This window comes from Stegodyphus dumicola, chromosome 7 (assembly GCF_044657685.1).
Source record: "Stegodyphus dumicola isolate Sdum_Otavi_A_Nest chromosome 7, ASM4465768v1".
NCBI classification, from domain to species: Eukaryota; Metazoa; Arthropoda; class Arachnida; order Araneae; family Eresidae; genus Stegodyphus; species Stegodyphus dumicola.
In genome coordinates this window covers 74,764,714-74,869,067 of record NC_140774.1, presented here as the reverse complement: position 1 = coordinate 74,869,067, position 104,354 = coordinate 74,764,714, and the positions used below count along the sequence as shown (strand labels likewise).

At 34.1% G+C, this 104,354-nt stretch overlaps 2 protein-coding genes across 3 annotated transcripts; both read left to right on the top strand.

Moving 5' to 3' along the window:
- Positions 1-52,038: 52,038 nt before the first annotated feature.
- LOC118190194 (protein GVQW3-like) lies at positions 52,039-52,446 on the top strand. Its single transcript, XM_035360870.2, has one exon. The coding sequence runs from the start codon at positions 52,039-52,041 to the stop codon at positions 52,444-52,446; it is 408 nt and encodes a 135-aa protein (XP_035216761.2).
- A 3,237-nt stretch (positions 52,447-55,683) lies between these two features.
- On the top strand, positions 55,684-99,801 carry fwe (calcium channel flower). Of its 2 annotated transcripts, none has more exons than XM_035360872.2 (5): positions 55,684-55,966; positions 68,983-69,055; positions 71,560-71,685; positions 76,650-76,757; positions 78,004-78,669. In XM_035360872.2, the coding sequence occupies exons 1-5, from the start codon at positions 55,855-55,857 to the stop codon at positions 78,116-78,118; spliced, it is 534 nt and encodes a 177-aa protein (XP_035216763.1). In that variant the 5' UTR covers positions 55,684-55,854; the 3' UTR covers positions 78,119-78,669. The 2 variants fall into 2 exon arrangements, with proteins under 2 accessions (XP_035216763.1, XP_035216762.1); XM_035360871.2 differs by lacking the exon at positions 78,004-78,669 and adding an exon at positions 95,682-99,801 and having other exon boundaries at positions 55,689-55,966.
- The last annotated feature ends 4,553 nt before the right edge of the window (positions 99,802-104,354 follow it).

The window sequence follows — 104,354 nt, the reverse complement described above, 5'->3', positions numbered from 1 at the left end:
TCGGATAAATCTCGGAGTGTTCAATTTTACCAAAATTATTAAATGTAATAAGGTCATCAATATATCTGTAGGTGAGTTTGTAGTAATTTAACTCTTGTGGTTGTAGATTTTTTTGGAAGTAAAATTCTTTGATAAATAAAAAGATATTACAGATCGAGGTGCTGGAATGTAAGCCCATTGGCAATCATCTGACTTGTTTAAAAAGTTGATTTTGAAACTTGATGTAGTTATGAAAAAGTGTGCATTTTAGGTAGGTTTTCCATTTGACAAGAGTCATGATATTGAGTATATTAGGGAAAAGTTTTGGTAGATCAAGTAGACTGGTATAGATTTCTTCTAGAGGAAGTGAGGTATATAAGTTTTCAAAATCATAGCAGTTAATGTTTTGGATGTTAATGGTATGAATGGTATTAATGACAGGAGTGTTATTATGAATGATCCAGCAATAGTTATGATTAGTGTTACAATCATTGAAAATAAATTTACAGATTTTATTAAGTTGAATTGAAAAATAATAGTCTATATTTTTCTTGTAATTATTAGTTCCATTAGCTATAAATCTAAATTTTAATGGTGTTTTATGGAATTTGGGAATCGCATAAAGATTAGTAAATCTGTTGTAGTTTGCATTGAAAGTAATATTGAGTTTCTTATGAAAAGTTTTAATCCTGTTTATTATAGATGTTTCTGTAAGGTTGGCTAATTGATAAGTAGTTGCGTTGAGAAGTTCTTTATGAATAATTTCAGCGTAGAATTGTTTTCATATAATGCTAAAGTTATTAGTAGCTTTATCTATTTTTGTTATAGTAAAAAGCTGTTTTAATTTATTAATATCTGATGTAAGTTGCGACCAATTCAGTGTACTTTTAAATTTGAGGTGACTGATTTCGGTGGATATGCGTTGAAGAATTTTAGCTTTCCATTTTAAGAAGGTATCTATGGGTAAATTCAGTTTATAGCTTGCTTTAACTATAAATTCGTTGATGTTGTTTTCGAAAGTCTTGTAACAGTAATTTGTAGTCATGTTTCTGACTGGTCTAAATTTTGTACCATAACTCATTAGTGTTTTTAGTTGATGGTTTTGTATGATATTCAGGTCGCCAGTAATTATGTGCTGGTGATGAGAATCTACGTAATTGCTGTAAATTGGTGTCTTACAATGTCATTCTGCAGTTTCATCTATTTCATGGTGGTTAGTAAGCAAGTTGCTTAAGGTCCTTTGATATTTAAATGCAATCATTGGTATTGTGTCAACTGCGGGGAAGTAATCTTTACAATCTCTGATGATTCTTGAGAAATGAATATTGTCAAACTGCGGATGCAGAAAATTGACTAAAATAAATTTTGCGTTGAGTGAGTCTATTAGAGAGTCTGAAAAGACTAAAATCAAGAATCATGTCTTTAATGATTTGTATGTCGTCGTAGCTTTCTTGAATGAATTTTTTAGTTTGATAAGGAATTTATTAGTACAGGAGTGTAACCAGTTGAGAAGTTTCTTGGGAAAGCAGTCTGGGTCAAAAAAACATTTCAATTGTTTTTTCAATGCAAGTGTATCCAAAGTGGATAAAAATCTCGCATTATTTTTTATTTTGCTTCCTCTTTTTCCTCTCTGCGTTTTGATGCTGTAGAGCTTAATATACTTAAATTTAATAAAGAACAAAACCTAATTTCCAACATTTCATTTATTGAGATAATCTATTAGACATACATAACGGCAATATTTAAAAAAAACTTGAATTACACAGTGTTTGGAAGAATAGATACCAAACGACAAGTAATAAAACTGCAATTTGCAATCAATAAAAAAATATTTTGTGTTTTTCAATACTACACAATTAAGTACGCATTAATTATAGATTACGTTTACGGTGCCACTTTGGTAGACGGTTGCACAGATCTTGGCGAGTAATACGACTTATGGTAAACCCATTGCTGGATAAGTTATTTATGGTAACCGATACTTTGTTGTCATTTTATTAAAAAAATCTGATGTATACACCCCATGACTTCCTCGTACGGAATATTAAATTATACGCATTTTTTCTTGCATTTCATTTAAACTTATTAGATTGAATTAAACCTACTTCGCCGACACCGCATAAACCACAATAGAATAAATGCATTCTTTAAAATTCACTTTGTTTACCATAGCGACACTCTGGCGCTAGGTTCAATTAACAATATTATATTTTGTTCATATTATAATCTGAATCGTAAATTTAAAGTCTGGCCTCTACTACAAAGAGTAATCACCAGTAGATATCTTGGCTCTTGGGCTCTTACTTTATTTTTTTTTCAATCAAAGGCACGCTGTCTTGTGTGCCGCGTCCTGGGGACGAAAAAACTAAGAAACACTGGTGGCAGGTCAGGAAAATCATTCCTTCGTGAAAGTTCAAGCATTTAAACAAAGATGCTGAAATTAGTCCATTTAAGCAATAATGCCTTCGTAAATACATGAGTAGGTGCGGCTGAAGTCTTACACACAGTTAGCAGCTGCGTGAGCGTGCATAGAGCAGGAGAAACAAGTACATCGTAAAGTCACATGACATAGAGTCAAATTCAGATTGATCCTTGCTTTAAGCAGAGCGGTTATGATGATGAGACGTAAAAAGCTGATATCTAAAATACATGTAATTTTTAAAAAAATTAGCTGAGATTATTCTAACTGAACTTCAGAGAGTAAGTAATTTCCACGTTCGTAAATATTTAAATTACACAGTTCAATGGCTTTGCAAAATCAAAGTCCGTTGAAGAAGTACGAAAAGCACATTTTAAAATAACACCAAACTTGGCTATACACAAAAACGGTGCACAGTTCGCTTTGTCAAGATGATTAATAAAAATCACTAAGTCCTTGGTGAAAAACACTAAACACAAACTAGACAAAAAGTGAGTAAATAAGATACGAAAAAAATAAGAAATATTTACATTATGTACATCACTACCACCGTGGGTTGTGGTGGATTGAACGTGGGCGTTTTACAACACTCTCCTAAGTGGGATCGTAGGTCGTAAGATTTCCTATGGCAGAGTATGGAGAATTTTGCATACTTGTGAAAAAATTGTGTGCTGTGGTCAGAATCTGTTCCTGAATTGGTAGAATTTTTAACTCTTCGTAGAGCTGCGAGTTTCTTATGAACCAGGGAGCGTTTGTAATAGATCGAAGTATCTTGTTTTGCAACACATTCATCTTCTGTCTGTCTGTTTTCGTTGCTATAGCCCAGGCCGGTACGGCATACCATAAAACTGGGCGAATTAAGGTGATATAAAGTGTTCTTTTAATCTTTAAATCCAATTTAGAATTTCGTCCTAATAACGGGTAGATGGCCATGAATGCTGCGTTAGCTTTATTGGTCGCGTAAGTCACATGATCATGAAAAGAGAGAGTTCTATCAATATGTACTCCAAGATATTTGTAAGAAATTACAACAGAAATTGGGATATTATAAATTTTTACGTCAATATTAAGCGGGAGCAATTTTTTATACCGTCTGAAAATCACTATGTTACACTTAGAAGGGTTCACTTTAATCTTCCATAACTTGCACCATGCATCTATTTCATTAATTTGGTACTTCAGCTTGTCTACAGCATTTTGAGAGTTCAGGGAGTTAGTTAAAACCACGGTGTCATCAGCATACTTTAAAACAGTTGAAGGGAAAGGCTGAGGAATGTCATTGACAAAAATGCAAAATAATTTTGGCGAAAGTACGCTTCCCTGTGGGACGCCTTTGTACATTACTTTCTTGCTGCAGAAAGAATCACCGCATCTAACTTGAAACGTTCTTCTTTTGAGAAATGAAATAATCCGTTTTAGAAAGCTATTAGGAAGTATGCAGTTTAAAAGCTTGTACACAAGTCCTGCATGCCACACTCGATCGAAAGCTTTTTCGAAATCGAGGTAGCATGCAGCGACTGCGGTCTTTTTCTGGAAATTTAGAGCAATATATTCTATTAAGTTTAGGATTTGGTGTGTGGTACAATGGCCTCTCCTAAATCCAAATTGGTTTTCGTCAATAATTTTCAATCTTTCAAGGTGAGTAGTCAAACGGTCATTTAAAATTCTCTCGAAAACTTTTCCTATTGCCGGGAGTAAACTAATCGGTCTGTAGCTTGTGACTTCATGGGGGTTTTATCCTGGTTTTAGTATCGTAATTATAATTGAATGCTTCCATTGCTGAGGGAAATGTGTGAGTCGAATGCATGCGTTAAATATGTTACAAAGTAACACAATACAGTTTCTTGGAAGTGCTTGCAGAGCCTCATTGTCTATGTGGTCGTACCCTCTTGCCTTCCGTTTTTTGAGTTTTTTAATAATGCTTTGAACTTCGTTTGGAGAAGTGAATTTAATGAAGTTAGAATTATGCCGGGATTTAATATTAACTATTTCTTGCTTAACTTCTTCCTCGTGTTCAGAATTTTCTTCTTCGTGTTTATTGAAAACTTTACTTAAGTTGCTTGCTAGAACTTCTGCTATGTCGGATTCTGAGTAGAATGTGTGACCCATGTAGTCGATCGGATGCAGATGTTGCGCTCGGGTATTTCGGAGGGATCTTGCGATTTACCAAACTACATTTGGTTCTAAATCCATGTTTTCAAGGAGGGTATCCCAACTTCTGGATCTATAGTTAATAATTTCTTGTTTAATCTTTCTTGAAAGATAATTAAAGTGTGTTTTATCTCTTGGGTTTCTTGTCATTTGCCAAATTTTTCTTCTGTTATTTCGCTGATTTATTAGATTTAAAATGTGCTCCGGAAGGTTTTTGCTATCATTTCTCTTACTGGTGAAGGTAGCGTTTTTAATGGCGTCTTGAATCTTGGTATTAAGATCATGAACTGCGTTTTCTAATTCAGCGCAATCATTTATTAAGATTCTGCAGGGAATGCTAGTCATGTGATTTTTGAAAATTTGCCAATTAACTTTTTGTTGGATTTTTTCCAGTGGTGGATAGAATCCATAAAAGTAAAAAAGAACGGGTTTATGATCAGAACAGGGGCGTAGCTAGAGGGGGGCAAGAGGGGGCATCTGTCCCCGGGCGCAGAATCCAAAGGGCGCCAAACTGATGTTACGACATTTTCGAATTAAATGTTTTCCATCCTTGGCAAGCAGTAGGGGGCGCGAAATCTTCAGTTGTCCCTGGGCGCTGAAAACCTGGGCTACGACTCTGGCTGAGAAGCTAAATCATCTTTGACTTCCAGATAAGGTGTTGCTGAAATGTTTTTCATGATAGTAATATCAAGAACTTCTCTGCTGCCGTTGTGGTGATATCTCGTAGGAATATCTGGAGCAAGTATTCTAATATTGTTCCTTTGGGCGTAATCGCTAAGAATTTGGCCATTTCTATTAATGTTTCTGCTGTTCCAAATGTAGTGTTTCGCATTTAAGTCGCCCGCTACTAAGGTGGGAAAATTAAAGTTTGTAATTTTATCTAAGTCCTGTGCTCTGAGTGCATTATTTGGAGGGTTTCATATTATAACTCAGAATGCACAAAATTTATATCATTTAAAGAATTATCTAATCGTTGCCACATGTTCTATTCAAATACTATAATAAAGCTAGAACGAAGTATAAAAGAAATTAAGCAAAAAAAAAAAAAAAAAAAAAACAGTTTTTCACAGACGATTGAGTATTTCTCATTCAATTAATTCAGTTTTCACTTCGCGACAATCCAATAATACATAAAAACTCAAAATATCTGTATTAAAAATTACGAAGTAAATCTTAAACGATTATTTCCTCGAAAAAATTCCAGAAAGGATTAAGCATGATTTAAATAATAAATGAAGGCGTTATCTTTGTTGTTGCAAAGCTAAGTTTCTCTAGATTGCCAACAAATCCGCTACTCATCTGTTTCAAATGTAAACAAGAGCAATGGCCGCCATCAAATTAGGCTTAGCGGCACTTAAACAATTTTAAAATTGTTGATAATTCTAAAAATATTGCATACAGATTTACTAAAGGCATAAAACACTTAACCGGGAGATAAAAACAACATAATTCAATCATTTTTAAAGCAAAAAATGTACAATTTACAAACGTATAAGAGTAAAGAAACTGAGATCACTGAGCCGGGTAACAGAGTGGATATATATATAAATATATTTATATACGTTTGGTGCGGCCGATTGCAATCAAAATAAGAGGTGCACATCTACATGTTATAGCAGTCCTATATACAAATTTCAACGTTCTGAGGCTACTCGTTTTTGAGGTATGCGAGATACGTACGTACGCACGTACATACGTTCGTACAGACGCCACGAAAAATTCTCTTCAGAATTCATTTTAAAGCAGTTTTATAATTTTTTTTGAGGAAAAGAGTGTTTTATTCTGTCCTTACGTACATATATCACGGAAATACATCGTTAAATTGCATTTGAAAGAGGTCAAAATGGGATATTTTCGTTGAAATATGCTGCCTGAACCTTTTCGCGATTACAATACTTCCTTTTTACTTCGTACAAGGAAGTAAAAATAAGCATTTAACACGTTATAAGAGAATCCGTGTATCAAAATATTGAACCACTGGAGCCAGTGAAGATTGGAAAACCACAATATAATTTTAATCACCGGAAAGTCATAAAACACCAAAACAGAACACTATTTAACTGTACAGACGATGTTAGCACGTTGCAAGCAGATATTCACAAACAAAATAAACAGAAATTCACCATTACCATGAAGATATCTTCTCAATTCAAAATAAACTGCCATCATTATATTTTTGTACATCGTTCTCTTTCTGTATTGAAGCTAACCAGCATTTAATTCCGACGGTGAATTGCAAAACCGTTCAGAAAACATTCCTGAAAATAAGGAGTCTGAAATTTATCTCGCAGATAACTAACGTGTTTGAATTTGGCAGCTAGCCAAAGCGCGCAAGCCTCGAGCTCAGATTTTCGTTTCCGTCATATATTGGACAGCCGTTAAACATATCGTCTTTTAACATTGGCCGTTTTCTCGGAATTCTTAAAATCGCCCAATTTTTATCTGTGAAATACATCTTCACGCAGTCATATCTTCGCGCAAACTTTATTTTTTGCACTGTATGCGGTAAAATGTTTCATAATTATGTCAGTATATTAATCCAAATAAATTCATCCTTACTTCAAAAGTAATAAATAGAGTCGTATTTCAGCAGTAAAATAATTGCTAACATGTGATCTGCATTGATTTCGGAACTATGATTTTTTAAATATATAAAATGCATAACTTAATAACTTACTTTATAGATTAGTTTCATTTTTTAATATTTTGCTATAATATTTATAAAAAATATTTTAAGTATTAATTATTTTAACAATAATTTAGCACGTATTTTTAGTACTAATTAAGTTAAATAATTCAAGTATTTATATTAAATTTATATTTCATCAGATGAATCTACCTTAGATTAATATATTTAGATGAAATAAAGTAATGAAACATTGCAAAATAAATCGTATGCTAACTTCAGATTCTTGAAAAAGCAGATTTAGTCTCTTTTCATTCTAAAAATAATGCTGATGGACTAAAAAAAATGCTGAAACGACCACGTCTAAAAGCGGTCATATCATGACATTTCAGCGACGTTGACAAATTGCCAATATGCAACGGCAAACATTTTGCGTCTTCGCAATGTTGTAAAGACGTCGTAAAAGTTATCACGACCACTTTGCAACGTCATTACGACGTTGCCGTGCTACTTGGGATACATTAATGTAAGCCTGTTTTTCTCAGAAATTCCTCCATAGTAATTAGAAATATATCTTTCGTTAGGGACATAGATCTTGCATGCTTTAACTCCATCAATTTGTAGGATTTTATACATTAGTAATCTTAAAATAATTCATACCATGATATTATTCGTAACAGGAAAGTCTAGACAAGATTTACAGCATTGGTCGATACTCCTCAGAGTAGAACTCAAGAACACTGTCTGGAAATGAAAACCGAATTTATATGCAAACTGACACCAACTTTAATAAGTAGTACATAGGTTAATACTTATTAGTCTGGTTTATCTATGTATCAAGTGTATTGAGTAAGTGCATTTTTTTTTTTTTTTTTTTAAATTCTCTTTGCATTTTCAGGAATTGTATTAGTATACTGCTCTGTTTTCAGAATTTAGATTTATAAATATGGTCTGAACTGCCGACACAGGGTTTGGCAGTTAATGGATATACTTTGTGAAAATGGTTAAAAATCCTGTTTGGTTCATATTCATAGGAAGGAAATATCTCCATGGCATACTACTACTAGATTTGATAAGACCCTAAGCTATTTGAGATATGGGGCCCTTTATTAATCTGTTATATTTTAATACTAGTTATACTGTATTTTTATTTTTTGGGAAGCACCCAAGAAAATGGGGGCCCTAAGCTATGGCTTGTGTAGCTCATACGTAAACCCGGCCCTGACTACTTGTGTAGATGTTAAAATGCAGCCTCAATTAGTGCTAAATTTGATTTGTAGTGATATTAAAATATTTAGTCCAGGAAAACTGACCGCTAGGGAACAAATGTAATACATCGGTAAAATTCATCTTTGTGTCTATATATTCATACTGCGGATTTCTAGCACATCAATATTTATGATCAAAAGAGAGAAGAAATTTTTTTTATCAGTATTAGAAAAACTGAACAAAGTACTTCAATGCTTGACATTTACGGTGATCATAAAATCTTAATTGCTACAAGGACCAGTAGGCAAGTATCTTTGCATATTGTCTAGATTTCACAGCCGTGTAACCAGGGGGCATCCTCCTGCTTCACCACTACCTATACTTAAAAAAAAAGTGCTAATTAATGTTCAATAGGGTAAGACTTAAGTTTTTAAAATATTGCTTTCCAACTTCCCAAAAAATTCATGTGTTTAACAAAGAATGAACGGGAAGTCTATAATTTTCCATTTAGAAGTAGGGTTCACCAGCGGCCGAGCGGTAAAGTCGCTGAACACTGGTAGTTTGGTTCGAGGTTCGAATCCCGCGAACGGGCTGGCTGCATGGGCGTTTTCCCCATGTGTAACGTTTTCCCCATGTGTAACGTGTATACGAGCCAGTTTCCCTTAGAAAGTCCTCCACGAAAGGCATCCGTCCCCTTAGGCAGATAGCCCTAGTGTGCTTTCCCATAATTAAATACACCACACCACTCCATTTAGAAGTAAGCTTAGGAGAAGCTATCCTTCCTCAGCAAACAAGCGGAGGGAAAATACTTCGAAGGTTAGGTGACACTTTCAAGTCCGTAAACCTTTTGTTCTTTTACAGTTTTGAATAGCCCTTCGCATCCGGTCCTACTTTCCTTCTAGTTATCAAGCTTAGTAATAGCTCTAAAGAAGAAAATGCCCTTTTGTTTCGGACCAAGCATAATGTTAAAAAAAAAAAAAAAACAATAAATAAAAAAAGAAAACAAAAAATAAGCTGGGGTATTTAATTTTGAGATTTGCTACTTATTATCTTAATATTACGCAGAAGAGGGAAGGAAACACAGTAAAATAATTTTCAGTGATTATTTTGTATATTAATTTCAAATTTCAGTTAAGTCAATAAATATAGCAAAAATATTGTGGAATTTGTGGGAATAGTGTAGAGAGCATGTCAACTTCGATCAATGCATTTTATTTTCATAATCATCTAGCAATTTAAATTATAGTTATTTAAAATTATTTAATCGGGTAGTTGTTAAATATGCAGATAGTTCATTCACTGCCAAGTAATTTATTAGCTCAGAAGGGCTTTTAATTTCGTTTTGGCATTTTACGTTCATTCAGTATAAACAGCGAATCACTTTTAAATTATTGCCACCAAATAATACAGCCCTGTATTATAGTTAAATTGAATGAAGAAGAACCTGCATAAATGTATGCATATTTATCGCATTGTTGAACAATAATACCTAGAGCCATCAAATTTTGAATCACGTACGTCTTCACCTGAATATGGGCATCTGGAAGCCCAAATTTAGAATTTATTATCTATCTAATATTTTGTAAAGCATTTATGACTTTTTGATTAAGAAACAACGATTTCAAAGCGAGCAATGACAATACTGCACGGAATAAATAAAAAATAAATAAATAAATAACAAAAAATAATGAAAATAAAATATAAATAAATAAAAAAAAACTTCAGCGTGCGAGAATATGTATCGGAAATTCTAAAGATATGCTCTTTTTAATGTACTTTGTGGTATTGCTGTTGAATTGAATTTTATGGTTCAAGTGCGAAGAACATTATATTTAATAAATAAAGGTAACACACAAACAAAACGTTAAAAAAATAAACGTCTTTTAGGGCATAATATAAAATCTGAAAGCCTTCAGATTTTATATTATGCCTAAGGGATTTGAATGTATGTATGTTTTTCGCACTGTGAAAAAACAACAGCACCTAAAGACATCTAATTTTGAACAACGTAGTCCTTCACTCGAATACGGCCCTCTGAAAGCCCAAATTTGGTGTTTAGAATTTGTTTTATTATCTATTTCATATTTTGTAAAGCGTTAACTGATTTTTGATTTACAAACTCATCGATTTCAAGGCGAGCAATGGCAACACTGTACGAAAAAAACATTTCTATTTCCAGCGTGCGAGACTGTGTATCGGAAACTCTATAGATATGTTCTTTTTAATTTATTTTGCGGTATAGCTGTTGAATTGAATTTTATGGTTTAAGCTCTAAGAGCATAATAATTAATAAATAAAGGTAACGCACAGAACGTTAAAAAAACGCCACTTTAGGCATAATATAAAATCTGAAAGCTTTCAGGTATATTTATTTTGTGTGCGTCTGTGTTTGGGACAAATAATCAGATTAAAAGGAAGTATAAAACAAGAGAATTTTTATTGAATGAAAAAATTACATAGTGTTACCAGTGTTAGTTCGACATAGGGTTAGAATATCAGAGAACAAACTTTTATGGTTTTCCTTGTGTATAAGATAAATACAACCAGTTTCCCTTGGAAAGTCATCCGCAAAAGAGATGGCATCCCTTCCCTATGTATGTCTATGGCAAGGCATCTATTTCCATAGACAGATAGTTTTAAGTTGCTTGAAAAGATTTTCAAAGGCCGACAAAGGTGGCCAGATAGTCGTCATGGATAAAAACACTTACATCGATGGTGTCAGTAAACTCTTAAACGAAGGATCACATAATCCGATCCCTAAAGACGCTTCACCTTCGGACCTGTCAAAAAACTAAACTGCGATCAAAACTTCACAAATCATTTCAAGCAACTTAAAACATTTGCTTATCCCATCTGTTGCGAATTGTGCCAGATTATATGCTCTTCCCAAAATTCATAAAAGTGGTATTTCTTTCCGCCCTATTGTATCAAATTTAAGTACTGCCTCGTATCCATTAGCTAAATACGAGTATTTAGTTCTAGATTCGTATTTAGTTTCTAGATTTTCAACTCTATTACACAATAACATTTACACCATAAAAAATTCAATAGAGTTTGTAGAAAAGGTTAAAACCATTTCTCCTAGAAATTTACTCATGGTTTCTTTTGATGTAAAATCATTATTCACCAATGTTCTAGTGGAGGGTGCATTAAGATGTCTAGAAACCAGACTTCGCGAATTTCCTTTCTCTTGCATCGAAACTGATGAGCTAATTTCTCTCACTTAACTCTGTTTCAAACAAACACATTTTGTTTTCCAAAATAAATATTGCAAGCAAACTGAGTGATTAGCCATGGGAAGCCCCCTCAGTCCCATCCTGGCTGATATCTACATGCATTATTATGAATCAAAATTGTTTGAAACTTTAAAATTCCCGGTATGGTTCAGCTACGTAGACGATACTTTTACCCTGTTTGAAGGTAATAAAGATGATTTAAATAAAGTTTTTTCAACAATGAATTCTATTAATCCTGCTATTCAGTTCAATTTTGAACTTGAGACTTGCAATTCTCTTCCGTTTCTCGACATTCTGGTCACACGTAACACATTCAACCTCAATACTACGGTTTACCGTAAACTTTCATCGGTTTGCCTTCCACCACACTTCAAATCATGTCATCCGACTAAACAAAAGTTAGCTTCATTTTATTCCTATGTTTCCGTGCTTTTCAAGTTTGCTCCTCCAAACTATCCCTTGATGATGATCTAAATTATTTGAAAGTAATAGCTATTGACAGGGGCTTTTCATCCAACATTATTAAACAAGCAGTTAAAAAATTCTCATCTCAACACACTAAAAGGCACACTCTTGTTTTAGGAGATTATAAAAATTCTGTTGTCATTCCCTTCTTTCCATCAATTAGCTATAAAGTTGCACATATTTTGCAGAAATTTAACTTTCGGGTCGTTTATTCTCCCATCAATAAAATTACGAGTTCCATACTCAAGGACCCCATCCCGGATATGAGGATTCCTTGCCAGTGTGGTTTAATTTATATTGGCCAAACTAAGAGAGCCTTAAAATTTCGCGTCAAGGAACATGAGGCATATGTTAGAAAAAAGGAAACACAGAAGTCTTCTGTTGCTCAACATTGTTGGTCCAAAAATCACACTTTCAATTTTTCTGCTGCTAAAATTATTCAAAAAACATCTTCCATTGGAGAACTGGAATTTCTAGAGGCATTTCACATTCAAAAAAATCTTTGTGTTCTAGTTAACAATCAGAATTCCAATCCATCTTTACCTTCGGCTTTTAAGGAAATTATGTTTTAGTTCTGGTTTTATCAACAGATGGCGACGCTTGCTTACTCTTGCCCAGGCCTTTCTTATTTTATCTAATCATTGTATCCTATCTCGTTCATTTGCGGTTTTGCAGCTGAGGATGGTGGTTCGGTAAAACCATCGAAACCAGTCTTGTGAAAATTTGATTTTTGTTGTTTGACTTCTGAATTAGTGTTTGTTCGGCGTGTTATTGTGTCTTAATTACTAAAATATAAATAGAACTCAATGCACTAATTAAAAAACTGAACTGAGATGTTTTAATCCAGCTTTTATAAACTTTTTAATGAAGCACAAGAACATTCTGGTAATTTTTATTTCTCAAATTTTCTGGAAAGCAAAAGCAATTACAAGACATCTACTTATTAAATGTTAAATACGCGTGCTTCTGTATTTCTACTTTTTCAGCGTAGCTTTCTGTTAAAACTCGTCGCGTTCGTTGACTAGTCGTGCGCTGCATTGCATTGGGAAATAAAACAATTTGAATTCTACTAAAAATTGCTAAATAAATACAAAATCCGTAACACTGCTCCTTTCTAAGGACTGCACGTCCCGGGCAGTACATTCCCTGGACGGGAAGCCAAACTTTTAACCAAGTCAAAAATGCAATAAGTAACCTAAAATAAATCTACTAAATTCAAATCGAATCAAATACAAAGTTAGAAGCAGAAAGTGCCATGGTCTTATACCATTTACTTTATATACACTACGTACTATAGCCATAGTGAGGAGCTAACCTGTCGTATTGAACGGCTTTAGGCTTAGAGTTTGTTGACTTACGGATCCGAACCGCGACGTCGTTCAACATGTTCAGCCTGTCGTTCAGCCTGTAAGGACCATCCCAAGGTGACTGTAATTTCTGACAGAGTCCTTTCCGTCAAGTCGGATTCCACAACCACACCTTGTCTCCTTCGTTGAATCGATGTCGAGTAGCCAAAGCCTGACTAAGGCAGGGGCAGTTGCCCCGTGCCCCTAATCGAATAGAAAGTTTATTATTATAAAAATTTAAATATCTCCAAAAGTTCGCCTGTTTATTAGTGAAGCAGAGGGGCCCCAAACACGTTTTTGCGCCGGCCCCAGTTAGGCTAAGTCGGGTCCTGCCAGTAGCTCTCGTGCCGTATCTGGCCTTCATTTCCATCACCAAGTTGACTCCCTCCCGTGCAGAGTTGCTCATCATTTTAAACCAGGCCTGAAAATCTTGGACGTATTCCTCAGGCGATGAAGGCGCATCCGGAGGGCGACCAAACAAGTGATCACATAGAAAACGAGGGTCATGACAGATGAGCATCTGGGATGGAGAATAGCCGGTAGTCTAGTGTTTTTTTTCGACCCTAGTAGGATTTTGGCAAGGAGGTTAGAATAGAAGGAGGGAAGGTTCAACTCAAACGGTGAAGCTTGGCGGCCATCTTCCTGTTATCACCGTGACTTGTGCAAGGAAGTCTGTCATTGCAACATTTTTTTCTTTTCTTTTTGAAGCATGTCAGCTTGTGTTGTATATTAATGCACAAATAGATTCTCGAAAAAAATTCCGGGCATTATTTTTCACACGTAAGTATTAATTTTCTTTTTTTATGTAATATGACAACTATGTCAAAAATATCACAATGTCATGTGGTTTTCTTTCCAGATGTGAAAAAAAAGGACTTAAAATAGGTTATTTAATATAACTATAATCAAAATATATTGAATACAATTTAATGTTTCTGTTTATAGCTGGTATCTTCGTTCCTTAAGATACAATGCTATATGGTAGGATTTAGATTGTATAATTTGAACGTTTTAGTTAATTCGTTTTATAACTTTCATGAAAAGTAAGAAATCAATTGTTACTATTTTTATTAATTGTAAAGGTGTTAAATAAAGCAATGCTTTTCTTTATATATTAATTATTATTCATTTTTTTAAGTTAAGATAAACTGTTCTGTTGTTAAAAATTTTTTGCATAAACTTACAAATTTCTGGGCAGTATAGTGATAAAATTAAGTAAAATATTTACACAATTGAACATGTGAAAAGATGTATCCAAAAACTTATATCGGAGTATTTCTGTAATTCAACTTAATTAAAGGCAGTTTCTTTGAGATTAATAAATATGAAATGCGCATAAACTGAAATCAATGAATTCACATAAATCTGTTTTATTTTATTAAGATTTATTTTCTAACCTAAGCAAATTCGTGAAATATGCAGAAACATCATTTTTTAAAGGCTTTAATGTTATGCTCATGCATTTAGATTTCGAACTATTTCTTAATAATTTGCTGTACATAGTAAATTATGGATATCATCTTTATTACTTTAAAACAAAAATTCAACAATAGCGAGGGATTTCATTATAAATTTAACATATTTTTACTGGAAAATAAATGCACGAAATAGCTTAGAAACACGTACATGTCACTGCCGTAATGCAATGTTTTGAAGTCACAAACATGGACGCCGCTTGTTCGGCGGAGTTTCATTCCCCGATAGTGGAGGAAACTGCGAACCCTCCCTCCTTCTATTCTAACCTCCTTGGATTTTGGCACCTGAGCAGTTACAGTTACAGCTAACACACAATTGCATTATTTCAATTTATATATAAATTACGAGCTATCTATTTATTAAATGCGCATGCTCCTGTATTTTTACTTTTCTAGCGTAGCTTTCTCTTAAAACTTGCCACATGCTGCATTACACAGGGAAATAAAACAATTTTAATTTCAATTCTCCTAAAAATAGCTAACTAAATACAAAACCCATAACATTGCCCCCTTCCAAAATACTGCATGTCCTGGGAAGTACAATCTCTTTACAGGAAGCCAAACTTAACAACTAAAGCATCAATGCAATAACAAACATTACATTACAATAATGAATACATAAACAATAATCGCAAAAGTAACTTAAAACAAATCAAATACTACTAAATACAAATCAAATACTATCAAATTTAGAAACAAAAAGGACCATGGTCTTACACTCTTTACATTATATACACTATGTACTATGGTCATCGTAAGGAGATAACGTAAGGAACGAATTTAGGCATCGAGTTCGCTGACTTGCGGATCCGAACCACGACGTCGTGCAGCCTGCTTAAGACAGAGTCCTTTCCGTCGAGTCATATTCCATAACCACATCTTGTCTCCTTCATTGAATTGATGTCCTGTAGCTCTGGTGTCATATCAGGCCTTCATCTTCTCCATCGCCATGCTGATTCGCTTTCGTGCAAAATTGTGCATCACTTCAAACCGGGCCTGGAGATCTTGGATGTATTCCTCAGGCAATGAACGTGCATCCAGAGGGCGACTAAACAAGAGATCACAAGGCAGACGAAAGTCACGACTGAAGAGCATATGAGATGGGGAATATCCGGTAGACTCGTGTTCTCACCGACTCTACAATGATTTACGCAGCTTCCTGGGCAAGGTTTTCTAGACATGATGTCGGCGATTCCAGGTGAGGATCCCTTCAGATAACGGGTAGCTGTGTCCTCTGATGCTGAAAGCAGTTTGTTGTTTTTGAAGTCTAAGGAAAACGTGTATATCCTTGAAAAGCCCAATCTGAGTATGCAAGGATCTGTAATATCTGCCGCATATGCCATCTGATAATATGCGACACCTCCAAACGTGATGTGCATGTTTAACTTCCCATATATGTCGATCTTATCACCAGACGCAGTGTGCAGGGTAACACAGAATGGCGTCCAAATGAGTTTTTCTTTAAATCGTTGAGATAAATCTTTCCGAATGATGGTAACATTAGCTCCTGTGTCAATGATCATATTGCAAGGAACTTCATTGATTGTCCATTACTGTTTCCACTCCCTGTAGAAATCTTGAGCACTTTAAAACAGTTCGTTTTCTCACTATCGTTCAAACTCCTCTTCGCGATATGATCATTAATTTGTTTCCTGTGTCGTTGCTGGGAAATGGTTTTATTTTCCATACCCTGGGGTGTTCTGCAGTTCCTTCGTATGTAGTCTTCAGCTCCGCAGTTCCAACACTTTGGTTTCGGGTCACTCCTTTGGATACCATGGCATTTAACTGTCTTTTTAATTCGTTTGTCTTATTTTCCGTGATCTGAGGTGTTTTGCAGTTCCTTCGTATGTGGTCTTCAACACTACATTTCCATCACTTGAGAGTCAATTTCTTCTCACTCCTACTCCGTAGCAAAGCATTGACTTGTTTTGATAAATCATCTAAACGAGCCCTCAATTGATCCACTGGCTCGCGAACTTGCACAGCTCTGACTAGTTGGCAGTCTCTACGTGTTGCTTGTTGGGCTGCCTGGAATTTCATGGCATACACCAGAGTACTTTTCAAATCCTTGACATCCGCCATTCGCAGTACTTTCTGTATTTCAGGATCCCGGATGCCGTCGTTGAAATATTGCAATGACAGGATTTCCCTTGTTTCTGTCGGGTAGTCTGAGAAGGCGAGGTGGGACAGCCTTTCAACATCCCTGGCGAGCTTCTGGAGTGTTTCGATGGACTTGGACTTCTGTTGACGGGATTTTAATTGAAGCCTGCTGCAGTCTTATAAGCACTTCTGGCCAAAGCGCACCTCCAATGCACCGGATAGAGTTTCGAAATCTACCTTCGTTTTTCTGGGAGAGTTTGAAGGATATCTGCTGCATCTGCTCTCCAAGGAGAGGCGTTATGACAGGCCTTAGCTTGGGAATGCCATCCGTTTGCTTCTACCACTATTGAAAATTGCGTCTTATAAACCTGCCAAGTGGTCATCTTGTCATACGTAGATAGCTTCAGTGAGGGACGAGCAGGCATGGGTAAGAATTTTAAAACCATCGGAATTGCTCCCTGCCGTCGCTACGAATTTGTTTAAAGTATTAACTTCCTTAGAACTACGAATTTGCTTAAAGTATTAACTTTCTAACTGCAGAAACCCTGTTATCAATTTGTTGTTCCACAGCAGAACACTCTCTTCTATTTGTTCTTTCACAGAAGAAACTCTATAATCGATTTGTTGTTCGACGGCAGAAACTCTGTCTTCTGTATGATTCTTGACAGAAGAAAATTCCTCTTCAATTTGTACAACTTTATTTTCAAGCATGTCTATTCTGCTTTCCATAGACTAAAATTTGTTTTCTATTATACAGGTAATCTCTTCTTTAACTGATTCTTGACTAGCTTCCATCTTTTCTTGAAACACTTTCATTTCCTCTTTGACGGATTCTCGGCCAGCCTTCATCTCTTCTTTGAATGAAGCAAAGGCTGCAATCAGCTGTCTTAACTTCTCCTCCATCACTCTATCAGGGTCAATGTTCCTTCTTACCTTCTTCGGGAACATACAAGGACCTGACTCGGAACAGAGAGCTTACTAAAGCTATGTTCACTAATTGTGGTAAGTAGACAGGATACACATGAAGGGTATACAAAACCCTTTATTTTTCTCTATATACAATAACTTCCGTACTTCGAAATACACTGACCCGCTACTTGGGGTCTAACGTAAAAGTATAAAAATAAAACTAAACTCTAATTTAACTTTAGAATAATAAACGTGGAAGATTGGCCTTATATTAACAGGAAGCGTATGTAGTACAGAGACTGTGAACACTACAATACGTTTAAATTTATCAAGAGGATTAAAACCTCTGGCCTGGAAGGCAAACAGCAACTGCGTAACTTCTAAGGTAAGCGGCCTGCTTTGACTCACTGCTTCCTCTCTCTCGCTTGGCAAAAAGCCACAACTTAAATACTTGGCGTTCGCCAGACAAACTTTGCATAAAAACCTTAACGCTTATTCTGGCCGGAAGTAGAAAATAAGAAGTGATAGTAAAGATTTAAAATAAAATAAACGTTAGTAAAACTTAAGATCCTTACATGCTTCCCGCCAGAGTTAATTAGTTTGAAACTGAGGTCTAAAACGACCTTGTTGAAAACTTTTAGCTCTAGAATCTAACGCGAGGCCAATCTTTTACAAATATTTTTCGCTAGAAACTAGAAATTTAAAAGAAAGAAATTTTTGTTTTACAATAGCAGCTCCCAGGATACACACTTTTTTTCATCTGTACTGCATCTAAACAGGAGCTTTTATTCAATTCTGGTTCTTTCCAGAGATCTGGAAGGAAAACTAGTTTAATGAAATGTTACACAATGAAATGGCAAGTAACATATACAATTATACTTCTCTTAACATTCTTATTTCATTCATGACTATTTTAATTATCTCTCCCCGTGCTCTCTGACATGTGTTGTAAAAGAACACCAAACACGAATGTGTTTCTGTCTACGTGTTCCACACTTCCTCCTACAATCAAAACACTAACGTGTTAAAATTCAACATAACAAGACCTCTTAACACACCCTAATTTCAACTCTAAACCCTGAGGTACTATTCTGAAAGTGTCTAACTCTAAAGTGTAGCGTCAGAGAGCCTAACTACATCATTCAACCTTTAACACATATTCTCCATGATTTAGTCTTTTTGCAGTCACACGAATAAAAAAATTTTAACATTCACTTTTACCATATCACGGTATTTCTTAACATTTAAAATAACAGTTCACATTGTATATAAGAACATATCAACATGCTGTTAATTTTACACATTTGAAAACATACATTAGTAGTACATTGTTAACTTCTATTCTTTTCAAAGCAAGTGCCAATTCTTTCTACATTGAAATAATACATTTCAAAAAGTTATAACGTTGCGCGCCTCCAACTTGCACGCAACCAAGAGGTGACTGTGAAAGCTTGTATAAAAGATAGAGCCTTGTGAAGGGTTTCAGTCCCTTTTTATTCAACGTAATAAATTACAATTGCGTCCTCTTGACGCTTACAGACTGTGCCAACTTGGCAGTCAAATAAAAATAATAACCTGAAAAGAAAGTAAAGACAAGATTCTAACTACGAGGCTCTCTAAAATAACTAACTCACCGTGTTTTACAATACTGCTGCTAATTCAGCAGACTTGAAGCTCACTGGAACGATTACCACTACTTCCCGCCAAGCACATAGGCCGCAACGCGGGGTTCTTCAATTCTCGCTAACTACCTCCGCGCTCGTTAAGTAAGAATATCACATCGATCTTGAATCTTGGATCATATCTTTACTGCTGGCTTTAGCTACTAGGAGCTCTTACCAGTATATTATCATTTTACCATAGGCCATAAAGTTAAAAATTTAAGAGGTGTATTTAAAATACACCGCGCCCGAAGGCGAGATCAATAAATGAGAGAACTCATAAAATAAGTTTTGCTAAGTTGCATATCATGGCATAGCATGGGTGATTATATACGTAAATGGTGGCGAGAAGCGAAATGAAATTCTAAGCTTCTGCGTGAGTCAAGAAGAGCAGGAGCACGTGATCAGCGTCCGGCATTTAGATTGGTCGAGGAGTCAGAGTTCGAAAAATGAAGTTTTTGTAGTTTTTGGCAATAAATAAAGTTCGAACATAGTAAAAGCAACGTCTATTTGTGAATTTAAGAGTCTTATGTCTTTTGAAACACTTGAAAATCTTCTAAACTTGCGATATAATCATTAAATGAATAGGAAACTGTAAAAGGTGAAAATGAGGTCATGTAGCTCACTAGGGCTAATGAGTGAGAGTAAGCACTTGGTGTTACCACGAACTTTGATTTTAAAACACACGATACGAAATATTAAAAATAAAAAGTAAACATCTTGGTTAAATAAGTAGTAAAACGAAGAATTCATCGATGAAAAATAAAGTCCTAATTTTGCAAAGTTCATCTTTCTTGAATAGTAACTGCAAAGGAATAGTTTTTTTTTTTTTTTTTTTTTTTTTTTTTTTTTTTTTTTTATACATTATATACACTACCACCACTTAGAATTGTGGTGGATCGTTCGAGGTCTTTTCACTACGTTCTCAATAGTAGGGTCATAGTCTGTAAGCGATTTAATAGCTTCATAGGGAGAATTTCTCATATCTTCAAAGAAGTTGTGTGCAGAAATTAGGATTTGGTCGTGAATTGGATTGATATCCAGGTCTTTGTGAATTTGAGAATTTCGCACGAACCAGGGTGCGTTCACTATGCTACGTAAGATTTTGTTTTGGAGTACATTTAATTTTTGTCTGTCTATTTTTCGGGCAGTAGCCCAGGCTGGAACTGCATAGAGGATTATTGGTCGAATAAGTGAGATATAGATATTTTTCTTGGTACGGAGGCTTAACTTAGAGTTTCTTCCAATTAATGAGTAGAGAGCAATGAAAGCAGCGTTAGCCTTATTTGTAACATATTGAATATGATCTTTGAAATTTAGGGTTTTGTCAATATAGACACCTAAATATTTATAGGAGTTGGCAACAGGAATATCTTGGTTATTGAGTCGGATATTTATATTCACTGGGATATTTTTTCTGCATCTGCGAAAGAGAACTACGCAGCATTTATCAGTATTTAGTTTGATTTTCCAGTCTTGACAAAATTTGTTAATAATGTTGACTTGGAGCTGAAGTTTCTCTAAAGCATTATTTGGACTTCGTGAACTGGTGAGGATGACTGTGTCGTCGGCATATTTGAGTATATTAGAATGAAAAGGTAGAGGCATATCATTTATGAATATTGTAAAAAGCTTCGGTCCTAAAACACTGCCTTGAGCTACTCCACTGTAAATCACTTTTTTTGAAGAGATTGCTTCACCACAGCGCACTTGAAAAGTACGATGTTTAAAATAAGAATGCATAAGCTTAATAAAGCTGTTTGGTAAAAGGAAGTTAGATAGCTTATGAAGTAAGCCAGCATGCCACACTCGATCGAAAGCTTTTTCGAAATCGAGGAAGCATGCCGCTACTCCGTTCTTTTTTGTAAATTCTTGGGCAATAAATTCAACTAAATTTAATATTTGATGTGTGGTATTGTGGCCTTTGCGGAATCCAAATTGATGCTTGTCTATTAGATTAAGGCGTTCTAGATGATTGGTGAGCCGAGCACTAAGTACTCGTTCGAAAACTTTTCCAAGCGCTGGCAGAAGACTGATGGGTCTGTAATTATTTGCTAGCTTTGGATCTTTTCCTGGTTTCGGGATCGTAACAATGATCGAATGTTTCCACTGCGATGGAAAGTAGCTGAGTCTAATACAAGCATTAAAAATATTTGTAATTAAGACTATGCATCTTCTAGGTAAAGCTTGCAACGCTTCATTAGAAATCATGTCATATCCTTTAGCTTTGCGCTTCTTTAATTTTTTAATAATTTGCTGAACTTCGTTTGGAGATGCAGGCATAAAAAAATTAATGCTGGGACTGTTGAGGATGCTATTGACAGAGTAATTAATATCTTTTTCGTGATCAGAATTTTTATTTTCATGTTGTTTAAAAATGTTTTCTAATTCTTTTGCATGAATTTCAGCTATGGAGTCTTCGGAGTGGTGAATTTTGCCCATGTGATACAGGGGGTGAATTTGATTGGGTGAAAGATTTCTGAGTGATTTAGCTACTTTCCAAACAGAGTTTGGGTAAAGATCCATGTTTTCTAGGAAATTATCCCACGAATTTGATCGATGGGTGGCGATGTCTTCTTTTATTTTTCTGTTTAAATAATTAATATGACGTTTTTCAGTAGGATTGTGAGTAATATGCCATCTTTTTCTAAGTCTATTTCTTTCTTGTATAAGGGATTTAATTTCTTCTGGGATGTCATAGGGATTTTTATTCTTGACTGTATAGGTAGCATTATTGATAGCGTTTTGAATTTTGGAGTTTAATCTGGTGATTTCCAGCTCAATATCGCAGTCGTAACGAAGTGTGGCTCTGCTGTTAACAGAATTTAGCTGTTCGGTAACCATATACCAATTAACTTTTGTATGAGCTTTAGGGAGAGGGGGATAAAATCCATAGAAGTTGAAGACTATAGGGAGATGGTCAGACGAAAGTTCTGGGAGAACATCAAGATTAGGAATATTAGGAAGGTTTTTCATCAAAACTATATCTAAAATATCCCCTAGTCCGTTGTGCGTATAGTGCGTTGGGTGATTGGGAGCAATGAGATTGATGTTACTATTGTGGATGAAGTTGCTTAAATTTTCTCCATTTCTATTTGTGACTCTACAGTTCCAAGAGGAATGTTTAGCATTTAAATCACCTGCTATTAAGGTGGGGTAGTTATTTTCAGTAAGTAGTTTCAGATTATTGAGATCAAGAGTGCTGGAGGGGGGATTGTATACGGAGATAAAAAGAAAAGGTTCTCTAAAACCACTATAGATAAGTACTGCAGCATTTTCTATAGTACAAGCGGGATTTAAATCATATTTGGCTGTTTTGATATGGTTTTTAATGAGAATTGCGTTTCCTCCCCCTCTATTATGTCTTCTGTCTTTTCTGTAGATGCGGTAGCCTTGTATTTTAAATTTGTCGCAAGAGCGGAGATGGGTTTCATTTACTAGCATAACATCAATGTTATGTCTAGTAAGAAAATTTGAAATTTCCACTTGTTGGTATCTGATGCCGTTTGCATTATAGTAACAAATCTTTAAGAAGCTATTTGTAGCTGAGATAAAATTTATTTGACTATGAGTTTGATTAAAATTCATAGTTTAGATTTGAGAAATATTCGAAGGCCGCCATACCGACCTCTAGTTTGTCTAATATTGTTTTTGCTGTTTTAAATTTCTGAAAGAATTCTTTAACTTGAGTGAATTGGATTTTTATCCAGTCAAAAAAGCTAAGTGGGTTTGAGTTTGTGTCTTCTGTTTTACTAGTGTTTTCATTTTCCTTGGAAGTATTCCATGCATTTTTTGGTTTGTTCTCAGGGAGTGAAGGAAAATCTTTTTTGTTAAATTTAAATTGTTCTTTTTTCTTTTCTTCTTTGAAAGCTTTAGATTCTTCGATTTGCTTCTGAACATTATAAGGATGTTTACTGCAACCTTTGAAGGAAGAAACATGATTTTGCCCACAGAGGGCACAGACAGGGAGTTTGTTGTCATTTTTTGTTTGTTTACAAGTGAATGTTTCATGAGGCTCTGCACATTTTAAACAGCGAGGTTTATAGTGACATTTGTCCCGTGTGTGCCCGTACCTTTGGCACTTATGGCACTGCACGGGTCCAGGGCGAGCTTTAAAAGGCTCGATGAAGACATCCAGACCTCTGAGTTCCTTTAGATCATATATTCTTTTACCTTCTTTATTTCTAGTACATTCTGCTATAAAAACAGGAAGATGAACTTTCTTTCCTTCAATAGTGTGAATTACTTGTCGAATTTTTTGAATTGGGATACCTTCTTGGGCAATTTCGTTTTTGATTAGTTCCATATTAGCTGTTTTTGGAAGTTTTTTAATTATTGCCTTGATAGGCTTTTCACTGTTGAGTTTATAAGTATGAAAAGGAATAAGTAGTTTAGTTAGGTATTCAGTAACTGTGCGGTAGTGGTCTGAGTCATAAACTCTTATGGTCAGTGTACCTCCCCTTAGGTTTCCACGATATTTTTTTATATTTAATTGCTCTTCAAAATCTTCTTTCATCTTATCCCAATCCCCCGTGAAGTCTGCTAAGACTATAGGGGGAATGTGTCCTGCTTTTTTGTTGGGTGTAATAAATTCACCTTCCTCTGCTTCCATATTGTCTTCAGGGTTTAGTTCCTCGAATTTATTTTTTTGAGCTGGTTCTTCAATTTCGGAATTTGATAGAGTTCTTTTATGAGTTTTTCTAGGGGTTATGTATCCTTCTTTATCTATTGTGGTTTTCTTTTTGATTCTAGATTTTTGACTAGCAGTAATATCAGATTGATTTGTTTCCTCTGTTGGATTATTTAGGGTTTCTTTTTGTTTCATTTCATTAATGTATAATTCTAAGATTTGTATATCCTTTTCCATAGCATTGACGTGGGCTAAGTGAACTTCAGTCGCATTTTTTGGATTAAATGAATTTTGATAAGCATGAAACTCAGAAAGCATAAGTTGCTTAAGTTTTTCTAAGTTATCGCAGGTAACTTCCAGATTTCTGTGATCACACACAGATTTGATACGGTTTTCAATCGCCTCCTTGTCCATGATATGCATGAATCCTAACTTTTAACCTAATGGCGAAAAGAATAAAGAAAACATACTTATCGTGAACATCAAGAAGAGACGACAGCAACTCAGGATCAGCTTCAGTAGTGAGAGCAATGTCGTTTTCCCTTACTTCACAAAATCGCAAGAAAAGCAACGCCGTAGACAGAAAGAACAATTTCTTTAATCAACAGCAACACCTCATGCCAGCACTACCAAATCGAAAGTAGGGTCTCCTATCACATCGAACTCGTTTCCTTCTATTTAAATCATAATACTTCCGCTGATAATTTGAATGCTTGCGCGTTCTACTCAAATTTACATATTCTGGCATTGGCAGTTCCAGGGGAAAGTAAGGCTTGACAGGAAAGATAGTTTAAACTTAAAATAAATGTTAGTTAAAATAAATATAAACCCTACATTTGCCGCTGCCAGAATTTGGAAAACTTGGAAGCAGGTCCTACAAATGACCTGTTGTAAGTTTATCTAATTCTGAACTAACTGGCGAGAACCTCGTTTACACACACACAAAAAAAAAAAAAAAAAAAATCTTATGTAACAATTATATACTAAAATTCTGTTGCTCGTTACAAAGCTTTCTTCTTACAGCAACTTTTCCTGGACTTCATCAATCAATCTTGGTCTTTCCTTCCAGCATCTGGAAGGAATAAGTATCAGTATCTTTCTACATACATTATAATTTACACTTTCTTGACACAATAAATTTTTGTTTTTAAACGATTCGTTTTTCTTAGTTATTGCTTACTTCACATTCATTCAATTTTTCAAGCATTAATTTAACTTTACCCTGGCTCTCCACCGTGTGTGGTGTCAAACGGGAATATTCGTGTTTTAGTCTTACAACACTTCCCCTAACCACCATGATTTGTTAGAATTCAACGACAAAATAGACACACCTTACTCGACATTCTACAACTCAATGAGCTACTTTAATAGTCTTAAAAATTCAAATGTAGGTGGAGAACCCTACAAAACACATTCATTCTAACTTCCCCCTCATTCATCTTTAAACATGCAGGCTTTCGCTCTAAAGCATGACTTTACAGTTTAATACTTAAATTTTGACTTCATTGCTTTTAAGCATTCACTTTTAGCATCTACAATTTTATGCTTCTAGACTAAATTCTACTTTTACATAACCTTCAAGGATTTACGTACATTTACAAAATTTTAATACATATGATTTTTACAATTTACCATAAAATGAATAAGAGAAAATAAATTTTTACTTTACTCATTCTTCGCCAAGCTGGCGGCACTGAAAGTAAAATTCTTATTAATACAAGAATACGAAGTTATTTTTATCTCCGGCCAAATTTTGGCTTTAACATAACAGAATTAGTCTTTCGACCAACAGAAACTGCTTGTTTTTAGCTTTTACACTTAAAGAAAATAATACTTTTGCCTTAGCTAAATAAAGTAAAACAAAACTAAGTCTCACCCGAGACATATTGACTTTCGTCAAAACATAGAACTTCGTACTTATGCATAACATTTCGGAACAAAAGAGAAAAAAAATTTATAGAAGGTTTTAACTTATCTTTGAGTTTTCGATGCTTGAAACTCCGTCATCCGTTTTTGGCAAAATTGATCCCAAGTTAGAGGTTTCATGGATGTCAATCTTCTCCTTATTGATCTCCGAGTGTCGTCCACGTTGCTTTTTCTTTTGCGTCCTCTACATGCTGGCCTCTTGACGGAGTAATCGTCTGGTTGTTGGCCTTTCCGTTTTTGCCTGGGACGGCTGGTCTTGACGTCCTCCGGTCTGGAGTCCTTCTTGAATTTCTTCTGTTCCTCGTATTTTTGTGCCTCCTGTTGGCGTTTCAGTTTCCGGAACGGCGGCCTTGCTGGCACCTGACTCTGTGGCCGTGTGCGCGTTCTCCTTGATGTGTAATTTCTCCTGCTATCCTTTGTAGGTGGTGTTTTTCTCTTTACCCGGTTCATCTGTATTTGTGTTTTTCTTAAACGCCGGAGTTTGAAAATCATTTTTTCTTTTTGATACCGACGTCCGGGTTGTAGAAGTGCTAGGTCTCTCTTCAGTTCTCTGTTTCTTGGGTGGTGGAATAGTTGTTGTAGTCTCTGATTCTTCTACTTCGTTTAGACTTGAGTCCTGCAAGAAACTTTTAAGGATTTCAAAATCATTTGGATTATAGTATTTTTTCACCTGGTCGGGACTTGCTTTACAGATTTCCCCTCTCTCGTTTTTAAGATATAAGACTACTCCTTTGATTTCCTGAATTACATAGGGGCCTTCAAACTTTGCAGCTAGCTTTGCCATAAAATTGTCTGGGGCACTTGATAAAGAAAATTTCCGCTTCAATACTTTATCCCCAACTTTAAAATCTGCTTCACGGCGTTTTCTATCATAATATAACTTTTGTCTATTTCTTGCCGTATCCGAGGTTTTAAGTGCCTGATCAATCAACTTTTGCACGTCTTGTTGTTTAAACTCCTGCTCTCTTTGTTGCACAAAGAATAATTTATCTAAAGGCGTAAATAACTTTCTGCCTAAAAATAATTCTGCTGGAGTTTTTCCCGTAATATCATGATGTGCCGTTTTTAAAGCATAAGCTAATTCATTTATGTAGCCATCCCAGCGCTTGTGATGTGTGCTCACGTAACTGCGAATTATTTTTACTATGTTTTTATTAACTCTTTCTGCTATGTTAGCCTGTGGTCTATACGGAACCATTTTGATATGGCGTATGCCAAGTCCATTGCATATGTTTTCAAATATTTGACTAATGAATTGTTTTCCGTTATCGCTAATGACTTTTATCGGTGCACCGTATTTTAAAATGTATCTGTGTAAGAATGCATCTGCGACTGTTTTGGCTGACGCGCGTTTAAGTGGAACAATTTCTATCCATTTTGAAAAACGATCTACTATTACTAAAAGAAAACGATTTTTATTTAACTCGCTCTGGGGGAAGGGACCAAGGAGATCTATGCCTAAAATTTCATTCGGAAATGTAGCGCGAATGCTATTTAAGTACCCGGCCGGGCTGTAATTAATATCATTTATTAACTGACATTGATTGCAGGACCTGACATACGCCGTTACTATTTTGTATAATTGCGGGAAATATAACGCCTCGCGTACCCTTTTTATAGTCTTTCTGACACCGAGGTGGCCCGCTGTTTTTTCTTCGTGCAACTCCTTCAAAATGCTTAATCGAAGCGAGGCTGGGATGACTGGCTTATACTCAAGATTTTCGTTTGTTGTTTTCGTATAGAATAATAAATTATCTATTATTTCATAGTTTTTTGCTCTATTTCTTATCGCATCGATATCTGTATGCTCAAAGCTTTCGGGGTCTTTCAAATAAGCATAGATATTTCCAAATTCAGGATCAGCTTTCAGTTCAGTAATAACCGTATCTCTAAAATCTAAAATTTTTGAAGTCAACACAGCGCATTTAAGTTCATTTCCTTCATCGTCCAGTTTTATACGAGAAAGTGCGTCAGCTACATTGTTTTCCTTACCCGGTTTATATTTATTGTGATATTATATTCTTGGAGTTTTAAAGCCCATCTTATTAACCTGGGCGTTAGGTTTTTTCCCGAGTAAAGTCTACCAACAGCCGCATGATCCGAAAAGACTGTTACTGGCGATTTGCCGAAATAAACTCGAAATTTGTGTACAGCCATTACTACGGCTAATGTTTCTCTTTCTGTAGCTGTATAATTCCTTTGTGTCTGATTCAATGTTTTACTAAAAAATGCCAGCGGATGGTTATTTTGCATAAGAACTGCGCCCACCGCATAGTCTGACGCATCTGCTGCAATTTCCAGGTTTTCGTCCCCCTCAGGGAATTTTAAAACAGGTGTATTAATAAGCGCTTCTTTTAATCTTTCAAAAGCTGTGTTAGCTTCCGCTGTCCACGTAAATTTACTCTTTTTTCTTTTGATTACTAAGAGTGGTTCAACAATATTAGCGAAATCTTTTATGAAAGATCGATAGTAAGAACATAATCCAAGGAAAGACGAAAGTTTCTTGGCGGTGTTGGGCGGTGGGAAATTCTTAATAGCTTTTATTTTTGAATCTTGCTTTTCTATACCCTTTTGCGAAATTTTATAACCGAGATATTTAAGTTCTTTAGTTGCGAACTTGCATTTTGAGGCGTTAATTGTAAGACCGGCCTCTTTTAATAATTTAAAAACTTGTTCGAGGTCATTAATGTGTTGTTCCAACGTACTACTCGTTATAATTATATCATCTAGATAAATTAAAGTTGATTTTCCTAGGACAGGCTTTAGAACAATGTCCATAGCTCTCTGGAATGTTGATGGGGCCCCACACAACCCAAAGGGTATGCGTAAAAATGCATAAGTGCCCGATTTTGTTATAAACGCGGTTTTATGTATATCTTCGGGTCTCATAGCTATTTGATAGTAGCCAGACGTTAAGTCCAAAGTAGACATATATCTTGTCGATTTGATCTGTCTAATGATCTCGTCTATAACCGGCAAAGGGTAAACTGGAAATTTTGTAATACTATTTAGTTTTCTGTAATCAATAGCAAACCTCCAAACCCTTTTATCCGAAGGAGGAAACTCGTTCTTTTTCCTACATAGTACGACTGGACTCGCGTACTCACTATTTATGGGCGTTATTATTTTATTCTTTAACATCTCCTGAATATGTTCTTCGATGATTAAGTCTTTTTGTTTATCATAACGATACGGTTTAGTCCTACAAGGTTTTTTGGCATTTAACTGAATCTTGTGAGTCACGATTTGGCAGTTTCCTGGTTTTTCTGAAAACAAATGAGAAAAATTACTCACCACTTGCTGTATTGCTTTACTTTCCTGGTCATTCAGATGGCTAAGGTCCAATTCAGGTGTCTCCACAGGTTCCACCACCCTCTGGTCCATCTCCAACACCACGGAACTATCTTGAAAATTTAATTTGGCCCTCGCGGCCCTTAAAAAGGCCATACCTAAAATAAGAGAGTGTTGTAGGTCTTTCACCACAAAAATTAATACTTTGAGATTTTCCTCTTTTACCTGTACGTTTAATGATACTTTCCCGATGCAGTGACATGTTTTTCCTTGCGCCGCTATAATTTCCGTATTTCTGGTTTTAAATAGTCGTATCCTATAAAAATTCTTTTTGAAGAACTTTTCACTCATAAAATTTCCTTCTGCTCCTGTATCGATGAGGGCTTCTACTGGTACATCGCCAACCAGGACTTGTATAATTGGTAGCTGTGAGTTTTTTACGATGACCGTGTTTAAATGTCTATTTGAGGGTTTTTTTTAAACTTCCGGGGTCTGGACCCTCCCTTTCACAGGCCCCTCTAGTCGTTTAAAGCTTTCCTTTCAATCTGTGTCTTCTGGGTACGCGGATGTTTATTTTCAAATTTTCTTTTTGGGCCTTGACCTTCGAGTTTCGATGCGTTAGCTTGATAGTTCTTTCCCCCATACGAGCGATTTCCATTTCTGGTTTCCTCCTTCCTTCGGGTACTTTGCGAATATGTTTCTTCTCTCGCTCTTTCCGCTATTCTGAGATTTTGAAACTTCACCGCCAATTCGAAAAGTTCCTGCAATGTGCTTGGGTTTCTAATTTCAAAGTAGTCTTGGACAGCGGGTAACAATCTTGGTAATATTATTTCAATTATCTCCGCATCGGGTTTTTTTCCATACAGCATATCCGTTAGCTTGATTTTTCGTAAAATAAAGTCCGTCAATTCTGCTGTATCCCGTTGATAGAAACTATATAGTTCGGCTTCCAGCCGTGCGCGATCTTTCACTATGGGGAAGGCCTTTACTAACGATTTTTTGAAATTTTCAAATGTATACGTCGGGCTTCCAAATTCACCTAGAAGAAATTTGCCTATATTTTTCCACCATAGCGCGGCCTGTCCTCTTAGTGCTGATGCGGCGATGGCAACTTTTTGTCTTTCAGGCACCGGGTAGAGCTGAAAGTGGTTTTCTAGACCTTCTAAAAATACCGACACCGAATTTTTTCCGTCGAAATAGACGTTTGGCTTGATTGACGCTCTCAAAGTCTGGACCAGGTATCCAAATCCTTCTAACTGACTTGTCGTTTCTTGGTGTTGTCCAGCGGCTTCCATCCAATTTTCGGCCATTTCAGTTCGATAATTGTTCGGGCGCCAATATAACGTTGCGCGCCTCCAACTTGCACGCAACCAAGAGGTGACTGTGAAAGCTTGTATAAAAGATAGAGCCTTGTGAAGGGTTTCAGTCCCTTTTTATTCAACGTAATAAATTACAATTGCGTCCTCTTGACGCTTACAGACTGTGCCAACTTGGCAGTCAAATAAAAATAATAACCTGAAAAGAAAGTAAAGACAAGATTCTAACTACGAGGCTCTCTAAAATAACTAACTCACCGTGTTTTACAATACTGCTGCTAATTCAGCAGACTTGAAGCTCACTGGAACGATTACCACTACTTCCCGCCAAGCACATAGGCCGCAACGCGGGGTTCTTCAATTCTCGCTACCTACCTCCGCGCTCGCTAAGTAAGAATATCACATCGAACTCGTTTCCTTCTATTTAAATCATAATACTTCCTCTGATAATTTGAATGCTTGCGCGTTCTACTCAAATTTACATATTCTGGCACTGGCAGTTCCAGGGGAAAGTAAGGCTTGACAGGAAAGATAGTTTAAACTTAAAATAAATGTTAGTTAAAATAAATATAAACCCTACAAAGTCTTTCAGACTAAAACTTCTCTCTTGCTAGAATGTTTTAAATAAAATTTATACAATAACTTTTTTTTCAATATTTAAGTCTTTACACAACGCTATTATACATCAGCTTTAGTTTTACGCGCGAGTAATTTAAAAACATAATACGAAAATCGGTAACAACTCATTTCTCGCCCTTTTGGCGATAAAGGTAGACCTCGCATTAGGTAAAACTTCTTGAAATCTGCCACTTGGAGTAAGAATGAAAGATTAACTTAAGTTTGCAAAGTAACATAAAATTTTACTTATCTTTGTGATATTCGGACATCCTTTTCTGGGCCCAGTCTTTAAAGGTATTGCAGATAGTAGTTTGATTTATCCTCCTTCTTGTACGGGCTCGCCCTTCAGTGCTTTCCTCTGGAAGCTTCCTTTTTTCACCAGTTCGGCCACCCTTGAATACCTTCTTTTTCTCCTCTGCTTGTGGTCTTGGCCGTTTGATGGCAGCTGGTCTTGGCGGAACCGGGAAACTTCTTTCGTGTTCTTGCTTGGACCTCGTTGCTGGCCGTTCAAATTTTCCTTGTACTTTTTCCTCCGCCGCTGATGGCCCTTCCGCAGTTCGGCTACATTTACTGCGGAGAGTCCTGTCGGATGAGTCGATCTTCCGTTTTAGAGCCGGGTTATAGTTGTCGTCATTTCTCCTGGTTCTCTTCACATAAGTCGTCCTTCTCCCTTCTTCATTCTGGGGGTGTTCGTGAACTCTCTTTTCTGGACGGTGGAACGGCTTCTTTTTCTTGCTACCTTCAATTTTTCCGCGGGGCAATTTTCTTTTCACTTGCTCCTGCCTCTTATTGCTTGCCCTTGTACTTGTCGTTGTTCCACCTCTGGAGTTTGTGCCTGCCGTGCCTGCCGTGCCGGATCCTGCAAAAGATCTTTGAATATTTGCATTTTATTACGATCATAATATGGTTTTATTTGATCAATGTTTGCGGAGCATGTCTCACCATTCCTGGCTTTTAACAGCACTACAGCGTGAGTTATTTTTTCTATGACATATGGTCCTTCAAATCGTGGAAAAAATTTGGCGGTTTTATCTTCTGGTGCTGAAGAAAGTGAATGCTTAATTCTTAATACTTCATCTCCTACTTTATAAGTTACTCCCCGTCGTTTCAAGTCGTAATAAAGTTTTTGTTTTCTCTGTGCTACTTCAGTATTCTTTTTTGCTTCTTTAATTAATTTTTCTATATCACCCATTTTAAATTCTGGGGCTCTTTGTTGCACATAAAATAATTTATCTAACGGCGTTATAATCTTTCTGCCTAAAAATAACTCAGCAGGAGTTTTGCCCGTTGTATCATGTTTTGCGGTCCTAAGGGCGAAAGCAAATTCATTGACATAGTTATCCCAGCTTTTATGAAAATTTTTAACATAACTACGGATAATTTTCACTATATTTCTATTGACCCGTTCCGCTATATCTGATTGCGGCCGATACGGGACCATTTTTAAATGACGTATGCCCAGTTTTTGGCACATGTCTTCAAATATATTACTTACAAATTGAGGATCATTATCCGATATAACTTTTAGGGGCGCCCCGTATTTTAAAATATATTTATTTAAAATAGAATCAGTAACTAATTTCGCGGAGACTCGTTTTAAGGGAACAATTTCGGTCCACTTACTAAAATGATCAACCATAACAAGGAGATACTGACTTTTATTTAACTGACTTTTTGGGAAAGGGCCCAATAAATCGATGCTAATTATTTCATTTGGAAATTCGGATTTAATACTATTTAGAAACCCGGCCGGGCGGAAATTAATATAATTAACTGCTTGACATGTTGGACAGGACTGGACATACGCCCTTGTTAACTTTTGCAGTTCAGGAAAGTAGACTGCCTCGCGTACGCGTTGGATAGTTTTTCGAATACCAGCATGAGAAGCTAAAGGGCTGTCATGGAGCTTCTGCAGGATATTTAATCTAAAACTAGCTGGGATAACAGGTCGAAATTCGTTGTTGGAATTCGTAGTTTTAGTATAGAATAACAGAAAATCTATTAGTTCGTAATGGGCCGCCCTATTTCTTATCGCCACAATATCTTGGTGGCTAAAATTTTCAGGATCCTTCAAATACTCATAAATGTTTCCAAACTCAGGATCCTTACCCAGTTCGGTTATTACAGTTTCTCGGGAATTTATTGTACATGCTGTAAGCATTGCCACCTTTACGGTATTGCCTTGTTCGTCTATTTTAATTCTTGATAGGGCATCTGCTACGATATTTTCCTTTCCAGGGGTATGCTTGATTACCAGATTATATTCTTGCAGCTTGAGTGCCCATCTTATTAACCTTGGGGATAAATTTTTCCCTGAGTACAATCTAGTTACCGCCGCATAATCAGAGTACACTGTTATCGGCGCCTTTCCAAAATAGACTCGAACTTTTGCACTGCTAACAGAACTGCAAGTGCCTCTCTCTCGGTCGCGGAATAGTTTCTTTGTGTTTGATTTAAAGTTCGGCTAAAAAATGCCACGGGCTGCTGATTTTGCGAAAATACCGCTCCTACCGCATAATCCGAAGCATCCGCTGAAATTTCTAAATTTTCATCCTTTTCAGGAAATTTCAACACAGGGGCTTGCGTTAATACTTGTTTTAATTTTTCGAAAGCACTATTGGCTTCGGCCGTCCACGAGAATCTTGCCTTTTTCCTTTTTAATTTTAACAATGGCTCAGCGATAGCCGCAAAATCTTTTATAAAGGACCTATAATATGAACAAAGTCCTAGAAAAGAAGAGAGCTTCTTTGCCGTGTTTGGAGTCGGATACTTTTGTACAGCGATTATTTTTGATTCATCTGTCTCGATCCCTTTTTGAGATATTTTGTAACCTAAATATTTTAATTCAGGGGCTGCAAATTTGCACTTTTCGACATTAACTTTTAGACCGACCTCATTTAATAAAGAAAACACCTGTCTTAAATCCTGTACATGTTGGTCGAGATTATCACTAGTAATAATGATATCGTCTAAATAGATAAATGTGGACTTTCCAAGAACAGGTGTTAACACAATGTCCATGCATCGCTGAAATGTTGCCGGTGCCCCTGAAAGGCCAAACGGCATACGCAAAAATGCATAAGTGCCAGACTTGGTTATAAAAGCAGTCTTAGGCACGTCCTCAGGCCTCATCCCTATTTGAAAATAACCAGTCGTTAAGTCTAAAGTCGTCATAAATTTGGTTGATTTTATGTTCCTTAGAATTTCTTCTATAATCGGTAACGGATATACCGGATATTTAGTTATGGAGTTTAATTTACGGTAATCAATATCGAATCTCCATCTTTTTGGATGCGTCAAAGGATAGTCATTATTTTTCTTACATAAAACCACCGGGCTAGCATAACTACTTGAGATGGGCGTTATGATCTTTTTACGTAGCATATCGGTAATATGCCATTCTATAATTTTTTCCTTATTCTTATCATACCGGTATGGTTTTTGACGAACTGGCATTGCATCTCCGGTGTCAATACTATGGTTAGTAACCTGAGTAAATCCTGGAATATCACTAAATAACGAAGCAAATTCACTTACCACTTGTCGGATTCTTCCTTGCTCGTCATTAGGGAGGTGGTCAACTTTTAACATCGGCGGTTCAGCGTTTTCTGTACGAACTGGTTTCATTGTCAGCTTAAGGGACGCTTCATTAAAATCCAGCGTAGCTTGTGCTTCTGAAAGAAAATCTATTCCTAAAATTAAATGTGCTTGCAGATTCTTTACTATAAAAAACATCACCTTTACTTGTTCGTCCTTGATACGTATATACAAAGGTACTTTACCTACGCACTTACATTTTTCTCCTTGCGCTGCTAACACTGTCGTATTATCCGCATTTTATATGCGGTATTTGCGAAAATACTTCCTAAAAAATTCTTCTGCCACACAGGAACACTGCGTGCCGGTATCCAGGAGTGCAGTGGCTGGGATATTATTCACCAAGACTTCAATCTTCGGAAGAGTCAAATTTTTCACCATTACTGTATTTAACTTGTAGGAAGAGGGGTTTTCGTGGCCTTCGGATTTCCGCAGCCTCTCGTCATCAGAAATCCGTTTTAGTTTAAATTATTTTTCCTTTCCGTGCTTTCCTTCTTTTTCCACTGGCCTTGCGACTTTTTTCCTGGGTTGCTATTGAACTGTCGACGTTCGCCGGCTGTTTTTGAATGCTCGGGTTTCCTTGCCCACTGATTCGCTTTTTCTCCGTAGCCGTGTGCTTGAGTTTGCTGTAGTCTTGGCGTACCAAATTGGTTTCGCTGTTGATATTGGCGTCTTCTTTCGACGTCCGCCGTTCTTCTACTTTCAAACTGGATTGCTAGCTCAAATAACTTTTCCAGTGTAGTCGGATTTCTTAATTCAATAAAGTCTTGCACTTGGGGCAGTAACCTCGGCAAAATCACTTCAATTATTTCAGGATCCGGACGGTTTCCATACAAGAGTTTGAAAACGTGAATTTTTCTTAAAATAAAGCTCGAGAGGTTTTCGATTCTTTGTTGATATATACTAAAAAGTTCCGTTTCTAATTTCGCACGATCCCTTACAACAGGGAAGGCTTTTAGTAGGGCAGTCTTGAAATTCTCGTAAGTATAGGTGGGACTTCCTGCTTGACCCAAGAGACTTCTGCCTATACATTTGAACCAGTTAAGCGCTTGGCCCCTCAAAGCACTGGTAGCTAAGGTAACTTTTTGAAACTCGTGCACGGGGTAGAGCATGAAGTGGTCATCCAATTTTTCCAAAAAACTGGTTACCGGTGCGTTTCCATTAAATGTTGCTTCTGGTTTCATCGAAGCGCGCATGGTCTGAACGATGTAACCAAATCCTTCCAGGGCGGCAGCTGGCATTTCTGGATTCTGAGCCGTTTCTGCAGGCAGCACAGGTTCTTCTTGAAACTCGGCAATGGTTATTCTTCTTCGTTGGGCGCCACTATCAGGGTCAATGTTCCTTCTTACCTTCTTCGGGAACATACAAGGACCTGACTCGGAATAGAGAGCTTACTAAAGCTATGTTCACTAATTGTGGTAAGTAGACAGGATACACATGAAGGGTATACAAAACCCTTTATTTTTCTCTATATACAATAACTTCCGTACTTCGAAATACACTGACCCGCTACTTGGGGTCTAACGTAAAATTATAAAAATAAAACTAAACTCTAATTTAACTTTAGAATAATAAACGTGGAAGATTGGCCTTATATTAACAGGAAGCGTATGTAGTACAGAGACTGTGAACACTACAATACGTTTAAATTTATCAAGAGGATTAAAACCTCTGGCCTGGAAGGCAAACAGCAACTGCGTAACTTCTAAGGTAAGCGGCCTGCTTTGACTCACTGCTTCCTCTCTCTCGCTTGGCAAAAAGCCACAACTTAAATACTTGGCGTTCGCCAGACAAACTTTGCATAAAAACCTTAACGCTTATAATTCTGGCCGGAAGTAGAAAATAAGAAGTGATAGTAAAGATTTAAAATAAAATAAACGTTAGTAAAACTTAAGATCCTTACAACTCTTGTTATTGGCATTCAGATCTCACTCCTGACACCAAAAAGTGTTGCTTGCATTCGGGTTCGTAATGGATTTAATGCACAAGTCGATGAAAATTTAAAAAAATTTATTCTTATCCCAAGAAATAAAACAAAATGCTGAAATTTCCTCAGAGATATTCGTACCATATCGCAATATCTCGCAGTAGTTATATTTTGAACTACTAAAATATAAATAGAACTCGATTTAAAACACAGAAAAAGCTAATCAGATCTCACCGCGAATTCGCTACAATCAATAACAGCACCAAGTAAACAATTGAACTGCTATCTTTTAATCCAGCTTTTATAAGCTTTTTAATCATGCACGGGAACATCCTGGTAATTTTAATTTCTCGAATTTTCTGGAAAGCAAAAGCAATTACGAGATATCTATTTATTAAATGTTAAATGCACGTGCTCCTGTATTTTTACTTTTTCGGCGTAGCTTTCTCTTAAAACTCGTCGCGCGCAACATTGCATGGGGAAATAAAAGACTTTTAATTTCAGTTCTACTAAAAATAGCTAAATAAATGCAAAAACGGTAACAGTATTAATAAGAGAAAGTTATTATCAGGCTTAGTTGCGAAGGAAAGGTATATAGAAAAAGGGCAGTTTCGTATTTCAGAGGAGAGTAAAAAAGAACTTCGGGCATTTTATACGAGTTCAAAAGGCCATGACGAAAAGATGGGACAAAATAAAATTAAAATAAATGGCCTAAATGTAATAGAAGCAAAAAAAGGGGCCTATAGAGAGAAAAGGAAAAAAAGTAGAAAATTTCCTAAAATACGATTGTGTCCATGAGTGTAGACCCTTATTAGTTCCCAAAGTGGTCCAGGTGGACCCCCGAGGGTCCACGGGAGACCGACGGAGAGTAAGAACTTATGAATCGTGGAACAAGGTTGGACAACAGGTGCTGTAATACGCCGAACACTAGTGCTGTCAACGGTTTGCGATCTGTCTTCCTCCACTTGCGTCGCTTCATCATCGACTACCTGTGCTGCAACACACTTTCCTCCGCTTCCTGGCTGGATCCCCAATGTTCCCGTTGGCATATTTCACAAGTGCACATCAGCGCAGCCACTGAGGGAGGGGTTTCGAAAATGGACCAATGAGCTGCTATTGCTCTTGTGACGCTAAATCTTCGTGCATGTGAGCGTATATTGTTCACGTTTTAATCTGCATTTGTTTCGCAGTTATAAATATATGACGTAATAGTAGAAATCTTGTAATGCTTTCATTTTCTGAGTTTAATTAATCGCTGACATTTCACTTTCAAGATTTTTATCACGCATTAATATTTGGATTGTTGTTCACGGCATATTATGTGGATTAAGAGAATTTAAGATTATATAATTTTATAATTGAGATGGGAATGACTGAAAGTGTTACAATGAATCTAGTGTTTTCTTATTTCAGTGCTTGCATTCTTTTGATTTTTAAAGTGTGAGATTCAGAATACATATGATCTGATTATATTCATTGTTAAAATTAAAGTTATATGTGAATAAATTGAATATACTCGTTGTAAATAAGATAAATTCACTCTGCTTGATGAGTATTTCTTGTGTAGACAGTACATGTGTAACAGTTATTAAATGTGAAATTTAACACTCTAAATGTATACGAATGCAAATTAGTAAATTTCACTTTGAATAAAATTCTGCATTGGTTATTATTATAGAACATTTTTTCATATAGACTGCAATAAAAAGAGCTGACTTCTATTTACATATATAATTGGTGTAAATATATTTCTGATATGCATAGTTTTATGTAACGATTGCATTTGCGTTCAGATGTTTGTTACATATTTCTTTCTTTATCTTATTTGCGACTTATTAAGTAATATTTCACATCGATATTTTTGCGAAGTATCCAACATGTGTCTGTATTCTTCATAATTGCCTATATTTGATCTAACTTCGCTATGAAAAGTTTAAGAAGCAATCGACGATGCTTTAATCATTTTTTACAGAAAATTGCGTGACAGAGTATTTTCAACTATCTTGCTTAAATCTTAAAGCACAGGAAAGGTCAAGTGACATGAGAGAAATATTACTGGATGCTCATTGGTCCATCCTAGAAGCCACTCCCTCGGTGGCTACACAGATGTGCACTTGTGAAATATGCTTCCCGTTGTTTCAAATTTTCTAATCATGTTTGTTAGTTCTTGACTAGTGAGTAGTCCTTTTCGTAACCGCTTGAAAGACCGAAATTTCCGCAAAGCTTCGGTAGCAGTCTCCGTTTTGGTAAAAAATTTCACCAGTAAAGCATGTTCCTGGAGAGTCAACGTCATCTATCTTCCTTTACTTGCAAACTAGTATGACTGTTCGCCTCTCGCATTTTTATAGGGTTGCTGCGCGCGCACAGGATCTGTATGGTTACGACATTTGCATATGACAATAGTTTATATTGCACAACGCCATCTAGTTGTGGTTTTTGAAACTCATTGTGTTTTCCCCTCTATAAAATCCCCATCATTTCGTTCTGTTATTACCCAATTTCATGCAATTCTGCTGCATAGTTTTTGGCTACAGAATGCTCGTAAATTTCAAGTTTAATTATGGACACCCTGTATATTAAAACCCGGAATGGTACCACATTTGGACCCACTGCTGCAGGAAATCCTGCATGGATCTGAGGCACCGAAGCTAGCGGCCGCAGTCGTACGAAGCTTTGGAAAGGCGTGATCGTGGAATTGTGTTTTAAATCATATCTTCTTCTCACTGCTAATCCGTAGACACAGAAACAACACAACTCGACGACGAAGATCGTATTATATTCTCGAGGGTCAAGATGGAGAAACATCTTTGTACTTGACTTCTGGTAAGCAATCTAGGGGAAGACGAAAGAAGAACAGTATAGTAGGAGGTGTGGGAGGAAGTGAGAAGAGAATGTGGTCAAACTGAGATCATTATTCGTTAAGTGGCGTTCGACCCGAAGGCTTTTACCACTACATGTTTATCAATCCTCTAAGGACCTGTAAAAGTTCGTTAAATTCCATAAAAATGGAAGAGTCCTGTGCACTTGTAATAAAAGTGCAAAGTCTTCAGTAGTGAAGAAGTTGATCAGGGGGTACGCCATATATCGGCCACAGATGAAGTCTTCGTTGGATAAGCAATAATAGCAACTAATAATTTTGGCATATCTTTTCGCAATGGCATATCTTTTACACATTATCGTAGATTTGACACAGTATCGTTTAGTAAAAATAGAAAATAATATATACAAGTCCCAGAAATTTTTCTGCTTTCGTCTGAGGCGAAAGTACCTGTATCTTAATACTCAAAGGGAAGTAGACTGTCACGTGATATACGAATTTAATGATGATAAAGTCAGCAGCCTTGGTGCCAGCAAGTCCATAGTCAGATGAAAATGATGATAAAGAGGAAACAAAATCTAGACTAAATAGTTGAAAATAGTAAAATATATACAAGAACTACCGTCTAACATTATGATGTATAGTTCTGGGCCGTTTATGAATCTGGTCAAAGTCGGCCTGAAATATCCGAGGAGGTTGGAATAGAAGGAGGGAAGGTTTAACTCAAAGGGTGAAGCTTAGCGGCCGTGTTACTACTATCGCTGTGACTTGTGCAAGGAAGTCTATAATTGTAAAGATTTTTTTTTTGAAGCATATCAGTTTGTGTTGAATATGGATGCACAAATAGATTTTCGAAAAAGATTCCTGGGATTACTTTTCACTTGTAAGTATTGATTTTCTTTTTTTATGTAATTTGATAAATATGTTAAAAAATATCACAATGTCACGTTGTTTTCTTTCCAGATGTGAAATAAAAGGACTTAATAATAATCAAAATATGTTAAATTTAGGTAATTCGTTTTATAATTTTAATTAAAACTAAGAAATTAATTGTTACTATGTTTATGAATTGTAAAGGTGTTAAAAAAGTAATGCTTTTCTTTATGTATTAATTATTACTCATTTCTAAGTTTTGTAAACTGTTACGAATATAATTTGTGCATTTGATCAAGATAAACTGTTCTGTTGTTAAATTTTTTTGCATAAAATTACAAATTTCTGGGCAGTGTAAAGATAAAAGTAAGTAAAGTGTTTAAACAATTGAACATGTGGAAAGACGTAAGTTTTGTAAACTGTTACGAATATAATTTGTGCATTTGATCAAGATAAACATTTCTGTTGTTAAAATTTTTTTGCATAAAATTACAAATTTCTGGGCAGTGTAGAGATAAAAGTAAGTAAAGTGTTTAAACAATTGAACATGTGGAAAGATGTATCCAAAAATTTATAGAGGTATATTTCTGTAATTCAGCTTAATTCAAGGCAATTTCTTTCAGGTTCATAAATATGAAACGCGCATAAACTGAAATCATTGACTTCACATAAATCTGTTTTATTTTATTAATATTTATTTTCTTGTTGTTATAAGGTTGTTGGTTGTGAAAAGAATATATTTAAAACTTTCATTAAAAAAAATTCAACTTGTGACTATTTTTTTAGATAATTATCTGCTATTAATTTCAGATTAAATTGGTTCTAAATGATTTTAAATTATCTTTAATAAATTATGATAATATTGTGAATAAATCAGAAATATCACTTCTTAAAGAAAAAATTGGAAAGTACACACAACAGGTTGCTAATAAAACCTAGACAAATTCTTGAATTATTCAGAAACATCATTGTTTCTGAATAATTCAACACTTACTTACACTTACCGAACTATTTCTTAATGATTTTCTGTAAATTACGGATATCATCTTTATAACTTTAAAACAAAAAACTAACAATAACGAAGCATTTCATTATAAATTTAACATATTTTTACTGGAAAATACATGCACGGAACAGCTTAGAAACACGTATATTTCACTGCCGTATTGCAATGTTTTGAAGTTACAAACATGGACGCAGCTTGTTCGGTGGAGCTTTATTCCCCGATAGTAGATGAAACGGTGCGAATAGCTAAGAGGCTATTCACACCGCCTACGTTCGCGCATGAGCTCAATCAGCCCAGGTACCAGCATTTTACGCCGATTTAATAATTATCAATTACAAAGACGAGGTCAATCTATATACATGATAATGTACAGGAAATCATTAGATAAAATAGGGATTTAATAATGGTTCTAATTGCAAGCGAGGACGTGTAACTAGTTAAAAATCTTTAATGTACAGTACAAAGTCTGTAATCCGGTCGTCCATAATCCGAAATGATCTATAATCCGGACCTCAAAGCTACAAACTTTATGCGCATGGGTAAACGCATAATGCGTTTACGCATGCGCGTTTAATGTATAACGGATGATATAAGCTAGGCTAAAATTATCTAATGCATTTCAGTTACTGTTACAGATTGCGCTGTTCCTTAATCTTCTAATTGGAAACTGGCTTATTATTTTTTGCAGACTGTTAGAACAATTTTATAAAAATTAAGCTTGAACTTTCGATTATGTCAAAAAGAGTTTTCAATTCTTGAGCTGCCAAAGTATCTACAAAGCGAAAGCATGCTTCGATGTCCATTAAACAGAAAGTGGAATTTCTGCAAAAAATGGATAAAGGCCTATCCGTCTCAAAATTATGCGAGAAGTATGGCATTGGAAGCTTTGCCTTTGATATCCTCCACTCCTAACGGAGTGTATACGGGATGTTTGCTTACGCGTCAAAATAAACTATCACGCTACCAGTGTATCATGGACTCTAAGAGACTACTAAAATATTCTAAAGTATTTATTTTCTGAAAAGTTGTTTGGAACTTCAAAAATATCGCTCATGTATATAACACGCCATTCTTCTTTAATTAACCTAATTACACAAACAAATATTCTGTAAATTCTACAAATTGTTTTGTTGCCACTTCCTAGAAACTAAACTAACAATAATTATTAGTTACCAAACGACATAAGTAAAAAAATTAATTAAAGCACGCATAAAATACAAACTACATTCATGTGAAATCCAACTTAGGAGCCTTAGTCAGAGGGGTAACGCTGTTTCTCTCTTGGGTGTGAAGAGTGTCTGAGAGTGGTAATTAGGCTATTATTATGGGACTGTACTGCGTGAAAGAAGCGCAGTCTAAGAAAAGTTATACTCTTGTATAGGCTCTATTTGTAGGTCTCTGTGAATGTAAGTGTTTGGAATATACCACGGAGCATTGATAATTTCTCGCAAGAATTTGTTTTGTAGTACTTATAGTACTTTTAAATAGATTTTAGCTGCATGCCGCCAGATCGCAGCTGTGTGAAGGAGGGCTGGGCAGAGCATGGAGAGATATAAAATTAATTTGTTTGTTGTAGATAAGCTGCTTGTTCTACCAAGGTTGGCACATATTAGCTGAGGTGATTTAAAATTTTGTGCTACTGAACGGAAGTGGGTTCTAAAGGTATGTTTTTGATCCAGCGTGACTCCAAGAGATTTGATTTCTTTAATAGAGTCTATTTCGTCATCAAGTATTTCAGGAGGTGGAGTGTAATAGTTCATGTTTCCCTTTCGGAAAATTATTGCTTTGGTTTTATCAGTGTTTATTTTAATCCTTCATAAGATGATCCATTTTTGCACTTTTATGAGATAGTTTTGGACTTGGTTTCTTGGGCCGATTACACAACAACTCCGAGTTCAGGTGTATTCGAAGCATAAAAATTTGAAGCGCCACCTATCGGTAACTACAATCGCTCAATGATAAAGCGCTACAATCTAAAAATCGACAAAATTGAAGGCAAAATGGAAGGAGAAAACCATGTAATAAAAACCTTTACATCAGACGACTATCGTAAGGTTCAGAGCAAACTTGAAAAAGCGGAAATTCCTTTCCATACTTTCTTAATTAACTCCGACAAAAGTATTCGTCTTATTATCAAAGGACTAACCACAGATCTCAGCGCTGATGAGGTTAAAGAAGAAATTGTAGCCCAGCAAGTTCCAATCAAAAAATACAGACAACTTCAACGCATCTGCGATAGAGCTATCCAAACATTACCTGTATAATATATTGAAGTACCTAAAACACCGGAAGGAAAAAAGATATACGAACTACGCACAATTATGGACATGCGTTTCAGGCTTGTACCCTACAAATCGAGACAAGGGCCTACACAGTGCTTCAACTGTCGGCGCTATGGTTATACACAAAGTGCCTGCCATAACCCGGCACGCTGTGTTCGGTGTACTGGCACTCACAAATCTACTCAACGCCCTAACAGACTTGCTATCAACTATACGCCTAAATGTATTTTGTGCCTTGGCCCGCACGCAGCCAACAGTGAATATTGTCCTCAACGACCTGAGAAAACTAATAATTATCCCAATCCACCAAAAATGAACTTTAAAACCTCAGAAAATTACTTCTCTGCTATAACTCCGACTTCTAACTCAAATAATAGTCACTCAGAAACTTCCATTACTAAAATGCAATCAGGAAAAAGTAACACTCAAGCCAACAATCAATCATATGCTTCGGCCACTATCAGCAAGAATTTTACAAAGTCCAAAGCCCCTGCTGTCAATAATAATGTTAAACCCAGATCTATAGAAGAATTCCTGGTATTCATAACCGACCTATTTAAGATCTATCAACGATATAACCAAACGGAAGCAATGGAGGATCGACTAAGTATGGCTCTAGAAACCTAAAGATATTTTCCCAATACAACAATGTATAGAACATCCAGTACTAGAAATAATTACAATTTGAAACATATCAACTATCACAAGTTTATGTTTTACAACTGTAATGGGATCAAAAGACAATCTACAGAAATTAAGGATTACATCAACAATCATAGCATCGATATAGTACTGCTCAATGAGACTCATCTTAGAACCACTGACTCATTTAAAATGGCTAATTTTGACTGTTTTCATTTCAATAGAACTACAAATAGAAGAGGCGGCACAGCTATCCTAACGAAGAGATACCTTAAATGCATAGAATATCCTTTACCCAGGTTTCAACAGTATTGAGGCCTGCGCCTGTATCTTCATAGGTAAAAATGTCGACTTTCTTCTCATTTCAGTGTACAAACCTCCCTCCACTCCTCTTGATGTCTAAGATCTAGAAACAATCCGTAAATTAAACTATCCTACAATAATAGCAGGAGACCTCAACTGTAAACACCGCAATTGGCACTCGCTCAGCAACAATAATGATGGAATTCAACTAAATACCTAATTCTCCCCCACAATATAGCTGTCCATTCACCCAATGAGCCTACAAGAATACTTACCATCACATATGGATCTCCTGATGTCTTGGACATACTCATTACCATGAATATACAACAAACACCTTATTTATACGTCAATAATGACTTGTCCTCTGATCACTTGTCTGTGCATTTCACCATGTATGACCTTAAACATGGACTACCTCCTCTCAATGCAAGAATAAACTGAGAAAATTTTAGAAAACTAATTGAAGAAAACACCTCTGCAACCCCCCCCTTAAGAAGTAGAGAAGAAGTTAATATTGCCATCCACAACTTTAATGTGCTCATCCACTCTGCCATAGATAACTCCAAATCTGCAATTAATGATGAAAAATTCACTCTTCCTGCCTACATACGTCGGAAAATTAACCATAAAAATAGACTACGAAAAATTTATCAACGCACACAGAGCGCAGATGATAAATCTGCATATAATGCAGCCCATAGAGACCTGAAAAGTACCATTAAGGATTTCCGTGATGAGAACTGGCAAAAATTTGTTCTGAACCTCACACACACAGATCATTCTGCATGGAAATTGGCAAAAGCCCTGCAATACAATCCTAGAAACATAGGCCCAATAAAGAAAGATAACATCCTCATAAACTCAAAAATGAAGACATCACAGAAGTCTTCGCTGATAATTATGAAAGCCAATTTAAAGAAAATCCATCTCTTCATTCCGTACATCAAGCAGAAGAATCCATTCCTCGGCAAGTAAAGAAATTTTTTCAAGCACATCAATTTGCTGCAAATAGTCCTACCTCCCCTAGAGAAATCTCAAATATTATCCAAAATCTTAACCCAAGAAAATCAGCCGGATATGATGAAATTACTAATAAATCACTAAAAAGTCTACCCAAAAAAAGGCATAGTGCTTTTAACAAACATCATTAATGCTTGCCTGCGCCTTTGCATTTCCCCTGAGAAGTAGAAACACGCAATTATAATAGTCATAAAAAAGCCTGGAAAACCCAGACAAGATATAAACAGCTATCGATTCATTAGTCTATTACCAGTTACCGCAAAAATACTTGAAAAAATCATCCTGCATCGTCTCTCTTCATTCACTAATAGCAACAATATCATCAAACCGCATCAGTTTCGATTCAGAGCCGGTTTCTCCACTACACATCAAATTGTCAGACTAATAGAATATATTGGAGAATGCTTCAATAAAAAAGAAACTGTGGCAGGCCTCTTTCTCGACATTGAGAAAGCTTTCGATAAGGTGTGGCATGATGCCCTCCTTATCAAGCTTATCGATCACAAAATTCCTCCTGAGATTATACTAATAATAGCTGATTTCCTGAAGAATAGAACCTTTCAAACGAAAATTAATGATCATCTTTCTACCATCAGAAAAATCAGTGCTAATCAGTACTGGCACACCGCAGAGAGCAATTCTTTCACCTTCGCTTTTTAATTACTTTATCAACGATCTACCAATTATGGACTGTGCACTCACTGCATGTTATGCAGACGACACAGCCGTTTTATGCAAATCTATGAATTCCCACATGACCTTAATTAAATTGCAAGAATCCACGGACAAATTAATAAGCTGGTTTACAAAATGGAAAATAAAAATCAATACTGAAAAATCAACAGTCGTTCTTTTTAGCAAAAAAACTCTCAGAAGAAATTTCGAGGCTATCAAAATCAATAACGACATCATTAGAAGAGAAGCTCATGGTAAATATCTAGGAGTTTTCCTTGATAAGAAATTAACCTTCCGTCAACATACAGATTACGTGAAAGAGAAAGCTCGAAAAGCATTTATGGCGCTTTATCCTCTATTAGGGAGAGAATCGCAACTCCAATATGCTATCAAAAGAATCATTTATTTACAATCCATTCGTCCAATAGTTCTATATGCAGTTCCAGCTTGGGCTGCTACCGCCAATACCCACAGATCCAAATTACAAAGCCAACAAAATATTCACTTACGAATTATGTCAGACTCTCAATACTTCGTCAGGAACACCGTCATAAGAAAAAGTTTCAAGATTAACACCATCAACGAAGAAATTATCAAATTATCTAAACATTTTCACTCCAAATGTGATAATCATCAGCACAATATCATTAGATATCAAGGAAATTACGATCACCGCATTAACCAGCCCTTCAAACGTCGTAGGACAATTTTCTATAATAATAATTGGAAGTAATCAAACATCTATGTACGCATTTGTATATATTTACTCAAGAAATTTCGTTATTTATCCTGTTATCTATCCCAGAAGATCAAGTTTAATTAGAACTCGTAACGTGTTGTAAATAATCTTTGCTAAATCTTTTAAACTCAAATTGCTAATATTTATGCCATAGGTTCAAGTTTTATTGAAATCGTATCGTATTGTAAATAATCTTTGCTCAAGTTACTCAGAATGTGTTTTCGTCAGATGACTATTGGACATCATAGCAATGATCAAGGCTAAGTCCCGCCCACAATTATTATTTTTTTTTTCATTAACTCTACTTCATCTTTTTTTAAAATTTTGGTATTTTTCCATGAACTTTGAACATTTATCTTACGAAAAATACAAAAACTTCATTACTCGGACAATTTTTAATGACATTGGAAGTCATTATTCTTCACTTGACTACTCTGCATGTTCAATCAAACAGAATGCACTAGGTGTTGTATATGATCTCGCTAAGTCTCGCCGTCATCTATTGCTTCGCCAAGGAAGACGTACAAATTGTACTGTTTAAGATTTTCACTAAGACTGCCCAGTAGATAGGGATATTAATTTTTCGAGTAAAGGCCGATAGGCCGAATACTTCGGTCAGCGCTAAATCCCCGAACGCGCAGAGAGGTCACGTGATCGTCGCTTAATGCGTAAGCCGACGTCACAGCGAAGCTCCGCCCAGCATCAACAACTTCGTTTGATGTAAACATGGTTGGCAACTTTGATTCGGAAATCTGAAATAAGTCTTTGTGGATATCTGTGAATATGTATGTTTGAACGATTTCGAGCATTATACAACTGAATGGCTTGGTTATGTTTCTCCGTATAAGAAAACGAAAGAATAAATAGTGATCATTTTTTAGATTGGTCTTATATAGAAAATGTAGTACACGTAAAATAAAATCTTCAGTAAGATATTCTAGTACTATCAGATATTTTTAATCTTATTTTTACATGATACGATTGCTTTGTCAAGTTCACTGATTAAGCTAAACTTATCAAAACTAGTCAAATTTAGTCTATAAATTTCTCTTTCAAAGAATATTCAGAATAAAACTGGGATTATGGTAACCTCACAGTAAGATTAATAATTTAACTCACAATGGAACTGCGTTTGAATAAAAAATATATATATATAAACAGTTATCTGTTATTTTGTAACCAGACTTTAAAAATAGATTTAAGTTTTTGAAAATGCCAACCAACTGCATTTCCGTATATTTGCTATTTTTTTCTCATGTCACATCATTCATCAATCATGGGCAAACTTGTGAATAAAATTTATATAGTTGCTGCTAAAACATCTGTGTGTTTTATTGGATTTATGATGCTTGCATAATAACAGATATTTGTTATGCCACCATTCATACTTGTGGATAAATATTCAACTCTCATAAAACAGTTTATAATGATATCAAACAACTAGAAACTGAATTTCTTTGCTCCAGGCAAACTGGGATTTGTGTTTCCTCGCTTTCAAAATCAATTTAGTTTTATCCAAAATCTAGGTTCCAATTTTTTTTAACCTAATTTTAAATAATTTCCTTGCCAATTCAATAAAATTAAAAAAAAAAAAAAAAAAAAAAGTAGACAATTTCTATTCTCTGACTTCGCAAATCCAACAGATACATAAATCAGAAATTGGGAAAAAAAAAAAAAAAAAAAAAAAAAAAAGACAGTTTTTTTATTACAAGCTGAAATGCTGAAATTAGTTGCATTTGAGTAATAATTTTATATGACGCAATTAAAATATAAAATGAGCAAAATTTCAGGCACATATCTTGTAATACTATTTCTATAATTATCATATTTTTCAAACAAGGAGCTCACATGTGTTAAAAAAAATTCTGCATAATGTTCCTATTAAAAAGTTTATGTTAATTTTTTCTCTAATAAGTATGTTTTTAAAATGTTTGTGTACTTTTATCATGCTTTACAAGTGAAACTGAAAAAAATTAATAAATATCAGATTTTATGTGTGGCACTCAACACACTTTTGTTCTGCAGTGTTGCCTCTGCTATAATTTTATGAAGCACTGCATTTCTGAATATTCAAAAAAATGAATATCAATTGTATAGGCTGCTTCTTTACGAAAGACAAACTAAATGCAGATTCTGCCAAATTGGGAAATAATAGGTAGCAGTGCTAGGAATGCGTTTTTTTCTACATATATCAACCATTCAACTTACTTTCTTTGATTCCAGCATTCATCTTTACTACCTATATTTCTGTCACTGAACTTGATTTAATATTAAACTATTATTTTAATTCTCAGGTATGCGTACATGGAATTAGTTTCATTAGTTAAAAAGATTATTAGTAAGTAAGATACTTGCAATGGTATATTGCTAAAAATATATATAAGCATGCAGGAAAAGAATTGTTTTAAAGGACATAAATTATATCTTAACAGACTAATCAACATAATCAACAAACCAATCAATAATATAACTTGCTATTTCAGTATTTTCAGCAACAATACATTTTCATATCTTTCTTTTTAATTTTTCAAAGCTGCAAAACAGAAAATAAATCCACGACTGTTTCAAAATTTAAATACTCAATAAATAAAAGTGTGGAGAACAAAATATTATTTTAATAATGAATATTTATAAGGAATAATATTTAACATTTATAAGAACTGTTCAAATAAACCATCACTAACAGCAACACATGCATCGCAACCACAATGAGGTAACTTGCATTTACTTTGAAAGATGGCCGGCATGTACTTCTACAGCAATGGTGCTAATTTGATGCCAAGGTCGGACTAGGTTTTAAAAATTTATAGTTAACTATCACAAATTCTGCAAAATCGTGTTTTGTGGTATATAAAAAATTTTGTACATGCCAAACAGATCTCCTTTTGTGATCTAGTTTTGGCTAGCCTGTATCAAATAATATAACAAAACAGTTTGCATCATACAGGCAATCAGTCTCTTTAAAATTTGTTGCACTATGCATGAATTATCTTCTCCGTAAATACTTCTGTTTGATAGTTCATAACGTAGAGTAAACTTGGAAAGATTTGTTATGTACTGCTAAGTAACTTTTGCTGTATTTAATATTACTATTACATTAGTGTTTATAGAGCATAAACTCTGAAGGGAAATATGATACCTCGTGTTTTAAAAAAATTATTCTGTACTATTAACGCAACTGGTACAGTCTATAAACAAGTTATTCTTTTCTATAAAAATTACAATTTTAAGTTTTTAAATTATTGAATATAGTTCTGTTTGGATCATAATTATACTTACAAATTAACACCGCATTATTTAGATTATAACAAAGGACTGAACAGCCACTTGCCTAAGAGGAACAATGCCCTTGTGGAATACTTTTTATAAGATAAGTTCCTCGCTTCTATGTTATACATGGAAAAATACCACAAAACTCTCATACAATCAATCTATTTACTAGGATTTGAAACTGGGTTGAACTAACAACACTCCTCAGTTTTACTAATTGCCTATTGTGAACCATTTCCATTGCAGGAAAATATTGTTAATACACATTAAATATGGGTCCCACTAGTCACTGAGAAGTTATGACCACTGAACACTGGTAGTTCAACCCAGGTTTGAACACACTCAAATGATCTAGCTGCATGGTTGTTTTTCTCCGTGTGTAACATGAATATGAGCTAGTTTCCCTTAGAAAGTTCTCCACAAAGGTATCCCTGTCCTTAGGCATGTAGCCCTTGTGTACTTGTGCCATATTAAAATAACCTAACCTTAAATTTGAATGCAATTTTCACAGTTATGGTAAATCACACATTTTAAGGTATTTTTAAAAAATTTCTTGAACTATAGAGAAAATTACTCATTATCTGTAATATGTGTTATTGATCGTTTCGTATTCCTAGACATCCATACCCTGTAAGGTCATTAGGCATTTAACTGTAATAACTCATTTGCATCATTGGAAAGAAGCATTATATCTATTGCAACGATTCATCCACTACCACTTGTTTTTCTATATTCTCCTTTTTCTATATAACATACATATACGTTTAAGTTTTTGTGCTTTTGTTCTCACCATATACACAGTCATCTGTTTTCAGGTAAGGAAACAACTGAGAATATTATAAACTTGCTATTAAAATTCTAAAAACAAAAAGAAGAAAGAGGTGCATGATGTCTTTAAAACAAGGCACATTAGAGTCTATGCATGCATAAGGCTAAATATGAGATTTTGCCGAAAACAATCAAAACTGCACTATGCTGTCCACCACTAGGCTAAAATATAAAAATTCCCATTGGAAGGATCACAATCTGCAGTCATGCTACTGAAAAACCATCTGGGAAAATGCTATAATTTTTGGTGACATCATGGGTTGCCACTTAATGCTTCTTGGCGACATGGTTCGTTGCTTCATCAATATATTCTCATGGCTTATGGGTGGAGGTGTACGAAAATAAATCAACTGGCAAAATATTAGGTACTGTTCTATTATCGGGACCGAATTAACAAATGTATGCATGTGCACATATATGCGTATGTGTATACACGTACATTCGTACTTACATATATGAACACATACATGGATACATATCTACATTTCTGAATTAGGTCCTGATAAAGAAACAGTGCCAAATATTATACAGAAATACGTAGGTTGATCCAAAAAAAAGTTTACAAGCAGAAGCATTTGAAACGTAATAATTGTGGAGCGAATATTTCCACCAAGGGTGGTTGACACATGGCGCTAGTTGTCCTACAGCGGTTCTACGAGTAAGTAGCGTCAGTACGCAGACACTTAAGAGCGACAGTAATGGCACGACGTCTAGAAAAGTGGTCTCGCATAGAGGTGCGAGCCGTAATTCGATTCTTATGGGCAAAGAATGTGGCCGCATCTGAAATTCACAGACAAATCGTTGAGGTATACGGGGACAAAGCAATGAGTAGACAACAGTTAGTGAAATGGTGTCGTTCTTATCAAGCGGGCAGGGAGCGTGTGGAAAACCGCAATATGGAAGCGAGCAGCCGTCCAAGTTCTTCAAGGACGGATATCAGCACAGCACGTGTTGAAGAAATCAACCAAAGGGATCGACGAGTAACCGTGCGTGAGACTGCCTCAGAGTTAGACCTGAGTTATGGTAACGTTCAGCGCATCGCAACCGACGAGTTGCGATATTCCAAAGTTTGTGCCTGCTGGGTTCCTCGTGCGTTGTCCGTTTAGCATAAGGACACTCGAATGATGTGCAGCCTCACATTTCTTCAGCGATACCATTCAGACGGCCAACACTTCATTGATTGCATCGTTACCGGTGATGAAACATGGCTTCATCACTTCACCCCCACATCCAAAAGAGCCACGATGGAGTGGAAACACGCTGGATCACCGACGAGGAAGAAGTTTAAGGTCACACCCTCTGCCGGTAAAGTGATGGCAACCGTTTTCTGGGATACGACTGGTGTTGTCCTAATCGAGTATTTGGAGCGTGGCCATACCATTAAGGCCGATCGTTATAGTGCCACCTTAACGAAATTACGAAAAGCCATCCGACGCAAACGGCCTGGATTACTGAGCAAAGACATCATTCTTCTGCATGACAATGCCTGGCCCCATACAGCTCGCCAGACTCAGGAATTGCTGCAAAGGTTCAAGTGGGAGGCCTGGAATCACCCCCCATACAGCCCCGATTTGGCTCCAAGTGACTATTTCATTTTTCCGGCGTTGAAGCGATACTTATCCGGAACACGGTTCACCTCAGACGATGTAGTGAAAACAGCTTCCGAGAAATGGCTCAATGAGCAGGGCCCTGATTATTACCAAGACGGGATAAACAAGTTCGTCGAACGTTCTGACAAATGCCTAAACAGGTTTGGCGACTATGTGGAAAAGTGAAGGCCAGATGTATCTCTTGATTCTCATTTGTATCTTGTTTCTATTGTTAATAAATACTTTTTCATTTGCCTTGTAAACTTTTTTTTTTGGATCACCCCTCGTAGATAAATTATGTGTTTAATAGACAATACAGTGGCTATTAAAATAATGCCCTTATCAACCAGTTAAATATCCTTTACCAACTTCAACACAGCCTCTTTCTGCTCAAGCATTTATAGATTTAGAAATTTCCTCTGAGGAGACATCAGTAAATTTTCAAGTCCAAGTGTGATGTGTTATGAAATTAACTAAAACATACGTAATACAGAGTAATGACACATTTCTGTATTTTAAAAATAAATTAAAAGACATTCATAATTGGAGGACATCAAAATTAAAACATATTGATATGGCAACGAAATGAACTGAAATATAAACAGAACCTTAGTTTTAAAAATGTTACGATACTTCTTTAGTATTGCAGCTTCCATTTTTTTTAAACATCAAGCTGGCTTCAGAATTATTGCCAACTTCATGTCTCATGTACACTTTGTTACTGCCCTGCTTCCTCAATTGCTTTTAATATGGCATAAGAAGCATTCCAAGGTCTCAAAGATTTTTGCTCTATTAACTCTGCAAAGTAAGATTCATGATGATAGTGAAATGTGCCTCTTCAATTTTTATTCCATCACTTAGCGAAGCTCCACAGTCTTTCTATATTTTACATATGAGCAGCTGTTGTTAGATCAAGGAAATGAAATTTATTGTCCACAGAAAAATATCTGTAAGCTGGTATTTACCAGTTCTTGTCTTTTATATTCTCAGCAGAAGTTTGAATAAATTGTCACTCCCTCTTGCAGATGGTCGACAACTTTTGGCATGAGTGTCGATGTCTCTCTATTTAGAAACTGAGTGAGAAAGAATTTTTCAATTTTTTGGCATAACTTGTCATTTATACAGCATTATGGAAGAATCATGCCAGTTTTGTTTTTTGCTGTATAAATAGATTTTCTGCTATGTTCAAAATTTTTTCAGGGCCACCTATTCACATATTTGGTTGGCGGATCATATGCAGAGAATACATCTCTCTCGTAAAAATGTTTCAGTGAATAGTCACACTTTTGTAGTGTTTCTTTCATTTTATGCTGTTACAAATAGTATTCTGAAACCACTAAACCAGCTGTTAAAACATATATTTTTCTTTCATTAGCAAATTTTCAAGCTGCACCTCTAAATGCTTTCACTGATGTGAAATTTTATTGAATGTCCATTTTTGCATATTCGAATGTGATGTAAAATATGTGCATTTCTTGAAAGAAAGATATGGCAAGCATCTTCCCCACTTCTCAGTAAATTAAGAATTTTAAGATTAAAATATAAATAAAATTCATTAACATATAGAATACTGAGAGCTTTACTTGTGATAAGAGAATTCTGAGTGATTATGAATTATTAACATTTGCATGGGAAGAAATATGATCACATGGTCTCCTCGAAGCTCTTCTCATTATAAGCAAACTGTAAATCATCATTGTTGGGGCTGCCAGATGTTTCAGAATAGTTTAGATTGGCGATTCATCAAAAATCTTGACAACTTTAAAACACAGGATCCATAATAATAAGGAAGAAAGAATATCACATTCTTACAAAAGCTTGGTTTAATTTATTTGATTATAGCGCATAAGGGCTATCAACCTAAAACGATGGATGTCTTTGTGAAGGACTTTCTGGGGGAAACTGGCTCGTATCTACACTAGAAAAGCCTGGAATCCATCTTTGAAGTCATTTTTAAGCCTTAAATTGATATTAGCTTTCTATGAAAATACCTTGGCAGCTTCACAAGGGCTCATTCATATTAAAATTTGAGTGTATTTCACACGATAAAAATTTTTATTTAAATTTAGTGTGGGTGCAATATACTTTTCAAAACTATTCAGAACAAACTTATATAGTACACATTAAAAATTCTGAACATGCAAAACCTAAAACAAAATCTTCCAGTAGATCTTTTGTTTAAATATATTACATGACAGTTTTTCCATCCAAAGATTATGTAAATAATTTATGTTTAAAACAGGTTCCTTTCAGATATACAATAAAATAATACAAGTTGTCACATTTATTACAAAATGTTCGTAAATTTAAATTAATTAATTATTCATTTGAATAATATACAGAGAAACAAATATTAATTTTTTTCTAATACAATGATGAAATTAAAGCACAAAACACCAATTATTAGATGAAATGTACTGGAAATCTTAATAGAATCAATTTAAAACTGAAATCTCATATGTTTCTCAATGATTTAAAATAAACACAAGAGTATATTGAAAAGATATGCATGTTAAAATGTTAATATTTGGTATGTATTTAGTTAGCATCTGTAGTATTTTCAGAAAAATTTTCTCTGCTTCTGAAATTCATATTGCACAAGCATGTTTCAATTTATGCGCAGAAATTTACTGACCGTAAGGGGCGTACCTTTGATGTGACATCATGTCACGTGATCTCTCTGCGCGTTTGGGGATTTAGCAGTGACTGAATACTTCAGACTACCGTAAATTCACCATTTGTACACATGCGCAACCGTATCGTTCTCATTGGTGGGAAAGTGCAGATTAGTGTATGTTTAACGGAGTTCGCAATATTTGCCGACGGCTGGTGTTTCTGACAGCTGTGTTGTTGGCACTCTTCCATTGAATTCTATATACTTCTATGCGAAATTTTAAATGAATTTGTAAGCAAAAGATTTTCAATATGATGAATCCAGAACCTACAGCTGGTACTCCCAAAGCTCAGCAGACCACTGATGACTCTCCTTGGTGGTTAAAGTATGGAGTGAGATTCCTGGGCACTGTTAGCGCTTTAGGTTGGTTCTCCTTAAATAACTATGAAATAATTATATTCTGTCTTCATGGCCTTTTAAAGATATATTTTGTCAGTATACTATTATTCAGAAATGTCTTTTTGTTTTGATATCATGTTTATTTGGATGTACTTAAGTCAGACTTATCGTGTTATCACTGTGTCAGTTTACAGTGAGTACTGTGTAATGGCTAATAAAGCATTATTTATAAATTTCAAAGTTAAACACTAAACAAAGTTTGTTGAATATGCATCAGAAGATTACTAGACCATCTTGCAAAGAAATGCTTCCAATAGTTGCCGTACGTTTTATTATTAAGCACAATATTTATATAAAATACTTTTAATAAAATGTGACATGAGCATAATGAAGTCCACAAGTCTGTTTCCAAATTTAAAAATTGTTTCTTAATGTTCCAGTGAAATGGTTTTTTTTTTTTTTTTTTTTTTTTAATATTTTGGGTAACATCTTTGGTTAAACATTTGACTTTCCTTTGATCACTTACAACACGTTCTGCATTAATTTGTCCAGAATAAGTTATGATGCTTCTTATGTTGTGATGCTACTTATGTCTGTATTTTGCGGGCTTTACTTTCTTTTGCTGCAATTGTGGATATTTCAAAATTTGCTGCCATCATTGTGTATGGTTTGTAGCTCTTCTCTGTTATTTTTACTCCATTACAAGTCATTACTTTGTTTCTAGTTACTTACTGAAGCTCTCTATTTCATATTTCTAAGCCAATCAATCATATTGTTTCTATTTTTGCATTAAGGAACATACAGCATATGTTAGAAAAAAAGGAAGCACTTTGTTGCTCAGCATTGTTGGTCCGAAAAACACACTTTCATTTTTCGTGCAGCCAAAATTATTCAAAAAACATCTTCCATTGGTGAATTAGATTTTCTAGAGATGTTTCACATTAAGAAAAAAAAAAAAAAAAAAAAACCACCTCTTTCTGTTGTAGTTAAGGACCCTCCATCTTTGCCTTCAGGAATTATGTTTTAGTTCTTGTTTCATAAATTGATGATACCAGTAGCTTAATTCTTGTCCATCCATTCTTACCTTAACTAATCACTGTATCTTGTTCATTTGCGCTTTGGCAGCTGAGGATGATGGTTCGATAAAACCATCGAAACTAGTCCTTTGAAAATATGCAAATATAACCCTGATTTTTGTGGTTTGACTTCTAAATCACCACAAAATAATTATAAAAACCAATAATTCAGATTTTTCCAATATTTGGATAGGCTGTGGTTCCATATATTTGGAGCTCAGTTATGTTTGACATATAGTTTCTGTTATACTAAAGCATTTAAATATGACCTAGACTGTTTTCCTGACGTCTTCTATGGCAAAGTAACCTTAAATATTTCAAATGCCATGTGCTAATTAAGCACAATATCAGAAAATATTTCTGAATTTAGCTCAGTTAGCTGTTTTAACAGTTTCAAAAAATGAAACAATGTTAGTATGGAGAGTAAAACAATCAAGATTGTGATCTGATGACAGTGAGGTTTATGTTTAGATGTGAAATGGATAGTTGTTATTTATTATATTATAAGAGAACTATTAAATTTGGTAAAATTGATAAGATAGGTATTGAATTTTCTGCCAAACTGTATTTCCTAGAAAATGTGAATTTGATAATGAATGTATCCAAAAAATGTGTTTTAAGCCAAAAGTTTACAACTTGATGTCGAAATGTAAATATAGAATTATACACGTGAAAATATTTGTAATTTGGCACATAGGTCAGATTAAGTTTTCAAAATATGTTAAAGCATGCAAGGGCTACCTGCCTTAGAGGAGTGATGCCTTTACAGAGTACTTTTGAAGGAAAACTTACCTTTTTGAGTGCATATTAAAAATAATACATGTAATTTTTATTCAGTGTATATTTTTGCAAATGTATTATTCTTATGTAAAAATTCTGATATATGTTAAATAATTGTAAATTACTTTGGTCTAAAAATGTAGCAAATGTACAGAAAATAAAAGATTTGCTCATGCTGAAAATTAAAAATATGAAATATATATGAGCATTTATGCACATCCTCATAAAAAACATATATTTGCTTTTAACTAAATATGTAAATATTTGTTAAATTATCTATAACTGTATTTGGAAATGAATGATTTATTTATTCATAAACTTCTGTGAATGTTACTGTAAAAAAATCTAGTTAGTGAATATATTTAAATTTATGATGATTATAAAAATTATCTAAATATATAATGACCTTAGCATTTAATTGCAAACATAAATAAAAATTCTGTTGACAAGTATATTTATAAAACTATTAAAGGAAGACTTGCTCATTCTGGGAAATAGTCTATTAAAAGATCGAAAGCACTGTCTATGAGATGTGTACTTAACGAAGTATTAAAGTAGAATTTTTGTAATGTGTATTGTTGAAATCAAGGGTAAAAAAAATTAAATAAGTGTTAAAAGAATTATTTCTTAACATTTTATAATAATTCAGTTATAAGTTTTAAATAATATTAACAAACCCCATTTTTAACACCTTTCAGAAATAATCGAAAATTAAGTACATGGAAATCAGAAATCAGCAGCAGTATTTAACTACAAAATAAAAACTTGCTCTAATTTGAAATGAACCAAACAGAACATTAATTATTGACTATGATTTTGAAGATATCTCGGAAGCTGAAAATCATCTCATATTTGAGAAAGTATTTCAGAAAGAAGCTGTTAAATAGAAAAATAATGCATGATTTTAATGTTATTAATACTGTTAACTAATTGTTTTTTAATCTTTAAGCAAATAAAATTCCTTTCTAATGTAATTAGCAGGTCCACTAGCGGCCTAGTGGTAAAGTCCCAGAACACGAGTAGTTTTGTCTGAGGTTCAAATCCCGCAAACAAGCTGACTGCATGGGTATTTTCGTAGTTGTTCCCATGTGTAACGTGTTAATGTGAGCCATTTTTCCATAGAAAGTATTCCACAAAGGCATCACTCCATTCCATGTAGTTCCTTAGGGCGGAACACGTGAATAATAATAACAATGTAATTAACAAAAACTGGTGAAAACATTTCTCTCAAATTCAAACTGTTCCAAATATGGCAAAAGCATAACATTTCATTCTTTTTAGAATAAAATGTTCAAAAAAAGTATTCTTTCACATACTTAGAAATTTTATTGTTTTTTTCACATACTGAAATGTTATTGAAAAATATAATAGGTAGTTAAGTATTAATGGAACCACCTTGGCTCATTTTGTATATTTTTTTACCGATGAAAAGTTGTAAATAACTTATCAGGTGTATGTTGGTGGTTTTTGCACTTTTATTTTAACGAGGTTTCTGAAATAATGTTATTGTAATGTTTATTGTAAATCGTTAAACATCAACCTATGAAAAGAAAACATACTTTAACAATTTAAAATACAAATTTGAATTATTAAATAAGGATTACATGATACATTTGAAAAAAAAAAAAAAAAAACACATTCTTCAAATCTATCTATAATTTTTTTGCTGTGTCCTTCTACATAACAATCTGTTTTGTCTTTAAAAAATCAGACTCTGCTTCGTGCAATTCTCGGCAACAGTGGCTATGGAGGAGATGCATTGGAACTACTCTGATATGTGCCCTCAAGTCGCCAAATTTCTCACCAAATATTTTTGGCGAGAAACTTCACGCTGCCATATTACTATCTAAATTTTTTGTCTACATTTTGAACTTTTAGCGTAAAATGTCTCCAAAAACGCGGTTTTCGCACATGCAAAAACTACGTTTTGAACACACAATTTAGCTAAAAATCCGAAACAAAAACAAAAAATTTAGGTAGAAAAAACGTAAAGTTTCTAACCAAAAATATTTGACAAGAATCCATGTACACAGCGACATGTTTTAACTTAAAAAAAAATCTACGAATTGCACAATGTAGGCAACGAACGAATCTACAAACTACGCAGACCTCGCTTTAATAAATTAACATAACAACAATAAATTTCAAAGAATACCATGTACACAGCATCCTGTTTAAACTTTAAAAAAATTCTACGAATTGCACAATTTAGGCAAGGAAGGAATCTACGATCTACGCACTCCTCGCTTTAATAAAATAACATAACAACAATAAATTTCAAATAATACCATGTACACAGCGTTCTGTTTCAACTTTAAAAAACATCTACGAATTGTACAGTCTAGACACTAAACAACAAAATAAACTAAAATAAATTTCAAACAATTAAAAAAACAACAATAACGACAGAAATTCATACTAAAGAACCAATGAACATAACATTCTACAAAATAAGAACAAGGATAAAATAAAATGCACTTACCATGAATTAATGCATTTTCGAATAGCAGAAGTATAAATTTCAAACCGCCACGTAATCACTATCGTATTTACATGACAGCCAGACACACTATCCAGAAAATTTATACTATGGTTCACAAATAAATAAAATCACAAATCCCTACTTCTATCATGCACTGCCATTAAAAATAATCTCCCAGACCCTCTTTCCACACTTCTAAATACCCACTACCCCTCAACAGGATAGCCACAATCATATTTCCTGTTGCAGAACTTCAATTCAATAACTACCATTTTATCTTTCCCTCCCATCTTCTCAGACACAGAGGCGAACCAACGAGCTCCAGCTAAAGATTTTTCAACGTCAACAGGGTTGTCATAGAACACGCAATCGCGCCCAAAACCAGCGCAAAACACATATCGCCACATTTGGTGAAATTAGGGCGTATATTAGAGTTGTACCGATGCATTTTCTCATTATTCGTTGTAGAAAATTTTCAGCAAAATTCTGTATTCTTGCAGAAATTTTACTGCAATTTCTTCCATTGCTGGCAGATTCCAGAAGCTCATATTTTAGAACTAAGTTCAAACAAAAGTTATCACAATTTGTTTATAGAAAACGTGAGAACTCAGAACACAACAAAAAAAGAAAGTATACAGAAATAGTAGTATTGCTTGACTGAAGGACTGTTGTGAGGATGGTTGCTAGAAGAATGGTTATGCCCATAGTTTCCAGAGTTTGGCACATTCTGAATATTTGGCAACTTCTACTAAGGTGGTTGCATTAATATGTAAGTACTAGAAAATATACATTAATTCTTATATTTATGATGTAGTTACAAGATTCTCACCTCCAAGCATTCCAAAACCTATTGATCTTAATGGCAAGTCACTGAATGTTTTGGTGAATAAGGGATGTGTCACTGCTTCAAGGGAGCGTATAGGAAAAAATAGTTTGGGTCTCTCCTCTTTTTCCTATCTCCATGGATAGATAGTTCTTGCGTGTTTTGTCTTTATGGTAAAGCACACAGGGGCTAACCAATCAACCTTATCACCATCCTTTATTGATGATTAAGAAGATGTTTGAGAAGTAATGTTTTCCGCTGTCATCAAAAACGAGCCGCTCAGCCAGAATAGTGATGCTGACTGCAATACCGATGACTGTTGCCTTGAATGACTTGCCAAAAAATTAGTTGGCTACAAGTTCACAAATGCTCTTTAAAGTCGCTAATCAGTTTGTGACTTTTCAGTGGGGATTTGAGTAATTAAAAAGTACCTTTTGTCCTTCCTGTATTAAACTTTTACTCTCAACTTGCATACATGTCTCTGTATCAAATTTTGTCTCATATTGCACAAACATCCCCTTTTGAAGCTCAGCAAGTTGCTCAGTTTCAGCCCATTTATACTTTGAAGCATGTAGCTAAACAAGTAGTGGTATTTTCACCTTTGAAATGCTGGTAACTGTAGGTAGAAGGTTGGTTGCACGAGTTGCTTCTCAAGGACAAATGACCTTTCGTTCTCACATATCAATTTATGAAAACTCTGCTTGCTTACATAATGTGGTCATTAATTTGATATTGTAATATCCTAAATATTTATGCCCAAAATATGCGCGTTTTTCTACAAATTACAAGAAGAAAGCAACAGCCATTTAATCTAATTCAGTTGGACTGTTTTAAAGCACTTAAATAAAACATTTAATGTTTACTCTGTTTCCTTTAAAAAGGAATGCTGAATAAAATACTTAGTCTCTTAAAAATATAATTATTCAAATTTTAAGTATATGCTGAAATAAATGTTTTATTTTACATCCAAATTTGTTTACTGCGTGCCCAAATTGGAAATATTATCTATATAATATTGTTATAGCAACTGAATGTTAGTTTAAATTCAGAATTACCTTGAGTTAAATATTTCAAGGTTTACTTTTACAGAGAACTGACTGGTGACAATGCATTTTTTACTCATTAAACTTGCCAATGGTTTCAGATATAATATTGAGTGTAAATTTAGCATAAAATACATGATACTAAGCATACATGAGTCAAATATATCCTGTTATGCAGAATATTTAATATATATGAATTAAAGTTGGGGGGCATTGCATTAATCATTCGTCATGGCAATCTTCCAAGAATGAACATGACATTAATCATTCTTGGAAGTTAAATTTATATACAGTTAAGCAAAAGTTAAAATGAACAAAATGTGATAATAAACTTAAGGTAGAAAGCATAAAGAAGTATGATATTATGCATACAAATATATATTTTTAGTGTATTAAATGTGCTATTTAATGTATGTAGTAATATGCAAATAAAATTTGATGTATTAAACTTTTTAATTAAATACATGTAAATTAAATAAAAAAAAATGTCGTAAAGAAAATTGGCACAACCATATTACTTAATCAGGAAACAGTCTTTAATCACATTTAAAATTTCCCAGAACGCATCTAGGCTGTTATATTTAATTTCAGTCCGAAACAAGTATTCAGATAATACATCTGCTTGATTAAGATACAATAACACGCTGAACAAATATTAGTTTAGAAGTAAAACAACAAAAATCAGCGTTATATTTTCAAATTTCACAAGACTAGTTTAAATGGTTTTACGGAACCATCTCCTCAGCTGCAAAAGCACAAATGAACTAGATAAGATATAATGATAAGATAAGACAAGAAAGCCTGGACAGGAGATAAGCTACTCGCACCATCTGTTGATGAAACCAGAACTAAAACATAATTTCTTTAAAGGCTGAAGGCAAAGATGGATTGGAATTAGGGTCGTTAACTAGAACAGATTGAATGTGAAATGCCTCTAGAAAATCCAGTTCATGAATGGAAGATGTTTTTTGAATAATTTTGGCAGCAGAAAAATTGAAAGTGTGATTTTCGGACCAACAATGTTGAGCAACAGAAGACTTCTATGTTTCCTTTTTTCTAACATATGCCTAATGTTCCTTAATGCGGAATTTTAAGGCTCTCTTAGTTTGGCCAATGTAAATTAAACCACCCTGGCAAGAAATCCTGTAAATACTCCAGGAATCCATATCCGGAATGGTTTCCTTGAATGTGGAACTCAGAATTTTATTGATGGGAGAATAAACGACCTGAAAGTTAAATTTCTGCAAAATATGTGCAACTTTATACACTCACTTCCAAAAGTTAAGCCAGAAGATGTAAAATGCAAATACTGCTTTGAATGACACAAAATTCAGTAGGAAAGTAGCATATATATTTATGCATAAAACAAAATCAATAATTATATACAGAAATGAAAACAATATTAAATTTTTGTAAGTTATCAGATAATGACATATTGGAGACTTAAACAATATTATGTATAAAGTGAGAATAAAGTGAATAAAATGAAAAAAAAAAAAAAAAGACATTAATAGGGTATGTGGTACCCCCTTATCTGTATACAAAGTTTACACCTTGTGACCATGCTTTCAATTAGTTGGTCAACCACCGCAGAATTAAGCAATTGCCATTCTTCTTGTAGAGCAGTTTCCAGCTCAATAAGAGTGGCTGGAAGTGAGAAACGTAAAGATACAGCGCGGCCAAGAGCATCCCAAAGATTTTCAATGGGATTAAGGTCGAGCGAATATGCTGGCCACTCCATACGCGTAATCCCTTCACTCTCCAGGTAGTCATTGATGATATCAGCTCTATGGGGACATGCATTATCATCTATTAAAACAAAAGTAGGGCCAACTGCTGCATCGTACAATCTCATAATGGGTTCTAGGATTCCATCTCGATAGCAGACAGCCGTCAAAGAACCTCGTTTAAAGATGTGCAGGTCGGTGCGGTATCCTAATGAAATCCCTGCCACCATAATGCTTCCGCCTCAGAATGTGTTATGTTCGGGGATGTTTTGGGACTGATAGCGTGTTCATTGTTCACGCCATATCCTTATACACTTGTCATCTCGCTCCAGAGCAAATCTTGACTCATCAGTAAACATGACATTGCCCCAGTCAGACATATTCCAATTGACATGTTCCCGGTACCACTGTAATCGTGCTCCTCTTGATTGAACGAGTAGAGGAACACAAACTCGAGGTACCCAGGCGTACAGTCCACTCATATGTAATCTTTGGCGTACAGTAGCTGCAGATATCACCTTACCAATGGGCGCTGTAACCATAGATGTCGCACATGTGGAGGTCGCTCTGCGATTCTGCTTGGCTACAATAGCAATATATCGATCTTCCATGGGGGAAGTAGCTCTTGGGCGACCAGCTACGTGCCTTCGGACAACTGTCTGTATGGTTTGGAATTGTTTCCATAAACGTGAAATTACACAATGATGAACGCCGAAGAAAAGAGCAACAACTGTGATCGACTGTCCTGCTTCAGTGCACCCCACAGCATGCCAATGCTCAGAATCTTCCATTCGTCTTCTTGAAGTCATAGAAACAGGTATGTCTTGAAAACAAATTGTATGAAAGTTTTAAACACCTTCTATCAGCACTGACAATCAACTTCTGTAACCCTTGATAAAGCTAGCTGCTTATAAGACTGCCTTTTTTGCATATTTCTTGTCATGAAAGCACGATTGGCTGTTACCTAACATATTTGCATACTTCTATCTACCTCTGTAGCGAATTGCATCCTCTTCAATTCTGGTTGGCTTCCGAAAATTAGCATTTTCCTCTCCGTGCTTAACTTTTGGAAGTGAATGTAGCTAATTGATTATTGAATGTAGCTAATTGAAGGAATGATAACAGAAATTTTATAATCTCCTAAAACAAGAGTGTGTCTTTTGGTGTGTTGATATAAGAATTTTTTAACTACTTGATTAATAATGTTGGGTGAAAAGCCCCTGTCAATAGCTATTACTTTCAAATAATTTAGTTCTTCATCAAGGGATAGTTTGGAGGAGCAAACTTGAATAGCATGCACAACATAGGAATAAAATGAAGCTAACTTTTGTTTAGTCGGATGACACGATTTAAAGTGTGGTGGAAGGCAAACCGATGAAAGTTTACGGTAAACCATAGTATTGGAAGTTGGATTTGTTACATGTGACCAGATTGTTGAGAAACAGAAGAGAATTTCAAGTCTCAAGTTAAAAAGTGAACTGTATAGCAGGATCAATGGAATGCATTGTTGAAGGAACTTTATTTAAATAATCTTTATTACTATCAAACAGGGTAAAAGTATCGTCTACAAAGCGGAACCATACCAGGAAGTTTAAAGTTTCAAACAATTTTGATTCATAATAATGCATGTAGATATCAGCCAGGATGGGACTGAGGGGGCTTCCCATGGCTAATCACTCAGTTTGCTTGTAATATTTATTTTGGAAAACAAAATGTGTTTTTTCAAACAGAGTTAAGTGAGAGAAATTAGCTCATCAATTTCGATGCAAGAGAAATGAAATTCACGAAGTCTGTTTTCTAGACATCTGAATGCATCATCCACTGGAACATTGGTGAATAATGATTTTACATCAAAAGAAACCATGAGTAAATTTCTAGGAGAAATGTTTTTAACCTTTGTCTTTTTTACAAACTCTGTTGAAATTTTTATGGTGTAAATCAGGGTTTCTTAAACTTTTCTCAGTCGCGATCCCTTTTTATCACTGAGATTTTTTCGCGACCCCCCAGTACCCCATAATATTTACAAAAATTTTGTGGAACCCCATAATTATTGCACAAATCCGACACACGCATGAGTGAAACTGTCAATTTTTTCACTTGTGCTGTAATATACTATTGCAGTTTAATTTCTAATTTTAAGACATAGAACAGTGTGAAAATTTTAAATAAGTAGCAGACGAAAAGACAGCGTCACGTGCAAAACAAGGAAAATGAGCGTTTATACTATAAAAAGAATGCGTCGAAACGTTTTCGTTTTTTTTTTTCTTTGTCTCTATTGTCTTTGTCTCTATTTTCAGATACATTGTGTAAAAATATTTGGCAATTGTAAAATTATTATAAAAATTTAAAGAAATATCAAAACTGCTAAAATTTTTGGCGACCCCTTGCTGCAGATACCGCGACCCCCTAGGGGGCCGCGACCCACAGTTTAAGAAACCCTGGTGTAAATGTTATTGTCTAATAGAGGTGAAAATCTAGAAACTAAATGATTAGCTAACAGATACAAGGCGGTACCTAAATTTAATACAATAGCGCAGAAAGAAATACCACTTTTATGAATTTTGGGAAGAGCATAAAATCTGGCACAATTCGCAACAGATCAGATAAGTGAATGTTTTAAGTTGCTTGAAATGATTTGTAAAGATTTGATCGCAGTTTTTATTTTTGACAGGCCCGAAGGGGAAGGATCTTTAGGGATCAGATTGTATGGTCCTTCGTCTAAGAGTTTAGTGACACCATCGATGTAAGTGGTCTTATCCATTAGAAGTATTAACTATTCGCTTAATGTTTACATTGGGAAAATTTTTGGAACTACTTGAACTGGAAGACTGTAAAAGGAGTTTTTCGAATTTAACTGCAAGGGTGTTTTTATGATGGTTAACTGCATCCTCCGTTCTAGACCAAGACTTTTGTTCAAAGGCAGTGAATTTTGGATATGAATTAGCCAGTTCCAGATGAAGCTTATAGAGCTCATGTTCAATTTTGGATAACTGTTGATGTGTATTCCTTATGATAGTCCGAAGTAAGGCTAGATTGCAGTTTAACAGAATTCTTGAAACGCGACTAGAAGGTTTTTGATTAGATTCCATTTGAATGAAATTGGGGATCAATTTTTTACATTTACACTTAAGGAAATTACTTACTTATTACTAATACAGTCAAAAGTCTTTAATCCAGACTCGTTGGGACTTCGCCGATTCGGGATTATCGGTTTTTCCGGATTATGGATCATCAGTTTAAATGTAGTAAGATGACGTGCGGAAATTATAAAATTAAAAATATGAAACCGTAATTTATGAAATAAAGAGCAATTATGATCTAAAGGGTATCAAAATTTACAAAAAACAAACAAACAAAAAAAAAAAGCTAAATATTTATTTGTTTACTTTATTAAACATTTCTTTCAACGCGCGCATGCATAAAGCATACGTTAAGCATAGTTGAAATTAGAAAATTGCAACCAGAAAACTATTTGATGTGTATTCGTGATATTTATAATGACGATGGATTTTATTTAAATCATATCAAAGATGGAATACATCAAGATGAAATACTATATTTTGTAAGGAATTATAAGCCAAATAAAATAAAAACATCTGCCCTGAAGATAAGGATAGTGCTGACAGATCAACTTCCAGTTCATTGTGCACTGCGACGTTTCCCCACCCCCGCAGAGCAGCTTGAAATTGATAAACAGATTTTGGAATGGTTAGAGAAACAAAGGATATGCCTTTATCCATTTTTTGCAGCAATTACACTTTTTATTTGATGGGCATCGAAACATGCTTTCGCTTTGTAGATCCTTTGGCAGCTCCATCGGAAATTCTTTTTGACATAATTGAAAGTTCAAACTTACTTTTATAAAATTGCTCTAACAGCCTGCAAAAAATAATAAGCTGGATCCAATTAGAAGATTAAGGAACAATGTAATCTGCAACATTAACTGAAATAGATAAATTTAGCTTAGCTTGTACCGTCCGTTATGCATTAAACGCATGTGTAAACGCATTATGCGCATGCATATTGCGTTTACGCATGCACAGAAAGTTTATAGCTTTGAGGTCCGGATTATAGATCATTCCGGATTATGGATGTCCTGATTAAAGACTTTTGAACTGTATTTATTTTTTACATTTGCACTTAATGAATACTTATTTTTTACGTTTACACTTAATGTAATTGGGGATCAATTTTTTACATCTTGATTTTTTACTTGGCACCATTCCGGATATGAATTCCTGGGGTATTTGCAGGATTCCTTGCCAGTGTGGTTTAATTTACATTGGCCAAACTAGGAGAGCCTTAAAATTTTGCATCAAGGAACATGAGGCATATGTTAGAAAAAAGGAAACACAGAAGTCTCTTGTTGCCGAACATTGTTGGTTTGAAAATCACTCTCAATTTTTCTGCTGCCAAAATTATTCAAAAAACATCGTCCATTGGTGAACTAAATTTTCTAGAGGCATTCACATTCAAAAAAATCTTTCTGTTCTAGTTAACGACCCTAATTCTAATATATCTTTGTCTTCAGCCTTTAAAGAAATTATATTTTAGTTCTGTTTTTATCAACAGATGGTGCCAGTAGCTTGTCTCCTGTCTGAGCTTTCTTGTCTTATCTTATCATTATATCTTATCTCGTTCATTTGTCCTTTTGCAACTGAGGATGATGGTTCGGTAAAACCATTGAAACTAGTTCTGTGAAAATTTGAAAATATAACGCTAATTTTTGTTGTTTGACTTCTAAATTAATATCTGCTAGATTTTCTGTGTGATGACTATTTTTAGAAAAGTTAGCATGGAAATTGGACACAATAATTATAAATAAGTAAATTATAATTTACACATACAGAGATGAATGATGAATGTGATACTATAATGTGCAAATAAGAATTAGAGAAAGGGAAAAAGGAATAGTTGCTACCTCTGAACAAGCACAATTAGAGGTTTACTAACTGGAAACTGTTATTGCTATTTTTGGCATTGTTTACATTTGCTGGGCTTTCTGTGGTTATACTTCCATATTAATTATTTTTTAAAAATATATATGTACTTTATATATATATGTATATGTTTATGGACTAAGGATGTTTTTATTGTTTCCTAAAACAGCTGCCCTTGCATTAGGTGCAATGGCATGTATCACAATTACACCTCGTTGTTTATTAGCTGGAATTTTACAAATGTAAGTATCCCATAAATATTTATCTTTAATCAAATTTCATAGATTTATTGAAACATATTTTGGCTAATTGCTTGTATTATAAAATTTTTGCTGTTTTAAGGTTTAAATACTTCTTATATATTAAATGTCTCTCTCTTACTCCCCTTTTTTTTAATATGTTTTGAATTGACATTAATCTTTCTCAGAATAAGAAGACCCAGACTATGAATGTCACTCATTCTCAAGATGTTGACTTATTTTTCATTGTCGAAGCTAACCTGTCCTTTGATGATTTATATAGATAGTCATTCCCTGGTTTTATTTGCATCCTCTATCAAAATCAAGAAGAATTGCCAATGGAATCCTAATAGAACATAAGGCAAAATCTAACATTATCTTTTTCTGTTATTAGTGATCTACAACATACTATCTGAGCTGAATAGGCAAACTTAATGTCTGGAAAGATAACAGCTATTGCTAAAATTTATGGTTGTATATTTTCTATCTTGCATATATATTTCTTCTTGTTTTCTTTATATATTAATAAAATATATAAAGAATATATATAAATAAAAAAGAGATAAATATTAATTAAATATATAAAGAAATAATAAGTTTTTCTTTATATAAATAATAGGGAATGCTCTGAACTTATTTCAGACCTGTCATTATGATTATAATAGAAATAATTGTTACAAATTTGGAGCATAACTGTTTTAAGTCTCAAATTGTCCAGAGGAATGAAACATGTATTTTGAACTCATTAATTCAACCAAATTAAAGTTTCAAACACAAGTTCTGTTTGACAAGTCCCTTGACAAGTTCTGTTTGAAATGTTAAACAAGGGATATTAATAATATTCTTCTTTTGTCAACATTGTGCAAATTTCAAGAATACTTATTAATCTTCAGTATACTTTTAAGTTGTTTCAACTCATTTTCTCTTGTACAATAGGATTAATTCTGTGACTTTTTCATTAGATAGGATAATAAGGATCCCCTCTTATACATAACCTTAATTTTTATTTACCACTATTTTTCTTTACCTAGAAATTGATTATGTATATATATTTCTCAAAAATATTTGTTGTGATACCTTTAAGTACACCTTTAAGTACACAAACATGCATCTTGAAATATGTTCAGACACTTAAGAAGCTTCAAGGTACAAAGTAAGAGAGTCATTTTTGGAATTATAATCAAGAAAATATCACATACTCATGGCCTTTTTGGAAACTGTAGGGTTTGAGGACCAAATTCTTGGCTGCATTCAATGCAGAATGCATCTAAAAGTGGGATTACACTTGATAATTAAATGTTTTCTTACTAGACAATTAAAATATAGATTATTTTGTTTAACTGGTTCATATTTTTAATTGGAAAATAAAATTTTAATTTCAGAAAAGATGATATATTTGAAGCAGATGATTATTACTTTTATCTAGAATATGGTATGAACATTATTGATCATAATGGTGAAGGATTTTGATTTAGATCCCTGTCCCTAATGGAGATTTAGGTTTGCTAAAAATGTGATGATTAATATTTCAGTAGGAACTCTCTTGACTGGTCACAATTCAGTTTTCCGTCAGTTAGATGGCTGTTGAGCCAAGTTCCCTTGGCTTAACAGCCATCTAACTGATTTAACTCATACGGCAGCTGTCATGACATCTTTATCTCCAGCCTTCAAAGTTTTCATTAAATGCTTTTGTTCTAAATTTATATTCATGATCTTGGGTTTTGAATTTTATAAAATATGTAAAAAAAAATTTTGTTCCTCTCAAAAATATGTAAAATATCTCAACTGAATTATATCTCAACTTCTTATATCTCAACTGTAGATGATATAAGAAGTTTAACTGTAGTTATTATAATTTGCAGCATTTTTAGCTCAATTAGCACAGCATCTGTCATTCATGTATCCATGTATGAAATTTTTTAATAAGGCAACTCCAGAGTTAATGAAACATTCTCACTGTTCTTTTTTCCATATTCATCTTGAAGAACCATAATTTATAGTAGTTATATGTGCTTTAATATGCACTTTAAGAATTTGAAAATCAGCTAAGTTTACATGACTGATAATTTTATCTCATATGTGTATGTAAGTGCAGAATACTTTATTATCTTAACCTACCAATAATGAAAATGATTTCTATTAAATTAAGAAAATAACAGAGGAAAGTATAATGAATAAAACCATGCATTTTAAATGAAAACAAATTTTGTGGTTGGATAAAAGTAACCGTGCCATATAATGAGTTTAAATATTTGAAAATACTGCATTATATGTGGAATAACTTGATAGTTTTATTGGGAATAAATACCAAATTGAAAAAGTTTTTGTTTTTAATCTTTAGGTATACTATCCTCAATATTTTTCGAAGCAAAATAAAAGTTTTTTTTCTGTATTCTATTTTAAATGTTTGTTGAATTATTTTATTAAATGTTTGATTGCACTTTCATAATTATTCTCTTTTTGCTCATATTAAACAGTTTTCTTATATGTTTCTCTATCTTAAATAGGTTGAATGGGGTTCTTATAGCTTTAATTGAAGCTCCATGTCTCTGCATGTTTTTGGATTTTGCTCAAGTCCCTAGTGCCTATTTTGATAGGAAACCTCCATGGCATAGAGGATTGCTGTACATTGTGTAAATATATAATTTTGAGTATCAAGTAAATTTTAGTTAATGCTACGTTTTTTTTTTTTTATTTTTTTTATTTTTTTTTTTTTTATTTTATTTTTTTTTTTTTTTGTAGTTTCTCCTGCGTAATTATAATTTCTTTATTATGTTACAATTTAATAAATTTTAAAGTTATTGGAAAATATTAAAAATGTTTCAGCAAGAAATGGTTTTATTTTTATGGATTATTTTATTTCAAGTTATACTGAGCTTTATCTTTTTATGCCCTGCTGTTCATACATGTATGTATAAGTAGTGTTTGGGACACTAACCTGTTCCAACATTCAAGAAGAAGGCAGCACAAGGTTGTAAATCGTCCTGATCATTATGCTAGTAGTCATCTTTTACTAGGAAGTTAGGTTATTAATTTTAACTGCTTTTTTATAGACTATGCCCTTTATTAAAACACTTACGTTGCATAAAGATTTAATGATGAGATTAACAATGCTCTCAGTTGAAAAATGTTGTTAGTAGCAATCAAAAACATGTATTAGTAGAACACATACTATTTACAATTAAGGTGGGACAAAGCTTATGATGTCTTTGCCCGTTTCACAGACCTGTTGCACTTAAGTCTTCAGCTTCAATGATCTGCAGGTCTTTGTTTACTTGTGGCAAAATCACTGTTATACTTTCAGCACAATAGTAATCATTGAAGAGTACTGACACATGGAAATTAAGGAAGTCCAAAGGAAAATGCTTTTCTCTAAAGCTTCCTGGTGTTTAAACAGTTTCTAATGTAGCATATGACGTCTGCACTTGAACCTGGAAAAACACACACACACACACACTTAACATATCTGTTCAGAAAGCAGATGTAGTAAGCCAGGAGCTTTCTGCAATTCTGTTTGCCTGTGATTGGTCTTTAGTCTTTTCAGGCTTACATTTAGGGTAGGTGTGGTGTGTGTACTCTTCTGTTTCTTCATTGTTTCACCAATTTTGCTCTTCTTCTAAGGGACTTTCTTCATATACCTTTTTGCCACTTCTGCTAATATTGGTAGTTTTGTATTTATTTCATCTTTTTCCATGGCCTGTGTAGCGAGCTCGTCAGCTCTCTCATTCCATACCAAACCCATTTGTCCACAAACTCACCATTTGCCACCTTTGATTATCAGTTGAGGTTGATTGTGAGTGGCTTCCTCTGAGAGTTGATACTATTTCTTTAAGGGTTTCTATGTGAACCTCATTTGTACCTTTTTGTTTATACCTTGAAATACACTCATGCTGTCAGTGTGACGGTTGTTCCTGTCTCTTGCTCATAGGGTTACTGTACTTAAACCTTAAGGCATACGATTCTGCTTGAAAAACCATGGCATGAATATTTAATCTAAAGTTTGTGCAGTAAATTTCTTTATTATGGTAAACCACGAAAGCTGCTCCAACTGATCATCAATTTTAGAAGCATTGGTGTAATTATCTGTTTTTGTTTTTTGTCCATTTGATATTTAGAACCATGGATGGATAGTGATCTGACGTCTTATGTTCTGTGTTGTTTTTGTCTGTTATTATGCATCCTTACAGTAGTAGAAAAGCCTATAGTTGGTCTTTTTGAAGTGTGCCTTTAGACTGAGTGGTATTGTGCCTGCGAGTATCTGCAGGGTTGCCATTGACATAGTTGTGAAGGCCATTGTTATCTTTATTAATGCTATTCTGTGGATCTGGTTCAGTTTCTGGCATACTTTTGCCATGCCTGTCATCCAGACTGAGCTACTGTAAGCACCATCCTTTCAATGGCCCTCAGATTTAGTTCTTTTATTACTCTACCTGTCAAGTTTCAAGTGGTACTCTGTATTCTGTGTAAACCATTGACTACTTTGTCTTATCCAGGCCAAAGCTGAGATACCTTGGTGTGCCCTGCATTTGGAACCTCCTGCCATTTAATGCTTGGCAGATTCAAATTTATTTTGGCTCCTTTTGGAAAGAGGATCAACCATTTCTTGGAGTTGCTGAATTTTAGTTTGTATTTTTCACTCCATTGTTTGAGGACATCTAAGGCGTATATGGCCTTTATCTCTATGATGCTGCAGTTGCCACCTTTGATTATCAGGATGAAATCGTCAGCATAGGCTTAGATTTTTGCTGTGTCCTGAAAGTTCAAGTTCAGAGCTGTATCTGGTATGAGGTTCCAAAGTATTGGTCTGATGTTGGAAGCTCCTTTCTAGTTGCTTCTTGTAGTGTACATCCCATCTATTTTGTAGGTTACCTGTTTTTTAGAGAACTGCTTATACTCTTATAAAAGTTCTTCAGGCATTTGAATCCTTTGAGCCTGTTCTTCAGCCTCGGCCACCAGAGATGGTTGAAAGCCGAGGCTACGTCCATTGAGATGACACACATATGTAGCTTTTCTTATCTGTTTTGTAAGACTATATCTTGTAGATTATTCAGTGCATCTATGGTACTTTGTTCCGTTTTGGAAGCCATGCTGGCTGTCACTCAAGAGATTTCTCTAGATGGTACGTTAATCTCTGAGTAATTAGTTTACCCCATGCTGAAAGCAGGCAAATTGGCCAATATGAACCTGGCTTGTATCTGTCTTTCATGTTTTCATGACACAATACCAGTATAGCATTTTTCTAGGCATCCTGAAAGTAGTCCTGCTTGAAGCAGCTGTTTAATAAATCTAAGAATCTTTCTTCATTGGCCGTTCTTAGCTCATCTAGTGCCCCTGTTGTCAAATTATCTAAACCTCAGGCGTTTTCTTTCTTTACTGAAGTTTGTTTTCTGAGCTTCTGCCACTGAGAAGAGGTGTTTATCACTTGGCCCTGGGGGCATCTCTGCTTCTTAGCTTCTTCCTCTTCATTGATATTGTCCTGAAAAAAGTGGTTGGTGATTATCCGTCTGCCATTTTCATGAAAGTCCCATCTTTGGTCTGAATTGTGCTTAGTTGGAGCAGACCCATATTTTTACCTTTGACTAAGTCAAAACAGGTTCTGAATGGGGAGTTGATCATGTTTCTTTCCAGAACTCGTTCCAGTATTTTCTCTTTGATTTGTAAATTTGCCTTGCTGCTTCTATTCTGTAATGGATTGTATACCCCTTTCTTTCTTCTTCGCTCATTTCCTGGTGGCTTTTTCTTAGTGCCTGGATTTTTTCCCTTACATTCCATAAGTCTGCTCTCCATTATGATGGATTGTGCGCCTTTTTGCTGCTGTTCTTACTTCTGCATGTCTCTTTAAATGCTATTTGGAGCAGAGTCGTCGCTTACCCTATATATAGGTCTGTACCTTCCGTATTTTTAATGTTTGTCATCTTCTTATACCCATCTGAGATTTTTTGTTTAAAACTTAGCCAATCCATGGCTTTTATATTAATTCTTAAGTTCCTCTGATTTTGATATCAGCATTTACTTCATTCAAAGAAAATGCTATTGTGATCACTTGAGTTGTCATCATCAGTGATCTGCCAGTTTTGTAGATTGATATCTCCTATTTTTCTGTAGAGTGTGAGGTCTACTGACGAGTATCTTTGGCTCCTGTGTTTATTACTGTGAAAACTGTTGCTGCTAGGAATTGACAGACTTTGATACCCCTTGGGTCTGGTGGAGTTGGGCTTCATATTGCATTAAAATCTCCATAAATGATAGTAGTGAGATCTTCATTTTCTCTCATGAGTTTCTCTGGGGTGTTTAATATTGGGACATGGTTCGCGGATGGAGGATAGTACATTGAAATTATCTGAAACAAAGCGTTCTGTTCTATTCATAGTGCAACTACATTAGGGGTGCTTAGCACATGGGGTACTGGAAGGATGTTATCTGCTATGAAGATTGCTGCTTTAACTTCTACCTCATAGTAATGCTTACTAAATCTGAGTGGAAGTCCATACGTTTTATTCTTCACTATGTATGCTTCCTGCACATATGCTGTTTTTATTCATCTGGTTTTTTTCTAACATTGCTTTTAAATTATCAGTTGCACTTCGAGTGCTGAACATTTATTTGCATTTCGGTACTATTATTCATAATTGGTTCAGTTTTTTAGTTAATTTAATTCTCTCTTATAGAATGGACATCCTAAGCTTCTAGAACCTTGATTCGCATTATGTCCCATATTATACTATTTTGCATACTTTATAGTTACTTTGATGGTTGGTTTGATTCTAATACATTTCCAATAAATAATATTGTCAGTTTCTCTGAATATTTTGTTATGTTCATGTTATTTTGTTATTATCATATTCCTCTTAGTTATATGGTCATCACCTGAATATGCAATGGGGCATAAACGTAAGTGTAAATGCAGATTTGGGAAATTGAATCATTAAAGTAAGAGGGATACTCTGTATAAGTAACCACATAAGCAGAGAGCTAAACACTAGAGCAAAAAGGCTGTACCAACAAACTGCTTACAATCTGAGGGTTTGTTTACTTGTTAATCAAGAAAACAGTTCCCAAATTAATGATTAAATTATTTAATTATGAATTATCCTTCCAAATAGGAAAGTTGTAAGATGTTTCATTTATAAGTCAAGATTGTCGCTGTATTGCTTTAAAACATATGATGTAGAAAATCACCAGTTCAGTTTTACTTTATTCTAAATACAAACTGCATTTCTAAAGCAAATGCAGTTTTCTTTGGTGTAGATTTTTAAATATTGAGAAAAACAAGGACCAATTTTTGATGGAAATGACTGAATGACTTGGGAAATTCCAGGAGTACCAATTGCATTATATTTCAGGATTCTGTGAAGGTTTAAGGCATGACATTGATGCTTTGGTTATAATATGAGTTTAGGATATCAAGAAGATGAAAGAAAAATAATTTTAGTTCCATTGAAAATACCATTTGATTTGTTCTGAAGTAATAAATTTTTAATAAAATTTTCCTGTGAGGAACATTTATTTTAAAATATTGAATTTTGTATAATCAAATTTCTGTCGTGTATGTGATGAACAACAAAATCTGACAATCCCTTTATTTATTTTTCTTCAGAATATCAGTATTGCCAATATCACTTTGTGCTGGAATATCAACATTTTTTGGGTCTGGTTTGATCTTCGTAACAGGATGCTTATATGGTATCATGGCTTTGGGAAAAAAGTAAGAATTAAAAATATTGTGTTCTCAATATATAATGTTTGTTTATTTATAATTTGCTTTCTATCTGTGAACACTCATAAATTTGTAATCAAATATTTTTGTCATGTTACTAATTCTGCTGTGGTATTATTTATGAATTTCCAAGAATATAAATTATAATTTTAGAAAACATTTTGAAATGCACTTTAGTAATGAAAGGGTTCTGTACTCAATTGTATGAGTAATTTGTTACGTTTGACTTTAATTTTGTAATTAGTATGATATAGGTAACTTGATGTCTTGTCCTTGAATGAGAAACTTACCTTTAAATGCATCTGATCATTTCTAGTTTTCAGGTATTTAATTCCATACCTATGTACAAAAGTTTATTAAATAAAAAGCATCTATCTGTTACCTACGTGTAGTTAAAGACTGACTGAAATATCTCCATAAATTGAACCAAACACTTTATGTTTTACAATTACATTACTGCTTTGTATTTTTTAGTTGTAACAGAATGAGATATTAATGTTATATGGTATAAAGTCTGAGATCTGGAACCATTGGGACTTCAGCAATTTTGGATTTTAGATCATCAGTTAAAATATACTAAGATGACGTATAGAAATTTAAAAAAAAAAAAAAAAATTATGAAATATTTGTTATGAAGCATTTGTAATCATGGAATTAAATTTTATACACTTCCCGGCATTGAAAATGCAACACCAAGGAGTGGCCTAAAAATTATGCAAATTTCAGTGTAGATGCCGTTACCGAGTTATGCTAATGGTGTGAAATGTGCAGCTCTCCAGTGAACGTTGAACAAGATATAAGGGAAGGAACCTGCAGAATGTTCAATTTTCATGCCATTATTTCTGCTAGGGAAATCATTGAAAATTTGTTCTTGTCACAAAGGACACATGTAATAGCAGAAAATGCCAGGCCGTCATCAATAGAGGCAGTTTGAGCAGATTTTACAAGCAGCATGGTGATCTGACTGAGAAGGGCAGCTTGGTCCATGCAGCAAATCTCAGCTGGCGGTGGTGCACCCACAAGCCACTTCTACCTCCATTCTGCAGTATGTTCAAGACACCCTGGATATTCCTATATTTACCAGAACCATTTGCCATCAATTGGTGGCTAGTGGCCTGCACTCGTAGTATCCATTAAGAAGACTGCCATTGACCCCATGTCATTATTATAGTTCATGTATTATTATTCCATGTATTATTTATTAATTTATTTAATTATGAATTATCAATCATAGATGGCAACATCTGCAATGGTGCCGGGCTCAAGCGATGTGGACAACAGAATTGCATAGGGTCGTGTTCTCAGATGAGTCACGCTTCTGTTTCTGCAATGGTAGTCTCTATATATAAGTGTGGCATTGATGTGGAGACAGGTCCAATCTGGCAGCAGTTGTGGAATGGCCCACCACGCAACAACATCGCATCTGGTTTGAGGCACAATTGCATACCATTCGAGATCACCTCTAGTCTATGACAGCCCAATGATATGTGGATGATGTGCGTGACACTCCATTACCATCAGGGAACGTCCAACGCCCTTTATCAGCACGATAACACTCGACCACAAAGTGCACGCAATAGATAATTTGTTCTGCAGGATGTACAGGTGCTTCTATGGCCACCATTCTTTCATGATATCTCACTAATTGAACACATTTGGGTCTGTAGATGCGTCCAGGAATGTGATTGGACACCATTTGCAGACCCCTGCCATTGCTGCCTTCAGAAGACAAACTGTGGCAAATGGTTGACAAGAAATGGAAAGCCATCCCTCAGGATACCATCCGTAATCTTATTTACTCTGTGCCTAGACATGTTGCTACGTGTTTCGCCGTCCAAGGTGGTCATCCAACCTACTGAGCTGATGCTGTTCTCATTCTGTATTGTGCATATAATTTTGAAATAAAGATCACTTAGTGTTTGTTGCTGTCGCTCTCTATTTGCCAGGTTTCATAATTTTCTGGCCACTACTTTTTGGTGTTGCATTTTCAGTGTTGGGTAGTGTGTGTGTATGTGTATATATATATATATATATATATGTATATATATATAATTTATTTGCTAAAGAAATATTGATTATATTATCTCCTAATATTAATTTTAGAGATATCTAAAAAGATTGAACCCAGAGGTAGGAAGTTTAATTCCGAAATTTTAAGATCATGCAACATTATATACATATATATATATATATCGGGTCAGTCCATAAGTTCGTGCCCATTAAGAGTATGCGTGGAATTCACTATGATGCATTTACTAAAACAATACAATTTCGAACCTATTGAAGCTTGTTATTGTTTGACTAATATATTATTCAGTTCATCACCAATTGTCATAAATATCGAACACATTTTAGTACCCAAAGAGGATGAATATAGATAATTAGTACAAACATGCTGTGCTACATTTTTTATTTTCGTATGGTGAATCTGCCAGGTTTGCATCTATAAAAATTAATAGTGTACATGGTGAACACACTATTAGTGTAAGGACTGCTCAGAAATGGTAAAATGGTTTAAAAAATTTAAAGTTGGAAAAAGCAGCATTGATGATGAACCCTGTTCAGGACGTTTTGAACTGTTAGAACCAAATCAAGCAATTAATTCAGAAATTTATAGTGAACAACTTTGCCGTCTAAACTTGGAATTGATCAAAAAATGCCCACGATTGGTAAATATCAAGAAAGTGTTTTTTTGTCATGGTGATGCTAGACCACATACTGGTCGAACAACCCTGCAAAAAATTAGTGAATTTAAATGGGAGCTTTTGCAAAATCCTGCTTACTCCCCAGATATTGCCCCAAGTAATTTTCACTTATTTCGTGCCTTACAAAATATTTTACTGGGAAGAAAATTAAGTTCTAAACAGGATGTACACAATGAACTTTCAAGTTGTTTTTGTATCAAAACTAGAGTCTTTTTACAGCAATGGCATAAAAAAGCTGCCTGTAAGATGGCGAGACATTGTAGATAATGAAGGAAAATATATAATTGATTAAAATGTTAAATTGTATTTTTTTTTATATTATTTTAAATTTTACCAAAACGTGCACACAAGTTTGTGGACTGACCCAATATAAAAGCTAAATGTTTATTTGTTTTACGAAATATTGCTTTCACTTATAAGTTATTTAAGCCATTTGTTTTTTGTGCTAATACTTTCTTTTCATAATTTCTTGTTCAGTTACGAAGTTCCGTTGTTCATTCCGTGAAACTACCTTGTAGAGGATTCTCACTAAACTGTCAAGAATTCCCACTAAACCTTAAAAACTCATTCCACTAACGGAATCCTTTTATTCTCAACAACTTCTTTGTCACTTGCTTAACTATTGATTGCAACGTTTTCTTGATTTAAATTCGTACTGCAGATTTCGCCATATATTAATTGACTGATACTTGAGGCATTTTTCCTTGCAATGGAGGAATTGTTATACAGTAGAAGTCCAGAAATCCACAAAGCTTGGGACCAGAAGTTGTGTAGATTTTAGGATTTTGCAGATTTCAGGACAGAAAAGATAAAGCATAATATTCGGACTAAAAGTGCAAAATAAATAAGGTACAAAATAAAAGTGCAAAATAATAGATACATTTAATTAAATTATTACATACATTATTACAATAATTTATTATATGCATTAAATTATTACTACATATATAAATTGATTATATTATTCATTGTATTATATGTACACAGCATCAAGGTTTGCCTCATGCAAAGATTTCCGGTTTCCGATTCCGGTGTTAGAATCACTGTTGCTGTAAAATTTCAACAGCTTTTCTTTATTTTTCCGTATATCATACCCAATCATGTCGCAGTTCCGTACCTTTCTGCTATAAATCGAGGAATAGCACCTGCCTCCATCTTTTTCAGAATTTGCACTTTTTGTGTTACCGTAAATTCAAAGTGCTTATGTTTTCAACATTGCAAGCAGTAAAATCATGAGCGCGTTTCTTATCTGTCTTTGTATTAAAAAGGTCTGAAATTAAAAATATTTTTAATTTATCCACAAAATATCCAGATATAATAAAAAATGGCAGCACTAAACAATCCCGTGAAATAACAAAGCTCGGAAACAGGAACATGAACAAAGAGTTGAGTGAATCGTCTGCTTTTTTACCTCGATGCAGATTAGAGAGAGAAAAACTTTTATCTTATTTTTTAAACTTTTTTTATGTCAATAATTTGGTATTTCTGTTATGACTCATTATTATTCAGTAATTATGATGTCATTATTCGGTAAGTATTTTTCTTCAATATTTCGTACTCAATGTTGCGGTTTCCGGAACTTATAAACTGAATGTTTATATTTTTAGAGGCAACATGGGTTTCAGGAGTTCGCGGATTTCATGTCGGAAGATTTTCGGTATTTGACTGTATCACCTTCATTTATTACCACTTCCCTGTATTTCTTCACAAATTCGATCAATTGAAAAAAGTGCTTATGTATTTTGCTATCAACCATTTATGACAGTATCACCAGATGGTGCAATTTATTCTCAGTTATGAATAAGAATGACATCACAACAGGTTCATAACAACTGGAACCTTTGCAAGAGAAGGGCTGGTGCTTGCCATCATTTCTAAGCATATAAGCAACAGAATACTATTTTTTAGAAGTTATTTAATATGCACCATGAAATTTACCTAAATATTGAAAGTGTGGTATGGACTACGGAGTGCAAAACTATTAGTAAGCATGTCTTAGATGTAAAAGTAATTGTAGCAATAGTTTGATATTTTAACTTCTTTTTCAAAATACAAAGAGTGTTTAGAATCGGTATTCCAAATGCTCTTTGTATTTTGAAGTCTAACATTCTTTATATATAAATAGAGTCCCAAGTTGTTTAGAATTATTCCAAACACTCATTGTATTTAAATCAAGTCCTAAGTTGTTTGGAATAGCTATTCTAAATAACTTAAAGTTTGATTGACTCGGTTCTCCAATCTAGGACTCGATTAGTGTTTAGAAACATATTTATATTATATATTGATTTGTTAACAAATTGCAAAGGTACTCATCTGTGATCAAGACCGGATTCAGAAGTATGAGTATATATGCACATGTGTATGTATGTGCACATATATGTGTGTACACACATAGATACATATGTACATACATATATACATGCACACATGAACATATACATCTATACATACAAGCATTTCCGGAGACCTGGTCCTGATAACAGAACTGTACCATTGAAAGTATTCAGTGTACGGAAAGCAAACATATTATGAAGATTTTTATCTTGAAAATAAAGTATAAAACATTTTGTCATTTAAAGCTTATTGTTACTATGGTAACTTTTAATGAAACTTAATCTTTGCCACAGTTGTCCTCTTCCAATCTAGAGGATGATCTAAGAAGCTAGGCATGGTTGTACAATTTTTGCATTTCTGCCAGACTTAGTGAAAATTAGGAGTAGTTTTTTTTTTTTTTTTTTCTAGTTTCAGTTTCAAACTCTTTGTTGTTATTTATATAATTTTTTTCTCAAGAGTCTGCTAGTATGTATACATGTTTTAGGCGATCTATAGATAGTGTAGATCAGGAATTGGCAAGCTACGACCCGCCAAAAGTTTCTATCCGGCCCGCGCATAGAATTTTAATTTGCCGGTCCGATGCAAATTAAAAAGAAGTATAGTATTTGTATATTATATATCCATCTCCTTTTCTTATTTGTTTAAATATTTTTTTGCCTTCCTTTTTTTCAAAGGAGCTGTGATCGTTTTACTTTCTCTATTTTTGTTCTACAAAACATAAATCGATGGAAATAGCAAGCACAGACAACTTTCAATCGTAAAGTGTTAAAAGTGGAAGTTCTCTGTTAGTTATAGCTGTAGATTTGTGCCAACAAGCATTATCTCTTTCTGGAGCAGACATATGTGAATTTGACCTCTTAAAAAAAACTTAATCTGTTTGCTGGGCAGTTAGCTAAGAACGACTTGTCTCATTTCCCGAGGTTAAATTCAGTACCCTCAGTAAATGAAGAGAAGCTTAAGAATTATGAAGATGGCTTGAAAAAAACTGCATTTTGAGTTCGAGCTCAGTGCCATTCAAACATAACTGTATATTTTTACCATGCCTTTCAACGTAAATTGTGAAGCAGGGAGGTCATACTTGCAGCTTGAATTAATTGAGTTGCAGTCTAACAATCATCTCAAGCAGTTGTTTCTAAATATGCCTAAGTTAGAGTTTTACAAATCATTATCGAAAGTAAGTTTCCCAAACTTAATATCTCATGCCCAGAAAATCAGTGCTATATTTGCTTCATCTTATATAAGTGAACAAGTGTTTTCAACTATAAACCTTAGAAAGAATTATTAGCATGAATGTATGTATGTTTCTCGCATTGTGATAAAACAACGGTAAATAGAGCCATCCAATTTTGAATGACGTAATCCTGCTGCGAATATGGGCATCTGAAAGCCCAAATTTGAAATTTGGAATTTTTTTATTATCAATTTCATATTTTGTAAAACTTTTTAATTTAATTTAATTAACAAATTTTTGATTAACAAACTTGATGATTTAAAAGTGAGCAATGGCAACACTGTACGGGGGGGGGGACTTTTTATCTCCAGTGCATGGAACTGTGTATTGGAAATTCTAAAGATATGCTCATTTTAAAATTATTTTGCAACATTGCTGTTGAACTGAATTTTATTATTTTAAGTGCAAAGAACATGGTATTTAATAAATAAAGGTAACACACAAAACGTTAAAAAACGGCCCTTTGGATGTAATTTAAAATCTGAAACCTTTCACATTTTTTTTTATGTATATTTTTCAAAATTCATTAATAAATGTAGCGGATGGTAGATTGGTTCTATCAGTTAAGCAATAAATCTGAAAAATCATAATGGCGGTATAGCTGCTTAACTGATGGTATCCAGTCTCCAGTGTCTAAGGAAGACATGCAATTTTATAAGTAAATCATCATGAATGAACGTATTACTTGAAGACCGCAGAAAAACCGGAGCTGGTCCAAGAAGTCGCATCTGTTGATAAAGATCGTTAACCCCTTAACTGCCGCGGGCGTATATATACGCCTTGCTCAGCCGATGTGTTAACTGCCCCAGATGCGCAGCCGATGCATTAACTTTGCGAATAATTTTAGGTGTAGCAGCGCAAAGCAAATGATAGCAGTTTGGAAGGACGTATATATACGCCTGGGGCAGTTAACGCATCGGCTGAGCAAGGCGTATATATACGCCCGCGGCAGTTAAGGGGTTAACAAAGTCTTTTGCAGGAACCATATTTGAAGAAGAATTGCAGAGAAATTCTGGAAGTTTCAAGCAAGTTCCATAGACCCTTTCAGATAGTGATGGTTCAATATAATCTTAAATGCATGACTCATTCCAAGCAAAGTTGATGGTAACATTTCTCTCCATCTAACTGCTGCATGACATTTGATGGATGCTTTTGGTTTTTGATGCTTGCATTGTACCATGCTGTTACAAATTGGATGAAAGGTGGTAGTTCTTATTTTGTGGGTTTCTAAGAATTTTGTGAATGATTGAAACAATTCACTTTCAAAGTTTGTTCCACAATCAATCATTATGATATCAGGTACACCAAATCTAGCAATCTATCCTGAGTAAAAAATATGAGCTATAATTTCAGCAGTTTGGTTCAATCATTGGAATAGCTTCTGGCCACCTAGTGAATCTATCTAGGCAAGTTAAAACATATTTGCAGTCTTTTGTTGGCAGAAATGGACTGACTGTGTGCATATGGCCGAACCTAGCATCAGGTGACATAAATGTAGCAACTGAACTTTTAGTGTGCTGCTAGATTTTAGATTTTTGGCACATTAAACAGTTTTTGCACCAATTCTTTTGATTTCTATATAAATCCAGTTCTTATTAAGCTTGTAGTTGTTTTTACACCTGGATGAGATAGGCTGTGTAATGTTTCAAAAACTTAAATTCTGAACTTCTTAGGTACATATGGTTGAATCTTTTTTGAAGACATGTCACAATGAATTGAAAGATTTGCTAAAAGGAAATTTAATTGCTTTAAAATGAGACCAGTATTGGATTTGAGAGGGTTTGTATTATCATTTCCCTTAGCACGAGTTATTTCATCATAACCAATAGTTTGAGGTAATTGAATTTCTTAAATTCTGGAAAAAGCATCTGCTACCGTATTATTACTACCAAAAATGTATCTGCAGTCAGTAGTGAATTTTGTGATATAAATTCTGAATAACAAATTTGACAATGTGTTGCTTTATCATGATTTTGTTTTAGGCATATTCTAGATTCATGATCAGAGAATACCACGAAATCTTGATCTTTGACCGTATGTTGAAAACATTAATTGCTGACTATATCACCAAAAGCTCTTTATCACAAGTTCTGTGCATACATTCAGGAGGTATTAATTTCTGGAATTAAATACTTAGGTTTAGCCTTATAACTAATATGTTTTCCAATACCTGTTTCTGAAACGTCAATAACTAATGAAAGTTTCACATTTTGAACAGGATGCACCAGCATAGTAGTATTGGCTAATAATTGCTTGCAAGTGCGGAATGCATCTTTTGTTTTATCATCTCATGTAATTTCTGACTTATTCTGCTGAACTTTTCCTTTTTGCCAAATCACAGAGACAAGCTTGCGTCTAAGCTGTGTTTTGTATGAAATGATAGCAGAAGCATAGTAAGAAATCTCCTTAGATCCTCTTCAGTCTTAGGTAGCAGGTATTCGGTTAGAGCTTTTATCTTCTCTGGCAATGGACATATAGCATCTGATAAAAATAGTAAACATAGAAATCAGATTTCTTTTGTCCAAAACACATTTAGCTAAATTAACATTTAAGTCCATAGCTTTTGAATCATTCAGACACCTTTTATAAATTGGACTTTTGTCTGTTTTCGTCTTCCGATGTTATGAATACATCATTGAGGTTTAGATTGCATAACAATTTAAACCTCGTAAAACTTGATCAATAAATCTTTGACTTATTCATCTTTGTTTACTCCATATGATCCAATAAAATAATTGCTGCTGTTTTTGTGTATCAGACTGTTGTTTTGGAATTTGGTAATAAGCCTTGACAAGATCTATTTTACTGAAAATCTTCTTTCTGTTAATCATTAAGAGAAGTCATGTGTGTGTGGTAAAGGCTAACAATCAGGCAAAGTAATGGAATTCAGTTTCCTAAAATCACCACAAATTCTCCAATCACCAATTAATTTTTTTTTTTTTTTTTTTTTTTTTTAACAAAAAGTATAGGATTAGCATAAAGGAATTTTTGAAGGCCACATGATTCCTTGTTTTATCAAAGCCTTGAATTTTGTTAAAGCTGCTGATTTTTCAGGTTATAATTGTCTAACCTTTGAATACAAGGGCCTTTAGCTTTAATGTAGTATTGTATATTATTAGTAACTGAGCATGCACTGACTGTGGAGTTAAATAATTTGTGAAATTTGTTCAAAATTTTACTATATGGGGCATTATTACAAATGAGAGAAGGTCCTAAAGTGCAGTACTCTTTAGAATTTAAGTTGGTGAGGCTATCGATCGAACATCGACTTTTAATATCCTCCAAAATTTAAAGTGAATCTAAAAAATCTGGGCCTGTGATAGGTTGTGATATATCTACTATAATGAAGTGCCAGGGAAGTCTTCTTAAATCAAGATGAAGTTCAAAACTTTTAATGCCATAATTGCATATTTTTTAACCATTGGCAGCATGTGAAGTCAAATTTTGAGGCGTCTTGCATTATGTAAATTTAGGAATGCAACTAATTGCTGTACCACTATCAATCAAGAATTTAGCTGGTACTTTTATGCAAAATGAATAAGTGGCAGTGCACTTGATTACCATCTACTGCTACTAATGGGGAGGCACCTGAAAGTTTTTCTGCCATTTGCATGGGAAAATGCAATATTTAGCTTTTTGAGTAAAATGGCTCTGATATCGGCATAAACCATGAGTTTGTGATTTAATATAATGATTTCACCTCCTGATTTGCTAGAATTCTTTCACCATGTTTTCTACTTTCGCCATGTCCCCAAAATTTAGTATGAGATGTGTGCTGTGCTGTACTGTTGCTTTCAATGACATGATTTCATCTTTGAAGTTTTGAAGAGTTAGTGCATCAAAACTTACAGTGGATATTTCAGGTAGGTAACTAGATATCTCATTACCTTTATTTGCTATTTTTACCAAACCATCTAATGTATCACTGCATACTGATATCTTTTGAATTGAAACTGGGTGTCTTTGAAGCCAAATGGATTTTAATACTTTCCCAGCTGATAAATTTCACATTTCAAATAAGAGTTACAATGGTCTTTTATCTCTTAACTGTAATTCTTGTAAAAGCACATGCATCTTAGATTTCTCTGATTGAGGAAACAGGCTTAAAATTCCTGTTTTCAGTTGATTATATCTATATGTTAGTTGTAGGGGAGTTTTGCACAGTATCAGATACATATGCCAAAACTTTTGCATCTAATGCAGCTAAAACTGAGTGAAATTTTGTGTGATCTGATACAATAAATTAAAATTTGAATCTAATTTTGTGAACCATAATTTTTGGTTATTTTCCCCAAAATAAAGGTGAACAAAAAGCAGCTCGAAAGAATTCAGCACATTGAGTTTCACTGTTAAGTAGCATTATAATTTTCAAAAAAAGTTTTTTTTGAAATTATTAAATTTATAAAATGGAATTAAATGTAAAAGAATGCACAAAAGTTGGGCAGTTAAAAATTATAAAATAAATTATTGATCCAACACTTTTAAAAATTGGTGACCATAAATGCTGTTAACTGGTTTCCATCTTGCCATTGTTCAGCATTACAACATGATGTAGAGATTGTCTTTCAATATCACATCCAAATAAATCACTTTGAAATTGGTGATAAGTTCTCCTATTTATGTCTCGGTTAGTATATAGAAACATATGCATTTATTTACAAGTTGAAGGTATCAACTTGCAGAAAGGAAACATATTATAAAGTTGCAATCTCAAAAATAAAATTTAAAACAATTTATTTTTCTAAGCTTATTGTTACTGTGGCACTTTATGATAACATTTAATCTTTGCTACAAATAAATTTTTTTTAAAATTCAAGCCTTAAAGAAAGTCGTTAAAAAATATTTCCCCCCTAAATATACATTGTATAGCAGTTTATCTAAATTTTGTAAGTGAGATGTGTGATCAATTAAAAAGTCACAGCAAGAGTTATTAGATACTATGACCAGTGGAAATTAAGAATTGCTTAATTATAGCTTTAAAATGGCAGAATGCATCAGTTTCCTGTTAATCTAGAAACTTGGTAAGAACTTAGCTTTGGTTTTATGTACCCTGACATTCTGTAATCTAGGCTAGTTTTTGTAAGGAAGTTATATATTAGCTGCTGTTTTTCTGCTTTTGTCTTGCATTTTGAAAAAAAAGATCAAGAATTAGGACCATCTTTCTACAGAACAGCAAGAAGTGAACAAAGTTGCAGGATTGGTTATATTAATGTATATACTCAAAACAATAAAAAAACTGTGGAATTTGTCAATAGAGCAATAAGAAACATCACAAAATAGCTCAACATTGCTTAATCCTTTTCCTATTATTTAAATGTTGTATACTGTAGGCTTTCCAGTGCCATACTCTTTGCATAATTTGAGATGAATATGACTTTATCCATTTTTTGCAGTAGTTCCACTTTCTGCTTGATTGACATCAAAACATTCTTTCAATGTGCAGATCTTGCTGCAGCGCTAAAATTAGAGATAGCTGTAATAATAATAGCCTGTAGAAAAAACAAGCTAGATTGAATTAGAAAGTTAAGAAGGAGTATGATTTCCTATGTTTACTGAACTTTAATTTCTAGAAATGTAATTATTTCTCCCTTCTTTACTGCTGTGCCAACAAAACAAAAAAACAAAAACCAGTTTCATCAACATTCCCACTCCAGACAAATATATCTTAAAGCTTCACTTATTGTTTATGTTAGGTAGAAAAATGCTAACTCCCCACAACCACTTAAATGCTGAAATTTGTGGTCTTTTCCAATGTTATTAAATGTTTTGTCATTGGCCATGCTAAGTCAATGTATTATCATTATCTGTGGTGTGATTCCCTAGCCATCAGGTGTTGGACAGTGATGTGCAGGAATCTCTGTTAATTCAGAGGAAAATTGTTTTTAAGGAACACCTGGTGTTTGTTGAGAATTATATACCCCATTCCTAGACTGTGTAAAGGTTATAAAAAGATATTGGTTGTCCAATAGTTAGGATATTAGGTCATTCTTGATATTAGATGTTTAGATTTCAGACTTTAATAATGTCAAATACTGTGTCTCTTTATATATATATGTATACTCTCATGATGATTAGGAAATTCCATTTGCTTCTAAGTAGTTAATAAACAAAGGCATTTATGGCTGATATCTATCTCCAGTAAAAAGGTTATACAAAATGAAACCAGATGCAATGTCCCATGCCAGTGAAATTCAGAGCTTAGCAATCATGTTTTAAAAGCTGTGAGAGGTATGGGGAAAATGTCAGTTATAAAGTTGTATAGTATTTAGTATGAAAAGACACATTGTATATGCAATACATGCCCATTCAAACCGAACTCTGATTCTAATGCACTTCTTTAAAAAGTCCTCTACAATGGCATTGTGTTCTTTATGTAGATAACTCTTGTGTGCATTGGCATAATCTAAATAAACTGTATTATCAAATGCACTCCTCTACACTCGTTACATACACCAAAAGATTTTCACTAATTGCATGTCTTCCATACATGGGTTTGGTTTGGTTTCTTTGATTATGGCAAAGCACTCGAGGGCTATCTGCCTAAGGAAAAGGATGCATTCATGGAGGACTTTTTAAGGGAAACTGGCTTGTATAAACATTACACATGGGGAAAACCATGAAAACGCACGTGCAGCCAGCCCATTCGATGGGATTCAAACCCAGGGTTGAACTACCAGTGTTCAGTGACTTTATCACTCGGCTGCTGGTGAGCTCCATACATAGGAATTAAATCATATTCTTTCCAGCTGTGGAAAAGTATAATCTGTGTTTTATTTGAGTGATTCTTTACTGCTAAAGGTTTTTTTAAATGTATTAAAAAACAATTTTAAACAAATTCCATCATGATAAGTATCAATTCATTATGTCAGTGTATCTCTAATATTATTTATGTTAAAGTTATGAGGAGTTTACAGATTTTATTTCTAATTTTCTGCAATTTGACTTGTTAGTGTTTTTAATTTTGGTCTGCCTAGATCATGAGTTCCCCAAATTTTTTTTTGTCATGCCTCCGTATTCCCTTAAATGAAACTTCCTGCACTCCCCTTCCCTAATAATAATAATATTATCACCTAATAATGAGATAATATTATTATTATTATTACTATTCTATAAGGGTAGTAAGAGCAAAAGACATAATTTATAAATGTTTATTATAGAAATATGCCATTTCAAACACATGGTGAGGGGAGGAACAGGTAAATAAATTAGACGTATGGGCTTGCATATTTATGACAAAATATTCAATTCTTGGTTGAATAGAACATAAATATCACAACATAAACATCTAACATAAATATTTAACTTTAAATGTGCTTAACATAAATATCTAACTTTGCTTCTATACTTTGTTTTTATTGCTGCAACTACTGAAAACACTCTTTTGCATAAATAAGTGGTTGAAAATGGTAAGTACAGTTGTAATGCTTACTCTGCTATGCTGGGATAACTTTGAGATATTTTTCCCAAAATAATGGCTTATCCATCTCCTCAAATCCATATTTGGCTGCAAAATCATTTTTAATTTCCAAAGCTTGCTCTTATAGTAGTTCTGTTTAGTCAACATGAAATGGATCCGTCGCCATTCTATAAATATATATATATATTTTAATGAGTTAGGGAAGTAACATTTGAATTCATCAGTGAGGTGCTGCAAAGGATTTGATATTTTATTGTTAGTATCAGTATTCATAAAAATCTCCTTAAACCATTCTTCTTCCAGGATTCAAATACATTGGGAAAGCAGGAATAATTGCAGGCTAAAGTTTTACGTTTCCAAAGTTGCAACTTATCAGTATATGCTGTGATGGCATGCAGATGATAAATTATGGTTGAATTTCCACATTGTAATTTCAAGTTAACGAGTTCAATTAATCGAAAATATCTGATAGATAAACCAATACAGCTTGAAAACTTGGCTTTTGGAATTACAGTACAGTTCAATTTGATTTTGAATTCCAAAAACTGAATCACTTCATCTCGAAGTTCAAATAATCTTGCTAACGTATTTCCTTTTGAGGACCAGCGTACACTTCCATATGAAATAACAGTGTTTTATGTTCTTTCCACAGAGGGCCATAAAATGTCAAGTATTTAAAGAACTTTTTTTTTTACCATGATTGACAGATTTGATGCATAATTTTAAGACACCAATAAGTTCATATCAAAGTGTCTTAGCTGCCAAGGCTTGACAGTGTATAACACAGTGAATTGGTGTAACATTGGAATTTTTGGAATTTTTTCCTCTGACTATCTGTACTAATCCTGAGTGAGATCCAAACATTGACGAAGCACTGTCTCTGCAAATGCCATTAGCTTTTCCCATAAAAATTCATACTTGCAAAAGAATTCATAGATTGCTGTCATTATATGAATTGCTTTTGCAGTAGTCATTAACTCTGTAGAAAATAGCATCGTATCTTTGTTTCATTTTGTATGCAGAAAGCGGTATTTGTGAAAGTTTTTGTTTACTTTTAGTCCAAGAACAATATCAGCTGCTTTTAAGAGGCAAGTTTTGATGATTGTTTCTCTAGTAATTAATTCATCAGTGATGATATTTTTTCTTAAACCATTGAAATTAATAATGTCTTTCCAAAGAGCCACCATATTCTGTGAAATACCTCAAATAGCTGGTCTTTTGTTTTAATTTGAATCTCTCTCTCTCTCCTTTTTTTTTTTTTTTTTTTTTTTTTTACATTTTTAAACTTGTTTCTTTTCCAAAAATCTTTTTAATAGTTTTAGACATAAGGAAAATTAACAATCTGATACTAAAAGAATTTAAAATGTTTCAAGCAACCAATTTAGATGAAAGAGTATTGTTCTCCCATCTAAACTGCTTTAGCATTAAAATAAGTATGTATATAATATATATTTTCTGTAGTGATAAACATATGAAGTGTAATAGTTTACAGTTATTGTAAGTTAAGAAACTTTGTATGTTTCTTTTATTCTAATGTGATATGCATTTTTGTTCATTTAGTTGTATATCTTCTTGATGAGCAATAATCATGTAATAAATAAATTATGTAAGGCTTATTTTACTACCTACCCTTAGCTTGTCATTAATAAAAAGAAATTAACCTTTTGCTTCATAATTTGATAGATCTGTGTTATATGTTGCCGGTTTGATGTTTGATATATTGCCGGTTTGATGTCGATGTATTGCTACTGTAGCCAAGCGGAATTGCAGAGCGACCTCCACACGTGTAACATCTATGGTTACAGCGTCCATTGGTAAGACAATATCTGTAGCTACTATATGGCAAAGATTACATATGAGTGGACTATACGCCCAGGTACCTTGAGTTTGTGTTCCTCTATTCGTCCAATCAAGAGAGGCACGATTACAGTGGTGCCGGGAACATGTCAATTGGAATGTGTCTGACTGAGGCAATGTCATGTTTACTGATGAGTCAAGATTTGCTCTGGAGGCGGATGACAAGCGTATAAGGATATGGTGTGAACAACAAACATGTAGTCAGACCCAAAACATCACCGAACATCACACATTCCAAGCCGGAAGCATTATGGTGTGGGCAGGGATTTCATTGGGATACTGCACCAAACTGCAAATGGGGCTCTTTCACAGCTGTCCGGTATCGAGATGAAGTCCTAGAACCCATTGTAAGATTGTACAATGCAGCAGTTAGCTCTACTTTTGTTTTAATGGACGCTAATGCATGTCCCCATAGAGCTGACATCGTCGATGACTACCTGGAGAGTGAAGGGATTGCGCATATGGAGTGGCCAGCATATTCGCCCGACCTTAATCCCATTGAAAATCTTTGGGATGCTCTCGATCATGCTGTATCTTCACATTTCCCACCTCCAGCCACTCTTATTGAGCTGGAAACTGCTTTACAAGAAGAATGGCGATTGCTTAATTCTGCGGTGGTTGACCACCTAATTGAAAGCATGGTCACAAGGTGTAAACTTTCTAAGATGAGGGGGATCACATACCCTATTAATGTCCTTTTTTTTTTTTTTTTTTTTTTTTTTCCATTTTATGCTGTTTATGTTCACTTTATACATAATTCTGTTTCTCTCTAGTATGTCATTATCTGATAACGTACAAAAATTGAATATTGTTTTCATTTCTGTATATAATTATTGATTTTGTTTTATGCATAAATATATATGCTACTTTCCTGCCGAATTTTGTGTCAATCAAAGCAGTATTTGTTGTTGTTGTTGTTTTTTTTTTTTGCATTTAACATCTTCGTGGTTAACTTTTGGAAGTGAGTATGTATCAAAAAATAAAAAAAAAAAAATTAGAATGAAGAAAAATAAAATTTCATATTGAAAATTTTGAAGGTCACAAATTGCACAAATCTGATTTTTGGGTTTTTTTAATTTTAATTTTCATTCTTTTAAATATGTATACACATGTGTTATATATATGTAAATGTGTGCGTGCATGTGTATGTGTTAATTTTGATAAATATTGCATTGATGTAAAAGCTCATTTTGGGGAACTAAAACTGAATAAAAAATTTATATACTAAATATTACATTTAATCAGTACAGTTTCAATGGCTTTTTTTTTCAGCTGTTGTGTACCTGCATAATCCCTCTCTGCTAAAAGTTCTGAGGTTTTTCTGCTAAAGAATTTTTTCATGTGATAGTTCAGTGGTGGATGGATTAAAACATGTCATTTGTAAAAGTTTCTCCTGTGGCCAAAGACACATGGTTTTATTTCTTTACAAATTGATATGGCAGAATATGTAATCCAATTCTGTAAGCTATTTAACTGCATTTGATTCTTGTGTGGGATAACTCTTCAGAAAAGTTATCAGTTTTCTTTGATTATTTGAGCATTGTCTTAATACAATGCTTTGCTCTTTTTGTTGGATACTTCAGGGCACTTAAATTTGCTTACTTATGATCAATATTGCTCCAAATTAATAGTTTAGTTTTCAAGTAGTTAATAACAAGCAAGTCCCTTATAGTTCCACCCAGTGTACAGCCCAACTTTTTTTAGCTGTAAACTGACTTTGCTCTGCTTGAAGATGTATCTCCAGCTGTAACAATAAGCTTTAAAAATGGATTGATGTCATTGCACATTAATAGAGAATCACAAGAAGAAATTCAGCCAATTGAATTTTTCTCTGTTATCTCATGCATCAGCTTTGCTAATTGTTCCAAATTGACATAATTACAAATCAGAACCATATTTGCATAATGGTGTTGTTGACTGATCAATTAGATTTTTCTGATCTCTTAAATTGGCCTATGCTAATCACTTTATCTGTGCCTTTCCAGAAATAAAAATGCATATGCTGATAATTCTGCTTATTTAGTATCATTTTATATCCTTAACAAAATTTTGTGTGTGTTTTGAAACAACACTATGCTTTCTCCACGTATTTGCTGAAATTCCTTCTAACTAACAACATAAAAGTTTTGCGCATGTGAAGTGGATAATATTTTAACTTTTTGTAAAGTAATACAGTGTACTGTCAAAAGGTAGGGCAAACTTTGCATCAACCCTGGAAATTCCCAAATTATCCTAATGTATATAAAAAAAATTGTATCATAAAGTAATCAATCAAATTAATATTTTTTATGGAATGAGAAATGAACTCGATCAATTCATTTATGAAATCTAAATAATGGTATGACCACTATCAAAAGGCATGCTAATCACTTTACACTAAGTATGCTTATCTGCAAAATTCTGTAATAGTTTGGTTTCAGTGTTTAAAACATTAAAACAGTCTTTATGACAGTGAAGTATCACTTGAAAGAGTCTTTGAATTAGAACCATATTAGTAATTTAGTCCATATTAGTCCTATCTTTTTCTGTGTTGTAAGTATTTACAATTAATTTTTAAGATTTTGTGTTACTTGAAGAAATATGATGCTCCATATCAATCCAGATATATCTGTGTTTTGAATAGTTTTTGAGAAATCAATGTTTTTATACTTTTGAAGGCAATTTTGGATTAAGTACTATAAAGTATGAGCATTATACCATATTTATAATTTTTAACCAAGGTTATGTGTATGAAATAGCACATTCTAATTCATTGCTCTCAAAATTTTCTGCCAACTCCTAATGAATTTAGTTTTAGTTTCGATGTATTTTGGAAGAAAAGTCAAAGTAAAAGGGTCATTTTGGTATTATGATTAAGAAAACACTGCTTATTCAAGACATTTTGGGGTTTCAAGTCCACACACGTAATATTCGGAAGTTTGATTTTATTATCACATGTCATGAAACCTTTTCAAATTATATGAACCTTGATAGGATTTTTAACACGTTGAGCATGGCGCCGAATTTGCTGTCTTTTCCGTTCAGCCGGCATCGAGCTAAGCCGTATTTTTGCTTAGAATGTTTCAATATATTTCATTAAAACTAAATTTGATCACATTTCATTGAGACTATATTTATTTTTTAACTTTAATACTGTCGGTCCAGAAGACAGACGCCAGCCAAACGAAAATTTCAGTGCCTGTCCCCAGGGACTGACGCCGGCCACACAGAAAGTTCACTGCTGGTCCCCAGGGACTGGCGCCGTGCTCAACTCAAATCTTCTGTTAATGAAATGTTATATAAAAGTAATATAATTTTTATTTTTATGAATTTTTTTAATGCTAAGTTTAAAAATATGTGTTAAGTGATGATTTAATTTCTTATAATAGAGCACCTGCTGAACAAATGCGAATGAAAGCTTCTAGTTCATACAACCTGCTGCAAAATTCACGTGCTACTGGAGATGTTGAAATAGGATCGGTGGTGCAACCCAATCCTGTTGGTAAACCACCTGTATAACAGTAAATATCAATAAATAAAAAATGGTATTTTATAATTAACATAATCTGTATGTGTTCCTGAGAGTACGTTTCCAAGTAAACATGTGAAGTTTTATGGTTTAAACCATTTGTAAATGCTTATTTTATTCCATTATCAACTCCCAATTATGGGGTAATACTTGTCGAAATTCATCTGATGGCAGTTAAAAAGAGCATAGAATAACCCACGTTTTAATTAACAGAAAAATAGTACAGTACAAAGTCTGTAATCTGGACTTGTCGGGACTTTGGTGATTCCGGATTAGGGTTTTTTCCAGATTATAGATCATCAATTTAAATCTGGTAAGATGGCATGCAGAAATTTTACAATTAAAAATATGAAACCGTAATTTATGAAATAAAGAGCAATTATGATCTAAAGGGTATCAAAATTTACCAAAAAAAAAGTTAATATTTATTTGTTTACTTTAGTAAACATTTCTATCAATGTAAGTTGTTTAAGTTGCTTCGTTTTTTGTGCTAATACATTCTCTAATTCTATAAACAGACATAATTTCTTGTTCAGTTACAAAGTTCCACTGTTCAAGTCCTGCAATTGCTGTGTCGAGAATACCGACTAACTTGTCAATCAAAATTTTTTCGTTTTCAATAACATTCTCTGTTACTTTTTTTCACTATCGGAAGCGCGCATAGGTAAACACTTTACTGGCTTTATGCACAAGCCTAAGTTTGTGGCTTTGAGGTCCAGATAATGGACGTCCAAATTATGGACTTTGTACTGTATTAACAATTTACCTGTATTTTTAAGCAGTTTAATCTGGAGACTAAGTTTTTGAGCAAATTAATCTTTGTCTATGTCTTTTTTATTGCTCTACAGTACATTTTTTTCTTTCCACTGTTTCTTTCTTTTGATAAGAGACAGTGTGAAATTGAAATTTAATGACTGTTTACTTAATTTATTTTTGTGACTGAGCAATTTGCATTTAACAAATGATGTTTATTTCTGTTGTTGTTCCAAACAGAAATAATAGAGTTTATTTCTATTGTTCCAGAAATAAAGATTGTTCATGCGATGTTTATTTGTGGATCGTTTACAATTAAGTACTACTGTGGATTAAAAAAACTCCAATTATTATGATATCATCTGCTATTGCTAGTGCATTCCATACATTTTCATTTTCTTTTTAGTATTTTACATGGGCAGTTTTGTTTTACAATAATGGTTTGTAGTAGTAATTTTTCCATTGTTTTGCAATAAACAAACTGTTTTTGAAAGGCCAATTAATTGGGAGTTGATAGCACTTTTCTTCTGATTTTTTAGTATATGATATTTAATTATAAACTGTATCAGTAAAAGGGGTTTTAATTGGATTAAAATTGATACTGATTTTAAATGATAAAGCAATAGTTTTAAAACTTGACATTCCATTTTATGGGAAGATATGTTTATATGCATTTCAGATGACTGTCATATGTATTGTATTTATAATAGGCCATATGTTTAGCAGTAATTGTGAATTCTAGCTTGCATTCATGAACGATAAAAAAATTTTACCTAAGTGAAGAAGTGTATGTTTTATAAATGTAAGTGCAGCTTCAGTGTTTAGCATCAATTTGAATTATTACTGTTGTAACAATAGAGAAATGCCATGTACTTCCATTTCTTGTCAACAGATGCATGTGTTCTGTGACTCCCTTTGATCAGTAGGAATAGATTAAAAACATAAATTTGATTTTAAGTTTACTTTATTTTGCATTCTGAATTTTTGTTGACATTTTAAGCTATGTATTTATTTTTCATAGTTAGAAGCATGTTTAATATTTATCAAGAGCTTTTTAATGAATGTATGTTGAAAAAGTCAAATTGTATCCATTATTTTTTTATATATATATACTCATTTCTGTGTTTTCATTTAAAATGAAGTGTTAAAAAGGGTTGTAGTATCTCAGTTAACATATCGAAATGTTTTTTAGTGTTGATATTTTTTGTAACCTTAAAAACTGAATGTTGCTTGGTGTGACTTTAAATGTGCTATCTTTACCAGGAATTGATTTTATGGTTGTCTTTGGTGAATTTTAATTTTTATTTATCGATTGTTGGTTCTGCACATATTTGATTTTTTTCTTAATTGTAATTTTTAAATGTTTGTGAAATGTAATTTAATATTTATGATTCTGTATTCAGTGTGTTTTTCATATATGTAGTTAATTTATTTCAGCCTCTGTGTATTAGTTAATTTTTCCAGCAATATTTCAGCACTCTATTTCTGTTGAGAAGAAAAACGAAATTGTAAGAGAAATATGAGTTTCATTATTTTTGTAATTGCTTACCACACAAAACTTTTCCCATATTTATGTATGCTTTTTATATGTGAATGTAATGTTTTCTTTTATGTAAAAAAACTTGAAGCAAATATTCAAGTGGTGAAACTTTCGTATGTATGAACTTAATTTTATTAATATTTTTAAAAAATATGTATATATATTTAAGAAATAAAGTACTTAATTATGTGTGAAAATATTGTCAATATTAGTTCTGTGTTCATTCCTAAAATAACTTTGAGCAGTTAGTGACAAGGAAAGATTAAAAAAAATAATAAGTTACATCCTTATTAACTAATTTAGTGGAAATAGCAAGTATTCTCCAAGATTTTGTGGATCTAGGTTACCATCAGCTGAGCTAGAATCATTGCAATAATCAAAAGTTTTAATTGTGATATATTTGAAAATTAATACTGATAAAGAAATTATGAATGATTTTGAAATTTCTTTGCTTATAGGTAGCAAGTGTATTATTCCATAAAATATTTCCTTTGAAGTAAATCAAAAAGGAGTTTATTCTTTAAAATATAAAAATTTGTATATCATTTGAATACATTAAAAAATGTGTATTACTATCATTAATCCAAAATTTTAGACTGAAGCAGAGACCTAATTATTGTATTTATTGTGCTCATATTTTTATCTGCTCTTTGATCTTGTCTGCTGGTTTTTTCCCATCACTATTTCAGTTGAGGGTTCCCATTGAAAATAACATTTAATTTCTTGATTTTATTAGTAAATGTAACAAGTCTCTGACCAAATGTGAAACTATTGCAAAATTAGTTATAAACACAATAAAAACTAATAATATTATAAAAGCTTAGTTTATTTTACTTTTATTGTGAAGCAAAGCATGTAAAGAGTATGTATTTAAACCAATCAAAAAAAGTAGGTAAGATTTCTAAAAAAGAAAATATCAAATTCTAGGAGAAACGTCATAACAGTACATGATTTATAGTAGATGTTACTCTTATGGTGTTTCAGAACTAAACTGAGGAGGTAAAAATTACATTTTATAAAAAACAATGTTTAATTAGTACTGCTATGAATTTTGTATATAAATAGATAATTTTAGTGAAATTATTATATTTTTCTGTATAATGTAACGTGAAAAGCTGAGAGAAACATAATCTACCAGAAAAATAAGAATGTAGGGACAAGTCTAATTAACATCGAGTAAATTTTTATCTTGCTAATTTGGCAAGGTATCATCAAGCTGGAAGCAGTTTGGGAGACTAATTTGTCGAGAAATTGCCAAAAGTTGCCAAACTTGGTGACATTTTGGTCTGATCCCTGTATAACTGTAATGAATTTTACTATTGAATAACTGTCATTGTTCTTTGTAACTGTAACTGTATTCTGCCCTCATATCCATTCCAGTAATTTCTTGGCTGCAAGGAGAAAACTGTATAAGACCAGAGAGAGCATCATTTCTAAGTTGTATGTCTTAGTTCAATGTGAATTTGGAGTACTGAGATATCTCTGAGCTTCGCTCTTCAGATGCGTTCCCCCCTCCCCTGCGCTATGTTAAACACTCTTTTGTTAGTAGATTAACTACTGATTAGTTAGAGTGTAACTACTGACTGTACTGTGTGATACTGTGAAGAGTTGTACAACTGTTTTGTGGAATGTTCCAAAACTGAAAACTGCTTCTTTTGGTAAAATAAATTTTATCAAGTTATCATCAGTTCTGTTTGCATTCAATCTATTATGAACCCGTGTACACGCAATAATACAGTTATTTATTATAATATATAGCCTAAGTGCAATGCCTTCTAAATTGCACTACAGTCAAAAGTCGTTAATCCGGACTCGTCGGGACTTCGGCGATTCCGGATTATAGATCATCAGTTTAAATCTCGTAAGATGGCATGCAGAAATTCTAAAATTAAAAATATGAAACTGTAATTTATGAAATAAAGAACTATTATGATCTAAAGGGTATCAAAATTTACAGAAAAAAGCTTAATATTTATTTGTTTACTTTATTAAACATTTCTTTCAATGTAAGTTGTTTAAGTTGCTTCGTTTTATGTGATAATACTTTCTCTTTAATTCTATAAACAGACATAATTTCTTCTTCAGTTACAAAGTTCCGCTGTTCAAGTCCCGTAATTGCTGTGCCGAGAATACCGACTAACTTGTCAATCGAAATTTTTTCGTTTTCACTAACCTCTCTGTCACCTTCTTCATGTCTTTATCCATTTTTTGCAGCAATTCCACTTTTTGTTTGATGGACATCGAAACATACTTTCGTTTTGTAGATCCTTTGGGAGCTCCAGCATCGGAAATTCTATTTGACATAATCGAAAGTTCAAGTTTACTTTTATAAAATTGCTCTTACAGTCTGCAAAAAATAATAAGCCGGATCCAATTCGAAGATTAAGGAACAACGCAATCATCAACATTAACTGAAATAGATAATTTTAGCTTATACCGTCCGTTATACATAAAACGCGCACGCGAAAACGTATTCTGCGCTTGCGCACACACATATGCGCAGTCGTAAAGGTCTTACGCGCACGCGTAAACGTCTATGCACATGTGTCAATGCGGCGCATGCGCAGAAAATTTTTAGCTTTGAGGTCTGGATTATGGGTGTCTGAATTAACAACTTTTGACTGTATTTATTTCTGAGGGACATTGACATGATCGATATAGGCGTTAGTGATGCTGGCTGCCATATCACTGGGCCTGAGTTCAAATTCCAGAGGATACATATATCCCTCTATAGCACTTTGTTGACATGAGAGCATTTAAAATACTGTGAGCTGAAAATCCTGTTTAGAAGGAGGTGTGGTTGGTAGAAAAAGAAGAGTGGCAGAACTTTTGACCATCCATCCCCTAGGGAATTCTTGCTCAAAATTGAAACATGGCTGAGCATATTTTTAGTATCATCTATAACATGTCTAAGACCCAAGCCAACAACAAATGCATTTCTGGTCTCGATAAAAGTGTTACTGTCAAACAATTAAGGTAAGTCACAATGTTTTTGAAAGGAAGATATAGTTCTAAAGAGAGAGGTGACTGAACAGTTATATTTTTAAAAAGAATTAAAAAAAATCTCACTGGCAAGTAGAAAGGAAAGCTGTGAATTGATAAAGTTGATTTTCCATTTGCTTTCCTTTAATGTTGGGTCATTTTTATTCATTGCTATGTAAATCACTCTGTATTATTTGAGATTAGTCTATATCAGTGGTTTTCACAACCATTTTTCCCCCCTTCTCACCATGCATCCTTTTGTGAGCGTTGCTAAATCATTCCTTTCCTCCCTTTCCAAAATTCAAAAAGTACATCTACACTGCGCGAAAAAAAAACTGAAAGGTTTCAGATTTTAAATTTCGTCCAAAGGGGCGTTTTTTTTTTTTTTTTTTTTTTTTTTTTTTTTTTTTTTTTTTTTTAAGGGGTCTTGTGTGTTACCTTTATTTATTAAATATCATGTTCTTTTCACTTAAACCATAAAATTCAGTTCAACAGCAATGTCGCAAAATAATTTTAAAATGAGCATATCTTTAGAATTTTCGATGCACAATCTCACATGCTGTAGATAAAAATGTTCTTTCTGTGTAACGTTGCAATTACTCGCTTTTAAATCATTGAGTTTGTTAATCAAAAATTCCTGAAAGTTGTACAAAATGTGAAATCGATCATAAAACAAATTTCAAATTTTAAATTTGCACCCATATTCGCAGTAGGATTACGTCATTCAAAATTGGATGGCTCTAGGTACTGTTGTTTTATCACAATGCGAGAAACATATATACATTATGCAGATTCTTTATTATTTAATTTCTTCAAATATAATAGTTCGATAGTATTTGGTGGCAATGATTTGAAAAGTGATACGCCTTTTATAGGGTTACGAAGCAAAACGAAAACAATAGTCATAAAGCAAAATCATAAAAGACCTCCCACTATCCATCATAATTCTAAATGGTAGGGCTTGTTTGTATTATCTAATATTTTTTAATTTACTTCATTTAACCAAGTTTTTATTTCGTACCTTGCAAAGAAGATTTTTGCACCTGATAGAGCAGGTTTTGTGGACTATATTTGTATATATTGCATTATATTCTGTATGCGACAGCTCTATGGCGTAGTAGATAAGACAAACAATTGGAAACTTTCCATGACCGGGTCGAGTCCCAATAGAATTGTTTTCGCATATATACCTTACAAAATTGTTTCTCTTTTTGCAACTTATTTTTATGCTCTTCACTGTATTTATGCCAAATAAAATTTGTCTCAAGAAACTATCTCAAGTAAAATCTACTTCTTCAAAGTTATGCCATTGCTTTATCCCATGGCATCAGATGGCGCCACATGAACGTCACTCAAAGGTATGCAATTACTGAAGATTATTGAAGTCAACAGATGGCGTCGTACTTCTTTCTCTTATGAGAGAAAGTGCTTTAGACTTTCCGCTTGTTCGGATTTTTTCCCCCTCATCTTTATGCCATTAGGAACTTAAGAAATATAGACTGGTAAAGGCCTCAACAGGCCGCATGTCTTTTACATGAATGATGATCTGTCATCTGTCATGTAAAAGGCATGTGGCATCTGTCATGTAAAAGGCACTGTGATAAAACAGCAGTACCTAGAAATAGTCCTTCAGGGACAAAGTCCCTTTGGACTATAAAGACAGTTCTATATCTCCCTTTTTACTGGTCCGATTGAAGAGATCCAAATTACGTTTTTCATGCCTCGAAAGCGCGACTTAGGATATGTATTAGATTTATATATAGCAGTGTTCTAATATATGTATTTTGACTTAAAATCGGACTTTTTCAGAAATGACATGCCAATTTTTTTCGATATTTCGATTCAACGTTCTCTCTCTCTCTCTTTTTTTTTTTTTTTTAATTAAACTTACCTGATTCTTCCTTCCAGAATTCGAAATTTAGGCTTAATCCAAATATAATTCGCACATTTTTACGATTTGTTTTTAAAATTTATATTCTAAAATGTTTTTATAAATTTTTCGAAAAAAAAATTGTTTTATAACCCATAAAATTTTTAACATCATTTTAAACTAGATATACATTCTTAGACCAAAAAAAAAAAAAAAAAAAAAAAAGATACACCGAAAAGATATAAAGCAAATTGGACACAAATTGATATGCATACAAATTTCGGCGGAAAATACAAAATTTTACATTTTGGCTGACAATGAATGAATGGTTGTCGCTACAGCGCAACTGGCAGGATATTTAAGAGAAGAAATTACGATTCCAGGTCATAAATTCTTCACGAATTTCATTCCGTGTACTCTGGTAGACAGTAAATATGCCTCGCATACAGGTGCGCGAACGATATGCGCAGATGTCAAAATTTGAGAAAGGTCGTGTAGTTGGACTCAAAGAAGCCGGTTGGTCTTATCGGCGAATAGCTCGATATTTGAGCAGAAGCAATACCACTATTAGATAATGTTGGCAGGAATGGGTGAACCATGGTCGCACACAGCGTGAAGAAGAAAGCGGTAGGCCTAGTGTCATGCCATCCTGGGCTTACATTTCAGCAAGATAATGCCCGCCCCCACACTGCACATGTTTCTACTGCTTGCCGAACATTCGCCGAATCGCTCTCCTATTGAGCACAGTTGGAGCATTATGGGCAGGGCCCTCCAACCAGCTCGGGATGTTGACGATCTAACGCACCAGTTGGACAGAATTTAGCACGATATCCCTCAGGAAGACATCCGCAACCTCTTTCAATCGATGCCAAGCCGAATAACTGCTTGCATAAGGGCCAGAGTGGACATACGCATTACTGACTTTTTCACTTTGTGAAGCTCTATCACTTCAACAATTCATCCAATTTTTATCAAACTGTAATCATTTGTTTTTCTGTACATGTACATCACTTCTACCGATTTTCGTCTCATTCGGATAACTCCTTCTTGGTGCGTCGTTTTTTGGGGGGTTAGGGGTAGTGTATGAACTGCGCCAAATTTGATCGAAGATCCCCGTCCCCCTCTTATCTAATCCACAAACTGCGCAACGTTTCCTGTTCCCCATTTCTTTCCCAAGAAGATTGGGTGCTACAAAAAGTCATTTATCGCCATTAATGAGAATTTTCGTTATCAATATTGTAAAAATTGTGCATGCAAAACAAATATTAATTTAAAGTCTGTCGTGTGCTAAAGTAAAAATAAATTTCTTTTACACTCATTTTAAAGTTTTATGACGCTTAAAGGAATGATGAGCCAGATCTTTTTTATTCTCTGTAAGAATTAAAAAT

What these genes read in the sequence shown, in the direction of transcription:
- fwe (XM_035360871.2), top strand. Translation starts at nt 55,855, where the DNA reads ATGATGAATCCAGAACCTACAGCTGGTACTCCCAAAGCTCAGCAGACC. An exon ending in GGGCACTGTTAGCGCTTTAG is followed by an intron (nt 55,967 to 68,982) that starts GTTGGTTCTCCT and finishes TTCCTAAAACAG; the next exon opens with CTGCCCTTGCATTAGGTGCA. An exon ending in AGAGGATTGCTGTACATTGT is followed by an intron (nt 71,686 to 76,649) that starts GTAAATATATAA and finishes ATTTTTCTTCAG; the next exon opens with AATATCAGTATTGCCAATAT.
- LOC118190194 (XM_035360870.2), top strand. Translation starts at nt 52,039, where the DNA reads ATGGCACGACGTCTAGAAAAGTGGTCTCGCATAGAGGTGCGAGCCGTA.